Here is a 144179-nt window from a genome sequence, read left to right on the forward strand (position 1 = left end):
CATGGTCAGACCTACCATAACACCAGACATAGAAGGAAAAAGATACCAATCCGTATTGCCGTAGCTCCTAGAAAAGCCAAAAAGTGTGGGTACCAATTGTTTACTGGACAACCTGGGAACATAAAATAACTTTAACAGCACAAAGCCCTGACCTTCATTTATGCCTCTGTTTAATACTGAGTAGTATTTAGCAAAGGCACAAGTCTTAAAAAAATAAGGACATAATACAAATTTCCACAAGCTACTTAGCTCTTAATAGAAGTTTTATTATTGATTTCAATGACTTAATCATACAGGATCAATCCTTAAATGCTTGGCTTTACTGAGACTCCACCCAACCTTGAAGTTAAGTATTAAGGTCCAGATCCTTGGGGGTATTTACGTGTTTAATTATTTTCCTGGATCAGAACTAGCCCATAAAGACATGTTCCAAATTCTTGGTCATAAAGGCATGACAGTTCCTAGATACTTCTCTCTGCCGCAGGCAGCCTGCCAACTGGAAATCTTCTTTGCCTCAAAACTTAAAGAACATCATGTTTCAGGCTGGCACAGGGAACCAATCACTAAATTCAGATCACGTAATACATACAGGCGTGATGTTTTCCTTTGGTGATATAAACTCCTGGAATGCAGTATAGCACTTCAAAAAACCACATCTCCCCTACTGTGTTATGTCCTCTATCTTCATGCCAATAGTTTTTAATCCCACACTAAAAAGGAACAAATTGTCTAAAAATCATTTTTTAAAGGCAACTATCCTGATGAGGATTCTGACTTCAGTGGGTGTTGGGAAATAGTCGTTTTCATATGCAACCTGAAAGCCACTCCCTCTTTGTGCACTTTTGGTCCTATTTAATCCTAACAGAGGATTTGAATGTGTCACCTTTCCTTTTTGGCTCTATAAAAACATTGCTTAATTCCATCAACAGAGGTCACTGCAGCTCTTTTCCTCTTTGGTGAAAGCATGCCTTTTCCAGCAGATAAAGCAGAATTAATGCTGTCATCTAGCAGAATTTTAGTTTATCCATTAGAGACTGGTACAGGAAAATTTACACACAGTGGGAGGCTGGGAAAAAAACCCCAATGCAATAGTAATAATAATAGAGCTCTTCTGAGCTTTGGAACTTAACCTAATTCATGTAAACTTGTTTATAGTGATGTTTTGAGCTTTGTTGCTACATCTATCTTTCTTTTCATTACCTAGGAACAAGACCTGTAAATCTGGTCTTGTCACCAGCTGTTATATCAGCTCTGCAGTGCTTGGTAAATCAGTATCAGGCATTTTTGCACTAGGGAAAAATAAGAAAAAAGCTCCTAAAAGAGCTGCTTCAAATTGCTAAGACTTGATTAAGAAATTTGCCAGCAGTCATCACTTTCATTTGAATCTATGTTTGCATACTTATGAAAACAATGGGGAAAGATTTTGGGATATTTAGCATTAAGAGGAATTCAAGCCAAAGGGTCCATTTGAGTCAGCAGTAATGTAAGCCTTGCAATTTTCTATTCCTAAACCCATTACAGCAGATTGAGCCAAATAAGCTTGCAGACCAGATAGTCCTTTACAAGTAAAAGTAATATAGGAGTTGTACACAGCGAGACACTGTTAAAAAATATATATTACCTTTTCATGTGTACATGCAGAAGTAGCTTAGTTTATTGAGGAAGAAGATTCATCTCAAAGCTAAAGCAGTCATAATGCCTAGCTTTGAAAAGCTGCTTTTCATAGGTGCCAAAATTGCTTAAAGGATGAGGACAGTGGAATTCCACTTCAGACTCAGTAGGCTGTGTTTAGATGTTCACCATGAAGATGTCTACATGTGGGGCAGGTGTCTGAGCTCCCCCTGGAGTCAGTGGAGTCTAAACTGTTGATCAGATCACTGCAAGGTAGCCATCCACATGTGTTCAACTGATTTGTGCCATTGGCTGCCTTGTGCAGATCCCCACCGACTCCAGCCCCACTGGTGCAGTCCAGCTGCCATAAAAGTGCCCCAAGGGACCTCCCTGGCCTCTGGCTGCTGATCCAGGGAGCAAAGGGCTCCTGTGGCTCCTATGCCAAGTGTGGCAACTCAGATGGCTTGAGGGACCTGTGTATGACTTAGCCCTGAGTGTCTTTATCCCTATTGTACATGTGAGAAAACAGAGGCATAGAAAGCTGAAGAGATTTGTTCTAGGTCTAACACCTGTGCCAAACACCTATAGTCTCCTTTCCTCACTGGACCAAAATGGAAGAGAAGCAACTTCCAAGAGTTTTTGTTGCAGGTTCCAAGGAAAAAGTGTATTTGCCATAGTGTATTCACTTCTTACAGGCCCCTTCAATGTTGCCATGTTTTTGTAACTATGCAAAAGATGCAGAACATAATGTAGTTTTTTGAAAAGAAACAAAGTGAATGTACTAGGGAAAAGCAAGTAAAGAATTACATCTTTTTTACATTACATATATTTTATACATATATCTTACATATGGCAAAATTTTATGATGTCTTTTAGGACACTGAGTGTTTGTAAACAGCCGGTCCTGATGCTTGGCTTGAAGCAGTGCACAAACAATGTAATTTCTGTGCAGTTTGTTCCATTTTTGTGCTGAGAGCTGGAGGAACACTTTCAGCCTGTTCTTTTGTTCCTTTCTGTAGGTTTCAGTCACCTGAAAGCCTAAGAGAAGTAAAGGTAGACGTGGAGTCAAGGGACCAGGGTCTCATGTTTGGTTCCTGGCACTGTTCCTGTGATACGTGTACACACGGCTCATTTGCTTTGTGCAAGTTTCTCCACCTTTCATGTCAGGTTTTAACACTGGCATAATTCTCAGGATGCCCTGCCTCTGAACTGTCTGTGCCTCGTGTGCCCACAGCACCTGCAAGACACTGTGCACCACTGCAAGTATTACCAATGTTAATCATGTAATACTGAAGCTGAATATATTTGGGCAGGTGGCTTTCATTTATATAGTGTTTCTCACTCAGTGCAAGCTTCTGTGATGGGAAATTTGCCCTTAAAGAAAGGCATGAATAAAGCTAGATAGAGGGCTACAGGTTTTATTCCAAGATATCTTAAAAAAATAAGAGCCCTTTTATTTTGGCATTTGTGCATAACTCATTATTTTCACCCCTTATCACTGCTGATAATACAGTAGAGCAAGGAGCAAATGGTGTCAGGCCCAGTACCAACTAATGAGTCTAAATTAAACCTGATATACATGCCAGCAAAAACAGAAGTTTAACTTCAAGCTTCTTTTATGATAATTTTGTATTTAGCAGAGTAAGTTACTGATGGGAAAGGACTGAGCAGATGTGTAATGATCTGACCTGTGTTTGCACGTGTAAAAGTGATGTTGCAGAAGACTAATACCTGTGCCCCCAGCTCACTGTGGCTATTCTTGACAGATACTTCTTTTTTCCTAGCTTGACCCCACAAGGACAGCAGAAAAAAAGTCAGGGATGATGTTCAGTTTGGGTGTCTACTCCTGACCAGCTGTTCACTATTGGTGTAGCTGCAATCTGCCCTGACAAAGAAAAATCTGAAAATCAGAGCTTGGCATTGTTTTCTTCAGTCCATGTCTCATTTCTTATGATTGAAAGGTAGCAGAAACTTGAATTTTTCCAGGAGGAAGGGTGGACTAGAAATAAACAATAACTGGTATTAACTTTTGAAATTTCACACCTGTAAAACCAAAGCAGGAAAGAAAGAGGAGTTTCACTTGTGATTAACATTGAGACAGATTCTCAAAAGGAAATAAATTAGGCAACTTAGCTCAATAGATTTCCAGTCCTCTTAACTGGTTCAGACTACTACTTGTGTTACCTTACACCTCTAATTTTAAGGTTCTTAAGTACAGTAAGTTTGGCAAAACAATAAACGTAATTGTCCTACCTCAAAAGCAAACAAAACATAAAGATAAGGTAATCTGTTTTTCCACTCTTAATGTTTGTGTTTTATCCACATACGTAGATAGAAAATTAGAAAAAGTACCTATGAAGAAAGGAAGCTTGGAAATATTTGTTATATTTTCCAGAGACTCCCATAGGCTTTTAAATAGGCTTTTAAATAGTAGTTTCCATTCATACATGACAATAAAACATGAGTTTTCAGGGTCTAATGGCTGCAGGAAAAACCTTGAAAGTGTCAGTTCTCAAAACCAACATACCAGAAGAAAATAAGAATCATTTCACAATTATTTTCATCTTCTGCTATGTAAAAGACAAGTTTTTCATCCATAGCAATTTGATGATTTCCCCTGCAGATATCACTGGTCCTCCTTCTCACTTGTAAATATGGATTAAGTTATCCTTCTCGTGCTGAACATGGTCACGGTTACTTCTTGTCTACCCGTCTCTCCAGCCTGAAATCCTGGCCTAATTTTCTGAATCTCATATAACCTTCCTTAATTGCTCTAAACACATCTGAACTAACTTTTGCCTTTTAAGTTGGCCTACTTTCTTGGCCCACACACAGAGTAGTAACTCAGTCCATCTAGAGCTCCTGCCAGGGCGTTTGTTGTTTTCCAACTATTAGAGCTTCTCCTTGCTGGCTTTGATAGACACATGCCTGCTCCACTCACCTGAGTTTCGAGCCATGCTATGAGACAAATTACCCCTTGATTCTGCACTCCTTCGCTGATGTCCTCTCCTAGTGTGACATACAAACTGTTTTTAGGTCCTTCATAGCATCCTTTTCAGACCTGTTCGCTGGTGTTATCACGTATCCAGTGTTGTTTCCCCAGGTGCCATACAGACAGCAGCAGCAGCCCTGACTATGCAGTTGCTGACATTCCCAGGGGACACCATTCCCCTTGGAAGAGGGACCATGGCAAAGCTTTCTTTCAGTGCACTCTGTCCAATGGTATTTCTGGAGGTCACAGCTTGGGCACTCCCTGCGCTAGCTGCTATCATGTCCTGATTGCTGGTGTTCCCCTCGCTGCTGCGTCCTTGATGATAAGCTCTCCAAGGATGAGATTCTCCTTTTACTACACGATCCTACTTGCTTGGGATATTAGTTGAAGAGTTACAGCTGCAGCAAGAACAACAGGATCTAACAGTTAATCACACTGTGCAATAAATATGAAAGTATTGCCAGTTGCTCACAATGTACTATTGACCTTGATAACTCCTTCACTTTTTCTGCAATATTCTGTTTTACCATTGTTGCTTTTACTATTAAAATATTTTCTCATTATGATTGTTCTTATTATTGTCTTATTTTTCTCCTTGGTTAGCAAGTTCTGTTCAAGTGTATCTCCTACTTTCTCTACTGTCAAATGTACAGGCTATTTATTATTACTCCTTACTGAAACTCACCTGTCCTCCAGTATCCTCCTGCCCCAAGGAAATAGTCTTAATTCCCTGAGTTCCTATTTCCTCTCTGAGTTTTGAATAATAATTCTTCACCTTCTGGGCATGAGTTTCCTGTGCCAGTTCACCTTAAATCAGAGTACAATTTAAACTCTCTAGTAAATATCACTGTATCAGTCTAAAAAAAAAGATGATGTTGAATTAATTTAACTTCACAAATTATCAGCACAAGTTTCCGGGATGTGACCCAGGTTAAGGAGTTTAAGAATGCCCACACACATGAGGACTTAAATCCACCAGCAACCCTAAACCACTTCAGTTTTCTTTATGGGCCAAGCCTGAGAGCCTATAGACACAGAGTAAGTTACTTGTAGTGAAACATTGCTGTAGTTATTGCTATTTAAAATATAAGCAGTGTGCTTCTTTAAGGAGAAATCTTGTCCACAAGTATGAAATACCCATGAAAACAAATAAACAGTGCAACTTTATATATTAGAACATATTTTATACAGGCATCTGCAGCATTGCTTCTTGGCTAATGGCCAGCAAAACCATTAACAGCAACTAATAGCACAGAAGGAAATTTTCTTCCAGTCCTATTTTCTAATTGCTAGGAAAGAAAACTAAAAATAGACTTTACAAGTTTGGGGGCCAGACTGTAAAAGCTGGGAGAGCTCTATTAACTTTGAGATGCTTTCTGGCTTTACACTCCCTGAAGATCTGGCTCACTGATTTAGTCAGAGGTAAGATTAGGAATGAACCAAAAGAGGGAGATTTGACTCCAGCTCGGCACTAGTTTTATTTGTATTTTAGAAAGACTTAATTATTCTTCTCTAGTTCTAATATAAACGGTCATTAGAAATTGAATGCTTTGCTCTCTACTTACGATGGGTAATTATATAAATGCTCCATGACTTTTATAATATTTAATAAAGAATTTGGGAGTCAATTTTAAGCATGCCTTTCAAACATACTCTAACCAAATTGCACGGACTCCTCTTTTTCATGTTGTACGTCTAGTCCCTTTCCATGATACTCTAGACATCCCATTAACCTTCCTCATCTCTCACAGTTTGTATCTGTCCAGTTCCCCCAGACAACACATTGAATAAATCTTCTTGAATAGGAAATGCGGAATTTGCAGCTCACAGTAAATTTCTCTGTTTAATCTCTCTCCTGTGCCTCCCTTTGAAGATGAGACATTATCCCTTCTTCACCCTCCCCTCAGGTTTCCACTTTCCCTTCATCACTGTCCTCAAGGACTGCCTCCAGTTCACATCACCCACCAGACAGTTTTGGAGATCCCATGCCCTCCCAACTCTGCGATGCAGAAGCAGGTCCCACACCTCTGTCACCCCACTCCATGCACCTATGTCAGCTCTGTGGCCTAGGAAGGTCCACATCGCACGTGCACTGATTTTGCCCTCAATTAAATTTCATAGTAGCTCACAGTGCAATTCAAGACCTGATGTTGTACGATAACTGTTTTTCTTAAAATGTTTTCATTGAAATTTATGATATGTCAATATAACTTGCTACAGGATTGAGACGTGGCACAAGGCTTTTATTTAAAAACTACAGGAATCACTTCCTCTTTCGGTGGAGCTGGGTTTATTTGTTGATTTTCAGGTACAGAACTCTATTTAATTGCTTATTCAGTGTTGGTACAAAAGCCAAATCTTACCCTCTTTCAATAACACGCCACTGCTTTCATAAAAGGAAGTTGTATAATTTCTCTGGCACAATGAGGAAATGCAAACAGACCTTAAGTTTCATAAAGCTTTGTACAATTTCAGTACAGATGATTCACTATGACCTGCTAAACATAAAAGCTGCAAACATGAGAAAAAGGGAAAAAGGGCTTTTATTTTTTTCCTCTAGTGGCGCTTTTCAAATTTGTTAGTTTAGATGCTACCTGTCCTGAATCAGAAATCCACTGTAAGAAATGTGAAGTCATAATTTACACTTAAAAGTTTTTTCTGGACCAGGACATACAAGCACTTAACAGTAATATAAAAAGAGGAACATAAAGGTGGCACTGCTACCTCTAATTCTTACCTCTCTGACTCTTACAGTAGCATTTACAGACCTTGAGCTGGGCAGCTAAGCAAGCTCTGAGTGGAGGAAAGAGAGGGAAACTTGAAGAAAGCATGACTGAACTTGGTGCATTTCTCAGCTGTAGATTTGAGTTTAGTGCAGCTATAAGTGTGGGTTTATGGACTTCTGGACTCAAATCATCCCTTTGGATAAAATCAGCTCACCTACAGTTTCAAGATGCAGACAACAGTGGCAATGCTGCTTCCATTTTGCAAAAAAAGAGCTCCATCAGAGGAACTAGGTATCTGGGATTTTAGACTTTATCCAAAATGACTCAAGACCACAGCTTCTTGCTTTCCCTACCACTAGGGCGACCCAATGTTAAGACTGGAGCGTGGGCACATGGAGCCAGTTGGAAGGGAGCTCAGTACGAAGGCTGGGAGGTCACGGGCTCCAGTGCGTGTCCCCCTGGTTATTTCTGGGTTTTTCTTAGCAAATGCTTCTCTGTACGACATATAGGCAGACACCCTACAAAAAGCTGGGAGCAAAACACAGGGCCCCTCTTTCATGCCAGCCAGCAGGCTACAAAGTCAGGCTCCCTTTACCTTTTGTCCCAGCTTCTTGCTCCATGTCTGCAGTGCTGGTCCAGCTTCAGTGTGAAGAGTGAGTGTGCCACTGATTTGGGTACCCTCTGGCAAGGTGGGAGTGGGGAATGGAGGTTAGATGCTCCACAAAGAAGCCTCACACTTGCTGAACCACAAGAATATTGTGTACATTCTTGCCATCCCACATTTGCAAATAAAAAGCATCCTGACAGCACCCCTGCCTGAAGAGTCCTTTCTGGATTTGTACGTACCACGATGCCTCCTTTATTCATCCAGAACAACTGTAGGTGGGTGATAGGTGTCTACATGGTGAAACTGGTTGAAGTAGCAGGAGTTACAGACCATCACAGCAACTGACATTAGGCACTTTTGCAGAGCCAAAACCTGATAGGCCAAGAGATTCCCAAGTGTCCACTGGAAGTGTCCACTAAAGAATCTTTTTCACTGAAGTACCCCTTTAGGCATCTTCAGTGACATTTAGGTGCCCTAAAAATGCCTTTCTTTTTCTCTCTTTCCTGGAATATCTCAACTACTCTGAGGTCAAAAGCTCTACACAGTTGGTTGAAGTTACCAATTTGGGTGCTCATGTGTCAAGCATGTCCTTCGGTGTTTCTTTCTTCTGGATTTCGGCCATAGTACAGAACAGAGAAAGGCAGTATAAGCTTCTGCCCACAGCATTGCAGCATTGCATATGCCCAGCTACTGTCATTTAAACCCATGTCCAAACCTCTACAAAGATCATGTTCCTCTCTTTCCTGCAGTGTTTTGTTGGAAAGAAAGCTTGATACAAGAATTTGAGTCCTCTCCGAGCCAGTAAGTACCTTGATACAGTGCTTGAAAGTGATATGACAACAAGGGCACTGGTCCCAAATGGAAAATTGTGGTTTGGTTCATTCAGCTTTGTTATTTTCTCTGGAGCAGTGTACAAAGGGCCCTAGAAATGCAAAGATTGCTCTTCTCTGCTCCTCATATGGCTAATGGCCTAGCTGGTGCCATCGTTTCTGTCTCTTCTTCTGACTCATATGCCTCTACTTCTCTCACAGTGAATCGAGACTTTGGCATTAGAGCCAGATTGTCTGCTCTGGTAAAACAATGCTGGCTGATTGAATTTCCTCTTCGACCTGATAGATTGGACGGGCCCGCTCGCCTATCCAAGCGTGCCATTGGAATCAGCTCTTCCTGGCAGTGCTTTGCTTCAAGTGGATGTAGTCGGGGCTGGGGTCTGAACATTACCGGGAAGGCAGCATCAGATACACTTCTGTGGTGATCTGAAGGAAAACAGAATCAAAGAATTAGTATTTTGAAGAAGAAAAAAGAGAAACACCATGGTATTGGCAAGGACAGTTAAATGGTATTCAATATAATACAGCATTACGGTTTTAAACCCTGGAACTGAAGCATTTTAAATAATTGCTATAGAATAAGAGAGCAGTCAAGAACTAAAAATATCCCTAAATTTTTATTTTCATCCCAAAGCTGATGTTTAAAAGATTTTATTGATCTTGCCTCTACCCTAAAACCCCAGCGAATAAAGACATTCAGCTATCTTTTAGTGCCTCACAGAGTTGCTCAATGCCTTCACAGGGCAAGATTGCTCCTTTGTGTAGCTTTCAATTTTCTATGAATTTCACAAGTATACCTAGTACCACGGTTGAAAAGCATTGTGAAACCCACAGCAGAAGACAGAAGTTGACCAAGGAGAAGACTCAAGTGCCATCAAAAATCAAGTTTACTAGTCACCTGTGATTAACAACTGGGAAGAAAACAATTTCACCTGAAACCAGGAGTTTGACTCTAGGGTACTTTGATTACATTGGGTGTGTCAGACCTGGTCCTACCAGCTTTCTTTGCCATAAGTACACAATAAAAATTTGCCTGCAATAGGTCAGTAACTGGCTCTCTCATTCTGTTAAGTTTACAGAATATACTTTTTTTACTTTTCTTAAAGCCACTTGTAGTCTGACTATGCACTCGCAAACTAGTTAAGAAACAGCTCGTAACAAGTTAGAAGGTTTGGGGACATAAACACAAAGGTCCATCAATAATAAAATTAGACTATAACCTGCTGCAGTTAAAGCAGACATGTATTGGGTAGAGTCACACAGTTATTGCAGCTTAATAACTATTAAATTATTTTAAGCTAATGTTTACTTCACAGCTGGCACAAAGTAAGAGCGCACACACCAGCACTTACCTCCATGAACAGGGGCAGAGATTTCTTTAACAGCAGAACCTGCTTCTGTTAGGCCATGTGGGTATACCACACTATGAGCAATAAAATAGGATAGGTATTCTCAGATTTGAAGAGCTTCTACTTAGCCCTTTGGGGGTGCTCTGCTACAGAGCACGAATAACATATACTGTCAAAGAAGTCATGCATTTGTATGAGTGGCACAAAGAGCTGATAGGTGGTTTAAGGATCTATTTGTGGTCATTTCTGACCTCTTAGTTACTAAACTTTCCGCACATGCTATATATAGGACCTAAACCAAGATTGCTGGAGGATGCTTATGCCAGGAGGGCTTCCAGGTATAGACAGAAGAGGTGACATTTATCTCTGTAAATGCATATGTGCATATATGAGGTTGTCATTCTAATTTCCTACATACGGAGTAGTTATCTTCTCAGTTCCCAAGTGCAATTCATCACATCCTAACACAGTTTATGAGAAGAGTTTAGGGTGGCCTCCTCCTGCTGCAGACATTTAAAGTGGTGTGAATAGCTATGCAATGGATCTAAGATGGGGCCAGAAGCTGGACCAAGAAATATAATTATTTGGATAGATTACAAGGCAGGGCTCAAATTCAGGCCTAGCTATTAGTAAAAATGTACCTGCATTCACTGTCTCAGGATTTACTCCTCTCCCCACTGAAATAACGTTCCTATCTGCTATACCAGGACTTGGTCCCTTGAAAGTGTCTGAAATGCTTCTAGGTCTGAGGCTGCTGTGTAGAACAGTTTGAGTCTTTTAGAAAGACACATATCCCCTACCATGATGCCCTGACAAACAGAACAGAAAAGAATCAGCTGTATGAAAAAAAAAAATATCCTCTTGAGTAGCTTTGATCTTCCCCTCCTAATAGATCCTATGGATTTCTGTTCTGCTGCCATCATGTGTGAGTGCCCAGCCCCAAGGGGATGGTTTGCCTACACAGATCTCTTTTGCTTTCATCTCTTTCAGAGTAAAACAGAAAGGGAAAAAACAAAATAATTTTGCACCTGCAGGAAACAAACTTTGTGGTCCAAGTTTCTGATACAAAGATGAAGAGTAAAAAAATGGTTTCAATCACTATAGCTAATTTTGCCAGAAATGAAAAGGAAATTTTCTGCGGAACCCAAATGCATTTCAGGTTCGCATAAATAAATGCAGAAAGGAGTCAGAGAGATTACAGATGGAGACAATGATGAACATTCAAGTATTCTAAATTCCATGTTTCCTCTGACGCTGTCCTGCTATGTTTCTGTGGTCAGTTCAGTGTTGCTCCATCCCTAACCTCTGTCTCCTTACTTAGAGAGTAAGTGAGGATGGGTCTGCATTTTACTGTGTACATATGATAACCTGAGACTGGCTGATAACTTTATGTAGTAATACCAGTATTACCACAGAAATGTTCATAGAGGGCAAGCTGGGAAAAAGGGAGAAGAGACCAGCCGCTTGGGGACAGATTCTGCCAGGATTTTTTGTTAGGTTACGTGATTAGAGGCTCATCTCCACAAACACAGAGGAACCCCAAGGCACAAGGGCAGGTGGGGGAGCCCCCAATATCCCAGTCAGAGGAATGAGCCTGAGCCCCTGCCCTGATCCACCATGGGGGTGATCAGCTCCAAGGGCAGGGTGAGACCCACCACGACGAGCCAACGGAGAGGCTCTCCCCAGGGTACCTCATAGAGTGAGGTGTGGCAGGGTACAGGGCTCATTATTGGCATGTCTGGGTAAAGCATTTTGGGATCATACAGGACTTACGATGGGATGTTTAGGGCAGGAACCAAAGGCAGGGAAAGGAAGGGTAGTTTGGGAAGGAACAGGTGCAGAAAAATAGAGAAAAAGGGGGATAAAAAGGGCTGCTCACATGTAAACAGGGGCTGGTCAGTACATGTGTCTGGCAACGCCCTGTACCTGAACAGTGCAGTCTGTCCTGTCTTCTCATTAAACTTCACTTCTGTTTTCCTGGGTGAGCAGCTCCCTATACTGTGTCCCTGTGTGTGTGGAAGTCTAAGTGCCAGCAGCTGGAGGGACTGGGGTGCATGCATGTTGTGTGGGTGCATATGTCAATGTGAATCACCAGCAATCACCAAGCCAGAGCAGCCACAAAGTAGGATAAAAGGCTTGGGAACCAGCTGTTGGAGCAACCGTGAGTCTGGGACAGACACTGGGGAGAGTGGAAGGTCTCTCAGCCATAGAGGGGACGAGGATGAGCCCATTGGTGCTGTTTGCATTTGCATGAGTGCTGTGCTCTGTCTGTGCTGCTCTGTGTCTCTGTCCGTGTGTACGTGTACACGGAATTACGGTGGGGGGTGCCTGTTGGGAATACCTCCTCAGCCTCGCTACCGGCGGGACCTGGGGGCATGGAGCTGCAGCAGCCTCCCCTTGACCAGGCTACGGGTTCAGCAACTCCTAATGATTTTGCATGCAGTTGTGTCTGTGGGGCTGCAGGCAACAGATAATTTGCTTTCTGGGGCTTACAAGGATGCCGTCATGGCCAGGCCAAAGTGCAGGAATCACAGGAATATTTGTGCAAGAGGGAAAAAGAGAAAACTAGGCGGTGCTGGAACAAGATAGAAACTGCAGCAGTAATGACCATATAAACAACATAGATAAAAAAGATAGGAGAGAAGGGTGTAGCTCATTTAAAGAGGCCAGGGACTTCCAGGGGAGTATTCATTTAGTACTGTTAAATCCATTGAGCAATTGGCCAGGTTTCTTTCACAGCTGGAGTAGGATACAGAGTAAAGCACTTCCATTACCTGTAAAAGTAACATGCCTGACTTTTCGTCTAGTGGTCTGGCTGGGGCCCTGCGGCAAAGAGAGGTAGCGTACGCCCGTGGTGCTAGCCTGCATATGGAGACAGAAATGTGTTCAGTGCCCATGATTGCCTCCACAATTTGCTCCTATTTGGTGGGATGGTAAAAAGGGATGGTTATATGCTTTTTCTGCTGTGCCTCTGCACCTTTACAGACAAATTTAGAGAGGTGTGAATAAGATCAATGCTTGACTTGGATGGGTTGAACTCAACATCCGCCCCAGTGAAAACATCCATGTCTGATATAATAGCCCTAGGTTTTTTCTACAGTCAGTGGAAAGAAAGACATTGTTCTAAGATTCATCTTTCTGATTTCAGGTAACACCTTTAAATAAAATTAATATACCCAGCAAGAACATACTTCTCTTCCTTAACCGTGATTATCTCAGCTGTAAATGTCTATGCTATCCAATGCCTACATTTGGTCAGACAAATCTTACTCTTACTGATGGAGAGCCCAGACTGTCAGTGCAAGGTGTCAAGGGCTTTGCATCAGGCCTTTTGTGAATCCACAAATTCACACAGCTGTGATTATACTATGTTTTGCACATGCCAAAACAATGCAAGTTACATTATTTTACTACTTACAGCCATAGTAGCTGATTTCTGACCAATGTATAGAGGTAGGACATAAAAATGTTGCTGTCCACATGCTAAGTGAAGCTCGCTCTTCTTAGGTGCTGCATGAGGACATTGGGGGAAAGTATCCATTTTAATTACTGCAAAAAGCATACGAAAAAGGGTGTGTCTTTCCTTATTTACAGAGAAGCAGAGGCATTTTTTACATGAATAGTAGTTTACATAACAGGTACCGGTCTACCCCAAGGTAAGCTGTTTGCCTTCCTGCAACTCTGCCTCAGGCTGTGCTGCCGACGGATGAGGATTTCTTGGGCTTGTTTCTCATTTGTGTTGGTAGGCAAGTTGTGTCGGCTGTATGCCGGTGCCTGAAACAGAAAATGCACCCAGTTGATTCTCTTTGCACTTGCAATCTTAATAACCTTGCGCAGTCTGGTTGATGACAGGGCCAAGGGGACGGCTGCCCCGGCTCGGCCACCAGCTCACCACCCCTGTCTTTGGTATCACACAGAAAAATGCAGCCTCACACTTATCTCGCTCCTGCAGAGCAAGATGTGAGGCAGTGCGAACACAGCTGTCAAGGGCTACATGTTGATGCCATTTTTGATAGACTCACACCTGCTCAAAGTGTACCATAAAAATATACCCACCTGCACAACATCTGTTAACATTTCTGGGCTTGCCCTCCCTTTGTCAGCCCTCTTCTGATTCCACAGTTGGGAGCTACAGATCTGAGGCAGGTCCCAAGAGGGAGAGAGCTGGTTAACCCACCACTGAGCCTTGGTACTAACATTACTGAGCCAGGAGCAAGCTGCAGATGTGCCCCTGAGCAAATGGCTGTGTTAAGAAGAGTACATCTCCAGAACGAAATGCACAGCTGAGTTTCCTTTCCGTACTTGGACAAACTATACCTTAACATTACCCTAAAACTGAGCATCTTTTAGGACAAGCTTTTTAATTTATTGCATACATCTTGTGAAATAAGGAAAATAATTATCTGCCTTAAAAAGAAAAATTCACTTAAGTTTATAAATCCTCTTAAAAAGCAGAATCTGATCTCAGTCTCACTTGCAAGGGTTCTTGTAAAGTTCGTCTGGTGAGCCAGAGCCTTCAGAGTTGAAAGGGAAGTATTAGAAGTGGCATTATTTTACTTCTGATCTTTCATTTGCAAAAGCACACTGTTCTCAATACCACATAGGAAGTGACTGGTGCGAATAGTCATTACTGTAATTGATTTTGAAGAGAGTTCATTTCAGTAATCTAAGAGGCAGCCATATAGGCAGATAAGAAATTAATATCATAAGGATAATTGGCCGTGGCAAATCAAACAATATTAGGAATGAATATCATATTAATAATGACACATTTAAATGAGCAGGGCCTAGCATTTTCAAGTAAATGTGTGTTACACGAGTTAGCCCCGTTGATCTGCGTAATTTCAAGGTTACTGTAATATACCCTCTACCACTCGTTGCTGCAAGAGAGCACGCAGTTGTATACTCAGGGTCCAAGACTGTATCAGGTAGATATTATACACTGGCCTGCATCAGATTCAGTACAAATTTCTGCAAAACAAATCCCTGCTGAGGTGTTATCACCCCCATTTTATGGGGGAAAGAACCCCAAAGGTGTAAAGTGAAGCTGCAGAGGAGGTGGAACCTTTTTGTTTACCCTTTCTCCTCCCGTGGCGAGAGTACACTGCTGCTCCCACGCAGAGGGAGGATTACCAGCCTGCCTCCCCGCTGACTTTGGGCTACGGAATGTTTACCGCCGCTGGCCCACCCACCTCCACAGGGGCGTTTCACTGCTGCTGGCGGCCTGCCAGCCCGCTGCCTCCCACGAAGGCCTGCGTCCCGCCCGGCCGCGGGCAGCCGTCTGCCGGGCCGCCCTCCAGCCCGCCGCCCCAGGCCGCCCAGCCGGCCAGCCTCCAGCGCGCAGGCCGTGCCTGCCCGCCCGGAGCGGACCTGGGGCCTGCGGCTGCCCCGGGGGTGTCCGGCAGCCTCGCGAAGGCGGGTTCTGAGTCACAGGGAGCTGCCCGGCGAGGGAAGCCCGACCTCTGCAGCTCGGTCACGGACTTCCCTGCCTTTTCCCGCTGCCCTCAGGGTGGAAGGCTGATGGGAAAAACCTGCTTTCCTTTTTCCACCCAGGAGCCAGCCCCGAGCCAGGGCTCCTTCCCCTCCTTCCTTCCCTGTGCAGCTCCCGGGGGGGAGCGGCTGGGGCTCCGGCCCCCGTTTCGCACCAGCGTCACCCCAGGGCTGGTGCTGGTGCTGGTGCTGGTGCTGCTGCCCGCCGTGGCTATGGCATGGGGAGGGCAAACAAGAGCTTTCAGTCTGCAAATAGAGCACGATAGCAGGTCGCGTACGCACCCTTTGTCGCACTTGATACAGATTATGTGCCAGGACATCTCTCATGGACGCCACCTCTGTGGGGGAGAGCCTGCGCACACGCCGGTTTCTGCCACTCCTGTAAATAAAAGAGAAGTTTAATATTAATCAGTTGATTAAATCCTATTCCCATGAAATTATGCATGATCTATTTTTAGTGCTAGAACAGACGGCTATGAAGAGCCTTTCAGTGACACCACGAAATCATCCAAAGGTGAATAAAAAATGCCAGATTCTGCTCTTTCACGGGTTTTATCAATATACTGGGTAGCCAGAATGGGCCCGAAGCCCTCATACAGCTGGCAGCAGAACCACTCCTTTTCTTTCTTCAGAGCTTCATAAGGAAGTTTGTATTTAAGGATTAGATTGGGCAACAACCAGCTGTTCGTTCAGGAAGGCCCTGCAAGTTTCCTCCTCTGTCTGAGTACGTTCTTCAGCATGGTCTATCAGTCTGGGCCTTGCAGTCCTGGTTTTAACTCCTTTGAGAAAGTGCAGCAAGTCCTTGAGAACTAAAGCACATGCCAATTAAGGAGTCTGAGACACCTGCCTGTGGTGAGGAGAACATACAGGGTTTCCTTGCTACTGAGCCTGTTTCTCCATTTAAGATGAAAGAACTACCTAAAAGATAGTCATCTTTTAACAAACGGTGACAAGAAGCCCACAGTCACTTGTAGCTGCCTGGCTTTTTCACTAGCAAAACAATGGAGGAGGGCTGCTGTGAAATGTTCACTGGTTTTGCTAAATCGGTCAGTCTGTGTGAGAGTTGGCATTTGGCTGAATTCCCAAGAAAAGAAAGGGAAATAGATAGTGATCATCCAGGATGAATCAGTCTGAGTTCCCCTTGTTGTTTCTGGTTTTTTCCTTTTTCCATTTTGCTTTCTTGCCTCTTTTTAGAAAAAATGTGATTGCAAATCTTGGTTCTCAGCTAAGCGATGTCCTTAAAGTGTTATCTGTAAATTGTGCAATTAAAGAATGGATTATGGTCAATGTACAGTATTGCCAAAGCTTTGTGTGCATTTATTTTGCACTCCCTCTAAAATAAATCAAAAACTTTTAACGGCAGAGGAAGGTGGATTCAAGCTAAACTGAGATTATGCTGTAAACATAGAAAAAGGTTGGAATTTTCAATTACAGCTAGTTTAACAAGATTACCACTGTTTTGTGCTATAATCTAACATGAACATCTCGAAAACTTGGAGGACCATCATGAGCTGCCTGTATTCTACATTTTACTGCCTCTTACCATCAAGTAGACAGGAAGCAGTGGTGGTCTGACCCTGTCCAAAGTCCACGGAATAAAGAATTAATTCCTAATATATTTCAGGGTTTCGGAATGTGTTTTCATTCTGCATCAGACCAAAACTGAGATCTGCCAAATTTTTCATGAAGTAAAGAGAGAAATTGACAATAGGTTAAGGTGTAGTGTAACCCCAGCCTAAGTTGTAGGGCTGGGGTAACCAATAGGTTAAGGATCTCACAGAGGCATGAGAGTCCCATGAGTCTAGCACTCAGCTATTGGCAAGCCAAAGTGACAGAAAAGGACTCCCTTTCTGGATTTGACCAGAAATCTTATTCTGGCCCTGATAAAACCTTCCCAACAAATGTTTAATTGACATTCATCAATTGTCAACAACAGCAACAACAGCAAAGCTAGGTATTTACCAGCAGGGAAAAAAGACCATGACCACCACCCAGTTCCAGGCCAGCTGGGTAGGTTAGCTGGTTGGTTGGTTGGTTGGTTGGTTTGGTTGGTTTTTCATTTGCTTTCAGCTCTCAGGGATAACACTGAGAGGATCCAAGGATGCCACCAAGTTTCCAGGCTTAGGTGTAATGCACCTCTGTTCCATACTGGGTCTGATGTGTCCCAGGCTGCAAGACAGCCCATGTATACTACTTTCCACAGCAAGGAAACCAGTCTCTTTGTTGTCAGCAGTCCCTAGGTGCTGTCCCTTTGGACAACAGAGGGACCCTAGGTATACCTGGGAAAGCAAACACAAGCACAGTCCCTGGGGACTAATAGCAATCTGGCCTGTCAACGAGTAGTGCTCTATAAAATGCAGGCTTGGCTCATCTGTGTAATGCAAATCGAACTGACATAGTTGATGCAAGTGGCTTTGAGATCATAGAGAATAACTGTCTTTCTGGTCCTCACTTCACTGAATGTCTCCACAGGGTCTTTATACCTCACAATTGGGAATAAATAGAGGAAAGCAGCACTCCACTGCAAAGGCATCAGATCATCTCTTTGCTTTTGCAGTTGCATATCTGACACCCTCCACATGCCAGTGCAGAAGTGGCCAGTCCTAGTCATTTAATGGCTTATCATTTTGCTCTTAAAGTGACTTAAATAGAATAAATAAAATTCCCTGAATTTCAGCTGAGCTGGGATAGCAAGAGAACAAACAGCATGAAGATAATCTCTATTGTTCTGGAGCACAAATAAAAAATGTGTATTCTTTTCATGTGATTAGATACTAACCTCCCCAACCAATAACAAGGCACAGGTATGGTAATAAGGAACAGATTGCTTTTACATTTTGCAATATCCAATACATTAAAAAAGAACTTTCAAAAAAACCCAAACAAGTTTGGTATGTTGCCAAACCCATAAAGCAATCCTTACCGAAACTATTTCTTTGTTCTCATTGAAACTTCCAGCATGTTACAACAAAGCATGGCACAGGAGATATATTTGTGAAGAAAATACTGCAATGATAATATGCCATGAAAACTGAGTGTCTCTTTGTAATGAGTACCATGACAGTATCTCTTTCTTCTTTAGACATGGAGATAGTTGATACATGGAGGAAATAAAATGCCTTCCACAAACCTCGTAGAATTATTTTTTATATATTATAACTAAAACTTTGAACTTTGTGAACTCTCCACCAATCTTCACTAGTCCTCTGAAGGAAGTAACATTCATCAGGCACAGCTCTTGCACAACTGCACCGCCACAAGTGACGAAACGGCACGTGATTCTGATCTGTATTGTATTGATACATTCTAAGATTTACTCTTACTAAAGTCAGTATTGAAGTAATACGAAGCCAACATTAAGTAAGCTCAGCATCAAATCATCTCTCTCTAATGGGCATATTTCTTCCAAAAACCAGCCATACAAACACAGTTTTGGTAATACCTGCTTGGCTCTGCTTTTGCCATTTCTACCCTTATTTCTAAGGCTTATATTCTCCAAAACATCATAACAAAATGCTCTATTTTCATTCAAATGTGGATTCTTTGTTGCACAGTCCATGGGCAAACTTCTCCAGTCTGCACTGGAAATGCTTACTGCATATTGGACACCCACTCCACCTGCAGGAATCACACCAGCATGAATGTAATTTCTGAGGATAATGCTAATTCACAGTGACAGAGATCTGCTTTGATTGTTACAGAGCATTTCCCCTTGTGTGCCTAAAGGCTGCAGAACTGATCAGAAGTGCTAGTGAGAGAGTTTTCTCACTACTCTGGCACTGCAAATATTGCTTTACATGCCATACGCTGGAATTTGATTTCAAATCTCCGCTTGCTCATGGCCAGATTTTTGTATCCTCACTGAAGACAGGGACTTTAGGTACAACCTATCTCAATGATAACACTCAAACAATTTACATATACATTTAGAAACGTTTTAGTCTTGAGCAGGTTCACTTAATTGCTCAGGAGAATGGAGATACAAGAACTACTGCATTGTCTCAGACCAAAGATCCAACAACTAGCTCACTATGTTGTCTCCTCCAGTGCTCAACAGCGGACACCTGTCAACAAACAGAGCTGGGAAAACGTATATTTTCCTAGAACACTCTCACAGCCTCCAAGAATCAGAATGTTTTTGAGCCACAGGCTGCACTTTGTTTTTTGAAGTTGACACTTCCTTTTTAAAAAGTCTGTCTCAGTAGGAGAATCTGTGCATCAACAGTTGATGCACAGTAAAATTCAATTACAGCCAGAGTAGAGCTGGCAAAAATTAGTTCATCGTATCAGCTGTTTATTATAGAACATTTTTCAATCTAAATTCTCAGCTGAGGAGAGAATTTCTGAACTACGCTGAAGCACTTTGTCTTATTTTCTGTTTCCCTCAAGAAAAGAAGAGGAATGTGGTTTGATTGCCGTAGATTGCCTACCAACCTTGCACATTTTCTCTTGGCTTAGAACAGTTAAAGGAATACAGCAGACAGAAAGGAGCCTGGCAGACACGCAGTCTTTTTTAATATCGCCTGTTCAGCAAAGAATGATTTAGAAAGAAAAGGGCTTGGTCTTAACGCTGCATGCTGACATCAGTTTCAAGAAAGCAGATGACTCTTGACATGATTAAGCCAAAGTTTCAAGAGATATTTTAATTTAACATCCAGTTGGTATTTGGACTTTCTGGTATGGGTTGAGATGGTAATTCAAAGAATTGGGCCCTGCCAGAGGCTGCTGCACAATGGAGAGGGGTTGAAGGATGGAGCAGCAGAGAGCAGGCAGTAGCAGCAACAGTGGCCAGCGGGAGACCCGGAAAGAGTTTGTTGGGGCAAGTACCATTAGCAATATCCACAGTCTGGACAGTGGGTTGCAAGGTGAGGAAAAATACATGCACAGCAGTTAAAGTATGCAGGAGTGAAGATTTGTACAGAATTCTCTCCTGGAGGGTAGTTCCCTCAGTGATGGCTCTGGCGATCCTACCAGTTTTCTCCCCTGGTCTGTCTGATGCCAGGCTGCATTACTGTTTCATAGAATCATAGAATCACAGAATGGTTTGGGTTGGAAGGGACATTTAAAGGTCATCTAGTCCACTCCCCCTGCAATGAGCAGGGACATCTTCAACTAGATCAGGTTGCTCAGAGCCCCGTCCAACCTGACCTTGAATGTTTCCAGGGATGGGGCATCTGCCACCTCTCTGGGCAACCCATTCCAGGGTTTCACCACCCTCATTGTAAAAAATTTCTTCCTTGTATCTAGTCTGAATCTACCCTTTTTTAGTCTAAACCCATTACCTCTTGTCCTGTTGCTACAGGCCCTATTAAAAAGTTTGTCCCCATCTTTCTTATAAGCCCCCTTCAAGTATTGAAAGGCCTCAATAGGGTCTCCCCAGAGCCTTCTCTTCTCCAGGCTGAACAACCCCAACTCTCTCAGCCTTTCCTCATAGGAGAGCTGTTCCATCCCTCTGATGATTTTTGTGGCCCTCCTCTAGACCCGCTCCAAAAGATCCATGTCTTTATTGTACTGAGGACCTCAGAGCAGGACGCAGTACTCCCGGTGGGTTCTCACCAGTGTGGAGTAGAGGGGCAGAATCACCTCCCTCGACCTGCTGGCCACACTTCTTTTGATGCAGCCCAGGATATGGTTGGCTTTCTGGGCTGCGAGCGCACGTTGCTGGCTCATGTCCAGCTTTTCATCCACCAGTACTCCCAAGTCCTTCTCCACAGGGCTGCTCTCAATGCTTAATTGGACGAATTTGGTACAGAAGTACCAAATATGGCAAGACAGTTTGAGGGACTGCAAACTGAAGTAGCGAAAAGTGCAAATGCTACAAGGAAATCTGCTCTCAGCAAAAATTTGTGATTGGCGTAATGGAGTTGGGACCTGTGCTCTAGGCTCTCCTGCAGGTCTCTCAGCACCTAGCAGTGATGAGCAAAACCCACTGGCCAGCTAAGTGACGAGTATGGCCACCTTGAACCACTGCTGTGATTTAAAGCAGCCAGAGTGACTTCTGCACCTGACTCATGATTTCTCTTCAGAACTGCCAATCATTGAAGACAAACAGAGAAAATGTCCCTGGTTTTAATTTTCACTCTTTAACAAAGAGCCAAAGTGCAAATACGATGAGCATCAAATTGCCAGCACAAAACAGCAGCTTCTCTTTTCATAACTGTCTTTTTTTTCTTACATTTCTATTGAAGTCATAAAATCCCTTGGGTGTTTCTTCATTTTTGTCCCCTTCCTTCCTGTTCTTACTCTGCAAAGAGTCAGGAGGTCAGTACTCACTCTAAAGAAGCTGTGGATGATTTTGAAATTTTCATGCCACTCTCAGCCATCTCGATGGCCAGTTTTATCTCCATCTTCTTGTACAATGACACAATGCCGGATTTGGGCTGGTGTTCCCGAATTAAGATTTTCTTTAAATACTTATTGTCAAACTTCTTAAATCTGCAAAAGAGATATTAAAATCAAAGTGTAAAAAAAGGAAATGTGTTTTTATTTCTGTGGTACAAGCTGATCTTCATTCAAATGTGCACATAGATAATTCAGTGGTGAAAACGGAATCCAAATTGGAGGCACGTGTGGACCCCTGAAGGCCTAGTGAGCAGAGACCTTTAGGGGGACATTTGGCGTGGTCTGCTGGGCCACAGAGATTGCAAAGCCCACCAGATAAAAGAAAGAAACTAGCTGCAGTCAGAGCAAAAAAGAGGGCTGGGTGTGTGTTTGCGTATAACACTGCCACATTTTTCAGAAGACAATATGGCCAGTCTCCACGCTTTTGTACAAATGTTGTATTCTAGTAGGGCATAACAGCAGCAGCTGCTCTTACAGTAATCCTGACCTATTCAGCCAGCCACCAATGAGGCTCTAAATGGCCCAGCAGTTACAGTAGTTTGGGCCCATTATGTTGCTGATAATTTTGAATCCCGACAATTAGAGCAAAGAAAATATATTTCCTTGTGTTCTGAATAACAGAGAAATTGAATGGCCCACAAAATACTATGTGCTCACATACTGCAGATTGTAAAATGTCACTAATGTGTGGCATAATTTGAATGTGAATGTGTGTGTTAGCTTTGGAACAGGTATGTGCTTTCAGGCAGACATTTAGCAGAACAACAGCATATCTTCTTACATGTTTCTTTCAAAGGAACAGTTTACCACAGCAGGGTAATGTGCACCACAATGCTAGGAAAATACTACAGAGTTTGTACATTTTTTCTTAGCAAAGGCTAGTTTTTGTATGTTAATAGCAGAGATACGTACACAAATGTTTCCACTGGGATTAGAGTTTTTTCTATGTATTTTAGGTTTTTCTATGTAACAGAATGCCTCCTGGAGTGTCATCACTTAGGTAATTAATTCTGATATACATATGGTAAACATCTTTAAAGTTGTGTAGAAAAGTCTAGGGAATACCTTCTAATACAGTCATCTTACATGAAATGTCTTCACATACGGTGTGTTTTTTGAATCTGCCCCTGAACTGAAACACTACATTTATGGCTAGTATGGACAAAATTCTCTTTTCAAGCTGTTGTGTAGATGTGAGATAACGGGATAACATTTTCTCACATATATGTGTAAATGCAGCTGTTTCAATGGAATTACTGCTCCAACAGGGATTTGTTTAGCTTATTGACTGCACAGACAGTGGTGTGGTCCCAGTGGATATCCTAAAGCTATCTCTATACTATGAGAGCTGAGAGGACATTTTAGCTTCTGGGTTGAGGTATGTGCCCTAGCACATTACATCATTACTCCTTGCTGGGACAAGAACTGGATGCAAACCAGACGCCTTCTTCCCACTCTTAATTTCTGATTTCCATAGGGAGAAACCCAGTCATGAAAGGAGTTGCCACATGCCCCGACAGAACCCCCTGGCTCGATTACTGGTGTCCAATGCTGAAAGGTGAGACAGATGACTCCAGCACAGAACTCTAGGCGTAGCTAGGATAACTAGGGATAGCTTTTAGCCCACAGCATCATAATAAGGTGTTTGTGGGAAAGGAAGATTATTCTCTCCCCACGCTTCCCTTCACATGCTGCGGTGGTAGCCAACATGATCACAGAGCTCCCGTATGGAAAAGGTCAAGGGAATGGCAGCTCAGAATGGCAGGTCCATCTCTTCTGGGCAGTGCCTGGAAGAGCCAAAAAGCTTCACAAAACCACCTCATCCTGCTTATAGAAGACACAACGCATGTTCTGTGTTTCTGAGTGAAGACTAGCTTGAAAATATCTGCTTATGCTACTGAATATTTAAATTCAACCATTCCCTTCAGTACTCTTATTTTAAATATTACAAATGCAAAGACCTGTAAGGACATGTGACTAATTATTATTGAATCTGTACTCACCAACAAGGGATGATATTTGCTGTGGAGGCTTACAGCAAAAGCCAGTGAAGCACTGACACCTTATGTAGCTTCTGTTCTAAATCCAGATGTAAAGGAGCACTGCCAGGGATCTAAGATTTATGCCAAAGCTATGTGCACAGGCTGATGTCTGCAGTGTGAGTTCCTGTGCTATGTTTTTCTCTCAGAAGGCTTATTTTCTGCTTGTTTGTGCAGAAGCAATTTAGCAGGCAATATACGAGCACTGCACTCCCAAGAGATAACAGTTACTCAGGAGTTCACTTTTTAAAAGGAGATATTGCACACGTCCCCAATGTTTTCATGCTATTTTAGCTTTATGGGGCACAAGATTGATTTCCTATTCTATTTATCTATTGTATGTTACATGATAGATAGGTTATTTTATTATAGTAGGCTGCAATAAGAGATGCTTACTTATCTCTCAGCTGATAATGACTCCAATGTCCACATATGTCTTCAATACCAGCCTTCAAGTGATCCATCAACTAGAGAAACAAACATGGAAAAATTTTAAGTGGCCATTACGAGAAATTAACTTCACCACAAATACACAATTGTTGACAGGATTTTGAGATTTTTTTAATTGGGGGGGTGTTAATTCTGAAAGCATCTACATTTCTCTAAAAATCAAGGAAAAGATCCCACTGTGGCAGCTCCTGTGCTTGGCTGCAGTGGCAATATTTTGATGGAGGCAACAAGTCTGTCAGTCTGCTATGGTCTCACCATCACCCAGCAACCTATAAGCCCAAGTAAAGGACTGTGTCCAATGGAAAGTGGTACTGAGCATCCAAATTGCCTGGTCATCTTTGTGTGCTGAGACCAAAAACTAAATTCTTGGTTCTGTCAACCAAGTTTCCCTTCTGCATGTGTGACCTCCCTGAGAGGGGCACAGGGCCAGGTACTCCACACCTTAAACTTTGCCTTGATCAACAAGTCCTCTGAGGATTTTGAAAATTGTCATGAGACTGGTAAGTTCCTCACTGCTATCTACCAGGATTTTCAGTCATCTTTTGTGTGTTTCTAGCATTATAGAAACAGACAGAAAAATGGCCAATTCTTATATACATAAGTGGTGCTTTTAAACGTAACTTCCCTTCAAGGTTAAGTGTAAAGGTTGAAATAGTAAGAATTAAATGCAATTCAGATTCAAATCAGTTGAGGTGCTCTAATTTTGCTCATGTCTCTGCATGTGCTTAATTTTAAGGCACAGTCTTTCTGTTAATTTCAAGTATATTCCCTATTGTGAAAATGAAAGCATGTACGCATATTTTGTGCAGTGTTTTTAAGTCAGTTTGAGCAGCTTTCTCTTATTTTTGTATAATGGTAATTTGAGAGCTAAAGCAAATGTTTGAGAGGGGAAAAGTTCATTACTCAGAATAACTTGAAACTAAATTTGCAGACCAATGGTTCAACTCATTTCAGTTCAATAAAACTTGATTAAAGACTTTTAAGGTGTCAGTGCATCTAGAACCAGGCAAAAGTTGCCAACAAAGATATCTGACAAATCTAGCTGGGAGGGATGATGAGTGCATTTTGTAAATGCTACCTTTATGCTTCTGTCCTCCTATGGTCACAAGTACCAAGAAGCAGGGGCCCTGCTACACCATGACACTTGTGGTACGATATTACAATATGATAGTCATTATGAATATAAATGAAATATTACATGTTAGAAAATTATGCCTAGGCATTCCTCCAAATGTTGTTAAAAATATTCAGTGTCCAAATCCACCTAATGCCAGCGCTACCAAATGCCTCCCTCTGTCCAGCTCTTTTGGAGTACCCTTTCTCTTCTTCTTTTTAAGATACCAGCTACTGATATATAAAACTTACTCGCACATGAATTTCTTCATTGATAGACTCCTTTTTGTTGGTCTTTTTAACATCTAGATATCTGACCAATGGTCCAATTGTGATTCCCTGCATTTGGAACAATGAGTTGGAATGTTAATTATCTTTTAGAAAAAAACAGAAAGAAAGCAAAAGGACTTCATTTTAATCAATTAGGAAAGCTGTGTCTTAGACACAAGAATGATCTATTACTTGTAGGGAGAGCTACAAAAGAGGATTAAAACTCAAGAACTTAAAAAAAAATATGCACCATTTTTTTTTAAGTGAGATACTGTATTTATCAACATGTTTTAACTATGTAAAGTAACTGACTCATTGCCAACCTTCTTCAAAACAGCACTCAGTTGAAAGAAAACATTATCTTTGTGAGGTTCTTACAATCATGAAACCTCTCCCTTCAACACTTTCAGAATTAAATATTTTGGGAATTTTTCATTTAGAAACAATTTTCACTCTTTCCAATTCTTTACTGCACTGTTAAAGAATAGCATTTGAAAGGGGGAAATAGAAACAAAATGTTTTTCTGAAAAATTCTGGTAGAATCTTAAGTGCCTAACCACAAGTGCATAGTGCTCCATTGGCACCCTAGAGTATCTGAGATATTGGTATGGGGAAATACAGAAGATGGTATGCAAGACCTCCAGAAGATCCAGTTCTTCCAGGTACAGCAGTGTAAGCCAAATGGAATAACATCCAAACATCCAAAGTAGACACCTATTCCTACAAATCTGAATTACTCACTTTATTTTTCTTTAATAATCTTTTACAAAGGATTTAAAAATGTTCTCATTTGGTCTCCAAGAGCAATGAAGATAAAAGTAAAAATTTCAAAATCCTTCCTAGAAGAGACATATTGTTTTCTGTTCAGTTTGAGATACACCACTGGTAGAGAACGGTTCTGTGCTTAAGTGTAAAGTTAAAATGCTTCTTAATTTGGAAACATTAGGAAGCGCATGTGGAGTGAACATAAGAGATTTGGGACACAAAGTACCCTTTTCCCTGAATATTTTAGAAGACATAGGTTTTCAATACAGACTTTTTGAAAAAGTTATTAAATAATACCTAAAAAGCCCTGAAAGGGTAATAACACAGTACAGTGCTAAACCTGGCCATAAAATACGATAGCTGGTCCTAGTTTAAGGGTAAATTCAATGCAATCTTCACTATGAAGCTTTCAGTCACCTCTGTTACATGAAAGCAATCCATTAAGAAATACTTACTTGGATAAACACAGTGAAATATATAACTACGAGAGTAGCAGTAACGAACAATTTTTTTCTTGGGAAGAGATTCACTGGAAGCAAGAATGCGAGAGAGAAGCTGCTGGCTCCTCGAAGGCCACTGTAGGAGATAATGAGTTGGTCTTTGAAGGTGAAGGGATATGTTCGGAACTTGTTACTGATGTAGAAGAGAGCAAATACACCTAGGAAGGGAAAAAAACACAACTATTATTAATCAAGGAGAAAAGGAAAATATGTAAAGTAAAACAACACCTTGGCTTAGGCAGCTGTTGACAGACGTTTCTTTTCAATTTTGGGTTCTTGTATCTTCTCTTTGACCAACTGCTGAATCTGTTTTGTGTCAAATAATCTCCTAGAAAAGACTGTGGTTCCTAACTGCTTCGGGATTTAAATTCACTTATGCAGTTTTGAAGTGAGATTAGGGGAAAAGATTTACTTTCTAGAAATTTGTTGCACAGTTCTTCTCCAAAATGTTCTGGAGACAAGACAAACCACTGGATGAGAGTTTTCCCTGTGCCCTCCCTTGCAATGTTTCCTGATTTCTGCACAGCATCTGCCCAAAATGTTTGAACAGTGCTTTACCAACAAGTCCTGTGGACAGGTTCACTGAAAAGCGAAGAGTAATAGCATTTTAATTTTTAATCCTCTGGTTTATTGTGTCTCTAATTCTCTGTTTATTTCTTAAATTTCATTTTGCTTTTAATAAAAGTTAAAATTAAACAGGCAGCCTGTGGCTGTGTAAGGACTGCAGCTTTTCTTTATAGAGTACGTTTAGCAATTTGCTTGATTTACTCTTAATCTTCATCTTCCGTAAGAAACATGTATCCTATGTTTTGTGTGGAAACTGTTAAATTACTGAAGTGAACGCTGACAATTGCTGGTGATTACTGGTGGTGTTTTACACAGCTGTAACTGATAAACTCAGCGGATTATTATAGGTAAGGCCAGTAGCAGTATCCTGTTATGTATGTTGCTGGATACCACTTTTATATAAGACCTTTTTTGGCTACTTATAACTATGCTAGACATCAGCTACTCAGACTGAAACTGCATATGTGAGGTATCACCCTCAGGCCAATTCTCTACTTTATTCAAGCTTCAGAGAAAATGATGTAATCATTTCAGCAAACAAATTTAGAGGAAAATATTTCAGCCTTCCTCTGGAAAGCTCTAGCACTCCCCTTGGTGTTTGAGAGAAGGATGGACATATAGCAACAAAATAGCTTTTGTTTCAGGAGAGCACTTCTTCTGTCTTGATTGGAAGGATATTCTAACACAGACTCTGAAAGTAAGCCTTTAAAAACTTAGAGGCCATGCTTGGTCCAGGATTAGCAAGAAATATTTAATTACTTTCTTTTTACTGTCAACACACAAGAATCGATGTGTATGGGCTTTGAGGGTCAAGCCAACATCTTGCTGCTCTGGTATTTTTTTTGATTGAGGGATAAGCACCTGAGAGGTTTAAGAAATGGCACCTTAATCTCAGATGTTTGATGCCAACACTTAGCTGGTCCCAAATGTTACACTCAGAATACTGTAGGCTGGAAAGGACCTTTGGAGGTAATCTAGTCCAAGTCCTTACTCAAAGCAGAGCTAATCAGATCAGGTTGCTCAAAGCTCCAGTCAAGTCTTGAATGCCTTTATGAACGGAGAGCTGGGCCACTGTTACAGTGTTGGATCGCCCTCATGTTAAGAAATGGGTTCCTACTGTCTAATGAGAATTTGCCATGTTCCAGCTTGTTCCTGTTGCCTCTTGTTCTATTGCTGTGCATCTCTGAGAAGCGTCTGGCTCCATCTCCTCTCTCTCCTTTGATCAGGTACTTGTAGAAAGTAATGAGGTCTCTCCTGTGCCATATCTTCCCCAGGCTGCATAGACTCAGCACTCTCAGACTCTCCTTGTACGTCCAGTGTTCCAGCCTCTGAGCAGGTTGGTGGCTTCTATTGCACTTAATCCAGAACCTCCATGTCCTTCCTATACTGGGGAGCCCAGAACTAGAGAGAGCACTCTGGAGGAAGCACGCACTTCCACCAGTGCTGAAGAGAGGCGAAGGAACACTTTGCTGGACCTGCTGGCTACACACTTGCTAATGTAGCCCAGGACACAGTTGGCCTTCTTTGTCACAAGGACATAATTCTGGCTTGTGTTCAACCTGTTACCTACCAGGCCAGGTCCTTTTCTGCAGAGTTGCCTACTAGACTCCAAGCCTATCCTGGTGCATAGAGTTATTCCAACCCACATGTAAGTCCTTGTATATGCTCTTCTTGAACTTCGTGAGCTTTCTCTCAGCCCATTTCTCCAGCCTGTCCAGGTCCCTTTGAATGGAAGCCGTCCAGAATATTGACTGCTCCCTGCAGTTTGGTGTCAGCCACAAACTTGCTCAGTGTGCACTCCATTCCATCCTCCAGGATATTAATGAAGACATTAAAAGAATATTGGTTCCTGTACTGAGCCCTGAGTGATGCCATTAGCCCCGAGCTAGACCAGTATTTTGAGCCCAGTGGTCCAGCCAATTCCCTTCCTACATTATCAACCACTTCAACTGGTCAGAATCTGCTCTTTGAAGTCCAGGATTGTAATTCTGCTGCTTGTCGGCTTGCTCACTCCGCTCAGGATCTTAGCATCCACAGTCTCACGGTCACTGCAGTTAAGGCTGCCCTCAGTCTTCACATCTTCTTCAGCCATTTCTTCCTTCTTAGTAAGTGGTAGAGAAGACAAAGCATATTCTCCAGCTGATTGATCAGCCAGTGTCCAGCAACTATCCCTTGCCTTTTCCTCTCTATCCCATTTTGCCTTCCCCTTCAGGGCACAGCTGGTCCTGATGAATCACCAGACAGGTCTTGTTCCTCCTCAATAATATAGCAGATAATGCAGGGCCAATGCCCAGAGCTCAAGCATGGGCTCTGTATGTAAAGGGAATATAGTCAAGGGCTGAAGGCTGGAGGAGGTGGTGGCAGGTGCCCAGTGTAGATTTACACCCCACAGGATGCTCCGGAGGGGCCTCCTTTGATTATAAATGAAGCATGGGGGACCTAACCTACTAACTTAGTTAGCCAAGGTAGGTGCCTAAATTTCAGTCCTCAGAATATCTCCTCCAAGGCCACCTGATGGAATATTTGGATTTCTCATTTTCTTTAAAAATATAAATTACTCTGAAAAATCCTACTGAAATTCAAAAAGAATGTTATTAAGATGGCCAATTCAGGCACTCAGAAGTTAAAAAATGTCAGAAATAAGGTTGCCTACATAATTGTATTTTTGGCTCTCTCCTGTGTACCACTTCCAAACATCTTTCATTACAAAAGCATCATCTGCTTATATTTTTAACTAAATTTAAGTGACAAATAACAGTGGCTGAGTAGGGTGTGTTCCATAATTCATCACCTTTCCAGCAGTAAATGCGTTTGCTTTCTGTTGCAGCAGTTGTAACTTAACCTGATGCAGAATAGAGTATTCAGGTTTGAAAAATGATGGCATAATCCATGGGCAACAGGTCCAAACCAGACCCTTGTATAGCATAGGCAAGGAATGTACCCTCTCACATCCCTAACACAGTGACTGTAGACGCTGAGGAGCAGAGCTCAGAAGGTGGCCAGGCTTGCAAGCCTTCCCTAATTAGCATCTCCTGTAGGCTCTGTCGAAGACACCTGCAGAGGGTTGGTCTGACCCAGTAGGTCATTCCTTCTTCTCTTATGTCAGCTAGAGTTTTTGGCTGGACAGTACTAGCAGATGAGGGAGAAGATGGCAATGGGTTGCCTTTCCACTTCCACAGTTGCAGTAAATTAGCTAACAGGCACAAGAGCAGCTTGTACGAGAAGTCTGCTAGGACTGCTACTCCCTCCAGAACACCACCAGCCTCCTTTTTTCAATGTTACAGTCAGCCCATCCTGGGAATTAGGAGAAGATGAGAAATTGTCCCACAGCTCATGTGACATCATCTATAAACTCCCCTGACCATGCTGGAGGAATCCCAGTCTCACAGATTAGGGAGTAGGAGACCCTTGCAGGAATGGGAGATACTGTGTATAGAAATGGAGTAATTTCAAACAGGCGCTCTTTTCTAGTGAGTTTAAAACTTCAGAGTTGACTTGTGAGGAGCAGTAGCATAGTGTGCTTGGCCTAGATGTGGTATAAGGAAGGAAACAGAGTCCCTGTTCAGTTATCTATCAGTGATAATTTTCACCTTCACTCTTTTTCAATGCTTCCGGCGCTCCTCACCCAGAACCTGTAGTGTTATAGCACCAGAAGTGTGCTGATGTACATTATCTAATTAGTAAGTTAATTACAGTGTGTGATGAAATCATTACGAAGCCCCTTACCAAGGGCATATAGTTAACTAAGACATCAGCATCTATCATGTTAATATTTTAATTTTGCTTAAAATATTTCATTCTCACCTAATCATAAATTCTGGGCTTGGAGACTGGCATTCAGATTTATTCGGGGTTTTTCCCCCCTTCTTCTCCATGTATAGAGTTGTGAAATTAACTTGTCAGTAACATAAGCCGAGTACATTCATTATTAAACCGGTTACACCAGTCTGCAGGACTTTTCTAACATACCTTTGCATGAAAGTGTTTCTCTCAGAGAGGCAGAACAGGTTACCCACAAAAGCTGACTTACTCAATGTCCGCCAAATGAGGCAGAAGAACAGAGTGAAGCAAATGAAGGCCCAGTTCCACTCGTGGTTTTTGCCCACTGTAGACACTCCCATGAACACAAAAATCAGGGTCTCGCTGACGCTGCTCAGCATCTTCATGAAATATTTTATTGTGGTATAGGAATTCTGGGAAACATTCTCTTCCACGTATTTTTTCATCGTCACTGCACATGCTGTCATCCTGTACCAGGGAAAACATCAGAGATCAGCCACAACCTGTTTTTCTTTTCATTTAAGAACAACCTGAGCCTTTATTACCTGCACTCTCCATCACCAACCTTTGACCTTCCTAATACCAATAATCATTTTATTTCTTCAGTAACAGTAGCTATTTCGTTAGGTAGAAAAGCATCTTCATTCAGCTTTACGAATCCATTTTGCATACAGGAAAAAGGAAGCAAACCAGTCGGCCTTCCTGGCGAGGAAGTGAGGGTATTGCGTTCCAGTTCAAAGTCCGTTTTATCCTGAATGCCTAACACACAGCCACCAAGCACCAAATATTTGAGTCTCAAACAAAGGGCAAGTCAGTTTTGTACCAGCCTATGGACAGATTGGCTAGAGGGACATAACTTGCCTCTTAGTGATCCTCTCCTTTGAGGTAGTGGTGGGAGAACATGGTGGTAGCCCTATGCTGGGGCCAAAGCTCCCGGCGGCTCCCTGCCGGCTGGCCGGCAGATCAGCAGGGCCAGGGTGAGCTTCAGTGACTCTCCACCCACCCACAGTACCCCGCTGCTGCACAGCAAGGTGAAACTGAGTTACCCTGCAGAAGTGTCCTTCTCTCCCTTTTAGTTTCCCAGGGTGCGGTGCATGTGCCTAAGGAAGCAAAGGGACGTTCTCCACCTCTTCGCAGTTAATGAAGACTGGAGCCTGCTTCGGAGGCATCAGCAGCCACCCAGCAGAGACACTGGTAACAATCACATGGAGCAGTAGTCTTTGAGCAGCCCTACTGAGGGGGGTTTCCTCTTCTCCCCTTCATTTTCCATAGTCATAGGTGATAGACAGATTGAGTGCTATGCTAGTAACATATCCCATCATCTGTCTAGTTTCTACTGATATTATTTTAACCTTTGGGGGCTTCTTGTGATGATATTTTCCCAAACTCGTGAATTCAGAGAACGCTGACTGTTCATTAAATAACCCTTCATCTAGTTTCTGCTCATTTAATTTCCACTGAAGAAATCTCAAGGGCATTCTGGTGGAGCTGAGACATTTAGCAGGTCCAAGGACACTCAAGACAAGGCCATTAGGCATTAATGTTTAATACTGTTGACTTTCAGACACATGCATAATAGACTTTCACGATTCAAGTGAAAAATGAATGAATTCCTCAATAATTCAGAAGGATGACAATAAGTTCCCATCCCTAAAACAAGCAATAATTTCCTTAATGAAGCAGTAAGAATAATAAATCCCAATTATATTAACATTATTTTATTACTAATAATTTCAACACTGTAATGAAAATAAGAAGCAAAAGAAATAAAGATCTATGTAGTCTAGTGCAATGAAGCAGTATTTTGGGCAGTGCAGGTAGGGAAGGGTCCATATTGTATTAGTGCTCACTACATAGTAGGTCTAACCTTGCTTAACTAAAGTCACCAGTCACCTCAGCCAGAGCAAATGTGTTGGTTATGCAAAACATAGTACAAGACTCATCTCCTTTGTCTAATTGCTCAGAAAAACATATCTCCTGTCTAAGTACTTATTTAATATGGTTAAATATTCAAATATTGCTTCCCAGAGCCATCCTGCTAAGGTTGTTTTTACAAAGCCAGTTCTGGTCAGAAGCTAAACAAATCAGGGTTTGACAAACAGAGGTGAGTAAATGCACCTGTCTGGACATCAACAGCCACACACTTGTATTTGTTAGCCTTAAACTGGTTTGTCCTCAACAGAGGGAAATACTTTCCAGAGCACCAGGGCCTGCAAGACCCTGCTACCTTCCAGCATGCAAGCTGAGAGCCAATACGAGCCATACAAGGCTTCTGCCGCCCAGCAGCTAGGCACTGATCCCACAGCAGCCACTACCTGCAGCATTCACCACCATCAGGTTCCCATGTCTTTACACTTTACCCTGCTCAGGGGCTGTTCGGTGTGGTATATTTCAAGTTTACCTACCAGCAGTTTTCTCACAAAGTCTCTCATTTTCACCTCTATTCCTTCCTTTCTCTTCTGACTCCTTTCCTGCCGCGGTCCTCTTTCCTTCCCACAGTACTCGCCTTCTCTGCACTTACTGCAGTTGATAGACCTGCCAGCTTTCTCTCTGCAGTGGGCACCTGTGCCGTCACAGCACTTTAAGAAAACAGTTCCCAGCATTACAGAAGTAACAAGGTATCCTGATCATATCAAAATATGATTGTCAATACCTATATACATGAATACATTTATGCATATAAGTATATGCACTATGTGCACATATGTGCTTAATGTTCTCGGTTGTCGGGTTTTGCCTAGTTTCAGGTCCAGTGATGCTGTTCAAATGTAATGTAATTTCAGTAAATCACATTAAAGCTGATATTCACAGCTATATACAAAAGGAATCATTTGGACATTCTTTTTTTTTTTGTTTGTTTTCTATAATCATTACTTTTCATCTCTCTTGCAATCTGACGGTGATGCTGCTTAGAAATAATAGATAAATACAGCTTATAAATGCAGATACCTAGTCTATTATCAAATCATTCTCTCATTCAGCTGATCTTATCAGAGGTAGCAGCCAGATGGTGGCAGCACTGGTCATTTTGCCCACAGCTTGCAGTATTTTTTCCAGCGGGCAAAAATCTAAAAAAGTTTCTGAACAGATACCCACTCCTCAGCAGTATATCTATGCCTAGGCTGATTGTGGGCTTGTTTTTCCCAGTTACCACTGCATTTTACAGACCCTCTAGAAGCCGTTCACTGCAGATCAGAGACTTAAAATGCCTGTATTGTACCAACCTCGAGCAAACCACCTCCTCAAAACAATGCCCCTTCCCTTGAGACGGCTTCCAAAAAGCCATAAGGGATACTCACGCCAAAATGCCTGAGATGTAAAGGGTTTCAGCGGACAAGTATGACAGGTAGCTGAACATGAAGACCAGCAGGGGTTCAATAGCAGAAACGTTGTGGGTGAATCGAGTCGTGAGTGCCGAAACAAATCCAAAGACGATGCCAAACAACACGCCACCCAGCCCCACCACGAAGAAGCGAGCAAAGCCAGCAAAGACATCGATGGATTCAATCTCTTCATACCTGTGCATCTGGGTGAAGGCGATGAAGATGTTATATAAAACCTACATATGAAAATAAGGAGACAGCAGTCAGACGTCTTTCTGAACCTGGCAGGCTTAGTAATTTCTCTGTGTGCGTGTGTGTGCATGCACGTGTGTATTTATATGCCTGAAATTGCTTTAAACAGCTCAGCAAAGTACCAGTTGAAATCTCAGCTGGCTCTTAACAAGTCCCAGAATTAAGGGTCTGTTAAGTGTCCTGAAAAGTAGCAAAGAAAAGAAGGGTAGATGGTTATGTAATAAGAGTAAAACTCTGGGGGATCAAGTGCAATCGAAGTAACCGAAAAATACTTATGCTTTTTTGTTTTCTGAAGGTAAACTTAATTATTGGTGTTTGTAGCAGATGTTGAAAGCCCAGGTGAATACCTTACCAACCCCAGGCTCTCCCCTACATGTTCTCTTTCTGACTCAGGATGGGGCAGGGCAGCGACTAAGAATCACACTTTTGACTTAAATCCCATTTATGTTGTCTGCATGATCAGTAGACTGGACACACGTCATTAGATGGACTCTGGAATGTTAAATGCATAAAAATCATGAAACATCACTGGGAATGGGAAAGGGAGCAGAAGAGGGAAGGGAAGGGAAGGGAAGGGAAGGGAAGGGAAGGGAAGGGAAGGGAAGGGAAGGGAAGGGAAGGGAAGGGAAGGGAAGGGAAGGGAAGGGAAGGGAAGGGAAGGGAAGGGAAGGGAAGGGAAGGGAAGGGAAGGGAAGGGAAGGGAAGGGAAGGGAAGGGAAATGGTAGCCTCAGTTTCATATTGTCTCTAGCTAGATAAATAGAGCCTCTCTAACCTCACATGTTTTGGGTTTGATACCATTTAACCTCCTTCCCAGGAACTCTGTGTCAATCTCAAAGTGGGAACCAAAAGCTGTGGCACTCTAAATGGCCTAAAGACCCTCCACACATATATTTTGACTAGAAAGCTTGAAGTGACAAAAATAAAAAGAAAACAATGTCAGATTAGAAGAAAGACTGAATTTGCTATGTTATATAATTTGGTCTGCAAAGATAATTTTATTTAGTTTAGAGCAGATAAGTTTGCCATACTTACGAATACTTTCTCTTCTGCAGAAATTAATTATTAAAAACCTTCAGTATATTCATCCATCTTTTAGAAACTAATGAAAAGTTTCTAGAGTAATGAACAGGGTAGTAATAAAAAGGTGTTAGAGGTTGTTGACAGTTGGTTAACATTAAGTCCTGTCAGATCTGTTTACAGGGAGTGTGTAACGCATGAAAGTCACCTTTCAGTTTTCAAAAGAAATTGAGGAACATCTAAAGATACCAGCTCTCCATAGCTGTTGCACCAAAGCCTTAGCTCCAAAATGCAAAACGGACCAAAATCTTTTGTTTTATCTGTTTTTCTTCAGTCTTTCTTCTTCATATAGTTAATTTTGGAAGGCTATTAAGAAGATTAAAGCAGATATTTGCAGGTAGAAGAGTCAAGCTCATTAGGATAATAATTATTCCCCAGCTACTATCTAATCTGAAATTGCTGCTGGGAACATATGACCTTGAGGTGTTACACAGCCTGTTCTCCAGGAGGCTCATTGCTAATATTTCTGGGGGACAGCCAAAGCACAACAAAATGTTTCATGTGCGAAAATATTCAAAGCTGCTTTTTCCTGATGACTATGTATGAAATTAGGCTCTTCAGTGTCAGATAAGGAAAAGAGGATTCATGTCTCCACAGTAAGTAAACCTTACTGTACTTGCCATAGAGCGTTTAATTACAAAGCTTGTTTTCTCTCTGTTCCCATTTCTTGCAGACTTCAACCTCTCCGTAAGACTTGTGATTCTTTATAAATGGTACCAAGGCATGGATCTGTGCTGACTTTTGAATTGGATCTGTGCTGACTTTTGAATAAAGCAAATTATCATCAGCAAATGACTTACTAAGTTTCTGTCTCTTTTTCTGGCTCCTAAAGTGTCTATATAACTGAAATGGCATAAAAATGGAAATTATGGAAATACGACATAATTTCCATTTTTTTGTAACATGCTTTGTGGGAGTAAACTGTTCTGTATAACATCCTGCACTGGCCGTTATGCAGTAAAGCTCCATGTAAATGCTGCTTGGCTAAGTTACATTGCAGTGTTCCTGCCAGTAAGTGGAGTACTGTAGTTCTTCATATGATAGGAGAGCCTGAATCAACTTAGGATGCCTTTGTTCACTGAAAAAGAAGGGATGGATTGATAGTTGGCCTCATTTAACAACTTTGAGAATGTCATGCTTTGGGTTTTTTGGAGGGGACATTACCGTGTAGTGGTGTACCACTGGGTGGCTGTTAGAGCCAGGGAGGGGAAGAGAGAGCATAATGCTGTGGCTCACAGGGGACCTCCCCAGGGACTGGTCCCTGCTCCAGCTGTCTCTATGATACAAACATTGCACATACCATCCACATCATAACCATTGGAAAAAAGATTTTCAAGTGACTGCCTTAACCACCAACACAGGCAGCCTTGACAATTCCTTCTTTCTACCCTGATAAATCTTTCTGACCATGTGCATTTAATTTAAACACAGTGAGTCAACTTCAACAGCAGGAGCAGACAATATCTCCATCCTCCTTCCTAGCACCCATACATCTCAGTGGTCAGAGCCTTCAGCAGCAACACCAGAGAGGTAAATTCAAATCCCATCAAATAAATAAATTAATTTTACTTTGGTCTCCATCATGCAGTAGATTTCTTTAACTGCTCTGCTACTGCATACAAAGAAGAGAGGGCACCATTAGAGAAAATATTCACTGCCACTTCATTTTGAGTACAGCATGATGTATAGGTATTCTCAATGTTTCTAAAATCAAGCCTCAGAGATGAAGTAGTCAGGGGAAATATTCTGTTTCCTAATGCACACAGGTGCTCAGCTCCTGTTGACACAGAAATGGTCTGTGTATATGTGGGAGCAGAGCTTCAGATGCCTGAAGCACTTTACAGCAAAATCAGGGTCCTCCACCTGTGTTCAGGTTTGAATGAAATCTGCACTGGATTTACCAACATCACTGTTTCGAACAGGGCTTTGAAAGTCCACTAATATACGATGCATGCTAGGACCAGTCCTCTTGCTGTCTGTGCTATTCTGATGCTAACAGTCTGCTCAGAAGCAATTGGGAAAAGAAGCGATTAACAGGACCTGGAGCCTTCTTGTTCCATCTGCAGGCATGGCCCTACTGAGGAGAACGGGAAAAGGTACAAATGGGTAAAAAGGGTAAATTATCCACTTTTGTCACAGTCCTGAAGTCAAAAGCATAACTCCTAAATCATCATTCTAATTCCACAGTCTGTTATTTTGTGAATTTTTTATACCAGGATATTAAACTAAATGTAGGAGAGGGAGCTATTGTTGCCTCAAGTGTAATACACAAGTTCAACAAAATTCATACCAGTTTTTCCTGCTGGGGAAAAATATGTTCAAGCTGATAAGCAGACTGGAGAGAACCAGGGGATATCTGTATTTAAACAATCAAAAAATATGTGTTCTTAATATATCTTGGTGATACTATCTTTTTAAACTCATAGAGTAAACTCAAAGGAAACTGTTAAGAGAGAAACGTGGAGGAAACGGTAAGATAAGACACCTGAGGTAAACAGTTTTAAAGCCTTTAAAAAAGCAAGTGGGGTATCAGAGAGGAGAAGGCCACCTATTGGGCTCTGTCCAGGTGACAAATACTTCAGTCTTTTCAAACATGAAGCCAGGTAGAGATTTTGAAAACTTGACTGCCCAGAAAATGGATGAGAGGTGGGTGATGCAGAGATGCATCTGCAGGAGCTGACAAACTGATTACAACATAGCTGCTGTCAGAAGAGCCCCAAAGATGAGGGCACGTGGGGCAAAGGGAGCTCACAGTGGTGTAGCCAACACTGCCCATGTCCAGCCCTTTCTCCTCTTTTGCTAACACACCTAGTGCTGCTGAGGAATGCCTAAATGCCACTGTTTTTAAAGGCTTTCTGTCACTACACATTTATGCTGTAACAGGATCCTGACTGAAAGCTCATGTGAATACCATCATGAGTTGGACCCACATCATAAATAACAGATGGGAACAAAGGGAAGGCAAGGTAGAGAGCCAGTCAAAAAAGGATGAAACAAGCTCTTCCACAGTGAGAAAGAGGTATTACTCTTTGAGATCTGCACTTGAAGGAACCAAAAAGACAAGTGGAAGTGATAGATGCATTGGAGACTTTTTTGTTACAGCTATAACACATAAGCAGTTTGCATGTAAAGGTAAGTAACATTTGTCCCTTAGTTCTACATCAGCCCTACATCTCTGATTCACCAAGAGGAAGGATTTATGATCAATAGGCTGTGGCTGCAAGAAATTACTTCATTCCTTTTCCTTTTTGCATTACTCATAAATGGCACTTCTCCCATGAAGCATTTCAGCAATGAACTCTGTACAGATTTTACAAGTCCAACTTGTGCTGCAACTCACGTATAACAGTATCTGAATAGTTTTTGTGTGTTTTAGATTCCTGTGATTTAAATTCTGTAAAGATCTTATCTAGCAAAACTCCTTAACCTGCAGTTAACTTGCAGCACATGAGCAGTCCTGTTGGTTTCTGAGCAATGAATTTCCTGCTTGAAATTTCTTCCTTGAAAAATATGCATGTTCTAAGTGGTTTTGCCAATTGTGGTTTACAGCTAGAATTTCAAGTTGCTCCAAGTTTTAGCAGAACTAATGAGAAAAGGGGAGAAGTATTAGCAAAGGGAGCTCTGTAAAAACACTCTTAATCTATTTAAAAAAACAAAAAACATCAAACGAAGTCTCTCTTATTCCAGAAGCATTGTTTCTGGACACTTGAGATAAGACAGCCAAGAAAAGTGAACATTTGTCAGATGTCAATTTTTTTTGCTGATAGAAACAGAGTTATGCAAAGTTAATAGTGGCTTTTGTATTTCCTGTCTAAGGTCTCTGAGGAACTTCCTAGTAGGGGCTGGAGGAAGGAGTGCGGCCTCCAGATGTTGTCCACATCTGGCTTTTTTTTTTTTTTTTTTTGCAGAGGGTTCTCTCAGGCATGTGACAAGGCAGGGTATCCTGTATTGCTACCCCTGCTGCCTTCAGTCTTTAAGCAGTACAATTTTCTATTTATTTGCTTGCACAATGTCAAGAACGTTCCCAGGTTTTACACTGATCCTACCAGCAAAATCAGCTGTAGCTTATCCATTCACTTCAGTGAATGCAAGAGCAAGATGTCACGTCTAATGTGTATGTGTATGCTTCCCTCTTCCAGCAGCTCTAAAACAATATGTTTTTGAAAGAATTAATATAAGATGTAGTCTTTACATACAGTAAAATTACTTGTGTGTAATGGAGTGGAGTATCCATAAAATAAATAATGTATCTAGGATGTCCTTAGAGCTGCTCTTGTCCTGTGCCCTATAACCCTACAAGCCACAACAGCCCAAAGAGGGAAAGACAAGAAGTGGAGAGAAACTTACCACAGTTATGCCATCGTTTAGCAATGATTCTCCAAAGATCACCATGTAAAGCTGCTCATTAACAGAGGCTTCTTCAAAAACTACCAGAGCTGCCACAGGATCCACAGCTGAAATCATGCTGCCGAAGAGCAGGTTCTGCAGCAGGTTCAGGTCAGTCAGGCCGAAGGCTTCAATCTGGCAGACTCCATAGAGGGAGAGGCCAATCCCAAATGAGTTTAGCAGAGATCCCAGCACAGACCACCACAGGATGGACCCAAAGTTTTCAAAAAATGGGCGAGTTGGCATGAAATAACCCTCCTCCAGGACAATGGGTGGAAGGAGATATAAGAAGTAAATACTTGTATTCATCACCGGTGGAGATTTGTGATCAGAAGCAAAGATGATCACTCCAACTAGTGCTCCAATGGCAATCAAGATGCAGCTTTCAGGCATGAGTCTTGGTAATCGGTGATAGAGATGGAAACCTTGAATAAAATGTTAGCGTATTATTCAAGTTTAAATTAACCTGATGTCAGACAGATGTTTTGCCTGCCTTTCAATACTTTGTCTTCAGACAGCCAGGTTTTGCTCTTAGGATTATGAATGTAAAAACAGGCAGTACTGTTCCCTTCAAAACTAAACATTCCCAGACTTGTATCACTAAAGCAGGGGAAGAGTTTGGCCATGAATCTCTTCTCTTCCCACTCCCCAGCTCTCGATTCCTGTGTGCGTGAGTTTAAGCTCCACTTCTAGGAATGCAGAAACTTCTTTGAAAAGGTACTCCACAATTTGGAAAGAAAATATTCTTCAAGAAACCTTGCTGCCCAACCGCTACTGCCAAACCTGTGAGGCACGGTATTGTCCCTCCATCACGAAGAGACCCCTATCCCTGGCTGTAGGTTTGAAGGCAGCTTCCCCCCAGTGCTGAGGAGGGTCCGTGGCTGCAGAACTCCCGCTGGATTTGGGCTGACCAGGAACCTGGAGAAGCCCAAGGGAGCAGGGAGCAGCTCAGATGCCACAGTCTGCTCAGCTGCCTCCACTTCCAGCACCCCCTGAAGCATTGCATGGACTGCAAGTGACCCACAGACAGAGGGAGTGAGTACTCATGAACAGCAAAATATCCAAAGCAGCAGGAATCAAGCCACAGTAATGTAAGGCTTTGTACAAGCTGATTAACCTTGCTTTTCTGGGAAAACTGCTGTTCCTATATAAGGTAAACAACATTTTGTAAAGAACCTTATGAGTTAGTTTACTGAAACAAAACCAGTGATTTCAGCAGAGCGGAAAGAACTATTAGCAGACATCAAATATCTGAGAAAATAATGTGTCCTAAGGGATTTTTTTTTTCCTCGCTAGAATAAAGGCTGAGTCTACACTAGCAAATTAAGCAGGCCAAAGACTTTTCCAAGCAGAAAGGTTCGGCTTGCATCCATACAGCCAAATTCTCTTCCCTACCCCAGCAAGAAGTATTTGCATCCAAACTACCTGTGGGAGCAGATCCTGGCCCACAGTCTGCCCAGGTACTGCCTGGGAGAAGGTTTGTCGACGTGGGCCAGAGCTGAGAAGGCACACACCAACACTGATGTGGAATGGACAGTCACACACAGCTTCCTGACAGGCTGCTTGTTAGTTTACAAGCATAGATGTAGCCAAGCTGTTTTACAGAGAAAGGGCTACACTTGCCATATAAATGTTGTGCATGTGAATCTCCTCCTGCTCACCTTGATGTACTACTACTGCAACTGCATTCATATAATTCTTCCCATTTGACATTGATACCAATACTAAGATAGTGTCTAGCAGTGGCTCATCTAGTCGCTATATCAGGAACTGTGTAATCATATTATGAATGAGAGGTGCCTCTACTAGAAATGTAAGGAATTTTTCAGAATTTACAAGAATGAGAATGATGCAGACTAAGAAGCCTATAAATCCAATGGCTGTGTCTCCATGCCTGAAGCTAGGTCAACCTTCATCCTGTAACTCCAGAAGCTAATGCTATGACTGCAATTCTGTGACCCTCAAATTATCAGTGTTCAAAAGTAAAGGAAAAGAAAAATATTTTTATGAAATTTTCAATAATTTGTTTGGGAGACTATTTGTTTTTTACCAAAAAGTATGTTAAGATCATAACTCTATTCATCTCCTTTTTTAATAAAAATAAATCGTGTTCAAGTCTTCTGTCCGTTTTACAGAATAAGGGGATTGTTTTGCCTTTCAGGATCTCAGAAATGTTTACCACCTTGAAATCTTGAAATCCAGAAACAAGATAATACCTGAATGAAACACTGAAAATTTTTAACAGTTTGGAAATCTTCTTCCCTGGGTAACCAGATTATTCGGACTAACTCTTTCTTCCAAGTGGATTTGAAGTCAGCAGCTCCACACTTTTCACCAAAAATAGTATTATTTAAAAATTCCCAGCTAAGGAACAGGTCTGCTTGGGAGGCATCACACAGTTCTTCTGAAGTATCTATTTCTTGCTCAAAACAAGAATATTGAGTAGATGTGCCATACGGCAAGTCCTGTGCTTTTATGGATGATGAATAAAGAAATTGATCAATATGCTCATTGCTAACACACTCTGCTGATTCCAGAACAACAAACTTTGTTTGTAAAAATTTTTATTATTATTTTAGCAGTGAAGGCATTTGTTTATAGGAATTGGATTGAGATCATCAGCTATTATGAAACTCGCAAATCATGGGCAGTGGTAACGATTTTGGTCATTTGTGTGACTATGACATGAAAAATGTTTATCTTCGGGCCACCTCCAGAAAATCATCAGTCCCACCTACCAACCTGTTCTACAGTAATGTTTGAAAATCCCATGGAAAGATCAAAAGGACAGGGAGATCACATGTGAGCAGCTCTTAACATTATTACAATGTTCTTCATTTATTTGATATTGCTCCATTAATTCTGAATGGTCAAATTATTTGAGCCCAGCCATGAAAACATGTAAGACACAAGGTGAGCCATTTTTGCTATGTTAATTGCAGTTCCTACTTCTCCATGAGTTGTCTGTCTTTATTCAGATACCTACATGGAGCTCCAATAGAAGCTAAATGTATTGGTATGTATTCAAAAGGCACTTACCCTACATCTCTGATGACCTACACTCTCTTAGACTCTTAGTCCCTCTCTGCTGGTATTACTTTCTGAGCAACTTTAAACAGCAAACATGTAAAACAAAGACTCATAGGGAATTGTTTCCTATTATTCGCACAACAGAAGAATTCTTCCCACTTTTCTCCCCCAAATTCAATACGCTTGAAGTCTCAGTCTGGTGTTACTGATTTCTACAGCTGTGTCAGGCTGTCAATTCTGATACCTTGAGATGTTTAAAGACTAGAAAAAGAGATGGACAGCACTGTGTAAGGGAGAGCTGTTGCTCACTAGCATAGACAACCCAAGAAACATGAGGGTTAGAGGTCATATATTTACTTAAATAAGCTGGAAGCATTCAGAGGTGGAATTTTGTCATTGTTATGGTAATGAACACACATATTCTTTTGAGGACAGAAGCTGTAAAAACAATCCCAACTACAAAAATGCACAGAAGATACTTGATTACATGGTACATTTTTAACTCCTTGCGGAGGTAGGAGGACCCTAGATCCCATTTTCTACTTACCTATTTTTGCAAGAGAGGCAAGGAGGATCCAAAGAGTAACTTCATAGGGAATCTGCACATAGTCATAGTCCACTGTGAAAACAGGTAGCCTTGTATCTTGTGAAGAGTCAACAGCACCCCCGTGATCAGGTTCATAGTGAGGCAAGAAACTCTTGCTCAGGTTGGGCTCATCCATATAAGCAGCAGCAGAAGAGCATACCAGACTCGACAGTGACAGCAACCAGTTCAAAAGCTTTGCATGTGCAAGTGCTGCAGAGCCCATGTCTGGGGCTGTGTCTATTTTATTACAGATACAGTGTGTAGTGGGTGCATGAAGGTATGCAACACTCACTCCTGTCGATTCGCGCTGCTCATAGCCACGGCCACTTCTTTCTCAGGGCTGCTTCATTTGCATATCAGAGGTCATTTTAAAAGCCCTAATGTGCCTGTCCTGTTCCTTGTGTTACAGACAGACCTGGAGTTTGTATGAAGATACCGGTTCTGCAGGTTCCTCTGACCCAGATAAACCTTGGCCACACCATCACCCTGTTAAGGAATAAAAAGCCCTTTCCAACTACATTATTTATCGAGCCACACTGATTTTTTTCCCACTGTCAAAAAGAAAAAAGCTGCAATGCACACCATTCAGGTAGCAAGCGCAGCATGAGTAAATAGCATCAGGTGGGAGAGGCGGTGGCACCCTGGGCAGGCAGGAGAGCCTGCGCCATACCTTCCTCTCCTGCCCTCACTCCCCGTCTGCCTCCCCAGCGCAACCGGCACCTCAGGTACCACACTTGGCACTGCTCACTGGTCCTGTCTCACCTGGTAACAAAACTACTTGGTGTGTAAATAAATGGACTCTGCAGGGCTTACAGTAGGGACATCTGGTGGAGGACCACACAAACTACGTTCTCCTTTAGAAATGTGTTCTCTCTCCTAAATGCACATATGTAACTTAGCACATAATAACAATAGAAAGAGGAAGGTCTGAGTCACATCATGGGCCTAAAACTGAATCTTGAGTTGTCTTGTATTTGACATTTGTTGTACTTATGCCAGCAAGATATTTATTGGACAACCACATTATCTTCCTCCAACATGACACATTCACCCTTATGGAACTTTTTTTTAAAAGGTCAGCCTCTTCTCTCATCCACAAAAACTACCATGTTTAGTGTTAGGATAACAAAGTGTGCAAACATAGTAATGTTGATTAGAAGTTGCTAAAGCCTGTATTACGTACATTAGAAGTGAGTAATTTACTGACAAATTATTCGAATTGCCCACTGATTTTGTTGTGTTGGAAAACAGTGCAGACTAGGGAGAACAGAGATGTGCCCCAAAACAACGAGTACCGAGGACCCCACATCTGCATTGCTTGTGTTTGGGAGCAAATTCCTTCGGGCCAGCTGGTCCCACAGACTGAATGTCCCTTCATGGGTGGAGAATATCTTCCGCTTGACTTTCTGTGGAAAGGGATTCAGTGTGTGCACCTGTGATGCTCTGTAGTGCAAAGCGAAGGTCAACAAGTGGTGACAACTGGGAAATCTGCTTCAAAAGCTTAACATAAGCTGAACTAAATCCCCAATGCAGGTGCAACTGCAGTGTCAAAATTTTCTGTGGTACAACCAGTGATGCCATTTGATGCTCTGTTTCTACATGAGGCAATATCTTCTGCATCTGCCCCACAGCACCACCACCAGCCCTCCCACGGAAGGCTTTGAACCCAATACAAAATTAGATAGCTAATGCTCAGCCTGCTTGCAAAAGAGTTGTTCTTTTTTCACTATACTGGTCCTGTTAACAGCAGTATTTCTTGAAGTCCCTCTCCAACAAGGAATCCGGCAGATGAGCTATTCAATTAGCATTATAAAACAAGGATTTGTTAACATGAAGGCCAAATGAAGTCAGCAGAACACCAGATCAGTGGCTCTCCTACTCAGATCTTCTGAACACTAACCGTTGCATTCCACTTAGCTACAGCCATACACACACAGACTGCACGATGCCTTGAGAATAAGTGATATGAACCCTGGAGAGTTAGCAGCCAGCAGACTGCAAGGGAAAGTCTTCAGAGTCCCTGGAAGTCTACCAGCTGTGACAGCCAGGACTTTTAGATTTCCAACTGCAACACACCCATAATACCAACAGGTTCAGTGGGACCCATGAGTGACCAGACAGGATCAGCAATGTGCAGATGTCTCCAAGTGTGAAATGTTTCACAACTGGTAGGAATGCGTTCTCCCATTGCAGGAAGGATGGAGATGCCTGGGATCAGCCCTGACACAGTGCTCCTTCTATTCTCAAGCCCTTCAGCATAGCCAGTTGTAGCAGTCTCCCATGGTACTTCCTTGGTTCTCCCACAGGAGGAGGTAACTCGTTCAAAGAGTTTGGATTTGTCCCACTGGACTGCACAGGAAAATTAAACTGCAAGCTTCCACTGGGGTTCCCTTTTTTAATCTTTTTCTAGAAAACAAGTATAAAAATATTGCAGAAGAAATACAGTGCAAAGAACAAAACATTGACATGCATGTCTCAACATCACAGCAAAAGAATATAATAAATATAATAAAAATAATAATAAACTAATAATTTATGAAAGATAGCTCACATTACAGTTGTGTTCAATGCCACTTGGTTTTACTGTGGGACTGCAGCACTGTCACACTTCAGTCCTCACTGGTTTGGAGTGAGCTATTGCTGACTGCAGTGACAGTCCACAGTGGTCAGCCAACATAGAAAAGGTCTTTTACAATCACGTCACCATTCCTGAGCCTGCTGTCATCCCTCTGTGAAATTTCTGCTATCGATATACCAGGCTGAATAACCTTTGGAAAAAGCCCTTTAGGCTGCAATTTCCCAACATCCTAGTAGTTTTCACTGGCATGTGGTAATGCATATATTTCCAGAACTTCTTGTTTGGAGTAGCAGAAATGGAAGACTTCCAGGTAACAACTGGTAAAATCCGAAGAGCTTTCTTCACTACTGGAGGCAAAGTCTCTGGCTCTTGGAAAGCGTGGAACTTTATTAATACCAGTTTGATTGTTTTGTCTTCTAATGCACAGTTCACCGCTGCCTGCAGTTCAAAGATGCTTGGTCCGCTGACATAGGCTGGGCTCAAAATAATTATTGCTCGTCTGCTTTGTTTAATAGCTGTAACAACTTCATCTGTGTATGCTGGAGAAGAAATGGCAATCATTTCTGCATTCTGTAATGGACTTTTTATCTTATCAGTTCCTTTATCAACAGCTAAAACCCAGAAATAAGGAAAATCAAAAATAGGGATGCTGAGCAATCATATAACCCCTAGAAATGTGTTTGCTATCGGAGGGTACCGCGGCTGTTCTTACATAGCCTGGAGAACGCAACTTGCTGCTCAGGAGGTGGAGGGCAGAGCTGAGACCTCAACACACTTTGTTGCTACTCAAACACAGTCTCAAGGGACTCTTGGACTTTGTCTCTCCCATGGACAGGTACTGAGGGCTTTCTAATTACTGCAGGTAGCACTGAGTAAAGTTGCTCAGAAAGTGCGACCACACTCAAACGTACAGATGCCTCAGGTGCAGGGGCCAGATATAAAGATCAAAATACGATGAGATTTGAGCAGAAACTCCAGTACCAAAATATACCATTTGCTGATCTGGTACATAAGGTTTTTTGGAAAGTGAAAAACAATTTTATAAAGAACTGAAGATTTTCTACCATCCACAGGGACCTTACCTCCTCCTGGAAGAATATCTCTTTCAAGAATGCATAACTTGTATCCGTATTTATTTTCCAGCATGTCTGGAAGAAGCTCCAGGGCAAATTTTTCCTCACTAATTAGAGTCGAGTCACTTTCAGAAGAGTGTAGTTTTGCATAGGACACAAATGCATCAAATTCTTTGCCATCTAAAATAAATAAGTAAGTAACACTGCATACATTAACAAGTCTGTCTGAAGCATTCAGCTTCTTTCTTAATGCTCAGTTTCTATTTTTATCTATTTAAGTAGGTACAACACAAACCTAAAATTATCACCTGTTCATGAAGTACAGCCATCCAGTTACCCAAAGCCAACCCTTACTCCTCACTGTCTTGCAAATTTTGTAGACATACACTACCAAAGCAAATGAGGAAACCACAGACGACTAGTGCAAGTAAGTTTAAATCAGGCATTTTTCTGCATTTTCGCAAACATGATCTGCTTTTCACCAGTGAAAGATCTGGTCCCTTCCAGGCAAAATCCATGTTGTAGGGAATTATTCCCAATCTTTTCTCTCATTTGGCCAAACGCTGATTCCAAAAATACTCATCAATGCACAACCTACTTTGAAAATATAGCGAATTTTAAAGGAACAATGTTCTTAAATATTAGCTGCTTGCAAAAGATGTGGTATTTTCATGCACTGTTATGTTTCTAATCAGAGAGACTGGTGCAAGTAGTAAAGCCTAAGTAAGATCCAAGTATCAGCTCAGACACTGAGTACTGACCAGTTCCTGAACTTTGTTTCAGTCTCATTAAAAGAATATGTTTGTGAGGTGCTGATAAAAAATATATAAAGAACTTTTCTCAGCTTTGAAACAGCCTGGTACCAATGACCTGAGTTAGGCCCATTCTTAACTACAAGGCAAAAGCAAATCTTATCTATTTGCTAAATAAAATTTGAACTACACTTGAGGGAGGAGGAAGGAAAACAAAAAGAATTTCTGGTAAAAGCAAAAGCCACAGTGGATTCAGTCCAGTTCCCCATATGTAGTTGCTTGATGCCATTTAAGGTGTCCGAACGTTGATGGGACTGCCAAATTTGACGTGGGAACTACTGGAGACTCAAATCTTTTGGAATGGCAGGACATCCTCAGGCAGCTGGGTTGTATCCTATGTCAATATAGTTAATAGAAACCAGAAAGAAATCCAGCTGTTCAGCACAGGGTCCTACTGCAGGGCGCTGCTGCAGGGCGAGCTGAGAAGCTCTCTAGATTTCACCATATTGACTACATCTTCACTGCATGGGAACTGAGACATCTACCTCCAGCACAGACACCTAAGTAATGGTGTTGAGCGTCACCCTGTGCCTCAGTGTTAACCTCCTGATTTCTATACCTAGGTGTAAGATTATGACCACAAACCTGAGCTAGAGCCATCAGGTTCCCATAGGATCTAGAAGAGCCCATATGGATTCCAGGGACCAAAGGAAATTCACACGGAAACTAACGATGTGCATGAGCCGGTATTGAAAACCTACATTCAGAACCAGCACATAGCAGAAAGTATGTCATCAAAACAAAACGTAGGTGTGCAGGTCAGGTTTGGAGGCCGAGGATGTGATTATACAACACATCTCTGCTCCTCCCCTCTGCTCCTGGCCACACGCTTCCACCACTTCCTTCTGCTGGTGTTGAAGCTCTTGTGGTAACAGAGGAAGCTGATTCACTTTGCTAGCTACTCACTGTCTTTTACTGAGTTATTTTTCTGCCAAGTTGAGCCAATTTAGGCCCACAAGAGTGAATCACCAACAGCAGGCACGCAGGACTAGTGTGGGAATTGAAGGTAGGGCAGAGGGTCACTAGATTGGTTCAGCTGAACTTCAATTCAGCTACATTCTGAATTGAAGCGCCTTCAAAAACAGTTTTTAAATGACAATAAATTGCACTACAAGCCAGATATTCCTCATTTCACCCACAGAGGTCACTGCAATCTTATTAGAAAACAACCATTAATAAATACATGACCGTTTTCCTTTATAGTATTACTATTACAATAGCAAGTTAAAAACAAATACACAGTAAGCACCACTAGGATTTTTTTTTCCCCAGAATTGTAGAGAAGGACAGTAACAATATGAGGAACTTTTGGCACAAACATTTAAGATGCCCAAAGGGTAGGAAATCAAGGATACCCGAGTTAAACAAAGTGACCACATATGTGGTCTATAAATGTCAGTATCACAGCTTCTAACTTGTTTCTTTCTCTTTGTGGAAGAAGGCAAGATTTTTAAGAGATACATCTGAACTGGCTAAGGATGAAGCCCAAGGGTTAGAGAAGCTTAAGAAAAAAGTTGACCTTACTGCTGTCTTCAACTACCAAATGAGAGGGTACAGAGATGATGGTTATATACTCTTCTTTGTGGTGCAGAGTAATAGGAGAGGAGGCAATAGATGAAAGGTGCAACAAGGGAAATTCTCATTAGATGTTACTCAAAAAGTTTGCACTGTGAGAGTAGTCAAACACTGGAGCACCTTGTCCAGAGAGGTTGTGGATTCTTTATCCACAAGTTCTTGAGCAACCTGGCCTAGGCTGGCTCTGCTTTGAGCAGGGTGTGGGATCAGATGACTCCCAGGGGTCCCTTCCAACCTTGTGGGATTCTGCAATTCTCTGATTCTGTGCTAAGAGGGATGGGAGAGAAGAAATGATGGAAAGGAAGAAGCAGCAAAATTAAGTCATAACTGTTGCTTTGCTGCACTGTAAGCAAGCCTTTTCAGACCTCAGATGACTTGATATGCATCCACATGAAGTGAGAAGGACATAATCCTGCAGGTGAGAACACATATTATGGCCAATCACCTTAGGTAGAAAACTATCTGGGTAGGCACAGTTGGTCTGCACACTCCATGCCCCCACGCTGTAAATGGTGCTGTGTGCATGCGGTACATGAGAGTCAAGGGAATGGGACAGAGGCTGCCACAGTGGAACCCAGTGGTGTCTTCAACTTCGATGCACAAATCTTGGCAGGTCTGTCTGTGTCCTACTGACATACGGGGTGAACTCTAAGGGGATTTCCCAGAGGTTCTTAAAACAATTTGTTACCAAATAGAGGGGAAATTTTGAGTGATTTTCCAAATTGCTTTTGCCAGCTGCCTTAGGGCTCACAAAAATACTTTCCAAAAGGGCAGTTAATTGTCTCATTGCATATGTATTTATAGATATCTAGATACAGTTATTTCACACTCACATATAATCGACATATACACATGCAAACACAAAAGAGGAATCAGACAGCTATATCTCAAGCTGCATCACCATTCAAGAATTTTTAGAAAAATGTCCTTGGGCACATGCTATCAGATTTCTTTCAACCCATGTAAGAAAATTGTGTTAAGTTCTTTGGACTAGGCACTGTAATTTCTTACACATTTTTACACTGCCTACTATGTTGGAGGCCCATTTTAGCTGAGGTGATAGGACAATGCTACTAGAGAGATTTGAAATATCAGAAGCTGATCACTCTGTTGTAAATGTCAAGATGGTCAAAGTAATTTTTAGAAAGAAAATACGAATATTTCTCAAACGTACACTTTTCAGTTGGTGCCCTATATCATCTTATTTCTCTCCTTTGTTTATTCTTCTGAGAAATTATTTGGCTTCAAGTGAAAAATACAATAGACTGTGGAGTCCTTCACTTAGTTCTGCAAGGATGTTCAATTCTTGTCCATGGGTTCTGTTGAACACTTGGGGAGAATGAGGTTAAAATGCTGGAGATGCTCTATTATTCCCTGCAAAGGGACTGCCAAAATTCAACTTCCTATTCTAATTTTCCATGGGTAAATTAGGGATCTTGTAAAAGGCTAACTGTGGCAGTTGGTGTTAGATATTTCCTCCCCACTGCTTAGCCTTTTTTCCATCTGAATCCACTGAGTACCTTGCTAGCTTTAACAGCCTTTGTATTGGCTCAAAGAGAACAGGGTCATTAAGAGAATTGAATTAAATGGTTAATTCTCACCAGATTAATGCACATGGCAAAAGACAGTAGAAAAACTGGAGAAAATTAATATTATGTTTCTTACCTCCTGTAGTTTCGTTGTGGGCCAGATAACTTCGGTACATCAGCACTATTTCAATCCAGTGCTGGTAAATAAAGGCAGTGAACAAAAGGAATGCAAACAGACTAGAAATGGCACCGCATAGTACGTATAAGAGAAGCACTGCAGAAAGAAAAGGGTCTATCATAACTCAGGCTTCCCAAAATAATGTTGACACTTAGATGAAAAACTCAGTCCAGAAATGGGGGCAAACCATCTCACAATCTTCATTCTTTCCCTGCTGGCAAACTTTAGGGAAGTCAGGAATTCATTTAGCTGCAAACCTTAACATAGAGTTTCAGACTACCATCAGAGACCTTTTTTGAATGGTATCTCCTTGATTGTATGAAAAGCCAATCTGTGATGGAAGGCACAGAGAAAACTCAGCAGGGCTGAAAGTAGTCATCGCTTGAGATGGAAAAGTCACATCAAAACACACATAGCTGCACACAGTGCCCTGCTGGAGACTTCCTGTGCCACTCCAATGATGAATCTTCACTGTGAACTATGGTTCAAGAGTTTAATTTCCACACTGATTCTGGTTTTGGCCTTTGCTTCAAAGGCTGCCACATTCATATCAGTTATGGCAGCGTCTCAGAAACATGCATGCTAAGGACTGGGGAAACATACAGAAACATCCTATGAAAATCAAGGAACACTATTGCTTTCAGCCGCCGCTCTGCTTCAGTTTAGTAGATTGCCTATTAACATTCAGAGATGCTACTCTCCTCTTCTTCCTCCCAGTTACTCTCCAGCTTCCACTTGGCCCACCTGCCTGCAGTAAGTCCCCAAACACCCCCATCCTTCTGAGTAGTCCTCAGAATAATGTGCCTTTCTGGACATCTGACAAATCAAACTTTTCCCGTCCAGCTTCAAGAAACTTCTGCAGCTGGCTAAAAAGCCGCTGTCAATGGGGAATGAATTTGTAGCAGTGAGTAAATCAAAATGTGTCTTCAAGGGCAAATAGTCATCCATCGATAGTTTTACCTCTCTGCTTTCTTTTCAGCTGGATCACAGCAGTGGCATTTCCCACCGAATTCTCAGCAAAGCATGTGAAGTTGCTTCTGAGGTCCCTTTCGGTAACTTCTTTCAGTTTCGCAACATGAAGAAGTGTGTGCCCCTTTAAACCATTTGGATAAACGCTAAAGAGAAAAAAGTATGTATTTGCATGATACCTTTGCTGTTCATTCACACAATCCCCAAATGTCTTAAATACAAAGAAAGAGGAGCTTGGAATGTCTTAACATAGAGCTTGAACTTTTAACAGCAATGCAATATTCTGGTTTGGAACTTCCGTTTGGTTTTTACATTGTAAGAAAATATTATCATCAAAGGTCTGCAGAATGAAAGGTTTATTCTTAAGTGATCCACTCAGAAAAATACTTAATCACTTGCCTAGTTCTAAATATATAGCCCCCTTTGACTTCTATAAGATTATTTGTGTTTTTCTAAGATGTAAAAAATTCCCCCAGGGGAAATGCAGGGAAATGAAACTTCAGAAAGGAGCCCTAAGAGAGGAATAGTTGGTCAAAAAGACTGAGCAGCACAGCCTCTTGCACAGGGGTAAAAAACCGAAGGACAGGACAGGCAACAGAGTAAGACAGATATAAGGGACAGAGTTATAGGAAATTAAGAGGTAACAGAGGAATCCCTTTGGGGCTGAGTGAGGGTTGTGGGGAACAGATCTGTGTCTACAACCACTCGAGATTACCCAGGATTTCTGAGTCTCAACATTTCTCTTTGAAAGCCACAAGTACAGGCATCTCTGGGTGGTCCCGAAGGCACCGCACATCATGCCACTGCAAAATGACAGTCTACCATGGCCCTACCTCTGCTAAATCAAGATACACAGGCATGAGCATGGGCAAAAACTCAACCTGTGCTAAAAGTCTGTTGGAAATGTTTTATTCATCTGGGTTTTTAAATAATAAACAAACAGAAATTGTATGTACACAAAAAGCTAAAAACTTGGTAAGAAAAACATTACAAAGCTAAATATTCGAAAGTTAGGAAAATCCAATTTCCAATCTGCCTCATGAGTGAGCGTGTGTATGTGTGTGCGCATGTGTGTGTGTGATATTATAATTTTTTTTTTTCCCCATAGGACTCCTATTAAGAACTTGATCTTAGCAGTAGCAGCAGGGCTTTTGCTTCCCCCCCATGTACATAAAAGTTTTCCCATAAAGATGACTCAGGGCTGTGTACTAAAAGACACACTTGTCTGTGTTGCCTCCACTATGTTTCTTGCCCAAGTTGGACACTGCATAAGTGAATGAGACAGGGAACTACAGGAAGGAAAGGGAAGCATGGTGATTATTTGGGTTGTCCCCAAGTCACAGAAAATCTTTCCCCCATACGTTGCTTCTCTGCAGGGTCTGGTTAACTCTTGCTAGGGAAGACTTCTGAAATTCAGTGTCCTGAAATTCAGTGCTGCAAGTCCTCAGACTGACTCAATAAACACACCCCAACATCTGAGTCATGCAAACTCCTTTCAAGGTCCACAGTACTGTTTTACTGAGCTGGTTTACTCCCCAGTAGGAGACAGCTTCCAAAGACAGATTGTGTCAGTTGCTAGCAAGGCACAGCAGAGGGAACACTTGAAAACAGCTGATGCAGGCACAGGCAACCAGGCACCATTCATGATGAAGCTGTCCATGAGCTAAAGCTTTAGGAAGAAGAGTTAAGGTATTGTGCAGAAAGTTTGAGTTCTTGCCTTTATGGCCATCAACATGTGCTTCTGTATGCGAAGTGCATGTGCCTGTCACACGCTCATGGACATATACGTTAATATATTGAAGAACAGAGCCTTCTGAGTTTCTTTCAGTAAAATGTATTCAGTAAAGCTGTTGTAGAAGGATTTTTACAGTTGCTGACTGTAGTAGTAATCACACTATTGGGTTTTTTCTTACCTTGTTTCCTGATTCAATTTCTCATTTATATTTTCTTTGTTGTTTCTTTTCCATGTTACCCTCATCGAAGAAGCTCTTTCAAACCCAAACTGTACACGGCATTCCAATTCAAGTGGGTTTCCTGGAACAAATTAGCACAGGAAAACCATGCATGGAGGTCACTAGAATATTTTTCTCTTAAATAGCCTGGGATCTATGTAACACATGATGCTTCCTTTAATATTCACACAGACATATATCATGAAAAAACCTACATTTTATATAAAATTCTCATACTCCTAGAGAGCAAAGCTGTTTTGCTTTATCAAGATCTATCATTTTCTATCAATACTTCATTTAAACATTTTCTTTCGCTTTCAGATGCGGAATCAAAACTTACCAAGCTCTGCTTCAAGGATCACTACACCATTGGGATACAAGATGTTTGGTGGATGGATAGTGGTTTTTGCTGCAATTAACAGGAATAGTGTTAATAACTATAATGCTATCATCAGTGCAGAAGACCAGAGAAAATATCTTACAGAATTTTCTTTTTCAAATGTTAGGTGGAATTTGGACACCTAAGTCCAAGAGGATGATTTACAGTTGTTGAGGTGTCTGAGAGTGCACATAAGGGAGTTTTGACCACAAAACTTGTATAGCTACTTAAAGACCTGCTATCTCAGTTACTTTGTGGCATTGCCATCTTACATGAGCTGAGGAGCTCAGCGTCTGTCCTGCACTTAAGGTTATTTAGGATTCAGAAATGAGGCCCTCCCCCTTGCAAAGCTCACTGAGGGACACAGTCCTCATACCAGTTCCCTGACAAGCCCCATTCCATGCCCAGTAAACACACATACAGCACACACACCTCATTCACAAGCACAGGTACTTGCACTAAAATAACCATGTTTTTTACTTCAAAACAAGGGCTGCCAAAGGGCACAGATAATGACATCCAGAGTTCATACAATCTACTAAGCAATTACCCAGTCTCCGGAAAAACAGCTTGAAGGGGCTAAAACCCACAGCTCTGATATTCTAGGAAAGTCCCATACGGCAGGAAACGGCACCACACAACACTTTTTTTTTTTAAAGGAAGCCACAGCAGAGAAATGAATGCAAAATTCAGGGGGAGTATGCATGTACATGGCACCTTTCAAGTGTTTTTCTGACTGTGCTGTGAAGTCAGGGAAAAGAACTGAGAAGCACAGTGCGTTAGCTCAGGTTCAGCCAGATCAGAATAAAAGCAGAGCTAGTCCATGCCTGCCTGGAAAATATTGTGGGAATATAGCCAGAGAGAAGAGTGAAAGAGCACCAGTCATTGTAACCCAGCACATAGAGGTCTCAAAAGTTGGTGAGACGTGGTTTCCAGACCCTGTCCTGATGGGATGTATCTATTTTTCCCATGAGTTCTTAGTACTAAATGTATCAAACATCTGCAAAAAAGGGACCAGCTATTTCAGAGGAGTCCTCACTAGACCATGGAACAAGGTGGCCTCACCTGACACCTTTCTTTTGCTCCCTAAATCTTGTTCTCCCTTCCACAGAGTGGCCCACTTTCTGCTAGGATGCTGAGAATAGGTCCTGTGCTATTGTCATACAGAAACAGCTGTGCTGGGTCCATCCAGCTCAAGATATGGAATAGATGTAGTTATGCTTTCCTCTGGGACCTGTGATGGACTGGAGTGGCTGGAGTGTCTGATGAAAGTGTCTTACAGCACTTAATCACAGATACCTGGAGAAAAGCATAACCGCATGTCTCTTTTAGCAAACTAAACAGATCATTCCTGGTCCCGAGTTGCTAGCATGCTCCCTTGCACAGTGTTGATGTTGTCCAACAGCACTCCGCCAGGCAATGCCTGGGCTTCACCTGAAGGGCAGTAGAGGACAGTAAATATTATAGAAAATGTCACCATGATTTGAAGGACAATATAAGGCCATGCCATATCACTGGGCCATAGAGGTCTGGCTGGTTTTATTCAGTAATCCATACAAAACCTAAAAGAACAGGTCATGCAGGCAGTGATGCTTTCCCCCAAACAGCATGCAACAACAAATGGCTTGTTTGTTAGATTGCTTGGAGTTTTCCTGTTTCCACTACTGTTAAAAAGTTATGTGGAAGATGGGCAGTGATCCCACCAACATCACCTTCCTCATCATTGTCAAGCGAAAAAAATGAAGTTCTCATCTATGCCACAGGGAACAATTTTGTTATCTAACTCTACTTTCACATAAGCCTTTACTTCAGGGATAGAAATAGGATTGAGATACACTGCTTTTGTCCACATTTCCCGTGCAGGATTTGCATTCCTCCCTCCTAGTATGCGAATATCTTCCTAACGCTCCCCATACAGTACATGGAGAACATTGGCACCAGTTGGAGTTTCATGAGTTCTACTCCCAGATCAAGAGATCTAAATCCTTTTGTAGATTTGATCCCCACTGTTAGGAACTACAATAAATCCAAGGTGGAATTAGATCTTGCAAATTATGGTATTGTATGCTACATGTTATTACTGAACATTGAATGTTCTAGTCAATGTCCCAAGATGTTCTCAGAATACTTGGAAGAGGATTTTAATGAACGTGTAGCTAATCCAGTTCATGGGGTTTTCAGAAAAAGAGCCTGAACAAAAGACATAAATAGAGTGGGAAATAATAGAGAAAACATGCTTTACTTGAGGTATTTTATTCTGTGTTGTTATATTACTCACCAATGACTTCTACTGTTACTGCTGTTCTCATTGTCCATTTGGTAGTGTTGTCATATAGCGTGTAGTCACACACATATATTCCAGCATCTTCATCATAGGTTGGATTCAAGTAGATTTCATTATGCTTAAGCTTTAGGCTTTGTCTGCTCTTCCTACTTTTTATCTGACGACCATCCTAATGAAAAGCAAAGGATATCAAGGAATTAGAAGTCCTTTTTTTGTTGCTGTTATTAAATTATATTTTAAGATATTTGGATAGGATTACCATGGCAGTAGGGCTAAGCTAAATTCTTTCCATTGAAACCCCAAAAAATATTTATTAGGAGTCAGAGGACATTTGCCAGTTATATTAAAAAAATGTGGTCTATAATATATGAATACCATTGTCTTTTTAAATAATTATTTTAAATTTGTGGTTGCTCAGAGAAATGTGAAATCATGAACCTAATGTAAATTGTACTCCTATTACTAAAGAGCAACAAAAAGAATCGTATTTTGGTGGACTGGGTATTTTTTATTTTGTAAGTAAATTATTTTGAAGACATTTTCTTGTTCTTTTATGAGAAGTAAATCACCGTTTTGGATTGTCTGATATTGACAACACTGTCACTATTTTCAAAAGGATGAAAACAGACTATTTTTTGAAAAGCACCCCTATTTTTTGACTTAGTGTGTGCATATTTTCTAAGACCACTAAGAATTTTCCTTAAAGCAGATTCCTGAAAAAAATCCACTAGTGCAAAATGGAAAGAATTTCTTTAAATTCAGTGGGCTTCAGATCAAGACGAAGGTAAAGATATACCTCATTTAATGCTTGAAAGTAAATGAAGAAAAACTTTGACTAGATTGTAATTCTACTTGATAGAATAAATAATGTAAATAATACCAGGTAGTAAAATGCACAATTGAACTTTCAGTCATTTTCATTTGCTCATACTATACAGGTTTAGACGGTATATTACGGTATATTCCTAGACAGTAGGAATAAATTTTAACTTGCAAGTATTTTAGTGGTCATTTGAAAAAGAGTAAGTCAATAAAGCTTCAGTGGAATAGAGTTTCATTAAAAACAGGAGTGGGAAAGAACAATTTGAATCATTAACCTTACAAGAATTTTTTTCTAACAAAGCCACTTTTTCTTTGGGATATTTGACATTTTCAGAACTTAAAATGTCAAAAGAAAACTTAAAATTTTAGATTTCAATCATATGTCAGTTTTGTAAAGAACCTATTTTAATTCTCAATTACTTCAATTTCTCAGCTAAAGAGAAAGCATTTATAGGCTTCTATTTTGTGGAATAATATTTTGGGTGTGGCAAATTTCTTTAAAACTCTTACTTACAGACTTGATGTATAGCAATTCAAGATTCTACTTTTGGGTTGAATTTCTCAGGCTGCATTGCCTGCCAAAGAAGAGTTCAAGAACCTATGGCACATGAGCATTAACTAGACCTAAATCTATACCTCCACTGAGCTTTTTTGAAAGCTTGAGGGAGTGACTCTTACCTTGTACCATTTTACATCTGGCTTTTTTATATGGCTGTAGCATTTTGTCCCAGGACAAGTTATTGAATTCCCATTGCCAGCAAGAAGATATAGCATATTTGTGTCATAACCTGAACATTTTGCTGCCTTCTTTGTTTGAACCTCCAAAACAATTTTGAGACATGGGATTTTTTCCCTGAGTGATGCAGAAAAAAAAAGTTAAACATTTAATACACAAAACAAAACAAAACAATTCTTGTACAGAAATATAAGCTTTTGGTTCATTACGTACCACATCACACAGATGTACACTCCGGAAGCACTGTCCCTTACTGGTTTAAACCAAAGTGCATCTCCTTGGAGAGCAGGATTAGAGCTTTCCTTGATAGCCTTCAGTGTCTCGTTATCTTTTTGACGCCAGAACCATTTCACCTTATGTTGTTTTAGAATTGAGTTGTTATAAATGTGGGTAGCATCTCTGTCTGGTAAAGCGCATTGTAAAACAAACTCCTCATCACTAATTGCACGATACCATATTTGAGGTTCAACATGGGAACATCCTGAAAAGCAGGACAATAAGATATCAGTACCACCTGAAAGAATACTCACTCATCACGTTTAAAAAAAATAATTAGGAATACTACAAAAATACAACTTTACCTTTCTTTGTGTTAAATGATTTTTTATGTGACTGGATGCTGGGCTAATAGAGAATTGATTTCCTTAAACATGGAATTTGCCAATGTTCAAAGGTTTCCAAAGGTTTATTAGGCCTTTTTCAAAACCCTAATGTGAAAATAACTTCAGATTTTTAGTGAACTGAAGATTTTCACATGGGTGCTAACCTGTTAAACCTCAACTCTGTAGAAAAGCAGATGCAGTTCTACTAGCTCTCCTCATACTAATGGAGAAGGGACTGACATAAACCTGAAGAAGCAGAGCCTGCCCACCACAGTCCCTATTTAGGGTAAGATTGACAAGCATTATTGTCTCACCGCCTTCAAATCTTTCCCCTCTTATGTTTCAGTTACTGTCACTAAAATTAGACAAATTTTTGGATTCTGAAAGCTGTGGTCGTCCATCCTAACCCCGAATTCTCTAAAGGCTGACCAGCCTTGCTGCGTAACCCCTCCTGCCAGTCAGGATGTGGTAACCCTTGAAAGTATGGCAGGATTTCACTTCAGCAGAAGGGAGGGCGTGAAATCTTTGGTTCCTCGCCTGCCCACCTGGCAGACTCTTCTCAGTTTCAGTTTCTCTCTGCAAACTGAATTGGATCAAGCTCCTCCAGATACGTTGTATGGGTGGAAGACTTTGATATATCAGTCTCACCCTGCCTTTCTCTTCCTTCTCCCCCCTGACAGGCTTGGACCAGCTGCTGGAGACTTCAGGGAGTCACAGAAGCAATTCATTTGCTCCGTCTGGTTCTCAGAAATTCTCCTTTACATTTGCCCTTTTCTTTTCCTTAGGGAACTGGATTTTGAATTATATTTAGGGTAAACTGTATTACCAATACTTAAAAAACTTGCAGAAAGGCTGGAAACAGCTATTTCCCTGACACAAGCATGAACAGGTGCAGGAAAAACTCATGAAGGCATGGCAAAATGCAGATCCACTTTTCTCAGCTGTCAGAAAGCACCACAAGCACCAAACCCCACCAAAGCAGACTCTTACCTGGCAAGTTAATCTCTCTAACTTCTGCCCCACTGACAAACAATGCTAGAATCCAGCACAAAGTGAGCATGATTTTCTTTATCAGTTTTGGTTGATATTCTGAGACATTTTCTTTAGGAATCATCTTGCTTTCTGTAAAAGAGGAAAACAGATTTTTTTGTAAATAATACTCCAAAAAGATAGAGAGGCAATTACATATTTTATTCTGTACCTCTATAAAACATAGCAGACAGTATTTCCCAGATATTGTGCTTTTTAAAAATGGGGTTTGCAGCACTCTTTCTGGTCATATAATTTCACACAAATGCAGAATAGATGATATTCAAGAATATGCAACTGTCTCTTTAAATACATCTTGCATAGAGTTGGTTACAGATGGATTTCCAAGTTATACCTACAGCAATGCAGAATTCCACAACTGGAGTGGAAATGCAGGTCTTTCAGCAGCTGTTGCTGTTAGAAGAGGAACCTGTTCCCTAAGGTGAGAGATAAGATACCAAATAACAAAATCAGCCTTTAGCTAATGACAGCTATCAGCAACATACTGAGAAAGGCATAACTGGCACAAAAATCCGTGGCGCTCTGTTGTATCTTGAAGGCCAACAGGCCCAGAGTGTGTAAACTGGATTCCTTTGGGATTAAACCAAATCTGAAGACATGCGGCAGATGCAAATGGCATTGAGTCCATGGGACTGGAGTAGAACTATGCAGAAGTAAAACCCTCAAAGCATGTACTGTGTGGACACCAGGTCTTTGGTTGTAACTCTTTCACCCAAGATACATACACCTATTGGGCTTTATCCTAAGATGTCAGGCATGTCAGCCTGACCTCAGTGCCAGGGAAGATTATGGAGCAGATCATCTTGAGTGCCGTCACGCAACCAGGCGATCAGACCCCATCAGTGTGGGTTTAGGAAAGGCAGGTCCTGCCTGACTAACCTGATCTCCTTCTATGACAAAGTGACCCACTTAGTGGATGAGGGAAAGGCTGTGGATGTAGTCTACCTAGAATTTAGTCAAGCCTTTGACACCATTTCCCACAGCATTGTCCTGAAGAAACTGGCTGCTCATGGCTTGGACAGGCGTACTCTTCGCTGGGTAAAAATCTGGCTGGACGGCCAAGCCCAGAGAGTCGTGGTGAATGGAGTGAAATCCAGTTGGCAGCCGGTCACAAGCAGAGTCCCCCAGGGCTCAGTTTTGGGGCCAGTTTTGTTTAGTATCTTTATCAATGATCTGGATGAGGGGATCAAGTGCTCCCTCAGCAAGTTTGCAGATGACACCAAGTTGGGTGGGTGTGTTGATCTGCTCGAGGGTCGGAAGGCTCTGCAGAGGGATCTGGACAGGCTGGATCGATGGGCCAAGGCCAACTGTATGAGGTTCAACAAGGCCAAGTGCTGAGTCCTACACTTGGGTCACAACAACCCCATGCAACGCTACAGGCTTGGGGACGAGTGGCTGGAAAGCTGCCCAGAGGAAAAGGACCTGGGGGTGTTGATTGACAGCCGGCGGAATATGAGCCAGCAGTGTGCCCAGGTGGCCAAGAAGGCCAACGGCATCCTGGCCTGTATCAGAAATAGTGTGGCCAGCAGGAGTAGGGAGGTGATTGTCCCTTTGTACTCGGCGCTGGTGAGGCCGCACCTCGAATCCTGTGTTCAGTTTTGGGCCCCTCACTACAAGAAGGACATTGAGGTGCTGGAGCGTGTCCAGAGAAGGGAAACAAAGCTGGTGAATGGTCTGGAGCACAAGTCTTACGAGGAGTGGCTGAGAGAGCTGGGGTTGTTCAGTCTGGAGAGGAGGAGGCTGAGGGGAGACCTTATTGCTCTCTACAATTACCTGAAAGGAGGTTGCGGAGAGGTGGGTGCTGGTCTGTTCTCCCAAGTGACAGGTGATAGGGCAAGAGAGCATGGCCTCAAGTTGCACCAGGGGAAGTTTAGACTGGGTATTAGGATAAACTTCTTCACTGAAAGGGTTGTCAGACACTGGAACAGGCTGCCCAGGGAGGTGGTTGAGTCACCATCCCTGGAGGTATTTAAAAGACGTGTGGGTGAGGCACTTAGAGACATGGTTTAGTGGTGAACTTAGCAGTGTTACGTTAACGGTTGGACTTGATGATCTTAAAGGTCTTTTCCAACCTAAACAATTGTATGATTCTCTGGTACTATGTCTGCTAGGGTCAGCAGAGCAACCTAAAACATCCTTCTTGTCCTCTGTGACTTACCTGCGTGTGCAGCATCAGGCCTCACTTCTGCACCACAGTGCTGTGCTTCACTGCTTGAATGACTCTAGCAGAGTCCTGCTGAACAGGGTAACATCCACACCATCATAAAGTATCAGCTCTGTGGTGTGCCATCTGTGAGCTGAGACCAGGAACACCCGGGGTATTTGGGAGCAGGTCCACAAAGTACTCAGCTGCACCCAGACCCGTATATTACAGCATCCTGTCCAAGGTGAAACCCCACACCCTATTGTATGAAGTGCTTTGCCTCTCCTACTAAGAGGTTTGATCTGTGTCCCTCAGCCTTCTCAGCCACTGGGCTAGAGGGAAGCCAGGCTGTCAAGCATGCATATTCAACAGCCATGGCTTAATTTGGGTATTTAGTAAGAACATATCCAATGCCTGTGGCTGACATGTCTGGAGTGCCTGATTCAGGATCTCGGTGAGTAAAGGCCATGTGCTTTGCTGATGTTCACATTGTGCAACTGAGACCTCAAGGAGCTTTTGTCTTTGCTCATATGGCCACAGAGTGACTCTGCATTTGCACAGCTGCCCAAGAGACACTGAGTCAGCCCAAGGGAAAAAAAGGTCAATCAAAGGCTAGTCCTTTGTTTGTTAGCATCTCATGCAAAGCAGACACAACTCATACAGGCAGGCAGCAAGAGAGCATCCAGTGCACACTGAGCTAGCAAGAGAGGTGAAGAGAACTCCCACTCTGCACTTCTTCAGGCAGCTATTCTGTGTAGAGAGGAATACTTTAGTCACCATTCTCTTCAGTATGTCTCTCTTCCTTGCAAGTGAACGGAATGATCTATTCTTAGGTCACATGGAGTAGGCTAACTCATTTGTCTGAACCCATCCTGGTACTTTGTTACAGATCGGCTGCTGCCAACTGTCATCACCCCATACGTCTTTTAAAATCATGCTGAAACTCCAAGCCAGTAAATAAGTCTGAATAAAGAGACAGTTGCCTAACAGCACTGGGCAAAAAGCCCTCCTAAACATTACGACAACTGTTCTTATCCACTGCAAAAAGATTAATGGATCCTGAGTCTTTTGAGTCTGGATTTATGACAATTGTAAAGACCTCTCTCAAGGCATTCATTAGGGCTGCATCTCTGTCCCTATTCATACTGTATAAAACAAAGGATGATGTTTTGAGTTATGTCACCCATCAGCCCACATGGCAAAGGCACACTGGTGCCAGTAGCAAGCAGGACCCAAGGGTCTTGTGTGTGATTCAGTGGTGCAGTCCCTTGAGCAGGTAAGCTGATATAATGGGTCACTGTTGTCAAAAGGAGAAGGTCTCATCTATTTCTCTGTCCTTCCCAGTCCCTTCTCCCTTGATCCCAGAAGAAGGGTCCAGCCCCTCTCCTGTGACAGCTCTGGTCCTCTCTGGTGACTCAGTTCAATTTGTTACGCCATCAGAAGCTACTAGAGAAGTGCCTGACCTGGCACAAGATCACTGGAAGCATTTACTTCCCAGCTGCCCATTTGTCTGTAACAGGGGACACACAGGCTATGTGTAGCAAAACCACATCAAGTGACCATTCACAAAGCATTTAATAATGCCAGTGATGTATAATCTCTCTGCTCTCCCATTTACTGCCATGCTAACAACATCCTCTTCAAGCTCAAAAGGTCACCACGAATGGGGAAGAAATGTGAAGGGGAGGATTAACTAATGAATGTTACAGCTTTCTTTAGCAATCTGTATAATTTTCTGTTGTCTTTTGCTAGCCATGGGAAAATACACCACTGCCAATTTTTCTGCTAACTGATAACACTTTTATTAGAGAACCTCAGAAAATTTGCATTTTTGTAGTACTTAAAAAGTAGGGTAGCATGTGAAATTAAAAAGTGTCGTCTTGCAAGTGTGCTTGACAGGAAGAGAAAAATTCACAGCAGAAGCAGACAACAATTACCAAAGGAGGGGGTACCTGAAACAGGATAATCTTAAGGTGTATTTGCACTGCAGGTGGACTCAAGGTGATTCAGTGACTCAATATATTCAGTGACTTATTTTATCTTGGTCAGTATCTGCCAGAAAAAGAAAGCACTCTACTCTGGGTAACGTATTATCAAGAGTCTCTCCGCCTTCTGCCATGTACACACCCATATTATCATATCCTTAGACCAGGGATTTAGGATGCCATTTAATTGGAAAGTAACTTATAAACAAAGGAAACTAATGTGGTCTCAACATAATTTCCTGTGCTAAAAAAATGTGAGAGAAGAATAAGAACTGTATTATTTTGCCTATGTGTCAACCTAAAGGACTTTCACAAGAAAACAGCAAATCTCTATTTCGTAGCATTTTATGTGTATTTACATAAAATATAAGCAAAAGAAATCAAAATCAATTTCTTGAGAGCTGCACCAAGTTTCATGATATCTCTGAAGTCTAGTAAAGAGTGGCCACAATCTTACAATCAACTATTCTGATTCTGATGAAAATCACTGCAGTGTCAGAGCTATCGATTCCTGTGTCTTGTCTTGTATTTACATCAGTGGAAAGGCAAACATAATCTGATTCGAAGAGTAAGATTAGTGATAGTCACATAGAAGAAAAAAGCTTTGTCATACCTATAAAGCAAAAAAAGATCTAATGAAACTACTTACTAAGACACTACTGTTTTGTCTGACCAAGCAAGTAAACCAAATTTACTTTAAAATGCACATTCAAAGACAATAAAACCAACTCACCTGTCAAGCAGATAGGGTAGGGAGGGCTAAAATCTGAAGCTAAAAGCTATAATTAAAAAAAAAAATAAAAATCTGAAAATCTTACCTGCACATTCTACATTACATGATAAGAATTGTGGTTAGTTCTAGCTGTACACTGTGTTGAGTCTGTTTCCTTTACAGGAATTTCCTCTACCTCACTGTCATCATCCCTTCCTTTCTCAGTTCAGTTGCGTTAGGTTGAAAATTTCCGGGTCATTTTCTTGTAAAAAGAACAGGGGAAAAAAGTTTGCTCCTAGTAAAAGATCAAAGTCTTCTGGGTTTTAAAATCTTCTATTTGCATTGTGTGCAAAAATGCGTTGGACTTTTTAGTTTGCTTCATTTAAGAGCAGGAAAGGTAAAAGTTTATTTCTTTTTTGCCCAAATGCTGCTACTAGATAGTGCAAAAAAGTGTGTAGTATCTCAGATATACAAGACAGCCACATTTCTGCCCAACACCGAATAATATTCACTGTAAGAGCCAAGTTCTCCTTACCCTTAGTCTCCTCAGCTACCTTCCACACCCACTGCAAGTGGGTACTATAAGGGGGCCGTGACACACTATTACTTTCTGTCTGTGTCCTCCCAGTTAAGCCTTGTTGGTTACCCCAGCACAGCTTTGGCAGAAAGAGAAAAGAGAAGCCCTGATGAATATGAGCTATCTGTCACTTGCCCCTTGGACCTGCGAGGCAGGCAGAGCCCTTCAGCGTATATAGACCTACATGGTCCAGCCCCTCTTCCAGGCTTCCTGTATGAATGCAAAACCCATAAAAGACAGGCTGCACAGTGACTCAAACTACATAAAAGCATCTGAGAGCACCTTGTCATCAATTCAGACCCCACTTCTCCCTATTTCAATACAGGTCATGTAAATATATAGGTCCATCAGTTTGCGCTTATTTCAAGAACAGTAGGATTTGTTTCTTCTTTTCTTGTGTGAAGTTCACTTTCTTTACCGCAAATTGCGTCAATTACTCTATTTCCACAAGAAGTTAAAAAAGGCTTTTTGCTATATAAGAGGTGATTTCAATGTAGCCTTTGTTTATACACATACCTTTAGGTGATGGCCACTATTAATGCTTGGTTATATTGGGTCCTGAGCATTCGGAGATATAAGATGTGTATTTGCAGCTTCTACCATGTGTACCATCGCTCTTCTCTTTCCAGAACAGAGCCCATTGACTATCAAGCTTGGTGATTGTCTCCTAAAATATCTTCAGTGTTTTGCCCCAATACAAAATATATGTTTGTTTAAAAGTTAAAAAGGGCTCCAATGTATCTCTGTAGGTTTCAGTGTAAAGAGCTAGGCTTTTTGAAGGTGTCATTTCTGACTAGAAAAAAAAGCATTTTACTCTCCTCTTCTCTTGAAGGAACTATAGAGTGCAACACAGATAAAGTCAAGACCATGCTACCTTCAAGCCATTGCTTAGACTATCAGAAAGAGAAGATGGTTCTTTCCAAAAGATGCATCTTACAGAAACAAAATATACTTCATTCATTTTAAGTGCTAATTGTCATACTCTCCAAGTTTATCACATTCAAAAAATTAAGTAGAGCAGTCCAACCACCAGAGCAGATCTTAGACATACAACAGAAGCACCAGTCACATAGAGTTTTGAAAGCTGTGCTGCCAGAAAAACTGAGTGGTATATTATACTGGTTACCACACTGGATGAAAATCTTGTCAAATAGTACCAAATATCTGGCTGAGCCTCTGCTCCAATTCACTCCTCCCTCTTTCGTAAAAGTAACATATATGCTAAAAAAAGCAGCCTCACATGCCTGTACTTCCCAGATTCGTATTTACCCTTTGCTGCTAGAGCAACTTTATAAAGGAGAGGGTAAAGGACTGCTCCAGAATACCCTCCCCGCTTCCTCTGTCTCCCTTTCCTCTCCACTCACTCACTCACTCACTCACTCACACATTTAACATATTTTATAATATAGCTCCAGGAAATTGCAGGCTGCATGCTCAGGAGTGCTTCCCCACCCCTGTGAAAGGTCAAGGTGGGGGTCCATATCTTACCTTGTCCATCTCACTTTTGCTCAAGCATTTTGGTAGCCAAGAAGCAGGGGGGAAAATGCACCATCTCAGTGCATATGAGGTGTAGTCTTATAATACTGGGAGGATTACATCTCTTTAGTATTCTGGTACTATTCTGGCTTGACACATTTACACATCACCTCTTCCTCTGCCCAGCTATGGTTAACACAGAGTGGGTAAGAAATTTTCCGCTCCGATTATCTTCTGCACTGAGTCAGTGGTGTCAGTTCTGCTGTCACAGGAGGTGTCTGAACAACATCTAAACGTGAACCTCTGTCCATTTGGTACTAGGTTATACAGTCAGTGAAATGGCATACAGACAGCTTATGGAGTAGTGGGGTAACTCACCTATTACTCCTCTGTGAAATAAGGGAAGATGGTGTTATGTAGTACAAATTTGCCACACCACAGTACATTCTGCCTTGGGCATCAGGGTGTAATATGGCCAGTGCCACAGAAGTACTTTGATGTACTAATAACTTAGTAGATCACTTGCGGACAGAGAAAAAGCAAAGCAAATACTCGTGACCCAGGCGGGTCATGCAAGGCGGCTATGCAAGGAATCCATCCCGCAGAAGTTCCCTAGGCAACCTTGGCTGCTGGCAACACCAGGGGAGCTTGGTGTGCTGACTCTAAGAGAAACTGCACAGAGGGTGGAGCGGAGTGAAAACACCGTGGCCAGGCTCTGTGATAAGATGGGAACTGAAAGGTACTATGGAACTGATAAGCTGCATATTTATTACCCTGAGCTGCATATTTACTACCCTGAGCCAACAGTCCATTATTTTTTGACAAAATACTATCTTTTGGATGAACTTTTCTCATTATAATACCAAAAAACCACACCTCCATCTCAAAAGCTACCCACCTCCAAGGTGCGACCACCCCTCACTGAGCTTGCACTCTGAATTTTTCTTAGTCTATACCTTTAAAAGCAAAGTAAGAAACTTTTACACCAATTACGATAAAGGTATGTATGACTAGAGTCACTCAATCTCCAACTGAAAAGAAAAATAGTATAAATGGCTTAAGGGAAGAGGGATGTCAGGGAAGATAACCATCGCAGACCACCTCTGACACCTGGGATCAGTCGACGGGCTGAGTCTCTCTTCCTCCCCATAGGTACCCCTTTGGGTAAGATTCAAACACTTGGTTATGCCAAGTGCTTTTCCAGAAAACTTAGAAATCTCTATAGAGTTGCTTTATAACTTAACGCGTTTGTAGCCAGGCTATATTACTGATATTCTTGGTATTTGCACATGCTTTGCGGGCAGTAGTACTACCACCAGCAATCCAAAAGAACTTGCGCATCTGTTGCTTCAATAAACTACACTATTCATTAATCTAGACGTGAGAGTTCTCATTGAATGCGACCAAATTCCTTAGGTGTGGCCATGCTAGTTCATGGAATGCGACTAGACTGAAAGTGTATGGTGTTACCACTGCGTCCGTAATCATGAGAGTTCAATGTATTGAACGTGACCAGACTTGTAACACAGAGAATTGGGCATCACTCAGAATCTAAGCCCAGCCGCCCCCAGCCCATCTGACAACTGAGAATAAGCTGGAACGCAAAGGGGTTTATTTTCTGCCAAATTACTTTGCCCTTTAATGCAACAGTATTTGATAGGAAATAAACAACAAATATATTACAATGGACTGTGGTATATCTTGCTGATATACATACTATATCTCACCAATAGAGGCCAGATGGAAGATCAATACAATATAAGAGACAAATCCCTGTGATGAATATATTTAGCTGACACCGAAACTAAAAAATGTGGTCTATCTGCAGCTGCTTTCACTTGAATTTCAGGAAGCTTGGATTGTTGAACCACAGGAAGCTGTCATGAGTTGATCAAAACTGGAGTAGATTCTTGTGGAGTCTTTTTTCCCTTTTGTGTTTTACGCAACTTATGGCAATTGCAGAAAGCTTGGTAACTACTGTTTTGCTCAGACACTTTATCTAATTACAGCTACTAAATCAGAAAACTATTTCCCAAAAATGCGATCACATTTTCTCTTTCAAAACACTGAATACTTTTCAACTACCTCACAAGCATCTCACTAGGAGAGGCAACATTTCAAACATTTTATTAAATATATATAGGATTTAATGATGTAAAAGTTGACTTTTCTGTGCAAGCCAGACCATAGTCATCTCTAAAAAGAAAGCCATTTTTTTTTACTTTCTCTGAGAAAGCAAGATAGAAAAGGACTACTTTAATATATAACCACAGTTCTAGAGTAACATTCCAGGCCAGACTCACGCGTCTATCTTCTTACCTGCTAGTCTTCATTTTCTTGCCTATTTTTTATGAACTTCTACCATTTACCCCTGGTTTGCAAGTTCTACCTCTCCTCATATCTCTGTAAAGAATGCAGATGGCAATGGAGGAACAGAAGTGCTTATAGTAGGAAGAAATTATGAATATGGAACTAGACATGGTGTCCATCTGGAGGGACCCCTTCACTCAGAGTCTCTCCAGACTTGGTGCAGACATGGAAGGTGGACACACAGGACAGGGCACATGGACAACTATAATTCATAAACATTCTACATTTCCAAGCCCTTACATGGTACTGCACTATAGTACTGATACTATATATATACAATAGTCCCAACTCTTCCCAACATTTATGTTCAAATTATCAATAGACAAGAAGACTTTGATACTCTCTTTCTTTCAGCCTGCATTGTGTGTGGTAGAAAATGGTCAGCCAGGAGCACTAAAAAAATGCAGACACAGACTATGCTCTCAGTCAGTACCCTGTTGTAGCATGTGCAAGAAAGATAAGAAGCTTCAAGACTGGTGCCTTACAACAGCTGTCTCCTCACTGATCCCATCTGCATCCTCCTCTGGGAAATTACATATTCCAATTGCTTGTTTGGATTTGGCTTTGTTTAAATTATTCTACAGTACAAATGAGACATTTATTCCATGTGGAGAGCAGGTCTAACAACACTCTTGCTTTTTATTGCATTTTTTTCTTCTTACTGTAAGTTTGATTTTTGACACTTACTGCTGTCTAACTGCAGCAAAAACAGAAGCCACAGATGTGGAGAGGAGGAAATAAAGTTTTATTAAGTGCAAAAATGGAACAAAAAATGCAATATAAATCACTGAAATGACCCATTACCTTAAACCAACTATCATGTGAATTGACTTATAAATTGACATATTCATGATCAGGCAAATCAACACAACTACAGGCTATGAAAGTCACATTAGCAGCTCCTTTTCTCTAGGGACTGGTAAAGAAAGCAGGCATTTCCAAGCTCTGATTAAAGTCAGTAATTCAGGATATAAGAGCAATAAGAACAACATCTGGTGTTAATATGAGCATCCATATCCTTAATTTCCCTCCTCTCCCTTTACCACAGCAGGGGCAGTGCCGATCAGCTGTAGAGATTAAATGACTGTGTCACTATACCATTCTGTGCAAAAATACCTGCCCTTTTACAGATATTGTGTAGTTCATTGTACTACATCTGAATGTCTGCTTTGCTGGCATTCAAATGACTTTGGAGTTACTGCCATTTAGCTTTCAACCTTCCTTATGTACAGTCCTCTGGTATTCTGTAAAATCTCAGTGTGGTCAAATTCTGCATGGTCTTACAATCTTCAGGGTACAGCTTCATGAGGTATAGCAGGTATATGCAGTCACATCATCTCTCCAAGCTTAGGTGAGGGGGCGTTCATTGCAAATTCAGTCTCAATTTATAGTAGCTGATTCTCATAGAGGGTAGGCTCAGTCCACAGCTTTTAACAAACCATGTGCACTATCCGTATTCACGTGCGTACTATACATTTGACACTTTATGTTGTTAGGCAATACGTTGACGACAGCATATGAAAAACTCTGTGGCTGAGGAGCAAGTTTAACACCTCAGTTAACTAAGTACCGGGAAAGTTACTAACTTTTCTGTCAGCTGTTTAGCCAAGAAATGGATGTGCCCAGTATGTCCAATGGCATATCTGAAGTAGAGGCAATCATTTAGTCCTGCAGGAGAATGTTAAAACTGATTCTGATTACAAATCACAGGAATCACTGGTAGAGAAGAACCGAACCTTGAGAAAGATTTGGAAATATAAAGACACACATATCTACAGAGCAGAAATCCTCTTCAGTAAAAGCTTAAGCCAGAAAATGGCTTTTGCCTAAGGATCACACTTCAATAGCTCTTTAGTTGCCTGACAGAAAGAGGGAGACCTCTTGGAGCTGATCTGAAGGACACCACAGATGTATGCCTTATTCCTGTGTTCCTTTTCATCTGCGTATTAACCTGGCAATTGTGTTGTCTCCATTTTGTAAATCCACATTTAGCCTTTACTTTAACCTGAACATCTGTCAGAGACTATGCTTGATTACAGGATATTTGACAAACAACAACATATTTCATTCTCATGAATCTTAAGACATTGCCATGGCACCTAGCACTCCAGTTGTATTCTCAAGTGCACTGAGAAGGCAACGGAGCTCCTCCACTACAGCTGCATGAATTGTCAGTGTCAAAAGAGATGTCTCCTCAGAACTAGCATTAGTTGAATGCAGGACAATGATGAGAGTGGGCCAAGCCTTGATGGTCTCCTAGCAAACTGACAGAAGATCTTCCAAAATGATTCTCCATTGATTTCTCCCCATTGGTACTAGGAGGAAATATGGTTCCATTTTATCCAGGAATTTATGTCAGATTGGTATCTTCTGCCAGGCAGCTAATAATAAGGGAGGATTACCATGGTTTTAAATGGCATTACTAAGTTTGTTTTAAAAAATAATACTAAGTACAAATGTTCCAAAGGGTTAGGCGTATATGTACATACCGAAGATCTCATTTTCACATAAATCCCCTACATCCCTCAGCTGAAGGCAGCTCAGGGTATAATGTAGATATCAGAACAAAATACTATTATCTCTATCCCATCCCCCTCTTCTCCTTGCCAAAATGGGCATTTACAGTATTCTCAGTGAAATAGGAGGATGGAAACAGTCTTTACCATTCCTCCAAATCACTCCCACTTGGCTTGTCTAGAACACATACAAGTCAATAGTGAATACTGTTAGCCTGACCAAATCTGCCCCAACTCTTTCTAACCTCCCCGTTCTCTGTTTTCATTTGATTTTTCTGCTTGACATTGCCCAAAGCCTGAATGCCAAGCTCTCTAGGGCAGGAGCTGTTTGGGTCTACTCCCAAGCAGGATCCTTAGGAAATACCAAAATACAAAACCAAGAGCATCTAAATAATCTTTGCAAATACCAGTATATTTATTGAGGGGCCTCAAAAGTGTGCAAGTATAACTAATATCATTCTACATTACTGGAAAATGTGAAACCAAAATGTTTTGCACTGTGCTTCATGCCCTGTGGTAAGTCCTAAGCAGTGAGTCCTAAGCAGAATCAAATTTCCGCTCCTTGTGCAGATCGCTGAGGAAACTCTCTCTGGAATAGTAATAGCATTGGGGTTAACATTGTCCTAGCCACTGTACCAATTTCTACATTCTTCTCAGCTCTCAGACTTGGCCTCTTATGAACACTATCTTCCCAAAGTAAGTGTGCAGTTCGTGTTTTCTAGTAGTTAGCAAAATGCACAGTTTTCTGCAGCATCTTCTGTCTCCAGAATTATTATATGACTGCATTAAAGTCACAGCCCTCAGTCCGTGGTTGAGTCCCTTCTGAGCCTAGGTCAAGATTATTATACTGCCCTTTGGTGTTTATCTTGGTAGGTTTCGCTGGCATCAGGTACCGAAGGTTCTTCCAAAATCTGGAATTCACAGGAAGAGATTTATCCTTTTTCCACTTCACAACCCTCTTTGATGGTAAAAGAGACAGTGATTCTGGCAAGAAATTGTAGTCACTTATAGGCATATACTCAATTAATATGATCTTAGTTTTCTTTTCAACTAGGGCTTTATGCAGTCCACTCTCAAGTTCGTATATGGCTCTGTCAGAAACGTAGTTCTGGCTCAGTATAATGATTAATCTTCGACTTTTGTCAATGAATGAATGGATATCATCAACAACCGCTGCAAATTAAAGATAAATGTGTTATTAAACTAAATTGAAAGGATAGGCACTGAATCGACTTATCCTTTAACAATCGCACATGTACTAAAAATGTTCCCCGTATAAAGTGACAGCATGTAAGCAGCCTGTCCCTAAGAAGAGATTAATATGCACTGCAGATTAGGAGTCTGTGAAAATGAGCTCAGGTATCGCCAAAGCTTGTTCTCTGGAGCAGACAAAACCAACATACAATCTCTGGCTGCCCTAGACAGCTGTCTGTCAGTAGTCACATGGATAGAAGGTAACAGCAAAATTTATTTTTCTTCCAACCATACATCTCTTTGATCTTTCATAATAGATACCATTGGAGTGATTCCACAGAAAGTCACCAACAGCAACCTCTCTCCAAATATTCACTAAGTCTCAGGTTATTCCTTCCTTTACATCACTGAATACCAAATTCTATTGCCAGTAATATAAGGTTGAGAAAACTAGCATGTGATGACAGAATGAGTTCCAACTGTGTTTTAGATCCATTACTTTTGTCATGACAAGCGATGAAGTAATCAAATGGTGATACCCTTCAAACACCCATGCACCAAACTGATTTCTCATGCACAACTTCCTGTGCTTGCTTCAGCACCATGGGACAACAAGGTCTACAGAAACCAGAGATCTAGAAAACATGCCTTATAAGAAAGGCAAAGCAATCTGCAGGAGTAACCTAAAGAAGAGAAAACTGAGAGGAGAAGGAGGCTGACAAGGGTATTACAACACACTAAAGGCTCCTGTAAATAGAAGGAAATACTCTGTTTTCCGTATTCACAATGGATCAGATCAGAGAAAAGGAAATAAATAAGCTAAAACTATTGCAAGGAAATAAGCTAAAACTGTTGAAAGAATCAGATTGAACACTTCAGAAAGCCTTTTTTAATACTTAAGGAGAGAGAATAACAGGGAAAAAATGGCTTGAGAGAGTTGTGGCACCTCTCAGGTTAGAAAAATGTCGGGAATGGATACAAGGAAAGAAGATCCTGCTTTGTGAAGAAGGCTGACTCACCTTATTGTTCTGTGGTTTTAACAACGAAATCCTATTCCTCAACTAGATCTTTGGACTAAATGGAATCCTGCAATATCTTTTTTCCAAGCATCTGCAAAAGGCCATCTATCCATAGGCCATTTAGAGAAACAAAATTCCATGTTCTCATTTCTATTTTGTTATGGCATCCATTACATTCACAAAATGGTTTCAACCACCACACTGAAGATACAGCAAACATACACGTTACCTGAGAATAACTAGTACCAGAGACACCAGCTGCTCTGTGCAGTAAATGTGAGTTCATCTATAGGCGCCTGCTCTCAGCAAAAGCAGATCAAGAGTACTACTACTGTGAAACATGTAACAACTTCTGTGTTCTCACCTTAACTTTCTCCATGCTAGTTTTTTCATCTGTTCATCTTGATTTTGTGTAATTAAAGATATGAGTGTGTGTATGTGTATATGAATTCATAAATATATCTATAAAATATGTAAAATGTGTGCATGCGAACTTTGCATGCACATAGTCTAGATTAAATGAAAAATGTAACATTTCAATACACAACACATTTGCCAGAATTCCTTCTAATTACAGACCTTTACCTTTGTGTGGAAATGATGTGCCTATTTAATGACAACAACATGCAATACACTTACCTCCTCCAGGGGGTACATCCCTCTCAAATATACATAACTTGTACCCAAAGTTTTCTTCTAATATCATGGGTAATATCTTCAAAGCAAATTCTCTCTCTTCTTCAGTAGGGGAAACACAGTCTTTCAGGTAAGACACAAATGCATCATATTCTTTTCCATCTGGAAAGAAACCACCAGTTGTTGTCTTGTTAGCAACCATTAGAAATACAGTATCTAATCCATCATTCTGGTTTTCAAAGTTATCGTCTCAGTAGCAAAGCATCTAGAAACTCCTTCTCTTTCCTTTGATACCCCACACAGTCTTCAAACAAAAAAAATCCTGAATCAATTTAAATTTGATACAAAAGATTCTGATTGCATTTGGCAAATATTTGAAAATAACATATCCTTTCTACATTAAGGTGTTTTTATAAAAAATCAGATTAGTTTAACCAGTTAATGTCACATCTGTGATGATCAAGAAAATGAAAGGAAGCAAAAACTGTATCTGTAATCTGGTGAGAATGATATTTAAGTGGTATTGCAGATTTCCACATTTATTTTGCTCTTTGTCTAAGACTATCAAGTAGTTCTGTACAATGGGTACTGGCAAAAGAGAATAAACCTATTCATTATTTTAATTATGAGAGTATACAATGTCTGGTCATGCTTTGGGCAGTAATTTACAAACACAAAATACAAGACCAGTTCAGAGGCCAGGTCTACCACATTGAGTAATACCTAATCGAACCTTACCACAGAACAACTATATGGATTGATACAGCGGTGCACATAGCTTTGCATCTTAAACTGTACTTCTTTGCTTCCCTTTCTGGATACTTAACTACATGTAGGTCATAAGAGAGAGCGCAAACTAAAGCCCATGAAACCCTACACATACTCTAGGAGTAGGAAATCCATTGCCTAGTATCAACCAGTTCCTCCAGCATGGCCTAGTCCAGGTTCTCGGAGATCCTCCCTGTAAGGCAGTGTATGCAGTGAGAGCTAACAACAGCCAATGGATATATAACATTGGCAGGCATAAATGACATCCATCTATTACTGAGAAATCTCCAATGACTGCAGTTTATTGAAGCTATATTCAAGCTGATTTAGAGACTAAGGAGGGCTAAAAAATCAGGTACATATGTACAGCAAGTTTTTTCACCACAATTTTCAGAAAAGTTATACCCAGAATTGGGCAACTGTCAGGCTTGCTCCTTAAGTCAAGGTCACAGCAACGCTGCCTGGTAAGATACCGGTAGTGTGCTCTCCTGCTTGGGAGAGTTGTGGCACCTGTGCATTTAGTGACAAACCTATAAACATTGCAATGGCCTCTGCAGTCAAGGAAGCATTTTAACCTTCACCTCACTGAAGGGCATCAGTGAGGTGAAAACAAATTTCTGTTAGTCTGCCTGTCTGACAACTCCAGAGTGCTCATCCTCTTTACAAATAGAGAATTGTAAACTTCTTCACCTTCATCAACTTTTGCGATGAAGAATATGGCAGAACAGAGCACATCTGAACAGCATCTAATCATGTCCCTTCCGCTCCAGAGGCAGCTTCTTCACTGTGTTTATCTGCTGTTGCCCCAGTAACAGTATAACAAACTCACTTTAGCACCTGACTATCCAGTTAGTTTTACATATTATTTGCTGTTTCTACTCACAAAACTCCTGGATTTATTTTGTCTCTTCTTCAAAGATGATTTTTTTATAGAATGTGCCAGAAACTATTTTTAGTCAATACACTTATTTCAACGTCAGCATTAGCCAAGTCATACCTCCATCAGTGTCGTCTCTTCTGCATATGTTCCTGTAAAACAGAACTAAGTCGACTCTAAACATCACACAGACAAACACTGCAGCTACAGCCACACATGGAAATAGTACAGCAAGGACCATTCCAGTTGTAAATACGTGCACAGGCAGATCTTGGGTGTTCCCTGTAAAACAGAAACCCAGGAAATTACAGCCTTAGCAAAGAGTATTATATGACAAGATTACTGTATTCAATACTGATGGCATCTTAAAATTGCCCCAAAAAATCACAATGTTGATGTGAATCCTTTCCTGCTAATACTTCAAGTACATATGCATGCCATTTGTCCCAAGGTGGAGAACTATAGAACATGGATTACTTTAAAAACTGGAGAAACAATCTCGCATGCATTCACACACCCTCCACACACATAAATGAACTGTATGTCATATCAAGACTGACACTACAGATCCTTACAGATGTACAGCATCCCAAACTGGTAGTCACCCACTTTTATGATGAGTTTTCTTCAGGTTCTTTATTATTTCCTGTTATTCTCTAGCTTTCATCCCTCTCTCAGTCCATCCATAACAGTCCTTAATGTCCCCTTTAATCTCTTTGGCCAAGATTTTTTTTTTTCTTCTGTCCCTAGTCTCTTTTGGGCTTTTCTTTTTTTTTCTTAATTATTATTCTGTTATCTCTGTCTTTTTAGTTCCAAATACAGATTTTTAACCTTCAAATCTTTGTGAAGTCTTTATGAAGGCACTGTCAAGTCGTGCTCATTGTAGAATATATTTAATTTGCTTTATTAAATGCATCATTTTTTTACTAGTCTATTTTCACATATTTCCTCCCAGTAAAGCTTGGAAAGGTCTGAGAGATGGCAAGCAAGAAGGGAATGCCCATTTGCCATGAATCTCCAGGCTGTCTAGACTATAAGTGTGAAGTACTACTATATGGTAGAGGTCAGCTTTCCATAGCTAGAAGGATAGAGTCCTTGACAAGAGAGAAACCATTGACCAGAACGTTTCAGGCATTATCAGGAATATAAAAGATTGACCTTTCCAGGAAAAAAGAAACCCACAAAAAACCAACCAAAACCTCAGATTTTCATTTTAGAAAGAGCTGCTTGATAAACAAAATGATCCAAACAGCAGACTCTGGGCTGCACCAAGCTTTGGGTAGTTAACCCCTGTGATCCCACCAATCTGATGAGTAGGAAAGCACAGGAAACACTCTGTCATGGGATCTAACAAAGTGCCGCCCAGGGATCTGTCAGCCAGAGCATAGCTCAGCCTCCCCAGCTGTGTCCACAGCAGCAGCAGTTGAACTACTGAGCCCTCGCACAGCTGCTGTAGCAGACGTAGCAGCAACCCCTGCCGCCCCTGTCTCAGAGCAGGAGGAATCACCCAGGGGGGTTGTTAGGTCCAATACTAGATGGACCAGGGCCTTCGTAAGCACACAGACATACCTGGAGAGGTGTTCCGAAATCAGTACCCTGCCCTCAGGACTAAGAAGGCTGGCACTACTATAATAATTATGTACGAGGAGTATGATTCATAGATTATTGCGTACCTGTCTTCAATTTCACTATTTTTATCTGTGTTCTTTCATCAGCTTGCAACATGCAGGTGAAATTATGATGCATGTCCTCATCTGTTACTTTTTTAATCCGTAGTAGCCTTGTGACATAGAACTTGTTTCCCAGCCTGCAACAAGGAACGGTGTTAGCAATGCTATCTGTACAGAAACCTACAACGAGCTGAGAGGCAGATTTTGAGGAAAAAAGTTATAAAACGCCCTCAGACATTTTACTGAATTTGCAGTCCACAACTGCAGGACATTATCATATACAAACAAAAGTGCAATATTTTCAGGAAACCTACTGTAATTTTTTGAACTCTTCTTCACATATTGAAGGTTCATTCTCGGGGATACCTGAGCATTTTTCTGGAAACGTTTGATTAATTAACCAGTAGAGGCTGACATCTTCTCGCATATAATACCCCAAGAAACCTGTGCAATTGAGTATCTCTTCTTTACCTAAACAAAGCATAACATGAGAAGATCTAGTCAGAAGTAGCATTCATCTTCACAGTACAGTAAAATGTCAGCTTTCCAGGCACCATATCCCACGAGCTGTGCTCCCTTCTGGACTTCGTAGCCCCTGCACAATGTTTCATACGTGTTCCACCTGCAATGGTGGTGGCTTCGGCAACCATGCACAGGGCTCTCTTGCACCCTGTTGCAGAGTGACAGTCATCCACTGCTTTCTCTCAGATAAACTGTGTCACAGCCAGAAGAGTTTAAATAGGCCAGAGCATTTCAGGCTTTAGAGAACTAAATGGAGCTGGGTTCAATGATCCTTATGGGTCCCTTCCAACTCGAGATATTCTATGATTCTGTGAACTAAACTGTGTGCTGCAGGCAGAGAACAGGAGAGGACAACCTATCACCAGTGCCCCCAGGGCCAGGTATAAAAGTAAGTAACTGGTAAGGGGAATTACAACCAATTGATTATAATAGTGAAAGTATACACTATTATTCAAAGAAAAAACAAAACTTGTTAGAACCCCTGCTGAAGTCTCACAGAAGAAATTCTCATCCCAGTTCCACCTGGAAATCAGCATAATCCTGAATGTGTAAGTCACTTAGCCCATCAGCTACTTTGTACCCTTTCAGAGCACTAACTGGAAGTGACAGGAACCACCCCTTAGAGTCTGGTTAATTATAAGAAAGAGCAAAAGTAAAAAGACAACTGTACGCTTGGGAAAATAAAGGCAGAAGGCCTTAAACATTGTCATGGGAAGCTTGACCTGAGGGTAGCTGCAACTAGCCATTTCTAGGCTATGCCAGCATCATTTCCAGGGAACACATCCAGAATGCCCTTTATTAAGCCACAAAAGCCGCATGTTAGTTCTTGTTCAGGCCACCATGCACAAAGGCTTTCCAGTAAGCAAGGCCTGCCCAGGAATTCTCTATGGGCACACATTATAAGCTGCCTTCTCAAGATTTATCGGAGTGGATGCTTCCAGGGGAACTGCTTAAGAACCTTTAAAGCAGGATCCAGCTGAAAATCTGCCCATCTTCGATTCGGACCTTAGAAATCCAAATCACAGTTGCACAGATTGAAACATAGACCTAAACTTCTAGTATCGTCTACCTGGCAACTCTAGCCTTTTCACCATACACAACAGCTATTTTCAGGGAAATATTATAGAACATCATCTAAGCAATGAAAAGTTTGAAAGGCCATCCAAAATTCCCCTCACTCCCCACCATGCCATCTGTCTCATCACTCACCAGGTAGTTCAATGACCTTATCAAATGATCTTATCACGGCAGGTAAGAGATGGAAAACAGATGATTCATAATCATTTAATGCTGAACCCTGCTACCTTCTAAGGGTTGGGACAAGCACAGTAAGGGGGAAGACCTCTGCAGGAAGAGTGTACTGGGAGGTTGGGAGATATGAGGCATCATAGGATTGGGGTACGACCGTTGGAAAAAGGACCTACCAATTGGTATTTGTAGGAAGGAAGGAAAATTAGCATCTGAGGTCCTGGCTGAGCAAATGAGATACACGTATGAGCAACAGAGGAGGTAAATATGATTCTTCAGATTTGGAAAGGAAGGACTGGGCAACCAAATGGGAGAAGCCCTCAGGCACAGGAAAGGAAAAAGACGGTTAAATTTCTGTTTTTAAAAATCAATTACAGCCTCAATCACAAAATGCTGGATCCTGTCCTACACTCTGTGAAGCCTGCAGACCGTGTTATCTAACCTACTCCCAGCTAGAAGCACAGTCGAGGGTTTGGCTTTTGACAATATAACCAATTCTTTGCAGCAGTGACAGATCTGCATGCTCACATTGCCAGGACTATCAGCCCTCACACTTCTCATTTCCCTGCAGAATAATATCCTCAACTGCATCGGTATTAAGGGGATTGCTCGTTGTTGCTGTTCGATGAACAAACCGAACGTCTTTCACACATCACTCCGTGGGGTTTGCTATCTACAAAAGAAATCCATGGAGAGCTGATTTATCATCACCACCAATTTCTTTTGCTGGTCATAGCAGCAACCTCAGCTTCTACCTCTGTAAAAGAGTAAATTTAGTGTACTTGTATATTAATCGTGGAATACACTAGGCAAAACATAACCAGATGTGAAGATGGGTCAGATCCAGGAGGGTACACAGGCAATTCTTAGTTTGATTACACTTAACCAGACCATCAACCATAAAGAGATCAGAACAAAAGTGTGTATATATATATATATATATATATATATGCAGTAGCTACAACAAAGATTCTTGTACTAATTTGATACCTATTTCTGTTTCAATTTCTTCATCACGTCCAACTATCTCCAAAGTTACAGCCTCTGGTGCATCTAAAATAGAAAGTAGTACTGCTATTGAAGTAATAGCTTACTTACATTCTACCACAGTAAAAATTACACATTTACTTTATTTCTAAAACTAATCACATAGATTCCATTTAATTCAAAGAACAATATCTGGACTCTGGCGTTACTGAGTAGTTTAAAACACAGTATGTCCTGCTGAATTTTTGTCACATGCATACCTATACAGTGCACAATTTACAACGGTTGGAAAGGCTCTTCCCCAAAACTCTTAGTAAGTTTGTATGACTTCCTTACAGCAGCTAATTTTGAAAAAAAACCCCAAAACTGCAGGGAAAACATACTAAATAAATTTTCCAAAATTGGTAATATGTCATATAACCATCTTCTGCTTTTTTTTTAAATTATTATGAAATAGTTCAGATTACGAGATTTGATCACCCTTACATTTATGAAATAAGAGCTGTAATTAAAAATCTCCATAGTAATGAGAACAAAAAAGCATGCTTCAAAATTTCAGAAAGCTTTCTTACCTTCTTCTACTACCAGCTTAATTGTATTTGTGCTGTGATATATCCTTCCTTCATGACTGATTAGAATTTTACAGGTATATATCCCAGAGTGCTGTACTGTTAAGGTTTTAAAATCCAGTTCCCGCTCTGTTTCATTTTCATAGTTCTTACAGTCCTGCATCAATAAAGACAGAAAACACTATTCTGTAGCAAACATACATTCAAAACCCTACAGAACGTAAAAATTATTTTTGAAACGAAGTGTCACCACCACTCTCACTATCTATCTCAATGACATTTATCTGACCCAAAAGACGTGGGGGCCCAATTTTCAGTCATGGTCACTTAAAGGCAACATTTGAACATTTAACCCATTAGAAGTTGAGAGCACTGCAATTTCAAGTAAGCGTCTGAGTATAAAAATATTGTATTGGGAATTTAAATGCACTCATCTATTTTTTTCAAAATGATGGCTTGGGTCTGTAGGTGTAACCTGCTTGTGGCCAAAAGTTGTCTAGACTTATCAGGAGCTTTCAGGTTAAAGCAAAATGCCTCAACAATAGGGAAACCGACCATCTCAGAGGGTGACAAGAGTTGGATTCACATCTGTTTACCCTCCCTACTCCTAATTTTTTTCATTCATAGCATGTGCTAAGTGAAATGTCCTGTGAAAACGCAGCAATATTTGGTTCTGGTCTGAATTACCTTTGATCAAGAAGGGAAATGATCACTGCTGGAAATTGTCCAGGGAAAGGACATTTCCTGGATGCATATGCTTACTACCAGGCTCTTATACTAAAGGCATGTGTGATCATCCCTGTTTTATCTATCTCAGCTTAGGGTGTGATAGGAAGGCTTTGAAATTTTTCACCCAATCAAGCACCAAAGGATATTTAGGCGCAAGGATGGCTGCTGCTTCATCTGTCTCACACAGCATTAGGCATTAAAATATTAGGCATCAGTATGCCCAGCTTAGCCATGAGACAGGTCAGTCTGCGGTATGGTCTATTACTGAGGAAAACATATCCACCTATGGCCCTATCCATCAATGGTTCTGTCTTCCCACGCCCCAAAGGACAAGGAAGCAGGGCTGTGGATCATTCTGCCAGGCAGAATCCAGATGCCCGTACTTAAGCTGTCAAAATCCTTTCCTGAAACTGATTCAACACAGAGTGAACAGGGTCTGTTACTCCAACCAGGACACCCGAGAGGAGTAAGGAGCACTGGTCAAGGCCATGCGTAGGGACAGGGTGGAAGAAACCTATTCAGGGTGCTTCATCCAATGGTTGCACACAACACCCAACAGAGGTGCTTACACAACTATTATCTATGCTCTGACAAAAGCTGGTAGGGAGAAGACCGATGATTTGCCTAAAATGAACAGAAGAGGATCTGGTACACATTTTGTAAAAAGTGTTTGGAAATAGCAAAATTGAAAAGTTTGCAATTAATTCACAAGCACATGCCAACTGTAAAACAAATATCTTGGCACCTCATTTAGTGTTAGGATAATATTTGTATCAGCAAAGTCACAGCTGGCTAAACCAACTGCTGGCTAAATCAGCACAGACATGTGCATCAGATCTTTTACCATTCCAAACCACCAGTTTATTAATGATTTCTGATTACAGGTACATTTTTCTAACAAATCTGAGAGTAGAGAAAAACTTTCTTTTGTATATCTGTCTAAAGGTTTTTTTTCCCTAATAACCTGAGAAATTAAAGCCTTACAAAGTTTGTAGATGCTTCTAAAAATTTCTTTGTAATGAATTTTTCCTGCAATCAGATGTCTTGTTTCTATAGCCAATGATTTGAGTGACACTGTTTCAGTAATTACCTTGTACCATGTTATGCTGTCATTTTCATTGACAGACAAATCACTGCATTTCAGTGAATGACCAGTTCCAGCATTTTTAATTTCTGTAGTTAAATGATTTTTGTTGAAACAGCTGCTTTTATTTCTTTCAAGTACATTCAAGGTCCACTTTTGAATCGTGACATTTTGTTTTCCATTGCTATGAAAAGAAAATTAGCAAAATTGGTTTTAGGAGCTTTTTAAAGGAATGTAGCTTAGTAAGTTACATGACAAAATACAAATAAATTCTCTATTACGTCTGTTAGGTAAAAAGTACATCTACAGTGACCTAATTATTTATATTCCCCTTTATTACTTTTCCACCCCCAAATATGTGTTATTCCCCATAAGAAAAGAGGTTATCTACACTAAATCATCTATCACAAAACATTTAACAATACAATTATATCTATGAAATATGACGATATATGCTATATCAACCAGAACAAGGATGCGACAATTTGTGGCACCACGTACAGTTAGAAGTGCGCATAAGAGAGTTTTAGGACCTTGAATCAAGTAGTGATTTTGCAGGTTTAATCTCCTATGCATTACGAAGGTTTAAAGCAGTAACTGAAAAATATATTTGTAAAATGTGTCAAAAATAAGATGGGCAACTCTGCTATTGTTCACAAAGCAACATTATTCATTGTTTGATACTGTGCAGATAGTCACTGATATTTTGGAAATATTTCTAAACTATGCAAGTCTCAGGAATTACAGAATCACTTATAGATTCAAGCACGTCTGCAAAACAAGGCATTTTGGAAAGGATTCATCTCTTTGTCTTTCAGTCTGCACTGATCAGAGATCTACAGTAGCCGACCACTCAGGTTGACTGGAAGAGCCAGGAACTACTGCTTCTAAAGCAAAATCATGACGTCCCATGCAGTATCTATAAAAGATCAGGTGAATATGCTCCAAAAATGCCTCTTTTGAATATCTAGGAGCTACCCATTGTTATTCAGATATGTACTATGTTCTATCCACATATTCCTCTAAAGAATCAGATTATAGCTTTGAGTTATTTCATTGCTGGATATGTCCAAATACATGACTACCAAGGGAAAAGAAGCTGGAGGACTTTTGTCTTAAATTTTGCAAAGTTGGCCTAACTTTGGCAAAGTTAGGGCTTAAGAGAAAATCGTATGCTGCTGTAAGTTAATGGGTGACATTTCGCAATTAGTGCATAAAGCTCTCATTTTTTACTGAACAAGTAGGGTCTGAGAAAGCAAAAGCAGCAATCACAGAGTACTTCCCCCCCGTGTCAGTCGTATCTTCATAAATATGTTTGAATCTTTCCGTCTCCAAGAAAAGAAAAAGGAATCATTCCCAAGAGAACTAAAACTAGTCAAGAATCATTTCGATGAGAATGGCTAAGGGGACAAAGCAGTTGAAATAGAGAAGCACGCCTGACGAGTGTATCAGCTTAAACACCATTCTTGACTGACATGCCTTTTACTGTTAAAAGATTCAGAAGAACTGTTAGGACATCATTTATATGATGAATTTAGACCAAGCTTTGGTTTGGTTTTTTTTTTCCCTTTTTAAGCTCCCCAAACAGATGTATTTACGTATTTTGCTCACCCTCTTCACATTGTAGCCTTTTTTCAGCCTACAGAGGTTCTCCTTGTTCTCCTTACTCACTTGAGATATTCATTACTCATAATTGCAGTTGACTAAAGCAAAACATAGAGGTTTGGTTTCTCAATCGGTTAACTATGGTTTCATAAACAGGAAAAAGCTTATCAAAACTTTTCCATCAGAGATGTACTTGCACGGGTATTCACAGTAGGTGGAGTCCTTCTCACCTATTATTCAACATCACATTTACACATTGAGATCAGAGCTGCTAATCACAGTCAGCAGTGGGACCACAGTCAATAGTCAACCTTTTAACGTGCAGTTTACGTGACCTATTTCATATGTTTGGTTTAGGACAAGATAACCTATGCTGCAGAAAGGCCTCTCTCTCCTCCTGACAGTAAAGGTACCTACGATAAGTTTAGGTGTGGATACAAACATTAGTTCAAATTAATTCCACCAAGTCTGTGTGTTTCTTTAGGCATCACAGTATCTGAAAACTGCTGGAGAGGCAATTATGGATCTAGCCATAAAATCCGTGTGATTTCACTATCTAGATTCAGCAGATGGAAGAAAAGGATCAATAAAGCCACAGGTTCTCCTCAGCACTGTCACTCCACAGAGGCTTTCTTCTGTGATCATGTTTGGTGAAATCACTTCAACAAATATGAGGATTTCACCCGAAGTGGATCAAGATATTCTACTAGATGGGCCAAAATCTGGCAAGAAGCAGCTCCCTGGAAGGTAACAAAACTATACCTATGCAAACTAAGATGAATTTGGCTTACATAATTTCTAGTTGTCTGCCATATACATGATTTTCAACAAAAAAATGCATTAAGTTTTATTGCTTAAACTGCTAGTGTCTAAGCTGTTATATTCCTATCCTGGTTTTCACTTGCTGAGATTCTTCAGTGATAATTTGTGGGGAACAAAACCATTTCTGGTTTAACAGCCTTTCAACTCCACCCACCAAACCCACCAAGAAGGAACAACAAAAAATAGCTTGGCTCAGGAGAGGATACAGGGAAGTGAAAGCCCTTAGAGAATATAAACTGAGTTTACTGGATACATAGCCAACTCTAAGTCATCCCTTAGCTATTTCACTGCAACAAGCCAGTATTATCTCAGTATTTCAATCTGCTGCAAGAAACTGTCACTCTACCTTCTGAACGACAATATTAATTCTAAAAGTGTGTGTTCCCACTGCTTTCAACTGTTCTAAACACCTTGAAAAAGTGAGAAGTATTAGGATCTTAAAATGTATCATGTGTTTACTATGGACCTCTGTACTTTCATTTTTTTCAGGAACCTGTAAGTTCCCTCAGTTTAAAGGCCACCAACACAGAGCAACCAGATGACCTGCTTTTTCGTATTCTGTTTTTTTCTTTGATAACCACAGGATATAGGCTATGAAAAAAACATACAAAGTAGAAATCTTGCCAAAGACGTGTAACAGTTTTTCTGCTCTCCACTCCCACTAGAAGTGCATATGAAATCCTTGATTTTTAAGAAATGTTGCTGAAGATGGACACACTCAGGCTTACGGGTGATGTCTATTAATTCCTGAATTTATATCCTAAGTCTACTATACTAACAAACACATGTGAACACACCAACACACACTTTAGCTATCTATGCTATGTCTCAGCAGGACACTTCTGCTTTAGCTGGAAAACTTCTGATTGTTCTTTAAAAGTCAAAAATAAGTGGATAATACACCATAAATACATAATTACATCATTTTCATCTCTTGCTTCTTGCATATTGTCAGTTGTAATATATCAGAAAAAAAATCCCTAAGTTTAATTAGTTTGCAAAATCTGTCAACATGTGTTGTCTTACTTTTCTCAAAAATCTGCAGTATATTTAATTGTCACTTTCTTCACTAAAACTGCCTGAACAGTTATAAGGACTCTAAAAATCATTTCACATTTAGCTTACAAATACTTATCTCTAAAGTAAATAGTTGAAAATAAAATATATAAATAAAAATATACTTAGAAAGTCTGCTTTCAAAACCAAAAAACTTAACCTATTATAAATGCTCTGAAATTAAACTAATTCCATTCTAATTGTCATTCTTATTATATCTTAAACCAATTCAGTAGTCCACAATAGCCCACAATTTTTCCCTATCAATAGAGACTACTGAAAGTCCTCTGTCCCTGCAGAAAACTGTTTCTGCAAATAATCTTCTGTATTTGCTGAAATGTAACTGCTTTGATATGCTTGCCAATAGTGAGAACCATCATATAAACTAAACCCAAGATCTCATTAAAATCCCATGAAAAAAATCCCCTTATGCTTATTGTTCCAGTGGTGAGACCTGTGAAGAGTTCCCATGTGAGGACTGCAAGATTCTGGCATGTGCTTTCATTCCGATCCTAACAGAAAAAAAACAGAGTATCTGTATGGGCCTAACAAATCAATTAAAAAAGAAAAAAGTTGTTTCAGAGTGGTCAAAATATGTTCTTTTAATTAATAAACCTTTTTTTCCCAAAATAAAAATGCTTTCTTTCAAAACTGAGTTTTAAAATGTAGTAGCATGATATAGTCCTAGCAAATGAAACAAAAAAGCAGAAAATCAAAACTCTTAATTCGAAATGAATGCTTTGATGTAATCAAAACCTTTCTTCTGAGTTTCTTGCTTAAGCAAATTGGAAAATCAAGACATTTCACAAAGGATTCAGATATTTTTGTGTTTTCCAACAAATACTTATTTTAACAAACTTCATCCTAATATTTTTACTTAAGGTCTTTTCCTGTCATCTCCTTCTTCTGTATGTAAGGCTGTTTCCCTCAGTTGTGAAGTTTACATTTTTTCCATATTCATTTTACAGAGTTCTTGTAATTTACTGTGGATTTACCGTCATTACTCCAAATCCTTAAAATAAACACAAAACCACAAGTATCATGAATTAAGGCTGGGGTTATCACAGCTTTCCTCTCTTTTGTCCTTTATTTTAGACTCCTTATGACAACGTCCTTCAGTAGCCTCGCAATTCAGGTACGTTCTCCGACTATCCTTCCCCATGCCAAAATAAGTCAGAGTCTGCATTTTATACTACTGGTTAGGTGCTGGCAGTAGAGCGAGTTGTTAAATTTAAGAGCTTTTTAGCACCATATTTAGTGAAGTGACTGTATAGACGACTGATCAACGCCATCAATAAAGCCAAAATTTAAACCCAAATTCAGAGTTGATATGAAAAGTACAGGTCCATGATAACAGACAAGCTTATGTCAGGTATTATCTAATGTTAACCCCTACACACCAAAACCGAGCAGCTGGCTTCACCTGCGCTACTTCAGACAAATGTCTGTACTCAGTAATACACCACCTTGCACAACAAGCCAAACCACCATACTCATCACCCCTGAAGACAATTCTCTTAAATTGAGTTCAACATACATGAGCAAAATTTTTCTCAAGCTTTATCTACTATTTGGATATTTGCCCTACAATTAAAAAGAAATCACATGAACTCAAAAGAAATATTCTACCAGCAGACTTTTGATCTATACTATTTAGCATTTCAGATACCGTGACTCAGTACTTTTTAAAGTAATATCAGTAAGATGATAATAATAATGATACATGGAAAAATAAAACATGAAGTTTTCAGCTTCCAAGTTAACTTGGAAGTTAACAATTAAAGTCTAGCTTAAAACTGTAAACTATCGAACTTGTATCTGCTATGTTACTGGAGAATCGTGGAGAGCATTTTTTAGTATCCATAGTCCCATAACCTTTACAAACCAGGCAAGAACCTTAAAAGTATTTAGTCCTTTAGTCTTTCATGGTGGTCTAATGAAGATTACCACCAAATACTTGAGGCCCACCCTTATTTCTCCTTTTGACTCATCATGTTCTACAGCAGTAAGAAATCAAATCCAATGATTTCATTTGTTCTTTGAACAGCTCCATGCATCCAAGCATGCAAAAGTTTGCACAGAAACCAGAATTCAGCTATGCCACTCTTTGTTTATTTCTTTACTATACAATTAAACCACTTGGCAGGCCTTATAGTGTGAGATTCACTCAACACAGTAAGGAAGAACAAGTCTGGTGGAGAAGACAAGCAAATGTTTCCTTTCACTTGGCAGTGGACAGAAGGGTTGCCTATCACTCATTTTGCTTAGGTAATTAATCATAAACCAGCAGAAATGCCACCTGCCTTATCAAAAGGTGTACAGAACCTTTAAAAGGCTGCATCTGCCTATAGCTATTTGTAAATATTATAGGTGTGCCTGGATGGTTATTGTGAAATGATATGGCAAATGACACCACAGTTCATGTAGTTCCCCACACCTTCTTTGTATAGATGCCACTAGCAATACAAAGCAAGACAAAGAAATGAGCTGCTTCGTAGACAAGTGCAAAGGCAAGATGTTCACCCATTGGCTTGTGCACCCACCTGTGAATGACAGAGTAATTCCCAGAGTCACTGAGTTCAGCTGGCCAAAACTCCAGAAAATTCATTTGGGAAACAATTCTGTGTGTTTCTTTTATCAGTTGCTGCTTTCCAGCATTTTCTTTGTACCAGTTTATTGTGTATGCTTCTTCCTGAAAATGTTCTTGCATTGACTCAGGATAACAAAGGAAAAAATATTCCCCTTCTAGCACATCAATGGAGGCACGAAGGGGACACAGCTTCTCTTCAGAGAAAGAGGAAAAAAAATACATTAGGAAGCCAAGTACTTCTTTCAGAAAATAGCATTAGCTCAATTTCAAAGTGATTTGCTGTGCCACTGGTCTTTTATAAAGTGACTTTCCTTCAACAGAGTGGTTTGGCAGTATTTATTTATTCCAGCAATATATATTTCAGTCTAAGAACTCAGTTTTCCAAGTCTTTATTCTACCTCACCCAAGCAAAACCAGAAGGCAAAGGAAGGTAGAAAAAAGACATTTCCCTAAGATTCATTCACATGGGTCCAGCAGTGTCAGAATCTAATGGGCACAAACGGCAGAATCTGGCCTCACACTATAGTAAATCAGCTGCCACAAATGGAAGGGAAAAGGAGAAATTCTTACATATGGTTTCACTTGGCAAATATGACTAATCCTCAGAACTGGTCAGCTGCCATAAAAGCAGAGATCCTATGAATTAACATTTGCATTTTCTTATCTTCTTAATTAAAACTAAATCATTATGTGGCTACATTTCTTAAAAACTTCAGATACCTTTAGAAAAGTTGCCTTGGAATGAGATTATGTGTGTAAAATTTAGTCTCAAAGTCTGCTTTTCCAATCAAATTTCCCAAATGTGAAATGGGAAATTTTATGACTTTGCTTACAGAAGTCATAAAAAATACAGAAAAGGGACCATGGTCTAGCATTAATAGTCAAGAATAAAATAAGCCTTCGGTCTCTGTTTCTCCTGAGGTTCTCAGAGATTATTGTTGGTTAGCAACTATTGCAACCACACTTCTGAATGGCACAAAAAGAAGCAGACTCATTCTCTTCCTTGCTGTGGCTCTTCATACAGCCATGCTCCCATACAACATCAGGTGTCTCCAGGTAGCATCTCTGCTCTTTTTACTTCATAATTTTGGTATTTTGGACCAAATTTCCCAATTCTGGAGCTGGGCTGAAATTGGCAAAACTTTGAAGATTTTGTTCTTAGCTGCAAAATACAAAACTTTCCCCACTCAAAGCAAATGTCAAGAAGATGCCACATATTCAGCAAGTATCTTGAAGGTTCTACTGTCAAAATGAGGATTTATACTCACCAGTGGCAGACTCAATGATAAACATGAAAAAAAAAATCATCAGTATCATTTTCTTGAGTTATTTCTCACTTCTTCTCCAGAAAAATGAAACGGAATTGTTCTTGCTTGTACTGAAAGCCTAAGAAAAACAGATTCACAATTCATCACAAGTGCAGTGAAACAGATTCCTTTGAAGATGTAAGCAGTGTAGCTATTGCCTGGTACTGAAGAGGACTTTCCAAATGGAAAGTTACACATTTTCATCATAACAGCTATTTTCATATATCAGGTAATGTATCTAAATTTTTCTTGGCAAGTTTATTTTAAATTCAGAAAGCACTGCAGGGTTTCCTTCATCCATTTTCTTGTTCACTAGATGTATTTCACATTTCTGATTAAACTGACAATCTTACAGAAGCACTCAAACTTAGATCCTAAGCCAGTAGATGCCTACCATGGGATAGGACAGTGCTTTTTTCTCCACAAAGAGTATGAACTTTGCAAGACTGGACCTTATAGAAACAGCTAGTAGAAACTTCCCTTGCCTTCAATGAGAACAGCACAATGTTGATAGATCGGACATCTTGGTGGCTAATTTTGAGCCTGTTGGAAAACAATGAGATCTACAATTTTTTTCTTATAATTTTGTCTATAGAACCAATTAGCACCAGCTGAGAGTGCTAACATTTCCACAGAGGGGGAGGAGATGAAGAAGCTCATACTCAATTGCTTCATATGCAGTCAACTGCGCTTTCAAAGGCAAATGGAAAACACCACTAAATAATATCAGCGTGGAGTATCTTCTCCGAGATTCCTCAGAATGGCAAGTTAACTGACAACCAAAGGCAGAGCCAGCCCGAAGACTGTGCCTCCGTTTTGCTTACAAAACAGACAGCTTAGGTGTGTAATAAGCTCAGTTCAAGCTCTGCAGCCAAGAGAGACAACCTTGCTTAGTCACTGACCTGAACATGCATGGACAAATGAGACACACACACAAGAGAGATATTTCACAGACAGCTGCCAAAAGAAATCGTGTTAGCATTCTGTTTCTTTGGTTTTATTACCCAAACCTCTTGCAATTTGAGAAAGCACATACTTACTGTTGTAAGACACCTCCCTGAGATTTACGGTCAGAAACATCCGGCGATCTAAAGTGGCTGGAGGCAGGAGGCTATTGCATTTCCAGCAATATTCCAGAATGACATCAAACTGTGTAGCTGCTCTCCCTCTCTTATCGTTCTCCCCAGTTCATTACAAGTATGCCATCATCCCATAAATCACTGTAAGGAGGTGAAAGAACTGTTTCACTTCCCCTTTGTCAGAATGACTGGTAGACAGATCTAGATTTAGAAAGCAGCTAAAAGAAGTTGGATGCTGAGTACTGCAACAAGCAACTTTAAAGGGTCATACAGTAAACTCCTCAGACCTGGTTTCAGTTCCCTTCTACACATGGAGATTCAAACTCCTATACTTTACAAGGAAAGAAGGGCCTCTTTCTTTATTTTCATTTCTTGAATTTACTTTTCATTTTTCACCCTATCACATCCAGAAGAAATACAGCTGTTACAGACTATGAAACTATGATCCACTACATAAAGATAAAATCATTTATCACCAGATTTTTAATTCTAAATCTCATTCTTTGTTGGCACATTGCATCAGCACACAGTGGCAATTTTAATGAATGCAGAGCAGAGCCCTTCCTTCTTTTAACAGGGATTAAAGAACACAGTATAATACAAGCTACTTAGTAATAACCAGGTTTGAGATTAGTGGCTACTATTATCAAGTAAACCACAGGTCCTTAATCTTACTCTCACATTGCTGTTGAACCTGATCTATTTGTCTGAAATTGTTCTACTCCAGGCTAACAGTATTTACATTTGAACCATATGGTTTGTATACTCTTCGATGAAACACTAGGAGAGGGGGAAAAAAAAGGAAAAAAAAAGATAAATGCTTTTGGTGAAACTCAGCTAATATAAAGAAATTCTTCAAGGAACAGAATAAGATTTTTAATTTTCAGAAAGAAATGGAGAGATATTTTAAAGTAAAGGCAAAGATTCTCTGCCTAATAAAGGAGTACAGAAATAGACAATAGGTAAAATGCTAAGGCAATAGTGGGGAACAAGAGTTTCAAAGAAAAAAGTATATAAAAAACAGTTGTCTATGAGGCCCAAAGCAACAATAGCTTTAAGCATGTTTTTCAAATTTCTTACATGCTTAAAGCCATGGATGGAATTTTAATAATAAAAAATGGTTCTTAAAAATCATTGTGTCATTGTGAAGCCAACAAAATCTTTGAACAAACCAAAGGTTTAAGTTCTGTAAAGTGCATTAACAATACCTCATTAACTAGTCAACTGTGTGTATTTAAGCATCATTATAAGTATTCCTCATTCTCCTAGAATCATCAGAAGATTTTTGAATGAAAGGGGGCTGATACATTAAAGTGATCCTCAATTTTGGTCAAGTAACTCGTTTTGATCAACACTTTCAGAAGCCTGAATTTGGTCCCAAAAGGTTGTGACTTCCTTTTTTAAAAACCCACAGATTCTTCTGAACGTCAGACTGTTTGAACAAACATTTTGGGGTCAAGGGAGGAAAGCGCTCATCTTACCTCTTTAAGGATGTTTTCTTGTGGAATTTACGTCTTTTTCAAATATCACCATACAGTGCCATAATTCATGTAGGATTCATGAAGAAAACAAAAAGGATCTAGCAAACGGTTGCCTTAACCATAGTAGGTCTAATCACCATTCTGCCAAGGTTGCTATTTATCAGGTAAAATGAAAGTCCATCTTCATTTCAAACAACTCAAGTGAAGTTTTTTACTCACTGTGCAAGTCTTGCCAGGTGGAAAGCACACTCAGAGGTAGTCTTCCAAACTCCACAGAGTTACAACTTGTACTTATAAATCTTCTGAACTTAATTCATCACTGAAACAGAGAATAATCTCTCTCAGTAAGTGAGTCAATGCATAGACAGCTCAGTCTGAAAAACCTGCTGAAAAAGGAAGAGTGGAATTTCTCACTTTGTGAACTGTTGACTGCAGGGAGGAAAACAAAAAAGGTAGATGTGAGAAATTCATCTTTACCAGCATTAATGGGAAGGTAATAGCAAATTACGAATATTAACTCTTCTAAATGAGGGATATAACTTTTCTAAATGAGGCATTTGAGGGGTGGTACACAAATCGTTTCGGCATCATCTTTCGCTGCTACCATCTACAATAGCACTTGAGGAGCCTGCCCTGCTCCAAAGCCGCCTAGGTGTGAGGTGCCAGCGAGGGGCCGTGTGTTGAAATAAGCCCTTTTCAGAGCTAAATTATTCATGACATCTCTGTAATGAGGAACACGAATACCATGGGCCCGGGAGAGCCGGAGAGAGGTGCCCAAGCCAGGCAGCTCGGGAGAGCGCGGCGCAGCGCCGCGGGCAGGGGAAGCGCGGCAGGGAAGGCAGGGCTGGGGGGACAGGCAGGGCTGGGGGGACAGGCAGGGTTGGGGGTCGGGCAGGGTTGGGGAGACAGGCAGGGTGCCCCGGAGACGGAGCCGCGGCCCCCGGTGCCGCGCACGGCCCGGACAGGGACTGCCGCCCCCCAGCACGCTGCCCGAGCCGAGGCGGAGGGATGGGGCTGGCGGGGCGAAGCGAGGGACCAGCACACACACACCCGCCCAGCCGCAGAGCTGCCCTGACCAGAGGCCGGCGCTCGGCCCCTCCGAGCGAGGGAAGAAGGAGCTGCCCGCGCCCGGCCCTCGCCTCCCCCGGCCCGCCTGCCCTCCCCTCCCCTGGCCGCCCCGCTGCCCCCGGGCCCGACCTGGCCGGCGGGCGGCGTTGGCCGGGGCGCTCGGCGGGAGCTCCGCGCCGCCCCGCACCGCCCCTTCCTGCGCCGGGGTGCGGGGCCCGGGCGGGCGCGGGGGGCCGCTTCCCAGTTTCGCTGGAAGGAAGCGCTGCCCGGCGCCGGAGCAGGGGCTGGGGCCGGGCGGCAGGGCGGGGAAGACAGGCTGAACTATCACCAGGCTTACCGCAGGGTGCTGGGCTGTCACCCGGTGCTGGGTGAAAGCCAGAGCTGGCCCCCGCGAGCGAAGGGGGTGAAGATCAGCTTTTTTAGGAGCCGGGACTCTTCCCTCTCACAGCCTGCCGGAGGAAAAAAAGGCGTCTTCTGTTATCTTTAGTCGGAACGCCTCTTCCTCTGCTTTTCATCTGAATGCCCGTTGCAGGACTCTTTTACAAGAAGTGTGATGGAAGTAGGATGGTGGTTTAGGAAAACGTACATTAAGATAAATATAGCAACTTTTCTCTCTGCTACAGCTTCCTCCCTCACCTCGCTGGCCGCTTTGAGAATGAGGATGTGCAAAGAGATAAACTGTATCCTGAAAGGCTGATATTCTGCAAAGACCTCAAAAGAAAAAAAGAAAAGAGAAGAAATAAAAAAAAACTAAAAGCGTTACAAAATATGGTCTGCAGGAAAAGAGAAAAAGCAAAACACGTGATACTTTGATCAGAAATGTCCCGATTTCAGTGCTATTTTTTTCTGTGATAGCATCCCCTTTGGGGAGAGAGTAATGCAAGCTTTCAAGACGTGGAACATTTCATAGCTCCATTACTGCAAAGGGAGTGTATCTATTCACCTCTAATTAAGGCCTCATGCCAGTAGCTGAGCCTGCTTTTTAGCCAAATGTTGATATATTGGGACTGCAGTTCCATTAGGGATTTCTGACAGCCCTATTTCCTATTTAAGTATTGTTCCCAAGTAAATGAATGCTTGCCACTGTTTATTTCACATGAATGGTTTATTCGATATGTACTGTGCAATGATTCACTATATTTCTAAACAAAGTTCTTTTGATAGCAGCAGGAAAAAATTCATACCCTCAGGATTTCTTTTATTTTCATATCACCCTTTTCATGTTCAGAAACTTGTTTGGTGGCAGCTACCCTTTTTGGTTTTTTGACCCAGGACAGCTGGGAATGCAGAGGTTCCCAAGAGCAACAGGAGGTGTCACTTCAGAGGTAAATCAAGCAGGTTACCCTAAAAATGGAGGGATTCCACAGAGCTGGCTTCTTTGCATATTTTACTGCTGAGCTGAAGCAAAGAAACCCTGGAGAGTTTTACTGTCTCACCTCATTTGTTTTCCTCATCACAGATTGAAAAAATATTGTATATAAAAGCAATCAGACCATTTGCTAATGTAAATCAGCACAGCTCCAGGAAAGTCGGCTAAGAATCTGACCCACTATAACTACTTCAAAAATTTGTACAAGATACTTTGCAGTGGCTTTTGGTTTTATGATTCAGTGCCTGATTTTAAAACTTAAAAGAAAGCATGTATCATGAAGAGGCTAATGATTTTACATGACAGTCCAAAAGCAATTTAGCAGCCAACAAATTAGACGGTAAAGTAAAATGTCATCAGCTTTTTACTTTGACAGGCTAAGTCTTGATAGTGGCAGTTTGGAAACATCTTTTTTTTTTATTATTCACTTTTACAACAATATTTTCCATGAGCGGTTCTTACATTCATTTGCTTTCATATCCCTTTGAAATACTTTCAAGTTTCTGAACTTTCATCAGTGTTTTAGAAAGTGCTGTGTTAAATTAATCCTTTCAAACTAATGTCATCACTAGCTCTGAGATACGTGAATGTCTATGGAAGGAAAATAAAGTTTATACTTTTTAGTCCTCAGACTAATACAATTTTAATGGAGAAGTAATAGCCTCATAACAGAGAAGTAACTTGACCAGAAAGAACTACAGCTCAAATTTTCATTATGAAAATGCCATGATGAAAATGAAAGTTTGCACTAATATTGAAAAACAGGTTTTTGTATGAAGCTCTGACCACCTGACCAATCAGCTAGGGAAACACCAGTTACTTCTCACAGTTTTTCACATCTTCCTTTCCATGCAACATACACTACACAGAGGTGCTAACTGAAAACCTCAACTGTGAAACTGTTTCCGTCATAAATAGCAACACATCCAACTCTTGTAACCACAGTCTAAGCCTGTTTGTTTCTAGCTGGTAATAGTCCTTTTTAATCTACTTCTGTCATCTCTGTATGCCAGTTACATTAATTCTTAGCAGAGGTTAAGTTATATTCCATAGTTTTTTCAGCATTATCTGTCCCTAATGTCAAAAAGCAGGTTCCAGACTGATAACGTGTTTGTTAGAGCCTCATATGTTTGTCAGAAGTTTTAAAATATGCAAGTTGCACATTTTCAAACTTTCCTCCACATCGTAGCATCACAGAATAATTCAGCTTGGAAGGGACCTCTGGAGGTCATCAGGTCCAGCCCCTGCTTCAGGGCATGTACAGCTGAGACCCGAACACCTCCAAGGATGGAGATCCCACAGCCTCTCTGGGCACATGTTCTAGCATTTGACCATGCATATGGTGAAATTCTTTTTCCTAATATGTAATTTAAATTTCCCATGTTCTAATTTGTGCCAGTTGCTTTTTTGTCCCATGGCTGTGCTCCTTTGAGAAGAGTCTGGCTCCATCCACTCTCTCCATCTTTCCATTAGATTATTGCAGACAGAAACAGGACCTCTTGTCCTCTCCCTCTGTGTCCTGTGCTCTTGGTGGTCTTTCCCTGGATTCACTCCAATATGTCAGTGCCTCCCTTGTACTGGGGAGCTCAAAACTTGCATAGTACTCCGGAGGTGATCTCACAAAATGCTGAATGCAGGGAAATAATTACTTTTCTCAACTACACTCTCACTAGTAAGGTTCAGGGTGCAGTTGGTTGCCTTTGTCGCAAGGACACGCTGCTGACTCATGTTCACCTTAGCATCAGCCAGGCCATCCAGTCTCTTCCTGTAAAGCTACTTTGTGCTGGGTTGATCTCCAGGCTGTGTTGTTGAATGGGTTTATTCCATCCCGGATGCAGCACTTCACACGTGCCTTGGGTTGAACCTTGTGAGTTTCCCACCAGTCCATTTCCTCAGGCTGTTGCTGTCTGACACAACAGCCCTGTGCTCCAGTGTGTCAACTATCCCTCCCCAGTTTGGTTTTCTGTCTGAAAATCTGTTGATTGTGCTGTCTGTCCCATTGCCAAGGTCATTAATAAGGATGCTAGACAGCAGTGGTACCGATATCAGTCCCTGAGGGATGCCACTAGTAATCTGCTGTGAGCTGAGGTTTGTACGCTGATCACAATGTGTTAATCCCACATGGACTTCGGTCCCACTGTTTTTCCACTCACCTTTGTCCACTTACTTACCTATATCTCACCAACAGAGACTGTGTCAAAGACCTTGCTAGATTCAAGGTATGCAGCATCCAGTGTTTTCCCATTGTCCACAGCGTGGCTGGATATGCATGATATGCTGTTTGTAAATCCAGTCACCTTCTTCTCATTCATGTACTTTGAAATGGCTTCAAGGAGGATTGCTTCATAACCTTCCCAGGAGATCTAGAAAGACTGGAAACAGTTTTAAAGAATAAATTGCTATACAACAATTTCTATCTTTTGTATAAAATTAGGTATGTAGCTCACGCTTTAAAGTGGGAAAACGGAACACATGAGCACATGTTTCTAACACAACAGCTGTAGTTTTTCAACCCTTGAAAAAGTCAGGAACATACAGTTGTACATGTACAATTTTTCAATAGAATATGCTATCAGTTTTCCATATTATCTTCCAACATACCTTTGTCCAATGCTGTAAGAAATTAATGTTGTATACACTAAAAATAATAGCTTGCTACAAAAACTTGTAAAAGCTTCTAAAAACTTCCTTCTAGTGGTCAGTCTCTTGGGCTTCACAACCATGTGAAGCAAATATAAGTAAAACTCTCTCCCTGCATGTGGCACTAGCAATAGCTAGGCAGGCTTTTCAGGACTGCGGTTTAGGTGAAGAAGGCAGCAGGGGTCATGGTTCATTGAGCTGTAGGAACATCAAATCTCAACAGTATCACAGGATCACAGAATCACAGATTCACTAAGGTTGGAAAAAACCTGTAAGATCATCAAGTCCAACCATTACAAAAAAAAAAAAAAAAAAAACCTACACAAAAAAAACCCCCAAACCCACCCACACCACACACCACCATGTCCATCAAGCCACGTCCCACAATGCCACATCCACACAATCCTTGAATACCTCCAGGGAGGGTGACTCCACCACCTCCCTGGACAGTCTATTCCATTATGATACCACTCTCTCAGTAAAGAAATTTTTCCTAATATCCAGCCTGAACCTCCCCTGGCGCAACTTGAGGCCATTTCCTCTTGTTCTGTCACTCGTCACTTGGGAGAAGAGGCCAACACCCACCTCTCTGCAACCTCCTTTCAGGTAGAGAGCAATGAGGTCTCCCCTCAGCCTCCTCTTCTCCAGGCTGAACAACCCCAGCTCCCTCAGCCCCTCTTCCTAAGACTTGTGCTCCAGACCCCTCACCAGCTTCGTTGCCCGTCTCTGGACACGCTCCAGCACCTCTATGTCCTTCTTGTAGTGAGGGGCTCAAAACTGAACACGGCATTCGAGGTGCGGCCTCACCAGCGCCGAGTACAGGGGCACGATCACTTCCCTGCTCCTGCTGGCCACACTATTTCTCATACAGGCCAGGACGCTGTTGGCCTTCTTGGCCACCTGGGCACACTGCTGGCTCATCTTCAGCTGGCTGTCAAGCAACACCCCCAGGTCCTTTTCCGCGGGGGAGCTTTCCAGCCACTCGTCCCCAAGCCTGTAGCGTTGCATGGGGTTGTTGTGACCCAAGTGCAGGACCCGACACTTGGCATTGTTGAACTTCATACAACTGACCTTGGCCCATCGATCCAGCTTGTCCATATCCCTCTGAAGAGCCTTCCTACCCTCAAGCAGATCAACGCTCCCGCCCAACTTGCTGTCGTCTGCAAACTTGCTGAGGGTGCACTCAATCCCCTCATCCAGATCATTGATAAAGATATTAAACAAGACCGGCCCCAAAACTGAGCCCTGGGGGACTCTGCTTGTGACCAGCTGCCAGCTGGATTTGACCCCATTCACCGCAACTCTCTGGGCTCAGCCGTCCAGCCAGTTTTTTACCCAGCGAAGAGTGCACCTGTCTAAGCCACGAGTCGCCAGCTTCGCCAGGAGAATGCTATGGGGGACAGTGTCAAAGGCTTTGCTGAAGTCCAGGTAGACAACGTCAACAGCCTTTCCCTCATCCACCAGGCGGGTCACCTGGTCATAGAAGGAGATCAGGTTGGTCAAGCAGGACCTGCCTTTCATGAACCCGTGCTGGCTGGGCCTGATCCCTTGGTTATTCTGCACGTGCCCCATGAGTGCCCTCAAGATGAACCTCTCCATAATCTTCCCTGGCACCGAGGTCAGGCTGAATGGCCTGTAGCTCCCCGGATCCTCCTTCCAGCCCTTCTTGTAGATGGGCGTCACATTAGCAAGCCTCCAGTCGTCTGGGACCTCCCCTGTTAACCAGGACTGTTGATAAATGATGGAGAGCAGCATGGCAAGCTCCTCCGCCAGCTCCCTCAGCACCCTTGGGTGGATGCCATCAGGCCCCATAGACTTTTGAGTGTCCAGGTGGCATAGCAGGTCATTAACTGCTTCCTCCTGGATCACGGGGAGTTTGTTCTGCTCTCCATCCTTGTCTTCCAGCTCAGGGAGCTGAATACCCTGAGGATACCTGGTGTGGCTGTTAAAGACTGAGGCAAAGAAGACATTAAGTACCTCAGTCTTTTCCTCATCCTTGGTGGCAATGATCCCTCCTGCATCCAGTAAAGGATGGAGATTCTCCTTGGCTCTCTTTTTGTTGTTAATGTATTTATAGAAGCATTTTTTGTTATCCCTCACGACCATGGCCAGGTTGAGCTCTAGCTGGGCTTTTGCCTTTCTAATTCCCTCTCTGCATGACCTAACGAGGTCCTTGTACTCTTCTTCACTTGCCTGCCCCTTCTTCCAGATGTGATAAATTCTCTTTTTTTCCCTGAGTCCCAGCAAAAGCTCCCCGTTCCGCCAGGCCGGTCGTCTTCCCCGCCGGCTCTTCTTATGGCACATGGGGACTGCCTGCTCCTGCGCCTTCAAGATTTCTTTCTTGAAGAACGTCCAGCCTTCCTGGGCCCCTTTGCCCTTCAGGACCGTCTCCCAAGGGACCCTCTCAACCAGTGTCCTGAACAGGCCAAAGTCTGCCCTCCAGAAGTCCATCGTAGTGCTTTTGCTGACCCCCCTCCTTACCTGGCCAAGAATTGAGAACTCTATCATTTCATGGTCGCTAAGCCCAAGACGGCCTCCGACCATCACTTCTCCCACCAGACCCTCTCTGTTCGTAAACAGCAGGTCAAGCAGGGCACCTCCCCTGGTAGGCTCCCTTACCAGCTGTGTCAGGAAGTTATCTTCCACGTACTCCAGGAACCTCCGGGACTGTTTCCTCTCTGCTGTGTTTCCTCTCTGCTGTGTTATATTTCCAGCAGACATCTGGTAAGTTGAAGTCCCCCACCAGAACAAGGGCTTGCGACTGTGAGACTTCTGCCAGTCGCTTGTAGAATGCTTCATCGGTACAGGGGACCTCAAGGCCAGACTATTAAATACGTTCACACAAAGGACTGGCATATATTAAATGCATATGTGGGGAGGGCAGTACATTCTAAGCCCTGTCTGCAGTTATCCTACTTCATATTAGCAGGAGCGAGTTTTCATACCTTGGAAGTCACCAGGAGCTTTACCATTGACGTCAGTGTCAGTAAAGTCAATGCTTATTTCTGTCTCTTTATTATTTCTTTATCACCAGCAATGCAGAGTATACTTTTCAGATATGAAGTATTCAGAGACAAGATTTTACAACTGGGTGCATACAACTCTCTGTGACTGCAGTTATAAAGCAAGGAGACACTTCTGTTTCTTCAAAATACATTATAAGAGAATCAGCACTGTATGCTCAATGCCAGGTTCTGAGCTGCTGTTTACAAATAATGCTGTACGGGTTTCAGGAGATTATAGCAGTATGCACACCCTGAAAATTTCACTGCATTTAATGCTATTAGACCGATTTATTTCTAGTTGGTCAGAATCTCTTGATACCTATTCTTCCACTAGATGGCATGATGACCCTGCTCTATTAACAAATGAAAGCAAATCTTCTCTCCGGAGGCCCTTAAGGTACGAAAACCAGGGAAGGACAGAGCAGAAATTAAAGGGCATTAAATCTCTACGTGCAAGGTCTAATCCAGCAACAAAATTACCTCTGTTCTGTGCAGTTTAGTCTTTAAGCATCCAAACTGATTCTTCTATGAGCTTTCTATAGTGAAAGGAGAGATTTTTTGCACAGGGCAGACTGTCCTTTTGTTATTCCACTAACGCAGACTAACTAGTGTAAAAATTGCCAATTTTCTTTAAAAACATTTATTTGAAAATTTAGATTCTTTGTAAGTTGCATAGCACAGAATCACGGAATGGTTGAGGTTGGAAGGAACCTCTGGAGGTTATCTAGTCCAAACCCCCTGCTCAAGCAGCACCACCCACAGCCGGTTGCCCAGAACGGTATCCAGGCAGCTTTTGAGTATCTCCAAGGATGCACACTCCACAACTTCCCTGGGCAACCTGTAAAAGTGCTGGGTCACCCTCACTGTAAAAAAGTGTTTCCTGATGTTCAGAGGGCACCTCCTGTGTTTCAGTTTGTGCCTGTTGCCTCTAGTCCTGTCACTGGGCATCATTGAGAAGAGCGTCACTCCTTCTTCTTTGCGCCCTCCCTTCAGGTGGGAGCCTTCTCTTCTCCAGGCTGAAGAGACCCAGCTCTCACAGCTTTTCTTCATAGGAGAGATGCTCCAGTCCCTTCACCAACTTCATGGCCCTTTGTTGGACTCTCTCCAGTATGTCCATGTCTCTCTTCCACTGAGGAGCCCAGAATTGGATACAGGACTCCCAAGTGTGGCCTCAGCACTGTTGATGTTGTAATGATGTTGTAAAAGTCTTCCACAGTTCTTTTTGTGCTTTCTCTTTAACCCTACAAATGTGAGAACATCTGTAGAAAGACATTGATTTTAATGCATATCTCAGATTTCTTTACTAACCACCAAGGAATAGAAAAAGAAGTGACTGCAGCATTTTTTTGTCATTATTACAGTCACATACTCACCCCGTGGTTCTGTAAAAGTTCTTTGCCACTCAGAATTTGCCCCTTTTCTTTCTGTCAAGGCCATACTGTTCACTGCTAGTAAACCATAATCAGAATTGTCAGGTTTTGCTTGATACTTTTTTCCTCTTTTTTTCTTGGTTGACTATGAGGCTTGATACAAAACAAGTGTCACTACAAGAGTCAATTAGTGAGTTTGTTTTTCACCATCATAACTACATGCCTGGCTAACAGAAGACAATGAGATATCAGTACGTTTCAGAGTAATTTGGTTCATTGCTGACCCCATCCATTTCCTCATTGTACCTTCTCCTCTTAGCCCTTTCCAGCTTCAAAATTCATCGTAGAGTTTTTGTTTCCAGGATACTCAGTTACCATCCTTTCTCCTCATTAAGTGTCCAGGACTCAAACTCTATTTAAAATTGATCTTGTAATAATCTTGGAAGTCATTATTTGTCTTGCTCAGAAGCTGCTGTGAAAAATCTTCATAGTGAAAAGCAATAGGCTTTCCTGCCTTTACACATGCTCTAGTATTAGTATTCTTTCTGTGGGAAGAAATGGTACTGTAGGGATAAACCAAGTCTCTCTTACATTAGCATGAATCCATTTTGTGGAGCTTCCATAGAGACAGTGAGGTTTGTCTAGAGGGATCTTTAGGAACAGGACACAACAATGCACACAGTCTAATGAGGCAATAATAAAATGCAACATTAGATGTTTTATAGTGAGCAATGAGTGAATGATCACTTGAAAATATAACTCATCAGTGAAAAGCTGTTTAGTTAGCCATAGATTGTTTAATTTAATGTTGGAAAAAAGCCCTATACATATATCGCATACACATTTTTCCTACTCCAAATAGCCATCCATAAGTCTGAAGATCCACATTCAGTAAAAAACTTACAGTAAAAGGAAAGGTCTTGCTTGCTCTGTAAGCCTGGACTTGGTAACATTAGTTGTTCTCCATCCAATTTTCACTTAAGTCCATCTCTGTAGCAAGCCTGAAGCTCAAAACTAAGCCTTCACCAACAGTAAGAAAATTCCTGGTTTTAAGAAGCTAAAAAGATTACCATTCACAAAGATATGTCTACTAGAATGCATTTTGTTCATACACCTCTGAACTAGAAGGAGATTTGGCTCTGAGCTTTGCATCTCAAGGTATTTCCTATCAGAAGAAAGTATAACTAGGCATAAGGTCAAAGCAGAAGAAAAAAAGGTGGATACTGGCTGTTATAAAAATGCAGTAAGTCTCTTTTTTCAGTAGCTTAAAGGAATGCTATCAGTGTACCAAAAAAAAGAAACCTTAAATTTTAAAATGTTATTTCTATCTGGAGATAATAACAATAGCAACAGCATGGTGTGTTGTACTTCAAAGATTTAAATTTTCCCGTTGTGTGAGATTCATTTTAATATATATAGTATAAAAATGCATATAAATATATATTAGCATGTAATTATTTCCCTTAACACTGCATTATTTTTTAAATGCGGTATTCACATCAGTCTCAAAAGAGCCCTTACTGAGGCATCCCTACTAAGGAAGAATAAAATGTCATAGTATGAGTATTACTATTGAATCAAAAACGAATAAGTGGTGGAAAAAATGAATAAAAACACAATGTTATACTTTCTAGTTGAATAATACACATTATGCTTTCTAGTTGAATTATACAGAAGGCATTTATGTTTGAACAACAGCATTAGAAAGGTAAAGCAAAGCTGCGGAACATTCAGCTATTCAGGATCAAAACTTTCAGTTATATGATGAGTATATATAGAAAGAGTATAGGTACATTTTGTTTCCTGTGACATGCAAAATCCTGCATACAGTCTAGAATTATTTGTTTACAGAATGCCCATACCTATAAAAACTTCCCTTAGTTCCCCTCCATCAGTTTACCTGATCATTATTCAGTTGAAGGACTGAAAAAAGTTCAGAAATACAGCCAGACTTCTAGTCTGTAAAATCAAGTACCTACTGAAAGGAAAAGGAGCTGCAGGTGTGTGGTTCATCCTCACAGTGTACAGTATTTTCTTAGACTCACTGTTCACCCAGCATTAGCTGAGTATGAGGACTTGAGTGTCAGCGGCATATGATACCTCACCTGTTTCCAGAACTTAGAATTAGATGACTGTGGGTGCACAGTGTGCTGCTCTTTCCATTTGATGGTACCTTGCTGCTTAATAATAAACCTAAGAGATTCCTGAAGCTTGTCATAAGTCCCAATTGTCTCCATTTCCAGCAGGATCACCTTTGTGTTGTTTTGAATGAGGGCATTGTATAAAGCAATGTGTTGGTCATATGCAGGTTCTTTACAATTAATCAGCTGGTGTGTTAGAAGGATGATCAGCCATCTGCTCTTCTGCATCTTCTTCTCAATTGCACTGGCTGTATCTAGGAATGTACAAGAAAATGATGAGACCCTGAAATTTCTTTTATAAACTCCTTTGTGTTTAGGCACTTCATTTTCATTGCTTTTTAACCAGAAATAACTTCTGTCTCACTTCAGTCTCACACAGTTTATTAGTTAGAAAAAGAGCTTCAAATCTAGTTTAAAGCCCTCAGTATTCTATGAAAATAAGTTGCCTTTCTGTGATGTTCACCAATTCAAACTTTCATTTTCTTCTTCTTTTTCATTAAATTTTCCCGATGTTAGAGGAATAGATCCTTTGGAATGTGAGAAAAATTAAGGTAAGAAGCTACTCTCATATGTTTAATTCCCATAGCAGCACTTTTAAAAAAACATCTTTCTCAGTTTTGATGTGCAGTCCATTGTGCTCAGGACTGAAAGACCATGGACCTGGGGAGGTATTCACTTCTCCATTTGGATTTTTGATGCCATACTTGTGGCAAGAGGAAAGATAGGGCTGCATGCTGCAAATACTCTAACCAAGGGATTCATTCAACCTGTTTTCTGAATGTTAAAAGTTCATATAAGTTCAGAAAGTGACAGAAAATATCGAGAAAGAAAAATCCATCAGTAGCTATTACACACAAAAATTCAAGCATCTGAAGTCCACATACTGCTGGAAGAGTACATTAATGGAAGTAAATACAAGCTTGTCCTGTTCTTGAAAGTCTTTTCCAGTCGTTGGTCCATGGCCACTGCTGAAGAGAGGACACATGGCTACACAGAACATTGCTCCAGTGAAGTATGATCATTCCTCTGTTATTTGCTCATGTTTTTATATATTACAGATGCAGCAGCTCCAGCAGTGTTTGGTTAGATTCTGCAGCAAGGAATGCAGTTGGCAGGACAATGAGACCATGAGAAGAATGGAGTAGAAGGTGATGTTGGTGAAAACTCTTGGTTTTCTGGGTAATACTTGCATTTGCACCTCTTCAGGCAACTGTTAGGTTGTAGAAAATACTATTAATCAGTAAGACCAGGAAACAAAAGGAATGGTAGTTTAGGGAAGCATAATGGGAGTCCAACAGCTATGCAGTGCTGTTTATGACTTGAATCATTCTGTTTAACTTTCCTTTTTACTGGAAGAACACAAGTTTCAAGTAACAAAGCTTGTCTCTGGAACTAAGAGTCATAAGCATGTCTTGAAATAACAATTCCATTTTCTATCCTCACTGCATTTTTTTTCCTGGAAATACCTGGAGTTTTACAGTGAAAAATATGATTCATCAAATGCTATGATACATGTTCAGGAAGGATTACAGTAACTTAAAGTGGCATTTCCTGTTTTACTCTGCTTAGCATATTTTAATTGTAAGGTTTTGGATTTGGAAATCTGGTAATGAAAGGCTCAAGATCAGAAAATAAACAAGAGTGGGGAGCATATGAGTAAAGTCCATCTGCGTGGAAGCAGAGAACTTTTAAGTGCTCCCAGTGGCAGGCAGATTCAGAATAGCTTTTCCACCCAAGTGGAAGCATTTTGGGGTATGAAAGTGGACAAGGAAGAGAAAAGCAGAAGGCTGGGAAAGTAGGCAAGAAGAGAAAAGGAAGGACAACTGTCAACAGTCAGGACATTTTTAGAGTTTTGATTAAATCAGGCCAAACAAGTCAAACAAAAGTTACTCACTCTCCAAGGCTGGCTTGGTCAGTTTTCTGTCTGTCACTCCTGGGTTACAGGCATCCATTCATGCCTTTGTACAGTGAAAACGTCTTTGTTTTCAGCCAACTTATTAGAGCCCTTGTTAGTTCCACAAGTCTTCAGCTCAGCTGCATGCTGTGCTCAGATTTCTTCAGGATTGCCATCCATAAACTGCAGTTTGAGACCAAGTGTCCCATAACAAAATACTGCCCTGTCTCTAATCACCTGAACAGGTGACATAAATTTGTGTCATTGACAATTTTGTGAGCTACTGTTAGTTTCTTGTTCTGGATCTGGCAGGCTGAGAATGGTCTGGCTCAGCAACTCTTGCAGCTTTTTTCACATTCTTGTTGCAGTGGGTTTTCTCAAGGCCAGGCAGCACTTTTGCCACTCTCCAGAAAAAGTGAGAACATCGAAGATCTCAGCCCAGGTCTGGGCAGGTGAATGACACCTGGCCCAATGCAGATGATTTCAGAAATGTGTAACAGAAAACGTGTCAGCTTTGGCTTCATGCCTGCTTACTGACAGGGAGAAAAGATCTGGCCCACAGAATAACCAGAGCACAAAATAAACAGACAAGTCAGCTCTGAAGGAAAGCAGATAGCACCTAGGTGACAGAAATCATAAGGGATAGCATAGAGGTGTCCATACGGAAATTAGCACAGATTAATTAACATGATTCCGTTCTGTAAGACAAGGAAGCAGGAAAAAAGAATACCAACTGTCTCCTGAATTAGCGCTGGGAATTGTGTAAAGTGAAAGTAGGTCATGTTGGTGATCAGAAGCTGAACTTCCCGTGACTCTAACACCCTCGTTAACAGGTTGAAAAACCCTGAGTGATAACAGCAAGGTTAATTCCTCAACTTAGTTTGTGGTTTTCTCCTCTTCCGTGTCTTGTAGACCTACTCGCACACAGTTTGCTTGTGGCTTTGCCCAGATAATGACTATGCAGAGTTACACTACCTAAAGAGCAAGTGTATGTTTTAAGAGTCACACATGGGGTCACATGTCCTGCATAACCCAAGAAGATGATAAACAATCTGTGCCCCTGCCCTGTAGCTTGCTTTTCTTAGCACACTGGCAAGCACAGAGTGCCATTGTGTCACCCTGCGTGAAAGAGCAGACATACAGCTGCTGACGAGATGAGCAGCCAGCTCAGGAACGTAAAGGGACACCCTATACTCCTAAAAGGGGTTAGAACTACAATCTGCTCAAGCTTGTCAAGTCATTCTATGCATTATCTGATCTGAAACTTACCTTCTCCAGGATATATGTCTCTCCCATAAATACACAGTTTATATCCACATTTATTTTCTAGAATATCTGGCATGATTTGGTAAACAAAATATTCTACAAAATTAGCTTCATTGTTCTGGCTTCTGGGGTAGATAACATATGCATCATATATCTTCCCATCTGTAAGGCAAAACAAGTGTATTGTGAACATGAACTAGACCTGTCTATTGCAAAAGCTAGAAGAGTAATAAAAATATCAGTCTTTGAAATAGATCTAAGTAAAAGTTCCTGCTAATCTGAATAGTGTATACCATGTGTATCATTGGGTGCATGTTTGGAAATTAGAGACTGTGTGTATTTGGTGTTTTCCATGATCAATTGTTATGTCCTGTGTGTTTGTAGTTCTGGAGAACCCGACCTTTGTATTGTGAAGGCTGCATCCCAAAGTATATAGAGAAAGAATTCAACTGATCGATGCATATTAGCATGAAATAGACATGAAGCTCAGAATTTGTTATTTCAGTGATACAATAGGCTGTTAACAGCCTTTGTCTTTCAGGACAAGACTCTCCACTTAAAGAATCACAGAATGATAGGGGTTGGAAGGGACCTCTGGAGATCATCTAGTCCAACCCCCCTGCCAGAGCAGGTTCACCTAGAGCAGATTGCACAGGAATGCGTCCAGGCGACTTTTGAGTATCTCCAGAGAAGGAGACTCCACCACCTCTCTGGGCAGCTTGTTCCAGTGCTCTGCCACCCTTGAAGTAAAGAAGTTCCGCCTCATGTTTAGATGGCACTTCCTATGACCAAGTTTGTGCCTGTTACCTCTTGTCCTGTCACTGGGCACCACTGAAAAAAGACTGGCCCCATCCTCCTGGCACCCACCCCTTAGGTATTTATAAGCATTAATAAGATGCCCCCTCAGTCTTCTCTTCTCCAGACTGAAAAGACCCAAGTCCCTCAGCCTTTTTTACTCATCATTCCTACGACATATCATATCATATCATATCATATCATATCATATCATATCATATCATATCATACTTCTGAGTGAAACCAAGTACAATCAAGTGAACCAAGTACAAAGTCAAATATTTCTTTCACTCTTTTCTTCATTTCTCTCAAATATGTCTTCCATTATAGCATTTTTTTCTAATCCCAAGTGTTTCATTTCTTTCTTTCCAGTGGAGATGATCGTATCCCTTTCTTTTTTTGCTATCTGAGGTTCTTGTCCAGACTATCCTTCCAATAAAAAAGAAACAGCCATGTCCAGAGTGTTATTTATTTCACCATAAAATATACTTAAATGGAAACTGCCCTATAAAGCATACTTCTTTCCTCTTTAAAGGCAACATAAGTAACTAGATCAGCTGTAGATACCTACCATGCCGACATCTGTGGTAGGAGAGAGCTTCAAATTTAAAAAATGTAAATTTAGATGTCTACATGAAAGCTAGGTGTCTAAACTCCTGCTACAACCAGTGGAGAACTAGCCATTGCAGTTAGTGAATTCTAGAGTGATTCAGATTACTCTCATGTAAATGACAGGGGCCCAGCTGAGTTGCCTAAACATAGGCATCTAGTGCCATTTGAGATTCCCATGGTACCCTACCTGATCTCCAGACCTTGTTCCAGAAGTCTGCAACATCTGGCAGCTCTGTGTTATGTGTTCATTTTTTTGGCCATGCCAAATAACTCTAGATGCCCATGTTTAGACCACTGATGCAAGGTCCCAGTGCCAGGTTAGCTGAGTTGATGTTATTGATGAGGAGCTGGATTTTGTCACCTAAAAATATGTACCACATAGTGTCGTTAGGCACTGCCCGCCCTTCAGCTGCTGCCGCAGAGGTGTTCAGGTCTCTCTTAAGTCCTAAGGGAGCTCAAATGGCACTAAGGTACTTACAGTTAGACAGCTGAACCCCAACCCAGGTCTCCAGGTTTCATGTCTGTGATGGGAACTTGCATGTGTGCACCTTCATTGCTAGCGACTAAATTTAGATGTCTTAATCTTGAGCTGAAGTCCACCCCTAAAGTTGGATGGGATGTATTCCCCCCAAAAGTGTCTTCCACAGTATTGGTACCTTTCTCTTGGGCTTATAAAAAGGCTCTAACACATGCCTGTTAACACATTAGCCAGCAGGCTGCTTCCTTTGCTTTAGAGAGCACATAACAAGTACAGTTAATAGCACTGTAAATCAGATTTTCACTGTCATTCAATGTTTCATGGAAAATATTTTTGTTTAAAAAATATGAAACCAGGACCGAATCCTTCTTTTATGTAACACATCACTACAGAACCCAGGAAACAAGGGAATGTAAAGCACTACCAGAGCTGTGTATGTCCCCTCTTATCTAAACAATTTCAGAAGGGATGAGAAAGTGAAGGATCAGGCTCAGGTGTCATATGAGTTAGTAAGCAACTACCAAATAAATGCATTTCCATATGATTTGCTTTTTTCCTTTTTTTAAACTTTCTTGCTCAATTCTTACTCACCATCCTTGACTGAGTAGGGCTGAAATATCTCCCGATACAATAGGACGATATCAACTCGGAAGGACTGGTAAAGTATAACAGAGACTGCTATTGCAACTAGCAGAACTAGAGATCCTACGATTAAGAGGATGTTAGGAAGACCCACTGCAAAGAAGAGGAATATATTGTTAGCTGTAGAGAAGTTAACCCGTGGGCTGAAGCCTCAGCCTCTCATATCCTTACTTCTATTGTGGCTTTAAAGAGCTCACAACAGAGACAACAAAGCTTTTTCCTTCCCCAGCTGGTGTAGCCAACACAGAGCCCCCTAAACTAGAAGCATACTAAGCAGTATATAAATAATATTTACTTCTGTTGAATCCAGACCTTCCTACACTAAATACCACTGCTGACAACAGTGTTGAAGTATTTTGTAACATTGTAAAACTGTTAATAACACAAAGAGCAGCAATGTTCAAACATTTAGTAAGGCATCTAAGCCTATGCATGACAACTGTAAGTGTTCACAAAAGGACAAGCGGAGTCTCCTGGCATAGTTGCACAAACAGGGTACAGAGAAACATGTGCAAATAATGAAATCTGCAAGATAAGAACAAAGTATGCAAAACAAACAGGAAAACAGAACATGTTCTGGTCACAAAAATAAAATAAACTATACTGGAGGCAGATGATGAGCTCCCCTGCCTTTTTCTTTGAAGATGGTCTAAGATCACAAAATAGCAATGACGAGTAAGGAAAATAGGGCCACCCACTTTAGTTGCAGCTTCCCTCATGGAAGAGCTCTTGAGTCTGACCACCTCCACCTCAGAGATGAAGGCTTATCAAGGATCGATTCAGACTAGACATAAGGAAGAAATTTTTTACCACGAGGGTGGTGAAACCCTGGAACAGGTTGCCCAGAGCGGTGGTAGATGCCCCATTGCTGGAAACATTCAAGGTCAGGTTGGACAGGGCTTTGAGCAACCTGATCTAGTTGAAGATGTCCCTGCTCATTGCAGGGGGGTTGGACTAGATGGCCATTAAAGGTCCCTTCCAACAGAAACCATTCTGTGATTCTATGATTCTATAGGAATGGCAGTCATCAGCTCTGTACTATCATGCACACAGCTAGTCTAGGACAAGATTGTGATTATCACTCTTCTAGGGGAGAGCTACGTTTCTATCACAACCCAGATAGCTGCATTTCTGTAACAGCCCATCTTTCCTCTTGTTCTGTGACTCACAGAGCACAAGTCAGTCTAGATATGTGCATCCTCTGGATGGCATCTAGTTCTGCTGCAGCAAGAGATAATGGAAGGTAGCAGCAAGGTCATTTCGCACTCTCTCCAAACAAGAAAGATGGAAGCTTAATCCACAGGCTGTTACAGTCACAAAGCTGAAGAAGATACTTTTGACCTATGTCCTGGACATACTGAATTCACTCAGGATTCAGTATTGAAAACACTATGAATTCCAGATAGCCAAGTTTGAAATTAAAATATCAAAGGCTTTATACAGCAGTTACACAAAGAGGATTCATTATTCCCTTGGAGGGAGTATTAATGGCAGTTGTCTCATAGTAGAAAGTTGCTCCTAAGCAAATGAAAGATACCTAAATCTACTCCACTTGGTTTTAAGATGTAGACTCAGAGCAGTTCCATGTACATTTTTTCTCTGACAGCTAAACCCATTAAGAGATTTCTATTCACAGTCCATCTTCTTTACTTAATTATTCCTGCCCAGCATGACAACTTGTCATCCTATAGTTGTACTAATATAACCACTTTGGGGACTTCTCTGTGATTCAGATTACTGAAATTATTTGGATTAAAAAATTTAACCTCCAGATGTGTCAGACTGGATGATGGACTTTTACCCCCAAAGCAATGCACATGAAAATGTCCAGATTGTGCATCACATCTGCATAAAAGGGCCCACCTGTTTTTATTTTACTATGATATAGCAAATATAATAATTTCCAGATGCAATGCCCTGGCTTGGAATATCACTAGAAGCACGTATCCCTTCAGTGTTACAGTGAGATTTGAGGTATGCTGCAGTTTCAGAATTATCTTAGCTGAGCAAATAAATATTCCTTTGACTGTTGACCACATATAAATTTAAATACAAGCATTCTGGCAGTACAAACATGGAAGTGACCTCTGGCATCCTCACTGTAAAGACCCTTTACAGCATCTCAACCCATGGAGGGGGATTATATGTACTGGTAGCAACTCCACCCAGCCCAGCCTTGTGCATTCAGAGCAGAGATCAGACATTCAGGGCTTTTCCTCCCTCTGCCTACAAAACACACACAAGACACATGTGGCTGCAGCAGCAGACCATTCACTGGCACTTGAGGAGGTATGTCTTACAGCAGGCTGAAGAGCCAGTCTCAACTTCCTCTACAGAAAAGGCAGCAAGACAGATTGGAAAATGCTGCAGATTGTATGCAGCCAGTAAGTGTGTTACCAGGTGAAGGCACTGACCACCACCAAGGAGCAATTTCAGAGCTTTCACCTGGACTTGGCACTAAGCGAATGAAATAAGATAAAATATTTAGCAGTGAAGAGTAAATTGAAATTTACAGGTTCCCTAGCTTCTGCAGGAGATGTTGAATAAGGCAGTGTATTGAGTACTACTCACAGAGGCAACCTAAAAATACTAGTGCCTGAGAAATTCCACTGAGAAGGTATCTAAATAGTTTACAAGTACATTTTCCCTTTCCTCTGGTAGGATGTGAGGTAAATTTGACATGATTTTCACACTCTTCCTGTTTTTTTCTTTGCCATTTAAAGGAAGAAAGAAACATCAGGCATGTGATCTAGCATACCTCACCAGAACTAGGAGATCTGGGGAAATCACCTTCCAATATGGTTGAAGTGGGCAAGAAAACAACCAGTTTCTTTTATAGTGAAGTTTGGCCATTTTGTAGTTTTAACTATCTCACATGATGCCAATGAAGAAACTTTGTCCTTGTGGACCCCTTCTAATTTTGTGATTTGATCCATTTTCCTGGTCAATACACACATACACAGAGTCAAAATCAGGAAACCCTTTCCACTACCTGGTGAGGACGACCCAGGGGTCAGATATTGCCACTTATGACTTCATTTGTTGAGAACGTGCTCGCCACTACATTACAAATACTGTTGCAATGCATTATTTATATCTATAAAACATGTAGAAAAAAAACAGGTTCCAACAACAGCTTCTGCAATTATGAACCTAAAAACCGCTGTTTACATTTGGTTTTGCACTGATTAGACCAAGGCTGGAGAAGAAGTGATAGACTTCCTGTGCTTATACAGCTTGTAAAGCGTCAGACAAGAACCCCATAGGGGTCTTCCTGGAAGAGCAGGTTCAGTTCCCAGTAAGGCTGACTCAGCCTCTCATTTCTCTGGAATAAATCAGCTATCTTCAGCACAACGGGGGCGGGGGCCAGAAGCCACTTTTGGAGGCCCTGAACAAGGTTGAACAGATCCTGTTGTTCCATTTGACTTTGCTGCATCATTTAGAGGGAAAGAGTTCATGAGTAGACTGTCTTCTAATACTATTTATTTATGTTCAAGAGCAATGGGAATACCGAACTATCAGCTCACAAGAAACAGTATTGAGAGGCCAGAGAAAACAAGTCAGAAAGCAACATTTGAAGGATTTTCTGACAAACTCCAGTAGAACAGCAGTTTTTTATAACTTTGCTGGCTTCTAGGTGGATGCACTACCAGACAGTACAGGCAGAGATCTGGGTCTGAAATTCCTGTCCACATCCGTTTACCAAAGATGAGCCAAAAGGTTTGGTTCAGCATTAAATATCTTTGAGGAAGAACAGAGCTGATGTTCTGGGCTGAACTCTATCTCTGCTCCAAATGACTGGAATTTCTGGTATTCTCCAAAGAAGAAGGTTCACGCCAGAATGATTTGTGGTCCTCCGGGCATTTTACACTTCCTTGTGAATGAGAATTGAGGAACGCTCAGGGAGAAATAAGATGATGCTTGTGGGTCAGACACATGAAAAGACACTTCCAGTTATTTAACCAGCCCTGAATCAAGATGAGGAACTAAAACACAGTGGCAGCTTATATGTTAATAAAAAGGGAAGGACTTGGAAGATATTCAGACAGCCCACGTATTCCCTAGCAGACAGGTTAAAGGGGATGCTGAAGGGACGTTCCTGTTCTGACCCAGCTCTGCTGGTGGAAGGAGTTAACATTTTCAGTGTTTCTCCAAATAATTGTCATTGCCTCTGTCTCAGAAGCTAACAGCTTCCCTGCTCTGCCAGCAGAGCTACTTTTGTGAGCATTGATCCACTGCAGTTATCAATGAATGAACTGAACTGGCGTGAACAGTGTAGCTGATGAGTTTTTTTCATTCTTGAGAGGTGGCATCTTCCAGCATGAGAGATACCAAGCAGCTGTGGAGGGCAACTGGGAGTAGTCTGGGAGGCAGAGTCATTGTCTCTTGCCAGGTATCCAGCAAGATGAGCTACATCTTTGTCAGGAAAAGTGGAAGAAAAGGGAATTAAAAGTTGTTGCAAATTCCTTAGCTTTACAGTGACCAGAGGCACACCACACAACAAGTTACACAGATGATCTCAGAGCACATGAGAGGACATGTCTTGTGGCAGAGAGGGAATGTAAAATGTGGGGTGATCACCATCTTTGGAATTAAAAAGGGAGATAGAGGACTGAAAGATCTGGAGGAAATGAGACAGCCAATATTTTCTGTAAAGAGGTATTATGAGACATGAAGAATGTGTTTATGAACAGATGTCGGTGAAGGAGTCAGAAGATACCAAAGAGCTTCAGGCAAAGAGGGGAGAGAAAGGATGGAAAACAGTGTGGAAGGATAGGTTCCATATTGATTGCAGGTGATAAAAGATTAGGCAGGGGGTGGATGAGAAAAAAATGGAGAAAGATCTTCCTCAGCAGGAGGAGAAACAACCTCTGAATGCAGCAGCTGAAAGATGCAGGGACTTTAGCACCTCCTAATGGAGGCAAGAACATAGCTGCAGATACTGTCAAAATTCATAGCCAAATCCTCATTCAATTCTTCTGTTAAAACAAAGAAAGAATTTGCCCGATTTCTCTGTGTCTAAAAGACACAGTGTGCGTAGTCTGGATACCACCAAAAGGAGCTGACTGCATTGCATTACTCCTGATAACTGATGTACTTAGGTCATGTAGCTCATTTCTAAAGAGCTGATCAGCTTCTCTTAGCAGTATTTATTTCCTGTTTAAAAAGATAAGTGAAAAGACACTTGGGACAGACACTTGAGAGACGCTTTTTTCACAGTACGGCACTTTTCTTCACACACATATGTGAATACATACATGTGTACACAGCATATATCCTAAACAGGAAAACATACTTTTTTCCTCGTGAAATGTCAGGCAGCTTTGCCAATGACATCCGTTCCTGGCAATTTTAAGGGAGTATTTTTGTTTTCCATGGAGATAAAAACAAACAGCTCTCACCACTCTTGACTGTAAAAGAAACTCCTCCTTTTCTCATCACTCCTCTCTGGCAATTTTTTATTCTTCTGTAGATTGCAATTATTATCAAAGCGAATTGCTAGGGTTAATTATAATGATATTGCCAACAGTGAGCTAGGACTTGAAGTACTTGATTATGACTCGGAAAAACAGAATTAATTCCTGGTTCCCATTGAAAATTTCCATGTGGTGAGCCAAATCACTCATTCAGCAGGTTTTTGGAGACTGAACAGAACTCTAATGCAATTACTTACAGCATCTTTGCTTCCTCCCTTAATCTGTCACCTGTGCAGCTAAACACTATTTATCTAGTTAATTAAACACCCCCAAAATTGACTGATTTGAGTAGTAAGTGGCACGACACCTATTCATCTCTTACTTCCTGTCACAGATCTGTGCTACAAATAATGATAATGTAACGCATACTGAATGCCCTGGAAAAAAAATCAGAATACAGAGCAGGAACTTGTGTAAAAAGCACATGAACAGGATAGTAGTAAGCAGACACAATTTGTGCTGTGAGAAACACTAAGGAACAACCACATATTTTAAAAAAACCCACAACTGTTTTTTTCCATTAAAAATAAACAAACAAACAAACAAAACACAAAAAAGAAATAGAGTACACATTTTTATTACACATTTACAAGATGTAAGGCACAGAAAACCCTACAGCATTTTTATTATACCCAGAGGCAAGCTGCCATTGTTTTAGCATAAATATTGCTCAGCTGAGTGAGGAGTGAGTGAAGAAAACTAAAGCAGAGCACAACCATTTCTGGATGTAGCATTGCTTACACCAACAGTGCTGAGTAGCAGAAGCAGGCATCTTGACAATAGCAGCAACAAGGAGAAGGGGACAGACATCCACAAAAAACAGGCAGCAGCAAAGGGGGGTCACAGTCAAGAGCTTTCATGAACATTTACTGAAGACCTATGGATAAAAAACAAAATAAGAGTTGTCTACAACAGAAATCAGGTTGAATGAATCACTTGATGAATACAGAATATAAAATACACTCTTCCGTCACGTAGTTTGTAATATGGGGCCCACAAAGGACTTGTATTGCCTGAACTAGAGCGAGCAGGAACCGTTGCTCAGTTTCCTTCCCTCTCATTGCAAGTACGCTCCCACATTCAGATAACTCAGTGCAGAGCTGATGTGTTTCCAGCTTACTGAGTGATGCTTCGCTTGCACTCATTTAGTAATATCCAACCAAAACATCTCCTGCCACCTTCCTCTGGGGGGAATCCGTGCAGTCCTGATGGATGATGACCCATCCTCTGTTATAATTCAGCTACATCCCTTCTAGTCTAGGCTATGGCAAGGAAATAGGTCTGTGCTTTGAAGCCATAATCCTGTAGGAAGGATACTGCAGGACATGGAGCTGTGCACACCCTGTGATCACAATACACTTGATTTTACTCTTTCCAGCATTCTCTCATAGAAAACTAATCCATGTTAAAGACATAAGAATCAAACTCAGTAGTGCTGGTGACAGTGCTTTCTCAGGGATCTAGCTATCCCTATTAAAAAAAAAATTCCCATAGGAGCTAAGGACCATTCTAGTCCCTACCACTTACTGACCTCAATTTTCCTTCTCTGGCAGAAATTACTAGAACCAGGAATTTAAAAACAAATCCTTTGAAGTGTTATTCACACCTCTGTGTGGCACACAGTGAACACAGTGGCACTCAGAGAGACGATAAAGCTAGACATCGCAGAAGTTAGTCACAGCGCTTAACGTTCAGTCAAAAAGCAAAGCACTACAGTGGGTGTGGTATGGGAGGGAAGGCAAGCAACCATAAACTGGCAGCTGAATCTTGCGTTTAAAGTTTATCTATTTTCTGCCATGGTTCTGCAGTAGAAACAACAGTTTGATTCTCAAAAGAAGATGAATCTCTGCTCCTTACAATGCATTGTAATGCTGACGACCAAAGGAGAAGTCAGTTCCTTGCCTGGCTCTCACCTGCAGAGGATCCTCTACAGCCTGAGTATATTGTAGACCAGACTGCACTATACCAGTGTGTTTCAAATCCAAGTGCATCGCATGCCTTCAAGGCAAGGGGAATTTGTCACCGAGCAGAAATATCCTAAAACCAGGATATTCTTATCACAGGGCTGATACACTGTCGGGCTCTGCATAGTCCATCTCTCACTGAGAGCATTTGAGTAATGCCCTCCCCCCAGCACAATTTACCCCAAGGATTTTCATGACCTAATGAAGCCACGAGAATTTTGCCACTGGCTTGAATACATAGGGAGGAAGCAGGCTGTTTTTTCTTCTTACTAGCAGAAACTTTCTTACTAACAGAAACAATAAAATAAAATCACCAACATATTTCAAACTGAGTGCAAAGTGTAAGAAAACAAAACAAAAAAACCCTACCCTCACATTGTGCTTTGAGTTGTAACGTCACCGTGGCCTTTGTGTTGTGCATTTCGTTCACCGCTACACATGTGAAATTTGCCTGCAGATCCTCCTTTTTTATTTCAGCAATATGCAAAGTGCTCTCTCTGTAATATTGTTGCTCACGTCCTTCAAAACTAATAGAAAGAGAAAGAGCTGGTACCGTTGGCTTTAATGGCTAGGCACAGTTTGCATAGAAGAAAGATTATTCTGTGTTATATGTACTTACAAGTGAGTTTTTTCATGAAATCTTGAAAAATCTAAGTATTTCACCGGGATGTTATCCACATCCCATGTGACAACAGCCACCGGTTGTTTCTTAATCCCCAGGCGGGCCTGACATTTCAGAGACAAAGCAGCACCTAATCAAGATACAGAGAGAGGTAAACATTCCTTGATGAAAAACAAGTATAATTTCATTTTCCTCATAACATCTTTTTCTACAAATCTGCATACCACCTGTGAGTTTTGCCTTAAGAGTTTTGACATATTTTTCTGCTGAAAAAATGATACAGAGAAGAGACTCAAAAATAAATAGTAAAAGGAGATTTTAACAAATGGTCTAATACAACATCAAGGATTACAAAAGAAATTATTTGTATTTGCTATGATGACAGCAATGTAGACTTTAAGTGTGATGCTTAGCCCACATAATCAACTATTGAGCAACATGGAAAGTAAATGCTGTTTTACACACAAATGTACATGGAAATAACATAATTTAATTTCAGTATATATTATTTTGTGTAAGTCTTATGTGCAGACTCTTATCTTGGATTTTATTCAAGCTGGACAAAAGTAAAGTAAACCAGTCCAAGCAAAACTAAAACAGGAAATTACTTATTAAGTATTTGTCATTAGGAAATATTTATTCCAAAGTTAGAGTCGCTGTTGCACTGAAAGAAGGTATAATTAAAACACTTTAAATTATTTCCATGTAAATCTGCATCTAAGCAGGGCTTAGATAAGATTAACAAATCTTATGACTTACATCCTGAACTGGTATTAGGGACATGGAGAAATACCGTCAGTTTTGCAAATAGGAGACAATAGATCCAGTACAACAAATGGGTTTTAAATGTAAAGTAAACTTGCTTCTTGCAAGCAGTACCAGATTCCTTATTGTCCCAGAGGGGTGGGCAGAGCCCACAGACCACTAGGGACTGACCATCTCTAGAACTAGAGAAAGGTAGTCCTGCAGCATGGATCATCTAATTCTGAGTGACAAAGCAACTGTGGGAAAGAGGAAAAAAAGAATGGGAATGCAAGTCAACATGGCAACTCTCTGAGTATGTGGCACCTCAGACAGGGCCCCGGGCCCCTACAGTACCTGCTACCACAGCAGTCTTGCTGTAGGACAGAAACAGTGGAGTGGTAATTGCCGTCACTTCTCCCAGTGGCTCAGATTCATCCCACTTGCCCTGGGAGACAGGTATCCTGGGCTACCTATTTATGCTTCAGATGGGCTCAGTCGCTTTCTGGAGAGGTCCACCTTTCTCCACTGACTATACAAAAACCCTAGATGGCTCTCACCCCTACCACAAGCACCTTGCTCTGATGCTGCAAGTTACGCAGGGTAAATCTCAATCACTGAGAACATCTGTGGTCCTAAATGAAAGGGAGACAGGGAGCAAGCTCTGCATTGCAGGCTCTCTAACCTGCTATTTCTAAGTTCACTCCTTGGTCCTGTCTTTCAGCCCTCCTAGTATCTTCCAACCAGACAGGTCTGCTCAACACTAGCCAATGTGGACATGAGCCAGACAGTGCTCCATGGCCTCAGGGTCAGCGACCGGTCCCTTGTTCTCCTTCATTCAGCAACAGAGACACAGGTACTATCTCCAGACCAGAACCACAAATAACAAGGAGTATCTCTAGTTGCAAAAATAGTCCATCCTTCTCTCTTAGAGGTACCATCAAGCAGTTTCAAGGGATTTAGCTAAAGCCCTCTTTGAAGTGGATGGAAGCTGTCACCCCTTCAGCTGAGATGTAATAATTGACTGTGTGACTAATCCTATTCTAACCCAGTAAGGGTAGAATAGATTATTTAGATCCCCTTAAATTGCTGCTTAATACCTAAATAACTCATCAGTTATATCTAACTTCCCATCACTGTGCCTGGGGTGAATTAAATCTGGTAAACATTATGGTGCAAAAATGTAATGAAAAATTCCATTGTTAAATCTTCTTGAAGATCTCCATGTTCGATAGGCCATCACAAAATGTTAATTTAAAAACAATTTAAAGTCTGTACTTACCAAGCTCCACTTCTATTACATCTTTATCTTTTGGAAATAAAATTTGAGGAGGTAGAGGTGAGTGTTTTGCTTTAGAAATTAAGAAGGGAAGGAAAGCACATATTAGAAAGTTGTGAAAAAGCATTTTGTAAGATAATTATTATAATCTGTACAGTTAATATGTTAAGATCCCAAAGCAGACTTGCAAATTAACACTACAACAGTGTTTCACATGTCTGTTGGGATCATCTGATTTCATACCTATGACCAAATATTCCTGGGGAGTCTGTACATGTTAATAGTTTGAGTACTTTCTCCCCATTTATTTAACTTTTACCTTTGTACATAAAGCAAGGAAAATTTTTCATTTCTCAAGTACTGTTTTAGCTGCCGAGTGGAAAAAAAAAGCACATGCAGTTATAGTTTTGTGTGTTTTCCCAGTTGCTTATTTTGTTTTTAAAAAGAGCTAAAGAAATTCCTTCAGACATTTGAGAAATTACTCATATCCATGATATGAAATAGTGAATATGTACTTTCATGCAGTATCTGAACTGGGGACCCTCTAGCCCACACCTGCCTGCCCGTGTTCCCCTCTGTTCCCCCATCTCTGCAGCCTGACAGCTGAGTGTGTCTAGTTCCCAGGCCTCTCTCTCCGCCATCTGCGCACCACTGCTGCACACAACTGCTTCCCATTACACCAGTCTGCCATGACATTGAGCATCCCTTATCATTACCTTTTAGAAGGAATACTACTTTTCCTTTGACATATTTATTTTCCATCCCCACTAATAATTGTTATGGACAGGTCCAAACTACATTCAGCTGCTTGACTTGAATTAGGTATTCAGATCTTGAGGATTTTTTTCCCTTGATACATTTTTCTTCTTTTCTTGCCCTTTATACTGTCTCATATTTCCCACTCCCACTTTCCCTCATTAAGCTTTTCCATCTCAAGGCACCTGTGTGAAACCCATAATCATATTTCCTTAAAAAATCTGCATGAACTCATTTAACCCCCTGCTTCCCAGGCTGCCAGAAAAGCAATTCTCTTTACCCATTCTAACTGTTTCTAATTTTCTTTAGCTGGATCTGGTAAAAAAGAAGTCAGGAGAAAGTCAGTAACTTCCTAGCTAGCTGACTATGCTGAGTTCTCAGCTGCCAGCATTCAGAGACAGAAGGTTGTCTTGTTACTGAAAATTGTAACGAAGAAAACTCTCCAAACCATGCTCTGCTACCATGTGCATGTTAGGAGGAGAAATCCCCCATGCACCCAGCGCTGCAATAAACCAATGTCAGCTTTTTAAATTATCATCTGGTTTGGAGAGTTTTCTTCGTTTTTCAGTAACACTCAGGGTCAGTGTGGATCTGCAAGGCAACAGGAATGTACATCACAAGCCAATATTATCAAATCATAACAGCTCCACTCATCAGCATACTAATTTTATCAGCATACTGATAAAAACTCAAAGAAGTTGTTATTAAGTACTTTGAATTTAGTAAAAACTGGAGCAGACATGACAGACCCAGCTCAGATTTCACATCTTATGTTGCAATCCCTTCTTTCCGCAATGATTTCAAAAGAAAAAGTCAAATTAACTTTGAAATGAAGTAATCTGTCTGCATGTAACAAAGGCTTTTGTAAATTTGGATGCCTTTGTGACAAATAAAACCCAGCAATTTTCATTACAACCCAGACTCAACAATATTTCGCACCAGTTAGAGAAGTTTTGATGAAAGTACATTCAAACAAAAATTAAGTGTTAGGCGGAGAAGTGTCACATAGACCAACAGGGTATTACAGGGAAGAGGGGAAGGAAAGGCACAACACCTCCTAAGCTACTGTACGAGGTCTCAGCTCAAACCTGTCTTCTGTCCAGCTCAGAATAATCAGAACAAATTCCACTACTGAGATCTGGCCATAGCAGCAAAAACTGGAATCAAGGCGCCCATGCTCCAAATTTGCGTTCTGCCCACAAAGCTGGGTGCCTCCCCACAGCAAAAACATCTGATGTTAGTCTGCAAATTAACATTAACTATTTTGGAAAAAAAACCAAAAAAGCCCCCCAAAAAACCCAAACCCAAGCCCTCCCCACCCCCCATCCCCAAACCCCCAACAACCCTTCTGACTGTTTTTCTGCTGATCTGATTGCAGAACTGAAGACAAATTTTGAAGTCTTGCAAGTTGATACAATCTGGAACTGCTGATTGCTGCATGCTCTTTCCTTGACCACCACCCGAATACAAAGACTCCCTGAGGAGATTGCATCCTAGAGGCACCCCAAAGTCCACACATCTCAGCCATGTTGGCTGCGTTCAAAATAAAAAAGACGCAGTAATCACTGAGCTCCACTCATTTTCTGTCTATGTATATATTGCTCATTTGGTCTCATTCAAGACAAATTTAAAAGTTTTTTCAGCCCTACTATCAAATAAATGCTAGATAATCAAGGTGGACCAGAAGGTATTGAGTTGTAGGCCATCAACACATCAGTGATTCAATGACCACCAGATGATCCTCACTAGCTACAAATTCTTCTCACAGAATGACAGAATCACTACGGTTGGAAAAGACCTGTAAGATCAAGTCCAACCATCAACTAAGACCACCATGCCCATTAAACCATGTCCCGCAGTGCCACGTCCACACGTTCCTTGAACACCTCCAGTGATGGTGACTCCACCACTTCCCTGGGGAGCTTATTCCAGTGTCTCACCACTCTCTCAGTAAAGACATTTTTCCTAATATCCAGTCTAAACTTCCCCTGGCACAACTTGAGGCCATTTCCTCTTGTCCTGTCACTTGTCACTTCGGAGAACAGACCAGCACCCACCTCTCTGCAACCCCCTTTCAGGTAATTGTAGAGAGCGATGAGGTCTCCCCTCAGCCTCCTCCTCTCCAGGCTGAACAACCCCAGTTCCCTCAGCCGCTCCTCATAAGACTTGTGCTCCAGACCCCTCACCAGTTTCGTTGCCCTTCTCTGGACACACTCCAGCACCTCAATGTCTTTCTTGTAGTGAGGGGCTCAAAACTGAACACAGCATTCGAGGTGTGGCCTCACCAGTGCTGAGTGCAAAGGGACAATCACCTCCCTGCTCCTGCTGGCCACACTATTTCTGATACAGGCCAGGATGCCGTTGCCCTTCTTGGCCACCTGGGCACACTGCTGGCTCATATCCAGCCAGCAGTCAATCAACACCCCCAGGTCCTTTTCTGCAGGGCAGCTTTCCAGCCACTCGTCCCCAAGTCTGTAGCATTGCCTGGGGTTGTTGTGGCCAAAGTGCAGGACCCGGCACTTGGCCTTGTTGAACCTCACACAACTGGCCTGGGCCCATCGATCCAGCCTGTCCAGATCCCTCTGCAGAGCCTTCCAACCCTCGAGCAGATCAACACTCCCTCCCAACTTGGTGTCATCTGCAAACTTGCTCAGGGTGCATTCTATCCCCACATCCAGATCATCGATAAATATATTAAACAAGACCAACCCCAAAACTGAGCCCTGGGGGACTCTGCTTGTGACCGGCCGCCAACTGGATTTGCTCTCCCCTCGAACAAATAGAAAGCAGAGCTTTGTGGCATCCCATGGAGGAGACCCTTCATTTCAGAAATAAGTGCTACCAGACAACTTTTCCAACCACCGTATGTAACCAGAGTTGTCAGAGATTTTTAGCAAAAAGCTGAATGTGACCAGGGCTGAATTTACCCACATCTTGCTCCATTTGGATCCCCATCCACAAAATTCACCTAAAAAAGCTGATCTAAAGTTTCATTAAGAAGGTACAACAAACCAACAGAAACCCTTTTTCTCTTCCTTGTAGAAAAGGAGCTTCCTTTGCTTTAGATAGACATCAGTCTTTTTTATCTTAGCAAGCTACAAAATGACTGTCTTACCCTTACTTATGAAAATCCTTGTTGCTGATACATTAAACACATTTCCTTTATGAGTATAGATAAATTGACAAGTATAATAACCATCATCGTCCTTCCTTGGGTTGTTAATAAAAACATATTTTTCTTCCTTGGCATATCTCTCTCCCTGAAGAGGTTTGCAGTCCTGGAAAAGAAAACTTCCTTTATTTGGCTGCAAATACCTTCTCACAGTAATCTGATCTACAACTGTCACTATCAGAGTTTTATTTACCTTATACCACTGGATGATAGTAGCATTCTTATAATTGTCAATTTTAGGACAAACAATTTTTCCTCTTCCAGTGTCATTTGGGTAACGAATCTGACGTGGGAAGCATACTCCTTGCTTGTGTGGATGCACCTGCACACTCATGTTGAACGACTTTGTGCGATTATTTGAACTTTAAAAATGGAATAAAGGTATGTCAGTAATATTTTTTTATACGGAATATACTAAATATTTGTAACAAATGTGAGGTTTGGGTTTTATAAACACATGGATGGTTATTGCAGTTCAGTCAGAGACTGATTTTTAATGACTTGTCATAAAAATAGCAATTGGAGAACAAAAAGTTACATGAATTGGTGTGCACCATGAAAAAAATGTCATAACTTCCGCAAATAATATTTAGACTCTATTATTAAAACTTTTTATTTCCAGTCTTACTTTTTCCAGCCTTTCACGTTTCAGTGTTGCACTTACAAATGTATAACACAAGTGTAGTTTCCAGAATCCTCTCTAGAAGTTGGCAGAAACCAAAGAAATCGTTGTAGGGAAAATATTCGTGATCCCTCTTCCTCTGCAGGAATTACTTTGTTAGTATCCATGTGATACCAGGTGACTTTCACAGATGATCTCAATCGAGGACATTTTATAACTAAAGCCTCACCTTCCATTGCATCAACTGCAAAAGAACAAAAGATAAAAATCTCAGATTAATTAAACCTTAGCCCCACTGAGACAGAGGAGAACTTGGCATGCCTGGATCAATAGGCCAGTCATGTGCCTCTAACTACCTTCCTTGAGTTTTCAAAGATTATATATAGCAAACATATTCTCGCTGGATTTTTTTCAAGAAAAAAATTGTTTACCTTGAGTTATGGAGCCATTTGTTTGCAAAAATAATAATTAATGTGTGGGACTGAAGAAAAAAAAAAACCAGCCCTAGATTCAAACCAGAGATACTGTAAAAAATATGAGGTTTTAATTGAAAACCAGTCATTTCTTGAAACGAACTTCTTATGCAAATCTTTACTTGAAATCCTGGTTTTATTCAAACCAGGAATTTAAACATAAAGAAAAGCACTGTCTTTAATGCTGTACTATGAAGTTAGCTTTCCTTACTTCAGTATAATTAATATTTATTTATACAACAGAAAAGAGCTCTTGCTCTGCCTTTTTAATATAGAAAAAGGAAATCAACAAATTTTTTTCTTTCACTGAAGAAAAAACTGGTAGAAGAAGACAGCCTGTAGATAAGATCACAAAAAAAACCCCAAAAAAGACAAAAGCCAGAAGAGCTTCTCTGCAAAGTTCACGAAAATGTGAAAAAAATGAAAGAAAGGTAACAGACTGAAAGGAAGAATCTCATGCAAAGGTGAAAAGATGCCAGAAAGGAATAAGAGACAACAAAGAACCATAGGAAGAAAAACCACACACACTCACACAAAGGAAAAAAGAGGAAGGAGTTGGGAGTAAGGCACTAATTGTTACAGGTTTTTTTAATTGAGTTTATTTGTACTTTTAATACTGAAACTGGTCCAGAAAAACTTGAATCAAGCAATTTTGATAGATATTTAAGTGCCCAGGCACCTGAATAGTAAACTGTCCCCTGAAAACAGAAACACTAATCTGAAAGTTAAATTGCATTTTGGAGAAGAGAAATATGAGAAAATAAGCAAGGAAGGAGTCTGGACAAAGATGGAGCTGGCAGAAGAGCTATAGTAGATAAGGGAGCATGAAAATGAGAGTAGGTAACCAAATAGCTAACCAAAACAGAGAATCTCTATCAAAAATGACACTTAGTGGGAGTATTGCCACCACCTGGCGTTAAACACATCGGTGCACAAATCAGGTGGTGAGTCTCCCTACACAGTGAACACTTGGCTTCTGCTCTGGTTCTTTCTAAAAAAGCGGTCCATCTCCACTAACATTACATGTCGTCTCGCTTACTAATTCAGGCACCTAAATTAGCCACATCAGGTATGAGTACTCCCCGACCCTGCCATTTTAACAGCATTCCTACCCATACAATAGAATCATAGAATTGTTTAGGTTGCAAACTACGTGAGTGCTATATAATGCTGTGTCACTGGTAGAAATGACTGCAGGGCCAGCAGAGCTGACCTGTCAGAAAGAGCTTACTGTTTTGAATATCCCCCATGCGCAATGAAGTAGTGTTGTTATCTTGCGCTTGTGGGTTAACACCCCCAAAACTGGGACATTATAAAGCATTTTTAATGATCAAAGCTCCCAGTTACATCCCTCATTCAGCAGGGTGCATATGCATATGTTCTGTTCAGTGCAATTTAAGCATGCTCTTGGAGACTTTGCCCAGCTGGGGCCTGGAAAAACAGCTACTCTCAAATCCTTTCAAAAAACCCCTTTTCCTTCTGCTTGCAGAGACACCAAGGACCAGAGGTAGAACCTAGACTTAATGTCACAGAAATGGACAGTAGTTAGTGCATTTTAATATACAGAGAAAACACATAAAGCTAGTTTTTAAGCTGTGATTTGTGGCTTGAGGTAAACCAGCTAATTTTAGGTTTAAAAAAAAATTTACCAATTTGGGAACAGCCTAAACATTTCTACAGAATAAACCTCATCAGAAAGTATTTTTAAAATATGACTTACATGTTTCGGATGTCATGGAAACTGAGAGGAAGGTAGACAGGAAGATCAAATGTACATACCCCATCATATTTCTAAACCAAAAAGAAAAACATTGACATCTCAGAATATACTCTGACTGCATCAGTTATGCTATTGCCATGGTACTGATGTACATCTACTAACAGATAATGGTATCATGCAGTGATAAACTGCATCATGTGAGCTGCTCTGTACAGAGACTGTATGTGTGTAGCAGCGGCTTTGCAGCTTTGAGATGATGCTCTTCGTTCTATAATCAATGCAATAGTTGGTGTTCCATTGAAACTACTGTTATAACTTAGTTTAATGGGGGTGGGGGAATTACTCTGCCATGGTGGGCCTCAGACAGAAGCCTCTTCTTGCTTGGTTGCTTTTTTTTTAAGGAAGCTAAATGTACGTTGGCTTTCTCTTCATAGTCAAGTGTGGAAAAATTATACCTCAATTTAGAAAAGGATGGATCCTAGATTTGAAAATATATACCCTGTCCTTGAATTAAGCTTACATCCAATCAACTGCTTAGGTGCACAACACCTTTTTGGCTTTCTATGGAAGTGGAGGTATCTTCAGTGACAGTTTCTCTAGGTAAGTGTTTAGCAGTAAGAACAAACCAGGTGAGTGCCATCAGCAATGCTAACCTGAAGGGGAACTGAAGAAATGGACTGGAAATGTAAGTAAAAGAACATATATAATACTTGTGGAACAGCAGTAGGGCAGATCCTGTGCCTCACTGATGTTTTCATTTGTGTCTAATTGATATGCACCTGCTGTAATTCACACCTTGCTGTGTGGCTCAGGCCCTCTCCAGCAAACACCTTTATTAAAGAAACTGGCTGTTTGTCTGTGGACCTTAAGTTGACCTAATCTAGGAATATCTCAGGAGACAGCAGACATGCAATCCAGCTATACTACGCAGCTGTAAGCATTCTACTTACCATTAATAAACCCTCGCTTGAATGCCGTCCTTCACTGCAGATCACAGAGCACTGGGTTCTGCTATCATGTAAGAGGAGGAAGTGGTCCCATGGCTTCTATCCCTACAGATAGAAGATAAGTTTTCAAGAGAAACCAAGTTAGAAACAAATTATAATTTATCTTACAGGTAGTGAGCACAAGAGGAGTAGTGAAAAATAGGCAAGAAATGCACAGGCAGGGTAAGTACTGTCGTCAGACTTACTCCAAGGAATTTTTATTTCAGTGCCAAAGATTTCCAGACTAAACAAACATTGACAGACCTTATCAAGACCTACGTTCGTGCCAAGTCTGAAATTCAGAACAAACTAGATTTTGAGCTTTCAGAAATGTCATCGGAGTTGTATTGATATGGAAAGTTTCTTCTTTTAGAAGGTTTAATAACATCCAGAGGCTTATTCTTAAAATCTTAAAAATAATAACAAAACTTAGTGTTGGAAGAGAAAAGCATGAGAATTTCAGTGTACGTATTTTGCAGGGATACTCACAAATCACAGCAAAGATGAGGTTCAGACCGAAAAAGCAGCACCCCAGCATTAATGTCACGGTGAGGCCGGTGCCATGCCTTTTGCGGGACGCAAGCGGCCAGCCAGGAGCTCCTAGCAACAATGCACATGAGGAGCTGCTCGCGTTCCTTAGAGCTGGAGAAAAACACCTCATACAAGTGCATGCAGTCTATTGACTCCTTTAATTTTACGGAAATCCTAGGCCACATTAATAGATTTTTAGAAGGTACTTTTCAGCACGACAAACATCAAGAGTTTTGCCCTGGAAGGAATGAATGAGCTGGCCCAGAAGAGGCTTCAGGAATGACCTGGGACAGGGCAGGCCCTCAGGGAAGAAAGATACAGAGCAAAACAGCACGCAACAAAATTAACAGCATCAACACAGCAAAGCATTTGTCTTTGTTCATCCTTTAGAGCAGAAGTCTTGTTCCTAGAACTTATTTCTGACACTACCAGGGAGCAAACTAGATTGGCAGGTGGGAATGAGGAGCTGAGTTTCACATATCCTGAGTATAGAGGCCTGGATCCAATTCAGGAACTAAACAGATTTGTGTTTGCCAGCAACTCTGTTGACTTCATTCATCAGCTAAGGTCTACTTCGATCACAGTTGAAAAATGGTATGGGGACTCATGACTCCATCTTCTCCTAAGAAAGAAAAGGGAGGTGCAAATGCCCTGCACATATTAGGGAAACAGTTCACTATTCAGCTGATATGAGCAACATTTGATATATACATGGTGTCTCAGTCTCCTGAATGGCACATCAGGAGCAAGCGATGAAAGTTTCTCTGGCATACTGCAGTGAGCACCTCATTTCCACAATCCATGAGATACCTACCCATTCCATTTTTGCCTCTCCAGGTAAAACTGAAACACTACCATCTAGCTCTAATCTTTCTGAGAACTGATTTTCCTTGACTTGGTTTCACTGAGCCTTGTTATGATACAGATATGCTCTAAAACACCACTTCATTGTCTGTACTAATTTCCACTCTAGTTAACTGTCTTTCACTACCTGTTACTGTACCTAATCTTACGGGTTCAAATCAGCTTTGGTTAGCCTATGTCTCACTTGTTTTTTCTCACAGAAATGACTTTTTTCACTTGCAGCTCACAAGAGCCATTATTGATCATTTCCAATAATTCACCATCTCCAGATCCTTTGACTTTCCTACTTAGCACTGGTTTATTTGCTGGAAAGGGGACCTTTTCTTCCTAAAAGGTCCTTCTGTCCAGCCAGATGGACAGTTTTGCAAGCTGACTTTAAACTATTTGGTACCTACATACATTTGGAATGGCTCACTTGTCCCAGAGAGGGACTGACTGACACGTCTGGGACTGCAGCAGGGTACATACATAGTCAAACCTAGCAAGGGAAGGTGAAGCCCTCCAAAGGGTAGTATTTATGCAGCCTTCCAGAGCACTGTACCATCAGATGCTGAATGCCTACCGCCTGCAAAATACATGTATGTGTATATACATAAGTAAACATGATATGCAAAACACTAGCTGCCGCAGGACTAGTTCATACAACTGCGATTGGATACATATATATCAACTGAGTCTCCACAGTGAAGTCTTCAAACAAACCTTAAGAATCAGCTAAGTGAAGAACTCTAAGCTGAATAATAAATAAAATGTAATATCATTAGATTATTTGAGTAATTAAATAGACATAAAAAATATTCAGAATATTTATTCTCTGCTGGGAGCCTTTTCCCTCCAAGTGTTCGGTTCTGTTCCACAAATGTATTTGCCCCCAGTGAGGAATACCCACAGTTAACTAACTGTCCTACTACTTTTTACAGCTATTTTGTTTAAGCAAGCAGATACTTCAGCATGAAGACAAAAAGTGAAGTGATAGATTTTTAAGTAAAATCAGTTGCATAGACTAGATTTGAAGACTGTCTGAAATGAGGTTCTTTCTCATTTGATATTTTATTTGTATGTGTCTTTTTTGTATTTGGCCACAACTGATACCAGTATTGGAGATACTGGTGAGCCCCTTATTGCCAGTGCTATTGCATCCCTGGAAATGGAAGGCTGGTGATTAACCAAAAGTTGCAAGAAGCTGTGCTTTCTCTATTTTTGACATACAGCTTTGTCCAGGAATGGAGACAGACAACCACTTGCCCTCACCAACTCTTCTAGTAAGTGCCAGAATGATTCAGGAGTAAGAAATTTGTATTTGCCTATCATCGTACTTGCCAGTTCTTGTGTTTAGCCTTCTGTTTCTTGAAAAAGTATGTCTTCAAGAGACCTTACATATACTGGACTACCAGCCTGCACCAAAACAATGCAAAATAGTTGTGCTGAAAGGACAGATTCTCCCCGCCTAACTTTGATGATTGCTTTATTGATTTTCCCCCCATTTTTAAGTTGCCATGTATTGGCAGCAGTTTAACTAGAGTTCGGGGTTTGTGTGTGCTAATATGTGCAATATATGGGGCTCTAATTAAAGACGAATGTTCCCTGAAAATACAAAGGTCTCGGGCAATTAAAAGAACAACGTGATTCTGTCTGCATTTTCCAAAGTCAGCAGCAAACTGCCAAATTACCTCAATAAAAACTGAGGCAGAGGTTGCAGTTCTAGACAGCAAGTAGCAAGAGAAGGACTGGTTCACCAGTGCCTTACAGCTTGCGGCATTACCCTGAGCAAAGCAAAATGAAAGCATCCACACATCCATGACATTTAGGTCAAATAAAAAGGGTATTATGAGGCACAAGAGAAAGGCACTAAGGCACCTCGCATCCCACAATCAAAAGGAAGAAGTTCATGTAGCTTGAAGCACTGAGAGACAAAGGCCATAATTTCTGGAAGTAGTTATGAGTTTTCTTTCTGCTTTTGCACATCTATTTAGAACTTATGTTTTATTACATTTGTCTGAAGTAAAACCTGCATAACAGATTTTTGGATCCTCGGTATACCTCAGTGTACCATAAATTTAGATTGCTAATATTCAGGGGAAAAAAGATAAGGAGACATTTTCCATAAATCTCTTTCTTCCTATAGCTCACAATAACTCTATCTTATGAGCTTAATCCTAAGCTCTGTGAAGGAAAACTTCAGTATGATGCTGAAAAAGCACTAGATCCAAATACAGAGATTTGGGATAACTACCTGAGTATGTCAAAACTTAGCCCCTAATAATCCAATATCAAAGGAAGATGAAAGAACTGGGAACCCCCTGCTTGTGTTGCAGAAGCAGTTGTCTATAGGGCTTAACTCCTTGCTTCTGCAAAGGCAACTATGTTAGTAACATATTTGTGATTTTTTTTTCCAAAATTGTGTTTGGCAACAAACTGTTTATAGTACTGTTTGTATAAGTGAACAAACATTATAGAAGTACCATACCTTGCATACTAACAAAACTTGGAAATTTTATTGCAATTTCTACTTTAAAAAGCTTAACAGACTTTACAACATAAACATACCACGAAATAGCAGTTGTGTGAGATTTGTTTCCTAAGACATAGAACTCATTCATTCACCTTTTGAAAGTTATTTTCATTCTTTTATCAAACCAGAAAAACCATTCTGACTGAAAATGGGCTATTAAAACAGCAACAGTAACACTGAACTTATTCCAGAACTAGTACTCACAATAGTTAACACCTACACTGGTTACAGCTCTAAGTGTAAAATTTAGGAATGTCAGTATTAAAGTATGGAAATGCTAGAATTGATATACACATTATTCTTACAAAACATTTTGAAGCAAGAAAGTACATAAGTATACTAAACTCTGAAAAATCCATTGCACCGTGAATATTTTCTGTGTCTGTGAATAATTAGTAAAAATATCTGCCAGAAAACTGAGGGCAATTTCATTTCTAAATATACTTCATTATAAGGTAAATCTTTATGTTGGTCCCAAAATTATTTGTCTATAACATAAGTGTATCCACTATTTTAATCTAATAATCTTTCTTGAGATAAAGAAGCACATAAGTGAACTGAAATAAACTTTCTTATAAAATACTTCAGTTATTTTTGGTTAATTGATAATATAAAAATTTGACCTACCATCTGGAAAATTCAGAAAGCAGAGAAGTGGCTTGCTCTCTGTGGCTGGGTCCTTTGCACTGATTTCTCTGCTGTAGTTTGTACCAGGTATTACTGGGAACTCTTTTTAACCGTCTTGTGCAATTCATATCTGTAGAAGCAAGATATACAGCTTCATTTTGAGGCACCTCCCACTGAACAGAGCAGAACATGCAAATTACTGTAGTAACCTTAAGTACCTATCAGAGATGACATCTCAACAGTTCCAATTAATCAGATACCTTTTACCAATAGCATAGGTATTCCATTAATGAAAAATTATTCCATTTTAGCATGATTATACTGCAATAAATCTGCTGGCTGGTTATTGGCTTTCTCACACGCCTGGGGAGAACAGAGAAGGGACACTCAGCCGGCAGAGGGTGCTTTGAAACAAATTTTGTTTGAAAACAAGTGACAGCTTTGCCTGGTCTAGTCAGGCAGCAGCTCCCGGAGAACAGCTCTAACAGTCACTGGAACACCAGGCACAGTTTTTAGTGAAGGAAACTGCTTCACTGAAGCTAAGCTGATAAAAAAGGCTGCTACATCAGCAGCTAAATTAAGTCTCTGAGGGAAAGGTGGCTGAAGGGGCAGAGCAGTTCCACAGGAAATCCACAAGCAACTCCGGGAGAGCAAGAGGGAGTGGGAGAAGTCACCGCAGCAGCGGAGATGACCCAGTGTACAGTGACCCACAAGAGCAGGTGGCCATATGGGCCACCAAATGTCTGAAAGACATTTTTAGGGACAACTGTTCAAGACTGCTGAGCAGCCTTCCAGGCATCACCACTAAAACTGGACCCATCAGACCAAAGGTCCCAAAGTGTCCCCTTCTTGGGCAGCAGGCAGTCTAAAAGGATAATTTCAGTACCAAATCAGTCAAATTCCAGGGGACAAATCAGCTTTGTACATCTTAGCAGAATAACCCCTAAAGAGATTTTGAGAATCAACTGTTCATTCTTTCTTTCACCAAACAAAAAGATTTTATGCTGTGGTCATTCAAACCCTTTTTGTTCCCTGACAGAGTTATGAATGCCATTTATCACTTCCAGTGTACCTGGGACTCTGCTGTCGGCATGTAGCAACTCCACATCGATACACAAAGACGTAGCAATTATATGCCAGTATGCAAAAATGTTACTGATGTCACAACCATGCTCTCCCCAGTTCTTGGTATAGCATTTCCTTTGAAGTGGTCTAAGGGTTGCACTTCCCATACGACAGAGAAAAGAAAAAAGAGCTAAAAAAAAAACCCTGCAACAATGAAATCTCACAATACTTTTGTCAACTGTTGAGGATCAGCTCAGATCACTACCTTGAAAAGCTCACAGACCCCTCCCTCCTCAGGTTCATGCAGTTTCATCAGAATCAAGGCCTTCCTCATTTCCTGACACTAGAGACTCAGGCAAAAAGTCTGGAGTAATCATCTGCATTCAATGGAAGATTAAGCGTCCTCTCACCACAAAACGTCAGGTTACTCTAGGGAAAGGTTAACTATATTCAGGTCAAGCTAACTTCCATTGCCTGGATACAGAGTAAGTTCTTCCATCATAAAGTCCACTGGAACTTAGATCAGAGATGCTCACTGTGTTGCTCCATACCTCAGAAGAGCCCTTCATCCCGTAGTCCATTCCCCATGCCCAGCTTGTTCCCAGATCATGATGCAGACGGGAAACTGAGCTCCTGGCTAAAGGGGATAGTTGCTAGCTGAGCAAAAGCCATTCCGCAGCTTTCATGAGAAACTACAATCAATGTCGTATGCTTCGTAACTTTTGGCCCAGATTCTAAAAAAAATCCTATTTACAGAATCACAGAATTATTTAGGTTGCAAAAGACCTTTAAGATCATCAAGTCCAACCGTTAACCTAACACTGCCAAGTCCACCACTAAACCATGTCCCTAAGCGCGTCATCCACACATCTTTTAAAAGCCTCCAGGGATGGTGACTCCACCACCTCCCTGGGCAGCCTGTTCCAATGCCTGACAACCCTTTCAGTGAAGAAGTTTTTCCTAATATCCAATCTAAACTTCCCCTGGCACAACTTGAGGCCATTTCCTCTTATCCTATCACTTGTCACTTCGGAGAACAGACCAGCACCCACCTCTCTACAACCTCGTTTCAGGTAATTGTAGTGAGTGGATAAGGTCTCCCCTCAGCCTCCTCCAGACTGAACAACCCCAGCTCTCTCAGCCGTTCCTCATAAGACTTCGGCTCCAGACCATTCACCAGCTTCGTCGCCCTTCTCTGGACACACTCCAGCACCTCAATGTCTTTCTTGTAGTGAGGGGCACAAAACTGAACACAGCATTCGAGGTACGGCCTCACCAGCGCTGAGTACAAAGAGACAATCACCTCCCTGCTCCTGCTGGCCACACTATTTCTGATACAGGCCAGGATGCCGTTGACCTTCTTGGCCACCTGGGCACACTGCTGGCTCACATTCAGCCAGCTGTTGACCAACACCCCCAGGTCCTTTTCTGCAGGGCAGCTTTCCAGCCACTCTTCCCCAAGCCTGTAGCATTGCCTAGGGTTGTTGTGACCCAAGTGTAGGACTCAGCACTTGGCCTTGTTGAACCTCATACAATTGGCCTGGGCCCATCCATCCAGCCTGTCCAGATCCCTCTGCAGAGCCTTCCGACCCTCAAGCAGATCAACATACCCACCCAACTTGGCGTCATCTGCAAAATTCCTGAGGGTGCACTCAATCCCCTCATCCAGATCATTGATAAAGATATTAAACAAAACCGGCCCCAATACTGAGCCCTGGGGAACACCACTTCTGACCGGCCACCAACTGGACTTAACTCCATTCACCACAACCCTTTGGGCCCAGACATCCAGACAGTTTTTTACCCAGCAGAGAGTTTGCCTGTCCAAACCATGAGTAGCCAGTTTCTCCAGGACAACGCTGTGGGAAATGGTGTCAAAGGCTTTACTAAAGTCTAGGTAGACAACATCCACAGCCTTTCCCTCATCCACTAGGCGGGTCACTTTGTCATAGAAGGAGATCAGTTTAGTCAGGCAGGACCTGCCTTTCATAAACCCACGCTGACAAGGCCTGATCACCTGGTTGTCCCGTACATGCCGCATGATGGCACTCAAGACGATCTGCTCCATAATCTTCCACGGCACCAAGGTCAGGCTGACAGGCCTGTAGTTCCCCAGATCCTCCTTCTGGCCCTTCTCATAGATGGGCATCACATTGGCTAACTTCCAGTCCACTGGGACCTCCCCGGTTAGCCAGGACTGCAGATAGATGGTGGAAAGTGGCTTAGTGAGCACTTCTGCCAGCTCCCTCAGTACCCTTGTTGGATCCCATCTGGCCCCATAGACTTGTGGGTGTCTAAGTGGTGTAGAAGGTTGCTAATCGTTTTCCCTTGGATTATGGGGGCTTCATTCTGCTCCCCATTACTACCTACCATTACAGGGGGCTGGGTACCCAGGGAACAACCAGTCTTACTATTAAAGACTAAGGCAAAGAAGGCATTAAATACCTCAGCCTTTTCCTCATCCTTTGTCACTATGTTTCCCCCCACATCCAATAAAGGATGAAGATTCTCCTTAGCCCTCCTTTTGTTGCTAATATATTTATAGAAACATTTTTGTTGTCTTTTATGGCAGTCGCCAGTTTAATTTCTAGTTGGGCTTTGGCCCTTCTAATTTTCTCCATGCAAAACCTCATGACATCCTTGTAGTCTTCCTGAGTTGTCTGCCCCTTCTTTCAAAGGTCATAAACTCTCTTTTTTTTCCCGAGTTCCATCCAAAGCTCTCTGGTCAGCCTGGCTGGTCTTTCCTGCCAGCTCATCTTCAGGCACATGAGGACTGCCTGCTCCTGTGCCTTCAAGACTTCCTTCTTGAAGAATGTCCAGCCTTCCTGGACTCCTTTGCCTTTCAGGACTGCTTCCCAAGGGACTCTGTCCACGAGGCTCCTGAACAGGGCAAAGTCAGCCCTCCAGAAGTCCAAGGTAGCAGTTCTGCTGACCCCCCTCCTTACTTCTGTGAGAATCAAAAACTATCATTTCATGAACACTTATTTGATAAGTATATGGAAAAATGTACTTACAGAAATATGTCAAGAAATTTCTTTGAGGAGTTAGATGCAACATGCTCCCTTGGCAGCCTGTATGCACAGAACTTCAGCAAGCAAGAGAATCATCTGTTCTCCAAGCAAAGAGGTCAAGAAGTAATGGGCTTAAACTGAAGCAGGGAATAGTTAAGCAAGACAGCAGGAAAAATCTTTTAACAGGAAAGGTAGTGAAGCACTGGAACAGTTTGCTGGGAACCTACTGGAGCTGCCACTAGCTGTTAGACCTTAAAGAAAAAATCTGGTATTGGTATCAAGATGCTGCAGTTGGCCCCACAGGTCCTTACCAGCACTAGGAGTCAATGGCCCAGAGACCCAGCTGTCTGTGATTCAAAGGCTGGTTTTGATGCAGCATGGCTGTATGAACATAACTCAGTTGTGTTGGCAAAATTACTCCCGAGCTATGAAAAGAATGCAAGTTAAAGCCATGCTAGATACAAAAAGTGAAAACCCAGATCAAATGAAGTTATCGAGATCGAAAGAGTTAGGAGTTCAAGCATTCAAGAGGAAAACTGATTACACGAAAAAAGATAAAATCCTGAGATAAAAAGCAGAGATAGGAAAACAGCAGCTCAGCAACATGAGGTTCACTCTGCTCCAAGAAACAGTGCTTAGCCTAGCAGTGTATTAGTCCTGGCTGTCTACCGCCTACGTCTATTAGCCAGGAAATAACTGCTGTACGTATTCTTTGCACCCTGCTTGCAGACTGTCATTACACACAGTAGGGGACACCCGGGCAGAAGTGACCCTGGCAGGGAAGGTTTCACTATCTACATTTGTTGAGGCCACCCTAGGTAGCACTGGTGGAATTAGCAAATGATTGGATGGTAGGGGAAGCTGTTGTTGGGTGTGTCCATACCCATGGTAGGTCTAATGTTTTTTAGCTGGTGGGGATCCACCCTACTGAGATTGCAGTGTCCTTCCTGTTCCTCTGTGTTGTGGTGCCCTACTTACAGCTAGCACAGGCACCTCATGCTTTGTGCAAAAGTGAAATTAGAAAGATTTTTCAAGGGTCATAGTATCTTGATGGGGATGGACTCCTCTTCCCCCAAGGTAAGAGCTGCCCCTGGTCTTTATCATTAATCATGCAGTCCTATTACCACCCACATTGTGATAAAGATGAATGGGCTGGTCCCCAAATAGTTCTGCTGGTTCCTTTCATTGAGAGGTTTGAGACAGTTATCCCAAGAAGACATTATTGGGGGGTACATGCCGAACCAAAGTATATTGGGTTTATGTGGCAAGACTGGGGTGGGGGGGGGAGCAGGGGGAGGGGTGGCTTCTGTGAAAAGACACCAGGAGCTGCCCCCATGTTGGACAGAGCCAGTTTCAGCTGGCTCCAAGACAGGCCCATCACTGGCCAAAGCTGATCCCATCAGTGACTCTGGTAGTGCCTCTGTGATAATATATTTAAGAAAGAGTAAAAACTGCTGTACAGCAACTGTGAGAGAGGAGTGAGAATACCTGAGAGAAACAACCCTGCAGACACCAAGGTCAGTGAAGAAGGAGGGGGGAGGAGGTGTTCCAGGCATCAGAGCAGAGATTCCCTTGCAGCCTGTGGAGAAGACCACGGTGATGCAGGTTGTGCCCCTGCAGCCCATGGAGGACCATGGTGGAGCAGATATCGACACTGCAGCCCATGGAGGACCCCATACCGGCGCAGGTGGAGATGCCCTGAAGGAAGCTGTAGCCCATGGAGAGCCTGTGTTGGAGCAGGCTCCTGGCAGGAACTGGGGCCATGGAGAAAAGCCCATGCAGGAGCAAGGTTTCTGGCAGGACCTGTGACCTGTGGGGGATCCACTCTAGAGCAGTCTGTTCCTGAATGCTACACCCCATGGAAAGGACCCACACTGGAGTAGTTCGTGAAGAACTGTAGCCTGTGGGAAGAGCCCACATTGGAGAAGTTTGTGAAGGACTGTCTCTCATGGGAGGGACCTCACACTGCAGCAGGGAAAGACTGAAGAGGAAGGAGCAGCAGACACAAAGTGTTATGAACTGACCGCAAGCCCCATTCCCCATTCCCCTGCGCCACTTGGGGAAAGGAGGTAGTACAATTGGGAATGAAGTGGAGCCTGGGAAGAAGGGAAGGGTGGGGGGAAGGTGGTTTTAGTTTTGTTTTATTTCTCGCTATCCTACTCTGTTATTAATTGGCAATAAATTAAATTAATTTCCCCAAGCTGAGTCTGATTTGCCCATGACAGTAATTGGTAAGTGATCTCCCTGTCCTTATCTTGACCATGAGCTTTTTGTATTATTTTCTTGCCCTGTCTGATAGAGGAGGGGGAGTGATAGAGCTGCTTGGTGGGCCCCTGGCAGCCAGCCAAGGTCAACTGGCATGGCAGGGTCAAACACAAGAGTAGGCGAGGACACGCATGTGGACAGAAAAGGATTAATAAGAATTTAAGTGTTACAAGGCCATCAGTATTTTCATCATACTCATTTTTCTCCTTCATCCCACCAAGGCAGAGCTATTGTGTTTCTTACCAGGTTTTCAGCTCCACTATAGTTGCCAGCTAGCGTATTAAAGTTCAGAGGATGCAAAATGGAGGTGAGAGTATCTTGAAGGAAGCAATTGGCTAAAGTAAGAAGAATTATATCTGTCCTTTTTAATGTGGCTGGCGTGTATTTACCTTTGGGTTATACATTGATATGTTACTTGGAAAGTTATTTGATCACCAGCAGTTTATAAAGGATCTTAACAGCGATAGTTATGCTTGTCAGGCCAAGGACAATATTCAAACAAAAATCCTAACATCATCAGCAAAGCCTTTATGTCTTAAGACCAGATTGCCTTTCTAAAGAAGTTCTCAATTTCTCTGCTCCATGCCTTGCCCCAAAAGGAAAGCAGCTGCACCATTGCACAGAGGCTGGATACAGCCAGCCAGAATGAAAATAACAGCAGCTGTTCTGAATGTCATTGGGCTGCTGGCAGGATCCCCGTAGGGAGACCACAAAGGCCACCAGAGAGAGGATCGGTGCAGTACATCTGTTGCTCTTATGGAAATAAAAATACCCTGCTGAGTCTCCAGGATCTTCCATTTCCACAGGTGGTCCTGTCCTTGGATGCCAGAGTGTCTTACAGTACGGAGAGGAGAGTGAGTCCAAGCAGGCAAGTATATTTGGGCAGGAAACCAATCCAAAGTTTATCCATAAAAGAAAAGCTGAATAAACAAGCCCTCCTGTGTACAAATAACTTCAGGGCACAGACAAGACAGGCCTAAGTGAAGTCTTCCAAATTTTAAGTCAAAGACCATTAGATCCAAGAGGTCATTGCTTGGTGCAACAGCTTAGACTAATGCCACAAGTCCCAGGCCCTTTCAGCCAACCCTCCCCGCAGAGCCCACAGGAAGCTAACCTCCTCCTGTGCAGCACCCGCTCTATTTCCCATTACTGTAGAAACGTAAAAGCATTTACAGCTCAGACTGAGAACAATCCACAATGCCCAGACAAGACTTTCAATCAGAACACTTATCCAGAAACCAGAAGACACAACTTCTAAGGTCTCTAGAGGCTTCTACATCACCAGAAGAACTCTCCACCCTGCCTGCTGAAACTGGGATACTTCGTGTTGGGGATTATAAATCACGGAGAAGACAGAGAACAGCCAAGAGTGGATTTTACTCTAGCCACTTGAGGGGTGGACATTAATAAGAAATCTGTATTCTCAGGCTCTGACTCCTCTTAAGTGGGTTGGGCTCCTTCACATTTGCTTTCAACAAGCAAAACTGCACTACCAGGTACACATTGGCCCAGGTACCTCAGAAGAAGCAGAAAGTGTCCTAGGAGTTGAGGGAGCGTGTTCTCCTTCAGCACAAGAGAGGTCAGCAGTTTCCTGATGACTGCTGTAACCACAAGGCTAGCAGGAGAATGAAGAATTGAGTGGGGGCGCACCATGCATTCGGATTTTTTCTATCATCAGAGCTGTTTCTGCTCTGTTAGCATCTATTCTCAGAAGATAGCTAGCTAGCTTCCATCATGACTGGGGGTGGAAGAAAGCATTTCCTGTTAGTTCTCTCTACCATCAACAGCAAGGGTCAAGTGGAGCCAATTTAGGGAGTAGAGCTCCCTCTGAAAGTCTTAGAGGTCACAGAATCACAGAATCACAGAATCACTAAGGTTGGAAAAGACCTGTAAGATCATCAAGTCCAACCATCAACAAGAAAAACAAAAAAACAAAAAAAAAAAACCCAAAAAACAACCCACAAACAAAAAAACATGCACCACACACCACCATGCCCATCAAGCCATGTCCCACAATGCCACGTCCACACGTTCCTTGAACACCTCCAGGGAGGGTGACTCCACCACCTCCCTGGGCAGTCTATTCCAGTGTGTCACCACTCTCTCATACAGGCGTATTAGACCATCCCTTTCCCTTTGGTGGGGTGTATGTCTAAATTTGGGCAAAGACATTCTCCATAGGCACACACATTTCTAACTCTGCAGGATATCACAGAAGCAATTCATGCAAATTAATTCATCCTAATTTTCTCAGACAACCAGAAGTTTTCTGAATGTTTGTACAGACAGCTCTTCTCACAGACTTTCCTCCTGCTGCTATCACAAAGCTTATCAATACTGTAAAGTCAGCGTAAAGTTTCTGTCCAGTTGGTTTTCTGCCCCAGCAAAACCTCAGGTGTCAGATCTGACCTTTGGGTAGCCACAAAGTTTGAATTTCAAGAGCTCAGCAGAAACGGCAGTCTATCATACGAAATAAAACCAGAAAATTGGTTTAATCTCTCTTCACATCGCTAGCAAAAGCACTCTTTTTCTGTGAATTCATATGCTAAACGGTGGAAAGACACAGTTTAAAAGTAGTCATAAGTAGAACAGCAACTCTGTGGCTGATAAGCCAATGAAGGAAACATATCTGTAAAGCAATTGTTACGTTATATACTCTTTGAAAAATAACTCAGAGATACTAAACTCCTTGAGTTATTATTCTTATTAAAAATATTCTGTTCAGTTTGTGTTGTCTTTCTGGAGAAGTTTATTATGAAGTTTCAGAAAATACTGAATTACACTCTAAGAATGTGTCTGATGAGAAAATCTAAATCAAACTAAAAATAATTCTCTGTAAACACTTTAAATCTAGATGGAAAATACATACATGGAGCAAAAAAAATAGAAAATTAACAAGAGTGTAGTAAGTTTTCCAGCATGTTCATCACAACAGAAGATTAGCATATCCACCCAGCATAACAGAAATCACTTCAACTATTACTTTCCCAAGGGTACTGAGGGAGCTGGCAGAAGTGCTCACCAAACCACTTTCCATCATCTATCTGCAGTCCTGGCTAACCGGGGAGGTCCCAGTGGACTGGAGGTTAGCCAATGTGACACCCATCTATGAGAAGGGCCAGAAGGAGGATCTGGGGAACTACCAGCCTGTCAGTCTGACCTTGGTGCCGTGGAAGATTATGGAGCCGATCATGTTGAGTGCCGTCATGCAGTATGTACAGAACAACCAAGCGCTCAGGCCCAGTCAGTGTGGGTTTATGAAAGGCAGGTCCTGCTTGACCAACCTGATCTCCTTCTATGACAAAGTGACCCGCCTAGTGGATGAGGGAAAGGCTGTGGATGTTGTCTACCTGGACTTTAGTAAAGCCTTTGACACCATTTCCCACAGCATTGTCCTGGAGAAACTGGCTACTCATGGCTTGGACATGCACACTCTTCGCTGGGTAAAAAAACTGTCTGGATGTCTGGGCCCAAAGGGTTGTGGTGAATGGAGTTAAATCCAGCTGGTGGCCTGTCAGAAGTGGTGTTCCCCAGGGCTCAGTATTGGGGCCAGTCTTCTTTAATCAATATCTTTCATGAACGATCTGGATGAGGGGATCGAGTGCACCCTCAGCAAGTCTGCAGACGACAGCAAGTTGGGTGGGAGTGTTGATCTGCTTGAGGGTCGGAAGGCTCTGCAGAGCGATCCGGACAGGCTGGATCAAAGGGCCCAGGCCAACTGTATGAGGTTCAACAAGGCCAAGTGCCGGGTCCTGCACTTGGGTCACAACAACCCCATGCAACGCTACAGGCTTGGGGACGAGTGGATGGATAGCTGCCCCACAGAAAAGGACCTGGGGGTGTTGCTTGACTGCTGGCTGGATATGAGCCAGCAGTGTGCCCAGGTGGCCAAGAAGGCCAACGGCATCCTGGCCTGTATCACAAATAGTGTGGCCAGCAGGAGTAGGGAGGTGATTGTCCCTTTGTACTCGGCGCTGGTGAGGCCGTACCTCGAATGCTGTGTTCAGTTTTGGGCCCCTCACTACAAGAAAGACATTGAGGTGCTGGAGTGTGTCCATGGAAGGGCGACGAAGCTGGTGAATGGTCTGGAGCACAAGTCTTAGGAAGAGCGGCTGAGGGAGCTGGGGTTGTTCAGTCTGGAGAAGAGGAGGCTGAGGGGAGACCTTATCACTCTCTACAATTACCTGAAAGGGGGTTGTAGAGAGGTGGGTGCTGGTCTGTTCTCCCAAGTGACAAGTGATAGAACAAGAGGAAATGGCCTCAAGTTGTGCCGGGGGAAGTTTAGACTGGATATTAGGAAAAACTTCTTCACTGAAAGGGTTGTCAGGCATTGGAACAGGCTGCCCAGGGAGGTGGTTGAGTCACCATCCCTGGAGGTGTTTAAAAGACATGTGGATGACGCGCTTAGGGACATGGTTTTGTGGTGGACTTGGCAGTGTTAGGTTAATGGTTGGACTTGATCTTAAAGGTCTTTTGCAACCTAAACAATTCTGTGGTTCTATGATTCTACATTTTCATGAAACAGCATGAGGAAAGGAAGGACACATCTCTGGTCTGCAGATTTC

General features: G+C 41.5%; 4 protein-coding genes across 4 annotated transcripts; all 4 read right to left on the bottom strand.

The window, feature by feature from the left end:
- Positions 1-8890: 8890 nt before the first annotated feature.
- SLC9A4 (solute carrier family 9 member A4) lies at positions 8891-44385 on the bottom strand. Its single transcript, XM_059822054.1, has 12 exons — positions 44048-44385; positions 40432-40895; positions 34731-34990; positions 31682-31899; positions 27040-27242; positions 25802-25888; positions 24383-24453; positions 21879-22040; positions 15888-15984; positions 13758-13889; positions 12890-12977; positions 8891-9192 (listed from the first exon to the last, which is right to left on the bottom strand). The coding sequence occupies exons 1-12, from the start codon at positions 44307-44309 to the stop codon at positions 8891-8893; spliced, it is 2346 nt and encodes a 781-aa protein (XP_059678037.1). The 5' UTR covers positions 44310-44385.
- Positions 44386-46829: 2444 nt separating this feature from the next.
- IL18RAP (interleukin 18 receptor accessory protein) lies at positions 46830-60689 on the bottom strand. Its single transcript, XM_009811192.2, has 10 exons — positions 60566-60689; positions 59187-59454; positions 58916-59090; positions 57410-57584; positions 55093-55161; positions 54714-54834; positions 52792-52946; positions 51790-51927; positions 47747-47917; positions 46830-47203 (listed from the first exon to the last, which is right to left on the bottom strand). The coding sequence occupies exons 1-10, from the start codon at positions 60687-60689 to the stop codon at positions 46830-46832; spliced, it is 1770 nt and encodes a 589-aa protein (XP_009809494.2).
- A 12461-nt stretch (positions 60690-73150) lies between these two features.
- On the bottom strand, positions 73151-91112 carry IL18R1 (interleukin 18 receptor 1). The gene is made up of 10 exons (XM_009819289.2): positions 91049-91112; positions 89734-89974; positions 83714-83891; positions 81898-82051; positions 81329-81391; positions 78883-79039; positions 78572-78705; positions 77019-77180; positions 75257-75415; positions 73151-73577 (listed from the first exon to the last, which is right to left on the bottom strand). Exons 1-10 carry the CDS (start codon positions 91095-91097, stop codon positions 73177-73179), a joined length of 1698 nt encoding a protein of 565 aa, XP_009817591.1. The 5' UTR covers positions 91098-91112; the 3' UTR covers positions 73151-73176.
- A 12788-nt stretch (positions 91113-103900) lies between these two features.
- IL1RL1 (interleukin 1 receptor like 1) lies at positions 103901-133311 on the bottom strand. Its single transcript, XM_059818135.1, has 12 exons — positions 133274-133311; positions 128704-128805; positions 127754-127824; positions 125603-125804; positions 125132-125300; positions 124882-125044; positions 121014-121082; positions 118988-119120; positions 118738-118895; positions 110877-111020; positions 108404-108562; positions 103901-105494 (listed from the first exon to the last, which is right to left on the bottom strand). The coding sequence occupies exons 3-12, from the start codon at positions 127818-127820 to the stop codon at positions 105148-105150; spliced, it is 1611 nt and encodes a 536-aa protein (XP_059674118.1). The 5' UTR covers positions 127821-127824; positions 128704-128805; positions 133274-133311; the 3' UTR covers positions 103901-105147.
- Between the last annotated feature and the right edge of the window lie 10868 nt (positions 133312-144179).

The sequence above is a fragment of the Gavia stellata genome, chromosome 1, assembly GCF_030936135.1.
Source record: "Gavia stellata isolate bGavSte3 chromosome 1, bGavSte3.hap2, whole genome shotgun sequence".
In the NCBI taxonomy this organism is placed as follows: Eukaryota; Metazoa; Chordata; class Aves; order Gaviiformes; family Gaviidae; genus Gavia; species Gavia stellata.

What these genes read in the sequence shown, in the direction of transcription:
- IL1RL1 (XM_059818135.1), bottom strand. Translation starts at nt 127,820, where the DNA reads ATGATGGGGTATGTACATTTGATCTTCCTGTCTACCTTCCTCTCAGTT. An exon ending in AAGGATTTTCATAAGTAAGG is followed by an intron (nt 121,083 to 124,881) that starts GTAAGACAGTCA and finishes TAATTTCTAAAG; the next exon opens with CAAAACACTCACCTCTACCT. An exon ending in TTTCATGAAAAAACTCACTT is followed by an intron (nt 118,896 to 118,987) that starts GTAAGTACATAT and finishes TCTTTCTATTAG; the next exon opens with TTTTGAAGGACGTGAGCAAC.
- SLC9A4 (XM_059822054.1), bottom strand. Translation starts at nt 44,309, where the DNA reads ATGGGCTCTGCAGCACTTGCACATGCAAAGCTTTTGAACTGGTTGCTG. An exon ending in ATTTCACTGTGTTTATCCAA is followed by an intron (nt 25,889 to 27,039) that starts GTAAGTATTTCT and finishes TTCCAAATGCAG; the next exon opens with GGAATCACAATTGGACCATT. An exon ending in ATGAAGAAATTCATGTGCGA is followed by an intron (nt 24,454 to 25,801) that starts GTAAGTTTTATA and finishes TTGTTTCTCTAG; the next exon opens with TTGATGGATCACTTGAAGGC.
- IL18RAP (XM_009811192.2), bottom strand. Translation starts at nt 60,689, where the DNA reads ATGATTCCTAAAGAAAATGTCTCAGAATATCAACCAAAACTGATAAAG. An exon ending in CAGATGTAAAATGGTACAAG is followed by an intron (nt 57,585 to 58,915) that starts GTAAGAGTCACT and finishes GCTTTTCATTAG; the next exon opens with GATGGTCGTCAGATAAAAAG. An exon ending in GCTGAAAAGAAAGCAGAGAG is followed by an intron (nt 51,928 to 52,791) that starts GTAAAACTATCG and finishes TTCTTTCTGCAG; the next exon opens with TGCTTCTCTTATACGTACTA.
- IL18R1 (XM_009819289.2), bottom strand. Translation starts at nt 91,097, where the DNA reads ATGATACTGATGATTTTTTTTTTCATGTTTATCATTGAGTCTGCCACT. An exon ending in AGAAATTGAAACAGAAATAG is followed by an intron (nt 79,040 to 81,328) that starts GTATCAAATTAG and finishes TGCTTTGTTTAG; the next exon opens with GTAAAGAAGAGATACTCAAT. An exon ending in GAAGAGTTCAAAAAATTACA is followed by an intron (nt 78,706 to 78,882) that starts GTAGGTTTCCTG and finishes TCCTTGTTGCAG; the next exon opens with GCTGGGAAACAAGTTCTATG.